Raw genomic sequence first — 144179 nt, 5'->3', positions numbered from 1 at the left:
ACTCTGCCAACACGTAGGCACTCTCTTAATGGATGTCAGCCTGCCTAGGTGAAGATGTGGTGCCGATGGTAGTAGTAGCCGTTAATTGGTCAGCTTCCTGGAGGTGCATGCCCCTTGCTCTCCTTAGCATATCTGCTAGGCCAAGCACTCCCTCCTTTAGAGAGAGCTGTTCCTCAGCCATGTTTGAGCAAAGTGCAAATAGTGCCTCCATTTTTTCTTCAAATACCGCCAATAAATTCTTCTCAACGGGGGAGGTAAATTGGCTTGTTTCAGAAAATGCCTCCTTGACCTCTACAAACTCTCCTCAACGTCACTCTCGCCAGGTGCCGACTCAGAGGAGGTCATGACATTTTCCAAATCAGGTGTTCGGAAAAGAATGGAGGACAGGATATTTTCTGGCTTGAAATCAGCCGGCATCATTGAATTCCTTTTAACCACGTGCCAGAGTTTCAAAAGGGAGCCATTATTGTCTATAGAGGTTACAGAATCTGAATCCATGTCTTCCAGAGTCTGCACATTTGTGGCCATCTTGGGCAATTACATAGAGTCTGCAGGTGGGATCATTGCAGGTTTAAAAAACACAAGGTTATCTTAGTTTGCATGGGCACGTCCATAAGTGCTGGCAATGCTGAGATATTTGCTTTTTCAGTACTATTCTTAACACTGATTTATTCATCAACGGGCTTCTGGTCAGTTTCACCCTTGTCCCCATGACTCTTTTTTATAATTGCTCAGCAAGGTTGTGAAACTGCATCCTTTTTGGTAAGCCTAAGCCTCCATCATATGTTCACAAACGGACTCAATTTTGTGTCCATTTTCTCTCCTTAACCTAAATATGTTCGCGGCATGAGAAGGCTGCGATGGCACATGCTTAGCTCAGTATTTGTTCAGCCTTGGACCTTAAAAAGCCAGGCCCAAGTGGGAATGGACATAACAGACATGTTACCCGTATCTGTCTGTTAAATTGTGTGTGTTTCACGATGCATGTGCCAATGATTAACAATGCAGAGACGTTCCGTGCATAGCAGGGAAAGGGGTTATTGCAGAGGCACAGATGCACAGTGACCTTAGGTCGGACAAACATAGATTAGGTGGGTGAGAACTTGTCTTGGCGCTGGGAACCTACATTGCAGAAGATTCTATACGTTGCAGGAAACCATAAACTGTCTGGGAAATGACAACCTTGGCAGATCTATATGTATAAAAGCCGAAGCAATCTTGTAACTAATTGCTCACTTCTCTATGACTGTACTTGTTGTAGATGAACCTGGGTCCGCTTGAAGCGAATACACTCTTGTTAATATTTCACCCGTGACTGTTGGTCTTCTCTTATCTTGTCTGCAGTTACCAGTTTTTGGTTTACAAATTGGCACCTAGGGCGTGGGGCCCTTCCGAGGATGATCCATCGCTTTTCAAGGACTGAGTAAACAGACGCTGGGACCAGTGAGTACCAAGGATCCCTGCTAATCTGAGACTGAGTTTCACGCAGATGCTACTCGTGATCCACGTCCGTCTCTTAGGTCAGAGGCCACCCCGGCGAGGGACCAGAATCGTAGCTTTTGAGGACCACCAGCCACAGAGTTAGTTTGATTGAGGTTTGCCCTTAATTGGAATTAGGAGAGTTTGTTTCAAACTGGTTGTGTATGAAAATATTTATATTTGCCAAGTAAGAACAGATTTTGAGTTAAGAAATGCCTGGTTTTAGTAAGATGCGCACATGTAGGGCAGCACTTTGCTGCAATAGGAAACAACCAAACGAATTAGAATATGGTCAGCCTGTCCTACCCGAGTGTTCCCCAGCCTATGAAATGTACATAAAAGTGGGGTTGGAAGTAATAGTTTTCAATATCATTTGCACCTCCAGATAGACATGTACCAGATTTGTAACAGCCACAAAATAGTTTGTTTGAACTCACAGGAATACATTATTTGGAGTCAGTGTTATTAAATAAAAGCGCTAGGCCTGCTGCTTTTGATGTGGTTCGGGATTGGCGCAAAAAAGCCACCCAGTGCATCAAAAGTAGAGAGAAATACGCTTGCAGACATACTACCCAAGCAGAAAAAGCTTTAGCACATGACCAGCAGAAGCAGGATGAGGCTATTACGGCCAGGGACAGGAGCACCTCCAGCACCGCCACTCCCTATGTCCCACCACTGCCTACGGCAGCACAACCACAGCCACCAGCTCTCGAAACACACCCCGACTCTTGGCCCACACTCCCTCCCCTACTAGAATCACCTAAAACCGCACCACCAACGTTCCCTGCCACTTCCAGCACTCTTCTACTTGAATAGCACAGTTCCCTCAGTAATCGGAGAGCTGTGGCTCATAGTACAGTATCCACTGAGCAAAAAAAAAAAAGAGCATTGAAAACATTTCCAGAATATATACACAGGAGGGCAACTAAGAAGCTGCTTCCAGCTCTTAGTGATCATGAAAGCATCCCTGAATAGAAAGTGCTGCTAGAACAGATGGGACAATACCTGGTCCAGATTTGTGGAAATCTTACTGATACTGCCGCCTCAGATTTTCAGGATTAGAATGTCTTGCCTGTACCTGGGTTACTCAACTACAAGTGCACGACGACATGTTGAAATTATTTTCCATTAAATGAGAAATGGACCAGCGGTACCAAGCTAGAGATGCTGGTACCGCATGACTGCATCCCACTTTACCCATATACATCACAGATCCCGAACAAAATGTGCATCAGCGCTAGGGATGCTTTCAAGTGGATTTCTCTTTCCCCTATAGAAATCCATGACACGTTTGGCCACTATTCCCCAACAATTCAGAAAAAAGTATTACAGATAATGGCAGATACTTACAGGACAAATGTATTAAAAAGGAAATTATGTTGCTCTGAGGGTATTCTGAATATATACAAACACCTTTGCAGACAGCATTCCAGCCACATCGCTCTCTTGATTTGGCAGTACTTTTAAATAATAGATTTAATAACCCGACTGTGCAGTCTAATACAACATATAGATGATTTGCTTATTGCTGCAGATTCAGAGAGCACGTGTCAGGAGGATACTATATTTTTGTTAAAACATTTAGCTGACAAAGGACATAAGGCATCTTTGAAAAAGTTCCAGCGTTGTGAACAGGAGGTCGCCTACTTAAGTTACCTCCTGTCGAAGGAGGATAGGCGCTTCGCACCTGAAAGGGTACAAACTATATCTGGCATGAGGGTACCAAACACTCAGGAAGATGTTAGGGCCTTTTATCGGGATGCCTTCCTATTGCTAGCAATAATTCCGAATGTTTCCCTTTTTTATTAAGCCATTGTTAGCACTAACAAAGAAGTATGTAGCTCTACCTCTACCTTGGGATACAGTTTGTCAAAATGCTTTTGATATGCTCAAAACTGCTCTGTGTTCCGCGCCACTATTGGGCACACCAAATGACTCGAATGAGTTTGGGTTATTTGTGCATGAAAGAGATGGTTGTGCTTTGGCTGTTTTGACACAGGAACATGGGGGAAAGAACAGTCTGGGTTGCTACACCCGGTTGCATGCGCTTTGACAAGATGTCTCAAGGCAGCCGCTGCTGCTGCCGCCTCAGTAAAGCAAAGTGAAGGCATGGTTTTGGGTCACTCCTTAACCGTGATGGTCCCTCACTTGGTAGATGTACTACTGAATAGACCACAAACTCAGCATATCACATCTGCCCGGCTCACTAGATACAAGCGCATTCTGTTTGCCCCCCACATAAAAATTAAAGGATGTAATTCTTCATGCCCGGCCAAACCCTTACCTCCTCTAGACAAAGACAGTACTAATGACACCAATCACGATTGGATCTACGTCACCAAGCAAGACACAAAGGAAAGAATTGATTTGGTTGACACACCCTTACCCTCCCCGGATGGGGAAAAAGTTTGTGACAGCTCTTGCTTTAAACTTCCAGATGGCACTGCAATCACCACTTTGGACACAATTGTTGAAATTCCCCACAATTCTGCCCAGACTGCAGAAGTAATCGCTTCAACTCGAGCTTGTGAGATATTCCAGGAGCTCATAGTGAATATTTATACAGTCAGTATGCCTTTGGGGTAGTTCACAACTTTGGGAGACTATGGGCCAAGAAGGGATTTTTAACATCCCATGGCACTAAGATTCAACATGGTCCGTTGATAAAGCAACTATTGTCAGCATTGGCTTTTCCTAAACAACTAGCCACAATGAAATGTGCATCACACCAGAGAATTACTGACGACATTGGGAATGCATTTGCAGACAGAATAGCCAAACAAGCTGCCACAGATCTGCAATCAGTAATTTATGTATTAGGACCTGCCAGGTGGGCTGATGAGTGGGATGATGAAGGAGGGCATTAGCAGTGTAAAGGAGATTCAGGCCAAGGACACAGCCGAATAAATCGAAAATTGGGGATCAGGACCAGCGCGTGGGATGAGGAGGGTTGTTTGGTTGACCACAATAAGCAAACATGAACGTTACCTAAGGCCTATGTCCAGGCCATAGTAACCATGGCCTATGGCCCAGCCCACATAGCTCGAAAGGCATTTTTAATGGAGGAACTCCAACATACCCAAAATAGCAGACCGACTGGTGAAACACTGCACAATCTGTTTACAGAACAACATTGTGAAAGGGACACCAGCACCCAAGGCCAGTTTTGGAGCCCCGTCCATGCCCTTCGAAGTGATACATGTCATTGAGATATTCGTCAATGAGAACGACAGCCCAAGCAAAAAAAGGTCCGTCACCATACAAGATTGTGATGGGGAGATCTGCTAATGTGTGGAATGTACCTAGGCCGATGAAGTTCACAGAGATAGAGTATCCCTTATTGGTAAACTATTGTAACCAGTTGACTCAAAACTTGCGTTTGATTCACCAACAGATACAAGAAGCTTTGTCTTCCCGCAACGTGAGTCCTGGCCACACGTTCGCCCTGGCGATTACGTTCTCATAAGAGACTTCCAGCGGAAATCCAGCCTTGAACCTTGCTGAAAAGGGCCATTCCAAGTCCTGTTGGCCACCCAGACTACTGAAGCACTGGATCAATGCAGCACATCTGAAAAGAGTACCCTTGCCTTTGCCATATGACAGATGGGTAAAGGGGGGGGGGTAGCAGACGCAGAACACAAATACGTTCCTCAGCACGTGCCTTTCAGTGACACAGAATACACAAACTCACATTTTAAGCAGCTAGACGTTATACCTTTGCCAGTCACTGACACACTGTTTGAGGATCACTCTGTGCCCAGAGTGTCCAGATACAATCCTCAACCACGGACATAGCTAGGGAAGAACTTGTTGCGGGGAGGAAAGTGTGGTATTTTTGTTTATAAAATACTGCACCCACAGGAAACCAACGATATTCCCTCCTTAGCCCCAAAGATGCCTGGATGTAGAGGGGGGCAGGGAAAAGAATACAAGCACGATTGGCCATGTGGTCAGGTGCCACCAATGGATGAATTTATAGAGGCTAGATCAGTGAGGCTTCTTAACAGACACTGGAAGACTATGCCTCTGTTTGGGGCACACAAAAGTAAGGAAATGTAAAGTCGTGCTACTGGAATGGCCAGGTCCAGATAATTGTGGTCAACTAGGGACAAATATGTGAGTATAGCTATTGCGGCATGTATTGTACTTATAAATACCTGTGTTATTGTTTCTGGAGAGCTCACACCCCCTTACCTCACTATTGCCTACAGTCATCTCCACTATGTCCCTTTTCATGTGCACTCCTACACACTTTGTCCCCTTGATCTTGAACACAGAGAGGGGTATCTCAATAACACCCTCATGAGGATAATGCATGATACTCATGTGATACTAAACAAAACCAATTGTTGGGTATGTTCTCACTATCCGCAAGACGGTGAGAAAGGGTTAGGCGGGTACATATATCCTCTCCCATTATCTTGCTATGCCTCCTTTAGGGCCATGTTTTTTTGATAGATGGAATAACGGTACCACTGGTAACTTGGATGGGACAAATATAAATACGTTTGATCAACAGGTGCTACTACCTTTGGGATGGTCAGTGTTTGCTAACAAGAACACTACCAACATCGCCTCTACCAAACGCTCAGACAGGAATTCTAGGCCATACCAATCAATGATATAATTTCAAAGGTCACCAGTAGAAAATAGAGAAGCAACTCCTCCAGTATACACAGTTAATAATCCGGCCACAGTGCCATTTTGTCTGAGTAAGGAAGGTTCTAGGTATATGGGTACATATGACAAATTCATGCATACCGCATTTTTGGTGTATGAGACAAGGCCCTCATACATCGGGGGATCCATTTACTTTGTCTGTGGGAAACAAGCATATCCATGGTTAGATTGGAGAGGAACATGTTACTTAGTGAAGAGGGAAAACCAGAAAGTCCCTTCCCTCCAGAAGAAGCCCCTAACCGGAAGAAGCACTGCTCGCATAATAATGGCTGATCATGTGAAACTACCCATGGTCCCACTGCTCCCAAAGCCAGTCCGCATCACCCACTGTGCTCAGACATCCGACCACTCAACCCCACGTTGGCACTGGTTTTAGCCGACCTAAGCACCAATAATCAAGATCGAGCTGGAAGTGACTATATGGATCAACTCGATTAAACGCACCACAAGCCAAGCTACAAGTCGTTAGAGACTCCATGACGACATAGCTGTGTTAGACAGGAAGCACACTCACACCAACCTACACAAAGAATATATGCATACATTTCTATGAGTTAGAGGACGGTGACACACACAATCTGTTTGCATGTTTATTGTTTTTATATAGGCTCGCTACCATACCGCAAAAACGCAAGACGCCAGAAGAGCTGGAGTATATGCTTGCAGATGCTACATGCTACTAACCCTAGGGATGGACCGGAGCACACGAGGGACCAGACTACCCAAAGCATGCTTCAACATATGGACAGCCATGTTGAAAACGTAGCTGAACCACAGTTGGCCTTAGACTACTCCAGCACACTAAAGCTTCAAGCTGCTGAGCGAGCAGAATCACTCTGGCGATGTGGTCACGGTCAAGGTCGCAATGTTGCAAGTGACATTCTTCATAGACCAAACTCTGGTGGGCCCAGCCACAGAGAATACCCCAAAGGCAAAATACAAATTAAATTGAAGTAATTCGGTCTCTGCAGATGTGATACAGCTGACCTGACACCGTGCCAAGGTCTGGAAGCTGGGAAGATGCAGCCGTCTCACGTTTGGGACCAGGCCTTGCAACAATATTGCAACAATCCATCTACAGCATGCGCTGGGACTGGATCGCTCTCATGGCAGTAGTAAGACTCCACATTGTTACATGGTGTCACAGTCACATGTTACTGGTACACATTGAATGAAGGCAGGTGTCACGCAAGCTGGGAACTATGGCAATCCCATGCTTGAGGGCCCGCAGCTTGACCAATAATGACAATGGTGGACAGGGGCTGGACTCCTCAGCCAATCATCACGATTCCTAATGTAACATTTTGTAAGTAACAATTTGTAGGGATGACCCAAGCTCACCACCTGACCTAGCGGCCGCCAATAACCAGGCGCTCTAAGTCTCCATACTGGACCTACCACTTGGGGAACCAACCAAGAGTGACGTTAAGTTTTGGGGACTGAGTTTAGTAACTAATGCAATTGTGATGTGACCACAACTTAAAAAGGGCCTGCAAGCCCAAAATTGAGAAGTGCCTGGACCTGACCGTATTTCATGCATGTTACCCCTACCTGTTTGATCTAATAAATGGCAGTACTCTTTGTTCCTTGTGTGGACCTCAACTTCTTTGGGATTTGGAAGGAGTTAGGGCCTTCCGTGAGCTGGAGGTCCGCGGACCACTGGTACCCTAATAAGTTGGAGGCACTGCTGAGATGTGCTCATGAGACCCCAGAAAGATCACTGGTGACATAAGCTCAGCAAGGTGCAGCCCCCTCGGCCGCCGGACCGCAGGAGACTGCAGGACCCTTGCGTAATTGCGACACTACTGGACATTGCAACCAGAGAATTGGCCGTCGGGAGCTGACCTGAGAAGTCTATCCCGCCCGCGGTTGGCAAGTGCCCACACGCAGTCCAGAGGATGCGAGGTGAGCTGAGCCAAGTCGGAGGGGAGCCAGCGTCCCAGCGGCGGCAGCAGACGTGCGCCTAAATGTAAGTGTGGTCCACTCAATGAGCAACAACCACTTGTGCGGGAGGGGAGAGGATGTTTAAGTAGGGTGGCAGGTGGTATAACACTGTAGCAACGTTCGGTATCAAGGCAGTGGTTGGCACCTGTAGGAATATAGGGAACAGAGCGGGGTAGGCTATTTTGTGCTAAGGAGCGGTTCGGGGAGCAGGATGGTGGGTCCCATGCGATGGGAGGATTGTTGTGCCGAGAGATCTGGACAGTGAACAGATCTGCAGAGATATGGATTTCCTATGAGTCAGCCTTGTAGTTTGGCGAATAGATGTGGTTTTCCTATTTATTGAGTGTTTTAGTTCGATGAGTGGATGTCGGATTCCCGTAAAAGTCAGCTGTAGTTATCTTAAGATTGCGGAAGGTATTGACTGCTTAAGTTTCCCTGGTGAGAAGCGTATCACATGTCAGGCGACGCGACGAGTGCAGTTCAATTACGGAATAAGAAAGAGTTGGTTGATGACATATACTCCACTCCGAGTGAGGTGGGAAGACAGCTGTGGGGATTGTGGGGTTGTATATATGGGGAATTGGGGCGGCGAATGACTCGCGTGCATTGCGTGCGATGCAGTGATTGTGAAGAATTAGGTTGCTGACGTCACCCATAGGTCATTGCATAGGATACTGCGTGGTACGCGAGTGTGAGATTCGCAATTCAATACTGACTGAAACTGACAACACCGGTGAATTGGGAGCTGTGCGCGGACAGCGCTGGCACATGATCAAAGGGCGTGCCGAGCGGCTGCCCGCACAGCAAAGGCAGGGTGATACTAGAGTACTCCGCATCAAGTGTACGGTCGCAGGGGGCCAGACGCAGTGAAAGGGTGTGCCAGGATGCGGCAACACAAACGGAGGCAGGCTACGCGGCGTAAGGTATAAGGCTGCAGGGGGCCTTGGACTTTGAGGGAGCGTGCTGAGTAGTGAAAGCTCTGTGGGGCGGGGCGGCGCGAGAGTGCTTGCCCACTTACAGGGATAAAATAGTCAAATACAGTGTAGAATGGACAAAGGATAAAAAACGGTAGCATGGCCGCCTAACGGCAGTTTCTCGAAGGATGTGCTACAGTCACTACTCACCTACCTGCACAACAAATAGAAAGGAAAGAAGTTAGCAACTGCATGGAAATATTCAAGTTGTGGAGGCTGTTCCAGGGGGTATTACTCTGGGATGTTGAGCATACAGGAGGTAAAAGAAGAGGCGGGGGACTTGCGTGTTCCACTTCCCAGCGTCTTCTCGGACAATGCGGATGAGGAGGAACAGGGATCGTACCCGTTCAGAGAGGTAAAGGAAGCTGCAGAGCACTGGGAGTTAACTGCAGCCGAGGGTCACTCGAACCCTATGTATAAACTACCTCCATATGCCCCAACCGCGCACACTCCACAGGCAGAGGTAAGTAGCTCAGACTGATGAGAAAGAGCTAAAGGAGGTGAAGAATGAAATATCAGGAATAGGTCCAGATGAATGGATAGCCGCGCAAGTACTATTGAAATTACAAGGGACAACCACAGGAGAGGCAGAAGGTGCAACAAAAGCAATAGAGGAGTTGGAGTAAGGAGGCAGAGGCAAGCCACTGAACGATGCAAAAGAAGGGCAGCTAAGTGAAGAGGAAGAGGTAAGGTTGCAGGCAAGTATAGCGGAGTTGGAGGAGAAAAGGTGTGATATTAATTGGCCTATGTATAAAACCTCGTGGCAGTACTGTAACTTTGCTTTGTCTACCTTGTATCCTTTCCCTGCCAATACAGTGAGCATTCTGCCATACAGTGACATTTTTCATAGACCAAACTCTGGTGGGCCAAGCCACAGAGGAGAATACCCCCAATGCAAAATACAAATTAAATTGAAGTAATTCAGTTTCGTCAGTGGTCTCTGCACACGTGATCCAGCCGACCTGACACCACGCCAGGGTCTGGAAACTGGGAAGATGCAGCCGCTGCACGTTTGAGACCAGGACTTGCAACAATCCATCTACAGTAAGCGCTGGGACTGGACCACTCCTGGCAGTAGTAAGACTCCCATTGTTACACACTGTCACATAGTCACATCTTACGGGTACACATTGTATGAAGACAGGTGTCTCGCGGGCTGTTGTAATACGGCAATCCCATGCTTGTTGGCCCGTGGCCTGACCAATCAGGACACTGGGGGATCGGGGCTGGTGGCTGGACTCCTCAGCCAATCATGATTCCTAATGTAACATTTTGTAAGTAACAATTTTTAGGGATGGCCCAAGCTCACCACCAGACCCAGCGGCCGCCAATAACCAGGCGCTCTATGTTTCCATTCTGGACCTACCACTCGGGAACCAACCCAAAGTGGCGTTAGGTTTTGGGGACAGAGTTTGTTAACTAATGCAATTGTGATGTCACCACAACTTAAAAAGGGCCTGATAAGAAGTGCCAAGACCTGACCGTGTTTCATGCATGTTATCTCTGCCCGTTTGATCCAATAAATGGCAGTACTCTTTTCTCCTTGTGTGGACCTTGACTTTTTTTTAAAGGAGTTAGGGCCTTCCGTGAGCTGGAGGTCCGCGAATCCTTGGTACGGCTCTGCCGACACCAGAATTTGCCCTAACATTAGGGATACCGTTACCAGGGGTTTACCAGACATCAACTTTAGAAATATCGAAACACCACCCGAGGAGGGATATCAATGATGATACACCTGGCCAAATATTAGGGGATATGTCTAAAGCAACAGTTCCCTTTTGGAGTCCGGCGATAAACTCCCTGGAATATTAGAAGGTTGGCCAGAGTATTGGAGAAAACAATTAATGAGACAACTGATATATTATTCAATAAGACGTTATAACAGAAAGCTATTAGGCTGGTTGCACTTCAGAATAGAATGGTGCTAGATACCATGCTGGCTGAAAGAAGAGGGGTATGCAAAATGGTCATGTCATCTTGCTGTATTTAAATAGATTCTTTTCCTACTGGTTTTCAGGCTATTAAAAGGTTACACACATTGGGATCCGAAATTCACATCAATGAAGGTAGTTGTGATTTTGGGACCTGGGCTTGGAAAATATTCTCTGCACTTGCACTTGCATTATTTGTTGTTTTTTTTTTTATTATTCTACTGCTGCATACAATGTCTATGCTGTGTAATTGCTGTTCTAGGGGTCTGGAAAAGTTCCAGCCGGAACACTGTCCCGTCCCACCACCCCCCGTCAATGTGACTAATGCACAGATTATGCAGGATATTGAGAGCCACAAATGTATGGCCATTAATATACATCATTACGATGATGTTTGAACAAAATCTGTTGGCTTAGGCTATAAGAAGGGTTTGTGAAACTGCCTCCATTTTGGTTAGCCTAAGCCTCCACCTTTTGTTTACAAACAACCTGCTTTGTTTGTATCCGATTTTCTCTCCTTAACCGAAATATGTTCGTGGTCAGAGAATGCTGTGATGGCACATAAATGCTTAGCTCAGTGCTTGTTCAGCCTTGGATCTTGAACAGCCAGGTCCAAGTGAGATGGGAGATAATATATGCCTTCCCCATCTGTCTGTTAAATTGCATAGGTTTCAAGATATGTGCCAATGATTAATGAGGCAGGAGACATTCTGTGGATACCAGGAAAAGGGGTATCCTAAACAAACTGCAGACGCACAGATGCACAGTGACCTTAGGTCGGACAAACAGATTAGGGGGGTGAGAACGTGTCTTGGCGCTGGGAACAGCCTGAACTCTGAGAAGGTTGGAAAATGTAATTACAAATACGGAGTGTGTTTATACATTTCTTTGCAGAAAATGTTATACATTGCAGGAAACCACAACTGTCTGGGAAATGGCAACCTCGGCCGATCTAAATGTATAAAAGACGAAGCAATCTTGTAACAAATTTCTCACTTCTCTATGACTTAACCTTGTTGTAGATGTACCTGGATCCGCTTGAAGCGATTAAACTGTTAATAACTGACTGTTGGGTCTTCTCTTATCTTGTTTGCAGTTACTTGTTTTTGGTTTACAAGGTCTTTGGATTTAAGTAGAGATGGTCAATAGCTGGCAGGCTTCTTAGTGGTTTTCCGTTTTCCATTACAAAAACAGTTCAACCATCTGTGGCGAGTTGATAGAAAGGGCCCTAAGTAAGTAGATGTTGCCTTTATACTATGGATGAGGAACTGTTCACTCCTCTTAACATGAAAGTTACAGTCAAATTATCCAGGCAATCAACGGCAAAAAGGAAACAAGAGTGCCTTACCATAATTCCGGTGATGCAAATACACTGCACTACTTCCCAGTCCAGGGGAAGCAGGGTCCCTGTCCCTCTGCTCCTTGGTCCCACAGACAGCATTTGCCAATGCGCTCCACATCAGAAGTGAGATTTTAATGTTGAAGGCAGCAACCTTCGTTATTGCGTGTTGCTGGGTGCTCAGGCCTGGTCCCAGTCCTTAAATGGGCAGTGCCGGGATAAAATGTACCAGATATCGTCACCACCGATGTAGGCACCTTTATATCTTGCAAGGACCAAAAGTCCACACAGGTACGACAGACCACTTACACCCACTTCCGCCATACACATACTTCCAACATGTATGAAAAAGTACATTAATATAAGAGTTTTACATTCCGTACATATATGAAATTTACATCTCCTATAAGAAAGGAAAACTGACATTAAAGTCAGTCTTGACTTTGATGAGTTTTAATGTGTGCATTAATATGCAAGTACAAAATGTACATAACGTAGATGTGTACACTTAGAATAGAAGATGAACTAACCATACAGATAGGTCTAGAAGACATACATTCATTCTTTGCATGTCAAGTACATGTTCTACACACATGAACGCTCACATTTAAGGGAGGTCTAACTTTGCTGTGAGTTTGTATACATGTAGGAGGCAAATGGATGTTTTGCATTTCGTACACGTACGCAACATACATCTCCTATGAATTTCATATACATATTTAAAGGTATATGAAAGCCAGTCCTGACTTTGAGGAGTTTTCATACATCTAGTAGTGTACATGTTTGAAATCATAGTTTTGGCATTTCAAAAATAAACGATGGGCAGATTAACACCACATTTCTCAAAGCACATCGTTTGGAAACCGACCACCACAACTCACACAAAATTGGTCAAAATGTTTCCAGGAGTTCAGGCTATAGGCACAACACATTTATTTAATGCAAGTCAACCTGGATTTAACAAAGGTTGGGATCCCCATATCCTCCAACCCCTAAGAAAAACATTAAACTTTCCCAGAAAAACATTTCGAGTCAGGTCTATGCAGACTTTGGAAAGTTTGTACAGGGCAAAAGTTATAAGCCACACAAAAAGTGCAAAGTGAGTGCATCTTTACCATAAACATATTTATATTAGTTGGAAAAAAAGCAACAATAGAGTTAAAGTCAACAAACAGTAGAACTACAAATGTTAGGTTAAAATGTAATGTGCAGTTTATGTAAAATGAAACATATATTACATAAAAATTCATATTGGTAACCTTTACTCACCCCTTGTGGTTTTTAGGTTTTGTTTCAAGTTATATTTCTTTGTACTGAAAGAGATGCAGTGTCTGCTATGGTATGTTTTCAGAATTCTGTTGGAATGTGTACTATATTACTGTTTGTATATGCTGTTTTATCTAGTATGGATTGTAGAAGTACAATTTTAATACATGACATAATGTGTATAGTATTAGTTATTTTAGACATTACTTCTATTTAATGTTAAAGGTATTTGTATCGCGCACGGTCACCACCGGAGTGGTCTCCAGGCACTTTACAGTATTACCCATTCGAATAATGTCTTTCTGTATGACTGTTAATATGTATTGTGATGAATATGGCAGTCTCATCACTCCCTCTATGCGGAGGTCAGAGGGGCACTCTTCCCGTATGGCCTGGGAAGGGCAGCCGCTACCTAATCACAACCCTCGGGGTGGCTGCCCGGGGGAGGATCATATGGAGGAAGAGGACCCTCATGAGAGGGAGAGTAACTGGTCAGGAGAAACTCAGCACCCACTTTTACATTCAGGGTACAAATACCCCCGTCCACCCCTCAAGTTCACAGGCTGCTGTATTGTGATAATGAACCCATCCAATTGTGCCAAAGTACTGAGATGATCGGAGTGGTGAAGATTACTAGAACCAGGAAGCCTACACTGTGTTCTAGTTCTTGGCGGGAGCCACATAGTAGCTGGACGTTAAATACCAGTCAACCGTGCCAATGACGAATGCCTTGGAAAGAGAGAGAGAGAGAGATGCCACAGAGAGAACCTTGCTGTATGTGAAGCCGATCGGAAGCTGAAAAGTTAAGTGCTACCTGACGCAAGAAGGCTGCTAGAAACACTGTCCAGACGAAGCCAGAGGTCTGCTGTGGTGAGGTTGAGGGCAGCACAAGGCTATCATGAGACCATGCAAGGAGCAGAGAAGGAGCTTAATGCTGTTCTGAGCCACTGGCTAGTCACAGCAACCGTGGTACAATGTATAGAATGCTGAAGCAGCCAAAACAAATTGGTGAGCCCAAAAGGGAAAAGCAGGACACTGTGGGAAAGGTTAAGGACTCTCTAAAGTGGGTAGAAAGCCCTGTAACAAAGAGTAAAAGTAACTAGAAAGAAGGTGACCTAATTGATGAAAAGGGCATAGACAAGGCTGTTGCCCAGTAAAGTGTGCAAAGTCTGAAACCGATCAGTGTGAAAACTCCTGGGAGGAGGCTAAACCAGGCCTTGTGCGTGTTTGAACCCACATCCAAATATATACGTGTGGAACATTGTGAAGGTGAATCTGAACACCAGCACCTGAAAGGAGAAGTAATGTGTTATAAAGTCCTGGCAGGGGAGTAAACCAGGTCAAAAACTGGATATGCAAATTTCATGAAGTTCTAGCAGGCGAACAAACCAGGCCAAAACGAATGCGAGTCTGGAGACCTGCATTGCAGGAGTGTGACATCTAGGGAAAGGGAACCATACTCCGAGTGGAAAAGTTGAATTGTAAAGAACTGTGAATTACATTAAGGGGTGAGAAGGACCCTTTTGTGTGCGATTCTCAGGGAAGGGATCATACCCCCTTCATTGGAAAATTGTCTTTTGCCAAGGAAAATAACTGTGGTAGAGAAGCTAAAAACTGGAGGGAAATAAACTTCTCCCATTGCTCTGAGAGCTGTAAACCCTTGGGGTGCTGAACGGACCAAGGAAAAGGAGAGGAACCCTTGATTGTATGAGATATATGGGAAGGGAGATATACCTCCTACTTTGAATACCTATGTTGCTGAAGATAAGCTGTAGAGAAATAAAAGGGTGTTAAGTAGCTCAAGGGAAAGAGGAAGAACCCTTAAGCATAAAAAAGACTAGGGGAAGGATTTAACAAAGACGTCAAATGAAGTGGAGACTAGTGATTAAACAAAATTGGGGAAACCAAGTTGTGGTACATGTACAACCTAAGGGGGAAGGAACGCATAACCACTGAAGGAAAAGACTACACACAAGTAAAGTAAAAAGGGAAGAACCAGAATTTGTTAGCTATATGGTTTGCAACCAAGGAACTGGCTGAGGACCTACATAGGAGAAGGGAAAAGCCGTACATTGGTGAACTGTGGATGTTTGTGGAACTTGATAATTTGTTCACCTTTTGGAACTTTATGTTGGAACATTAAAGACGACTACAGATGACCACTTGAAAGTCTTTTTCCCTTTGCACTTTTTCTTGGGTTTGGCTTGCAAATGTCAGGATATGATTTTGGACACAAAACTATTTATTGGACATCCCAACACAGACATTCTTTAGTTTTGTTGAGGCAGGGAAACCCCCCATTGTTAGGGTGAGATGGGTCTTTCTCCAACCTCTCTTTTACTTTAATTAAAAAATTGTATAACCACTACATTGTCTCTGTGTCCGAGTCTTACTCTGGATTAATTACAGTACATAATATGGTGTGTTTGTATGATTTTATTTGTAATTGTTTAACTATGTATACGTTGATTTATTGTCTGTGTTTTTAAATGTTTGATTAAATAGTAATAATACTTGCAACAGCTTCTGCATCTACCCTTACAGCCATTTCGTACCTCCAAAAACCTAAAATAAAAAGGCATATTTAATAAGTCAATTTACAATTAACTTTTTTTGGTTTAAGTACAATACATTTGTTAAACAATCCTGTTATAAGTTATTTTATTGTAAATGTTACAATAGCTATACCTTTATGTGCTTTGTCTCAATTGTTCAGAGTGGTGAATTTGGGTACGATAGATTGAGGAAGCATGGAAATGAATAATAACTCTTTTTAATGTATATTGTAGGTGTTTACATTTATGTGGCTTTTATGTATACAGATTCTATTTGAGCTTTAAAAATCTTATTTGAAAATATGTAAGTTTGTATGAATTTGGTATGTTACCTTTGTAATCCAATAGTAGCTTAAGTGGGTTCAAATTTGAACAGGATAAATTGTATTAACCTTTTAGTGGCAGTATCGGATTTATTTTAATGTTCAGGTACGGTTTGTTTTAAGATGATTTGCTTATAGTTGCATTTAAACAATGTGTTATGTAAGCCATGTAAGGTTTACTATTTCTTAATATTGCACGCTGATGAATGATACTCCCGGTTTTATAACGTGCATCACAAATTTCGTTTTACAGCATATGTATGCATAATATAGAAATTATAAGTGTAAATTCAGGGACCATAATGATTAAATTAGGTATAACATTTTTAATTTTGCAAAAACTACATTATGTTGTAACCTTAACATTGGCATTTATAGTGTGATGATTTTTTTGTTTGCTTAACCTCAGTTTCATTACGAATATTTTTCAACTCATATCTATGGTTTAAGTTTTTACTATTATGGGGGTACAATGTCAAGTTGCAAGCTACTAACGAGGTATAAAAAGTGCCTCAGCACCACAATTCTACACATACACCCAGCACACAATTGTTACCAACCAAAGATCAATTATGTCAAGTTGATTTATACTGCACACCTCTGCCATTTTTATGGTCGCGTAGTGCTCAAGTGGCTCTTTAACAGAAAAAGTGGGTTGGGTTTGTTAGCGGAGAGAGGGGGATGGGATAGGAGGTCTTGATCATCTGTTGTTGCATGCAAAACCAGGATGACACTCATCTGTGCATGTGAGCTTTCTGGATGTGCATTGATTTGTGCACTGGGGCTTGTTGTATCCATACAGGAGTAGCTTAGTGTTGGAGGTTATCCGTGTTGTAGTTTGCCCAGAGAATGATGTGCAATTTGAGTGCATTAGTTGGTTGTTTCTGTAGCCGTTTACTGTGTATTGTAGCTGAGAAGCGTGGAACAGAGAAAGGAGTCTGCTTAGTGGGTTTTGGGTGGTTTCTGGGTAGTGTGTAGCTATATGGTTTATTTCTGCAGTTGTCTATCTTCTGTTTTTAGTGTATGAGGTTTGAGTGGTTGTAGTATAGTGGTCTATGTTCATCTTGGAGGGCTGAATAGCCAGGTACTAGCTTCCTAAAAGTTAGGTAGTCTTCCACGATTCTCATTTCTTTTGGGACATAGTTCCATAATTTGGCTATCAGATGGGAGAAGACGGTTCTGCAGAATTTTCTTTTCTTTTCATGTCTTGTTTGTATTTAGAGGTCAGTGCTAGATCTGAAGTTTTCTCGGTTGTTGAGGTGAAATTTGCTTGGAAGAATTCCACTCCTTGTCCGTGTAGGGATTTATGGACAGAGGGCTTTTAGCGGATGCATTTCTTTACCGGTAGCCAGTGTAGACTTTTTAGGGCTGGTGTGATGTGGTCTCTTCTATTTAGTCTATTTTTATACTATTGCACTCATCCGCTGCTTTTGATACAGTGGATCACACACTTCTTCACTCCCTTTCCTCTTTTGGATTTTCTGTTTCTGTAATCACATGGTTTCAATCCTCTCTCTCAACTCGCACCTACTCAGTATCCTGGGCTGGTGTTAGTTCAGACCCCCTTCCTCTTCTACACTGTATCCCACAAGGGTCTGTTCTTGGCCCATTTCATTTCTCACGGTATACTTCTGCTTTAGCCAAGATTACCTCTTCCTTTGGGTTGTCTCCTCACTTCTATGCCGATGACGCCCAACTATTTCCATCCTTTTCTTCCTTCACACCAGATATACACACTAACCTCTCTGTCTTTCTGCAATCAAAACGTGGACGTCAAACCACTTTCCTGTCCTTAATCCGTCCAAGAATTAAGTCCTCTTTTTCCCTGCTAAAACTATCCCTCTCCCAGTCTCCCCTCCATTTCTCCTCTTTCCCCTTTGCAACTGCCATTCTTCTGAGTGCTCACAACCTTGGCTTTCATCTTGATACTAATCTTTTCTTTGCTGATCACACCTCGTTCTTGTCGTTCTCATCTTTTTAATGTTTGGAATGTTAAACCTCTTCTCACCTTCAATGCCATGAAGCTTCTAATCTTTTCCTTAATCTTCTTTTGATGATTCTATTGTTCTGCACACCTCTTTGGTCTTCCCGTCTCTCAGCTAGCTCCTCTTAAATCCATCTTCAATTCCTCTACCCATCTTCTTTATTCTTTACCTGTTCACAACTATTCCTCCTGATTGTAAGTGTCCCCAGAAACGTTCCCCCCCTTAGTGAGAGACAAAAAAGGATACGCCCCAGAAGGGGAATGAGGCCAGCACCAAGTGCAGGCGAGATCAAAAGAGCTTTATATAGATCAATATAGGGCATGTAAAGGACTCTGCAAACTCCGAGAGCACTCTGTCTGACAATAGCAAAGACAGTCAGTTATATTACAAATACACGTCATGCATGAGGTAAGCTATAGGGGCCACAGAGTCTTAGGGATTGGGTGGTGATGGCTAGGTGGTATACAATGTATACATTTGCTTTTCCAGGATTGGCGGACGTTGGTGCTGCGCCACGTGGGGTGGAAGGTCAGCTGGGTTCATCGGGGTGGAGTGGCGGGCATGCCTTGTAACGACGATTGATAACTAAACTAACATTTGCCCTTTCGGCCACACATTCCCACCCATTCGTCACGTTTCATGCTTTCCGTTGGTTTGCAACTCTTATAAGCGCTGACCTTAGATCAGTACGTGGACAAGAACATTGATATGTGATCTGGAGTGTCTCAATACATCAGTTTGGAGGATACCTTAGGTTCAAACAATCCAGTCTCATGTACATAGTCAGGGGCATGGGAGGGTGCGCTTGACCACCCTGCCTTGGCAGTTTAGGTGAGGGATGGTATTACGATCTGTTGGTACACATGTGGGCACCCCCCTTTTTAGGGTCATTAACTTGGGGTCGATGGAGGTACTACTGGCCCGTGGGGGGCATGTGACTGGTGCCTGAGAGGTGGTGGGATTTAGGACCAGGTAGCTTGTAAGTCATGGAGTCAGGCTGTGGCGGCCTCTGACATGGGGGAGGTGGGCGGATGCTTGAAATGGGTCCAGCAGGGTCGGGAGGGGAGGCAAAGCTGTGCTGTTTGAACACCAGCTATCTCTAGAGTGCCTGGGCAGGAGGAGGGGGGAAATGGCCTTGCAGCTCTGTGCGCGGCATCTTGCACAAGGCGGTTTACTGTCTCGTGGGTGAGGGGCGAATAACACCACATGGGGTTTCTAAAAGCACTCATATGTATTTGCATTAAAACTGAATACTAGCTGGGGATCATACCCTTTAGCATAGCATATCACATCTACAGTTGACATACGAACATTAGGTAGTGTTAGGCAGGTGTGTGTATAAAGAGAGCAACACATGTTATTGTACACTGTTACCAGCTATTCAGTCTTTGTACATCTCTACATTATAAACAATATCGGTTGCATATTTTCTCTTTACCCATGCTCCTTTACATTAGCAGCGAACGTTAGTCAACAAGGCAAACATTACATTGCAAGGGTTTTCGGGGTGGGTATGGGTGTGAGGCGCCATGCCGTCTATCGTCGGGGGCTTGGTGCAGGGCCTGCAGGGTTTGGGCTGTTCTCAGTTACTTCCTAATGTTCCCGTTCATGGCTGGGGCAATGATGTACTGCGGAAGGTTAACAGCTACAGTGTTTTAAATTGTTGTTTGCTCGTGTCTGGTGGCTCGTGAGAACGAGTCCTCAGCGGATCTGCCATGCAGTGGGAAGTGGGGGGAAGTGTGGGCCTCTGTTAGCGCAGTCGAGTGGGGGTCACTTTGAAGTTCAGTGTGCATGTTTGCTCTGCCTTGGGTTAGATCTGCACATTTCTAGCAAGATGGGGATGGCTTAATTCAAGATGGCGTCTGTGCTCTGCCACATAACGTGATGGTGTAGCCTCACGTGTCGGTCAGCAGCCGCCCTGCCGCCTGGGCCTGGGGCCCGGTGGGCTGCCGACGAGTCATGGTCTTCACCAGGGTGGGACATGCAGTGGGAGGGGGGGGGTCCTATTGGCCTACCCTCCCCTACACTCCTCTCTGGCCTCTCTTTAATGGCTACCTTTCCACTCTCAGCTTAAATTCAATTTTCTCTGCGTAGTATGTAAATCTCTTTATAGACTTGCCCATATCTATTCTTGCCTCTCTGTTTCCTTCTACGTCCCTTCTCGTACTCTTAGTTTGCAAATCCACTTTTTTTAGCTGTGCCTTGTGCCCCATGTGCTTCCTCTCATTTGTTATTTTTATCTACTGACTCCTCTTTACTGGAATGCCACCCCTCTCTCTCTGCGCTGTCTATTCATTCTTATTCAATCTTCTGTGCTGCCTGAAAAACATTCTTACTTCAACCTTAATTGTATTTTGAGTCCTGTTGTAAGTTATAGTTTTATTGTTTCCCCTTGCTCATTTTATTGTAAAATTGGTTCTGTACAGCGCCTTGGCGTAAGGCGCTATATAAATAAAAACAAAATTGTCTCAGGAGAAGTCTTGCTTAATATATTTGATGACTAGCTAGTGGCGAGTGCACCTTTTGAGCCCTGGAATATTACATGACTGATTCACAGAATTTTATAACAGAAACTTTGATATTGTCACTTTAAAATAGTTCAATACATTTTTGTAATGACCTCCATTTTTCCCTTTGATCCATCCCTTGGCTTCAATTTTAGTAAAAACATGAAATTCAGATTCAGTAGGCAAGTGCTACCACTGAAGAACCAGGAGCGAGTACGGCCTGCACCACAAACATCCATAAGATGGTTTCGGGAGGAAGGATAGCTCAGCGGAAACGCATTTGTCTTGGAAGCAAGACAATGCAGCGCAACACAGGTTTGAATCCCTATCCTGCGCTTAGAAACCAGAAACCAGTCGCTGGTATTAAGCGTGTTTTATATGAACAATAAAATAAATAAAGGCAGACACTTTTTACACATTATGTATGATCCATTATTTTAGATTTTTCTGGGTACGCCCCATTTTTTCTTTATTAACATTCTCAAATACTCATGTTATTGTCACATATATAGGTTTGTAAGAAAATCAGTTGGCCGGGGAGTCAAAAGTGGCTCCTTGTAGCCCTTTGTTTCAAGAAAACCAGGCTCTCCTAGGTTAGAAGGAGTTACATAGCTGCCAGCTTCAGGACATTTCAAACCCTGATGTTAATGACTAGTACAATACATTAACAATCATTTTAAATAAAGATTCTTTTATTGTAATAAAATATGTTTACTTGAATGTACTTGCTTAAAATGGCTCTAGTTATCATACCAAAACTCACCAGAAAATGCCATATTCACTATATGTTGATAGCTTTCAACATTTATGTTGATTTTTTAAGCAATATTATATTTTACAGTTAAAAAAGCTATAGTGAAATGATGTAAGTGTTTATCAAATTACGGTTACATTTTTAACATTTTTAGTATTGCTTAAGTACTTAAAAGTTACAATCCAGATATACTTGTTCCTATTAAAATGTTTAACACATGTTCAAGTTGCTGTAGCTTTTATTAACAATATAACATAGGCATCTTTTAAATTCCTCAGTAACTTCTATTATGGTAATATGCTCATGACATTCAGACCATAAAGAATGTTTGTCCACTCATTTCTCATGTTCCAGTGATGAATAATTCCATATAATGTGTACCACAAATAGACACTTATGAGTGTATGTAAATGAAGTATTTTTTTTTTTTACAAAAGAAGATATAAGAGGGTGATCCCATATCTACTTGTAGATGGGGCTTTATTTATATGTTTACTACTCCATAGACTCAAGCCTATACGATCATCAGTACAAAGATATACTTCAATTCATATGTAATAAAATAATCAATGTGACCAAAACATATTTGTTGCTTATACAATATTATAATAGACCTACTGGACTCACTTTAGACCAACATTTACAATGTATCCGTCTATTCAGTCCCTTGTACACCCACTCTCAATCTAGAATCACAGACTCATAATGACATTCTCACCTATTGTATTCATACCGCCTAAGATATCAGAAAATATTTGCAAATTCAGAGACTCCTCACAGGGATAAGAATCCTGTGGCACATCACATTGCAACACCTATTGTAATCACATCTCATGTAGCCCAAATACTTGGTTGCAAACACTTTTTTCAGTCTATAGTTATGACATTTCTATTGCCCCTATATCTTTATGGAAATTCCAGCTCTACATGATGCATTTCTGTTCATGTGCTTTTAGTGCTGAACATTCTTCAGAAGCACCTAGCAAAAGCAATTATTGAAACCTATGTATTTGCCAGCCCTTCAGGCTCTCCTTTCTTTGTAATCAACAACAATGTTATCTGTTCTCGACATCAGGGTCTGTTCACCATGCTTGTGTGAAGTGCATATGCAACTTAATGTTTACCTGGACGGGAACAGCAAGCCGTAATCATGTGGCAACACTAAAACAGGGCAACAACTTCATATCTGAACATCCAAGTGCATTCTTCGTTATTATGTGACATACTTGCGTCATTCCGCAGCATTCACCACATCATTATACATTTACAACAAGGGAAGTACCATATTAGAATTGTTAGAGAAGACTTTTTATGTTCTGCTTTTGCTTATGAGCAATGCAGAACCCTTTCAGAAAACACACTCATGGGACCGGGGGGGAAATTAAATCCTAACACTCATTAATCCTAATCCAAAGGATTGAATCGCAGAGACAGATTGCAATTTATTTGTCCTAATCAAACTTTTATTTTGTGCCATTAAACCACCTTGTTTAGCCCTTGCTCAGAACTTTATCACAAAAATTAATTCTTGCTCTCTTTTAAAGGAGTCTGTCAATTTCTCTCTGCGTCCTACCACCAGAGAGAGAGAGAGAGAGATGTTTTTGGCCAATGGTCCAATTGAACTGTTGTGTCAAAGATATGAGTTGATTTTTCTACATGCTTTCCCACCCCCTTTCGCCCACCCAAGTATTTTAGTCTGTAGGGGGATGTAATAAGGTAGATTGCATTTTCAGTATAACAATTCGTAAATGATTTTTGAACCCATGGCTTCTCTAATGCTATATCCATTTCACTTGTATTTTTCATTAATTTGCACACTCCATACTTCCCACAGGGCGGAAATCCTGTGGCAGGCGCTAATCCCCAAACAACTGTAAGGGAATTATTAAAGGATTTCCCCTTATGCATGTTATTGTGCTCACTATATTCCTGATGGAGGTACTCTTCTTATAGGCAAAAATATATCAATTGTTTGGCCGTCTTTACAAAATAATTTCCAATGTTTTTATTTTAAAGGCTTAAATCTGAGTACTTTGTTGCGAACACTAGTTTATTTTCCATTTCAGTCTTGTACTTTTTTTCACGTAGAGCTTCCCTATGGTTTGTTTTCTATATGCCCTTTCTGCTGACCTTTTATGGGCTTGTTCTGGTCTGGAACACCCTCTTATATCTTCCATTATTGATTAGAGTCCAGGTAGGGTGAGTGTTCCAGCCATTCTGTTCCCTTGGTTCTCTCATATTTATTACACATCTAGTTTTACACCAAACACTTTGTACCTTAGTAAAATTACAAGATAATCTGCAAAATGGCCAACTTGAACTGTTTATGCCCCTCCTGAAATTGTGTACAAGTGTCATTTGGTATACATTTCGGTCTTTAAAATTATTATTTTTTTAAATCTATAAGTAGTACATTTGAATGATTAATAGGACGTTCTGAAAAATTACACAGTATTTTGTATAATGTATGTCAATTGTAGAAATATTTTTCCAGCAAGTAACTTTAAGGGTCAAATAATGAATAAGGATAACTTCGTAAATATAGGAGTGCTGCTATATTTGTTGGATTTGTTGAATTATTGTAGTGCTAAAACAAAAACTCATTTTTCCTCAATGTGTCCAATTAAAAGTGTAATTTATACTAGTACATATAAAGTATGTGTGTAACAATTCTCTCCAGTAGTGTTGATGGAAGCTGAATAATTATTGCATTCAATTATATTTGATGTAAATGTTCCTGGTTGAAAACGTTTAGTACTTTGCTTTTATTTTACTACTCCGATTTTATCAGGCTTCCGAATTGCTGGGAGCCATTTAGCCGACTACCAGGAGCTACTTTTGGCTTCTGAAACCAACTGGTCCCATTCCATTTTACCCATCTCATGGGCCAAAATGTCAGTTGCAAGCTACTAGCCAGAAATAAAAGGTTAGACACCACCACAATTCTATACATACACGCAGCAGACTATTTTTTACTTGCCAAGAGTCAATTATCACTAGCCAGTAACGAGTGCAAAGCTTGCGTACTGCCTATCTGGCATGAAGCTTGTCTGAGAATTCACATTAGTAAAGCACTAGAAGAAATGCGCATCATGAATGGTCATCTGTACTGGCCATCACGTTATTGCTACCTCTCATTTGGAAGCTACATTTGTTGCATGCTCTGTATTAGCACCTCATTTGTAGCGACATAAGAGAGCAAGGTCGCATCACAGAAAGTTTACACCGAGATGAAATGCCCTGGCAGTAAAGAAACAGATAAAGGCTAAATGAGAGCTAGCTGCAAGATGGAAGAATGGACAGGAAAATATAGAATAAAAGGGAAACAACTTGAAGAGAACTTAAGAAGTGAAGAAATGTTAAAGCAACATGGCAAGAGACAGAGGATTCAACAAAGAGTCAGCAAGGGACCACAGACATAGCAACAAAACAATAGAATGAGGGGTTTAAGGCATGTGCATTTTTGGAGCTCAGCCATCTTACATGCAATCCATTCATGAGACAGAACATTAATAGCTCCTGGGCCACAATGACTGACTCCTAAAAGGAAAATCTCAACACCCAGGAGCGACTTCCAGCTTTTGCACCAAAAATTCCAATTTCGACCCACGTCGACCCCTATTTAATTAAAAAAAGTGAGAATTTCAAAGCTTGGTAAATGTGTTGCAAATATTGAAAGCAATCTTTTATTCTTCTAAGCATTGGCTTTGAGCTGCAATTTTTGATACATCCATGTTTATTTGGTATAATCCATTAAGTTTTTATATTCAAGGCTCCAGGGCGCTAACCATGTGAGAGTACATTTGGACCAATATCTACAAACGCTGTGTCTAAACTTAAGCCTTGAGATGTATGTATTGCAACTGCTTATACACACATTATGGAAATGGTTTGTGGGTAGCACACCTTTTTCTTTATAAATCATTTCACAACTGAATATCTCAGTCTGCTAAAACAGTTTATTTCGATTTTTTACAGCAATACAATATATATTTACACTGCTATTATAAATAAATACAACAATTTCATCAGTTGTTAAAGTATTGTTAGGGTTTGCACCTACTTACCCATTATTTGAAGTATGTTACCATATTTTGAAATCGTCACTGGACTCCTTTCCAGTTAATTCAAAGTATGTGATGCAATTCCATACTTTTTACATTACTGTGATTGTTTAAATACAGGTTCCACATTAACTGTTAATGGTAACATATCACAAAATAATTTTACCCCCATAAAAGTAATTATTGCAAATTTATGTTTCTTATATTTTAAGATAAATGCAAGAATTGGGTTGGAAACCACGCGTACTTCCTCAATTAGAAATGTTTTCATGCTTTTTAAAATGTTACTTTCTGTGCAGATGCAGCATGACGTTTTTCATACACAGGATTGTTTTGAATGTGTTCGGAAATAGTCAACGAGTAACATAGTTGTTTAGTTTCACCAATATTTTCAGCCACAAGTCCAGTTGTTGCTGTTACAGCACAAGCAAATGTGTCTTGAACAAAGGTAGTTCTAACTTTAATTAAAAGAACATTGATAAAAGTGTAGGTTTTAGTTCATGTAAAAATGTATAATCAATGTAATTAACAAATTGTTTAAAAACGTCCTTTCCAAATTTAATTTAGCAACTAGCCATTTCATATTAATGATTATGGGCCTCATTACACGGATGGCGGTAAGGATTTACCGGTACCAGTAAAATACTGGTACCGGTAAATCCTTACCGCCTTACTACGAGGTCCCTTTGCGGGTTGGGGGATTTAACGCCTGCTTTTTGCAGGCGTTAAAAACCAACCCGCAAAGGGACCCAGGGAGCTAATTACGGTACCGCAATTTGCGGTACCGTAATTAGCGCCTTCCCCATTCCCATTGAGCCCTATGGGGCAAAAATGGGAATGGGGAAGGGCAGTGGTGGAAGGGGGAATCACCGCCCCGCCAACCTTGGAATGGGGCGGTAGTTCCCCTTTCCGCCAAGGCGGTGCCGGTATTTTACCGGCATGAACCATGGCGCTAATAGCGCCATGGTTCTCCGCCATCCATGTAATGAGGCCCTATGTGTCATCTTGTTGCTTTGCAACAGGTCCATCCTGCATTGCTAACTCCACTTATTTGTAGTGGTTGTTGAATTGGGTCAATTACATTACAAAATAAATTTGCTAGTTCTGTTTCAAGCATGTTTTGTTTGTTCAATTTCGTCATCTAGCATTTTTATATAATTACCAAAGCATGACATTTAATTTTAACTTTGATTAATAAAGTGAAGATTCTAAATTATTTCAATTTCCTTGTAATGCAGATTCATTACACCATGGAAAAACGTGTTTCGAAAACAATAAATGGAGTTCTTTTTTTCATTTGACCCACAGGTAAGTTGTTGATAATAAACTAGGTTTGTGGGGTCTTACTAAGCAACCGTCTATGGATTTACTTTTAAAACATTGCTTATCAATGTTTCCATCAACAGCCATTCGATAATTGTAGTGTTGGAGAATATCATAAACGCAGTCTTTCTTTCCAGGATTTTTTAGAAGTATTTTTTCTAGATGAAATTATTTTTAAAAAAACTCGTTAAGAGGTTGGGAGGGGCTTGGGCAGAGTTAATATATCCAAGGGAAGAGTTTTTTTGAAGTAACCAAGAAAAAAACACTTTGAAAAAAAGTGTTCCAAATGGTCAGCTAATCCAGGAAAGTGGTTATCAAGCATATATTTTTCAGACTGTCCTCACTGTCTGAAATTATATATTGATAATTTTCCTATTTGAAGATCGGTCTTAATACATGTGCGTTCCTGTTAATCTACAAGCAGATTTGATGGTTACTGTTACGCTCACCTGGTATCTACGGGGATGCCACTCAGCCCTGGTTGGTTTGCGGAACCTTCTCCCAGATTTCCGGATGGTGTCTTCGGAGGAAGTCTAGCCTGAAAACACAGGAGGGCTGGGTTCAAGACTGGCCGACTCAGGTAAAGTATCCTCCCACCATCCCTTTGGCTTCAGCCCTTAGGCCCTCGCCTCACCTTGTTGTGGTATTAGGCGTGCTCTCTGTCCTGCTTTCTTAGCAGGGGTGCGTAGTCTTCAGTGGGCGTGGGCGACAGATTTACTTCATTGACACGTGCACGTTCAAGTGTCTTTAAGGTAGGTTTTATTGCAGCAGTTTTTGTATAGCGCCGTTTGTTCTTGCCTGCCTTTCTTTTGTGATTAATAATGTCCTTTCTTTCTCCCTAGGCGTGCGGGAGATTCGGCGTGGCGTGGTGGATGGTTTGAGCACCGCCGGCAAATGATGGTGCGAGATGTGCGCTGCAATGTCTTGCCTTTGCTAACCTGTGTCTCCTCTCTTCCTTACAGGTTGCACTGTCCTTCTCCAGCAGGTGTGGAACTCCGGAACGATGCCGGCCAGGAGGTGAAAAGCCAGGTAAGCTTCTTGTAATGTTTGTGGCTTAAGCAATGCCGGAGAATGCCTTTTCTAATGTCTTTCTCCTTTTCAGGTCGCTTTGTTGCGGTAGGTATGAGGTGCCCAGAAGAAGTGGTTCATTGGAGAGCGAATGGCAGGATGGAGATTGCAGGTAAGATTCTATTAATGATGTTCCTTTTATCTCCTCTGCAGGCACATTGCTCTGAGGCTCGCAGGTATCACAGGACACAGAGAGCATTACGTTGCAGTCTGCAAAGTAACACAAAGCATGCTCTGTTGCTTGGGTGTGGTTTAAATAGCCTCCCAGCAAAGTAGTCCAGGTAAAGTAGTCCCAAGCCACCACACCCAAAACACTATACCGCATAGATTAGTTCTTAGGAACCAAGCTATGCCAATGCTTCCATGTTAACTGCAGGTCCAATGAAAAGTAGTCGCCCTTCAAACATGTTCTCCACAATGAATATGAGCCTGGCGCCAGGACTGACTCCAAAAGAGTCTTGGGAGTGGATGCAAGGCCTCCAAGGCCTTAATGGAGCCCTGAACCCTGACCTTATCTGGCAAGTGGACTTGCCAGTCGGGGTCTGGGGTAAGGGTCGTGACAGGTACTCCATAAACTAGTTAAAAGAGCAGGTAGTGACTTTGCTCATAATACTTCCTAAAGAGCTTGCAGATAAACTGTTCCCACTTTAGGGATGTAGGAGTGCATGAATAAGAGTTCTGATATTATGCGAGTCCACCACATAAGACTAAACATTGTGATATTTATTAAATATTCAAATCCTAACTGAACACCCTTAAATATGATCACACAAATTCATGTTGCAAATCTATGAATTAGGCTTGATAATGGGAATCTAAAAACCCATATTTCACAGATGGTAAAAATTCCTACCGAAAGATGTGCTAGAAATGTACTCCAAGTTGTCCAGGACAACCAAAGTCATGTGCAAAAATATGATCAACCATGGAGAATATTCTGTGGAAGTATCAGCCTGTTAAGCCAGCCAATGGCAGGATATGACCAATCAAAATGTGATGTTAATTTGACAGTGGGGGAAAATTAGAGCCTATTTAAGTTCCAACCCACAGAAAAAGAGGGTGCTTTAGGATTTTGAAGGCTGCAGAAAGGGGAAACTAACTGAATAAGCACGGAGGTGAGAGGACATTTTGAGATGGGAGAGACCATGGGCCTTGTTCAAGAGGAAACTTGAAGCAAATTGTACCTGAACCAGACCTGATTCCAAGACGTGGATAAAGCAAAGGGAAAGTGGCCTAGGTGACCGGTGAGGTCACCTGGAGACTGTCAGGGTCCCTTTGGGCTCTGTGCCTTCCCCGATTACTCATTGGTCCTGCTCCCCTGCCCAAACTCTATCCAGGCACTGGAGCGCTTTTAAACCTTTTCCAGGAGTTCCACATTGCAATTTCACACAGCACCTGCCAGTAAGTATCTTAGAGCCTGGCATTGTTTCACCATGTGCAACTTGCTTTCTTTTCGTTCCGTGTTTGTTTGTGCATTTGTTTGTGCATTTATTTGTTGCCCTTTCCTAGTGTTCCCGCTTTCCCATTGGTCCCACTCCCCTGCCCACATGACCAGAACTTTACTCTTCAAAGGCTCTGCCAGGGCAGCCTTGCCCTGGCAGCCAGCAAAGGGCTGCAGCAAAGGGCAGCTCCTTTTTGGGCAGCTCCCATTCCCTGGTTACCCTGGATACTGGACAGGAGACTCTACAGCTACAACCAGGTAAGGCTTGGGAGCACAGCCATCACTGTGCACTGTAAAACCCTACCACTTCTATATTACTACCTCTTGTTCTCAATGCCGTGTTGAATTTACTGAGCTCCGAGTTAGCCAATGTATTGCATTAAAGAAAATCGTGAAGGTCAGCAAATGCATTGAACCTAGAAGAACTGCGATGGCTAATCACTGTTCTGTACATAGAAGAATCCTCAAGGGTTGCCACTGTACTTCTCTGAGAAGATTTGTTAAGGTTAGCTCATGTATTATACCTTATAGTATTGCAAAGGCTAGCCACGGCATCGCTCTTAGAAGACTTGGGAATGTTAGCCAAAGATCCCACTCGGAACTGTTAAGGTTAGCCCATGTACTGCCCCTAGAAGAAACTTGAAATTTAGCCCCCAGATTACACTCAGAATGGTGAAGGTTAGTCAATTTGCACCTAGAAGAGTTGTGAAGGTAGCCTATGTAATGCTCTTAGAAGAATTGGGAAGGCTAGCCATGTATGACTCTTCGAGGGTAGCCACCATATTACAGTAATAGGATTGATTGAATCTAGGTTTATTGTAGAATAAAATAGATCACATAGTAATCCAAGTGAAGGTATAATTTAGCCTGGTTATTTAATATTGGTGAAGGTAAAATGTAGCCATTGTATTGAATCCAAGTGGGCATTAATTGCAGCCATTGCAATAATCTCGGGAATCGTTAGAATGTATTGAACCCTTCATATTCCATGCTTTTGTAAATTTGCTGAAGGCACGGCCGATGACTTGCACACATCTGCCATCATACAACACTCAGACACATTGCACAACACCACTGCCATAAGAAAGAAGCTACTGTCCACAACAGAAATTTGAAAGATAGCTGCACACGTAATGACTATCCCGCTATTGCATTCCCTCTCTAGACTGCCTCTCACCACCCATCGACATGACAGCGCAGCATGGGTGGCTAGCAGGGACTAGGCCACCCTTAATATCTTCATACTGGCCGTTATGCACATACATGCATACTAGCACTACTTGAATTTTCTCATACTTAGAGGAAAGTAGTATCGTGCTGCACGTGCGTCAACTGTCTGCCTGCCTAATGGTGATCCTGGGGCACCCCAGTGAGGTCCCATCCCTCCCTGGAGTGAAATGCTCCAAAGTGTGCAGGCCAGAGCTCCAGGACAGCCAGTGGTGCTGCCCCCTCCCTTGGGAACCTGCCTTGATCACCCCCCCCTGCCCAGCATAAGTCACTGGGGGTCTGCCAGCCCTTTGGTGCAAAACCCTTCCCATTTTAAGTTGTGCCTGGGTCCAGCGCTCATATGGTTCATCTGTGCACCCTTAAATTTCCCGCCCCCTGAAGTAGTGGGGCATGGCTTGGGTCCCAGAGACCAGTGGACATCTACTCAGTTGCAACTTTAGAGCAGTTGGGCTACCTGGTCATCCTGCCAGTAGCTTATTATTATTATTATATGCTGATCTCAAAGATTAAGCCATGCACGTGCAAGTACACACCTCCGGTACAGTGAAACTGCAAATGACCCATTAAAGCACCCGATCTGTTACTTGGATAACTGTGGTAATTCTAGAGGTAATCCATACAGACGAGCGTTGACCTCCTGGGATGCGTGCATTTATTAGACGAAGACCAATCTGGGCTTGCCCCGGCTGCTTTGGTGACTAGATAACTTTGGGCCTATCACACATCCATGTGACTGCGATGATGCATTTGGATGTCTGACCTATGAACGTTCGATGGTACTCTGTCCCTACCACGGTGACCACAGGTAACAGGGAATCAGGGTTGGATTCCGGAGAGGGAGCCTGAGAAACAGCTACCACATCCAAGGAAGGCAGCAGGCATGCAAATTACTCACTCCCGGGGTGGTGACGAAAAATACAGGACTCTTGAGGCCCTGCAATTGGAATTAGTACACTTTAAATCCATTAACAGGGATTGTAGGGCAAGTCGGGTGCCAGCAGCCTCGGTAATTCTAGGTCCAGTAGGATAAATGAAAGTTGCTGCATTTAAAAAGCATGTAGTTGGACTTTGGGATCGAGCTGGCGAGGTGAGCTGCCGCCTGCCCCATCCCCTGCCTTTCAGTGCTTCCTTGTTGCTTTCGACTTAGTTGTCATGAGGTCCGAAGCTTTTATGTAAAAAATGGTGTTCCAAGCAGGCCGGTCTCCTGAATACTTCAGCTAGGAATAATGGAATAGGACTGCGGTTCTATTTTTGTTGGTTTTTGGAACTGGGACATTAAGAGGGGCGGCCGGCGCATTCGTATTATGCTGCTAGAGGTGAAATTCTTGGACCAGCGCAAGACGACAAAAAGCAAAAGCATTTGACAAGAACGAACATTAAGATGTTCGAAGACGATCAGAAACTGTCATAGTTCGACCATAAACTATGCCAACTAGCGATCCAGCAGAATTTGGGTTCCGGGAGGGGTGGGGGTTATAGGGTATGGTTGCAAAGTGGTCGGTGTTCAACTTCTTAGAGGGACAAAGTGGCATTTAGCCACACGAGAGAGCAATAACTGATTTCCAGGCTCCACATGTGTTAACTGAACGAATCAGCATGGGTCTACCCTTCCCCGACAGGTTTGGGTAACCCATTGAACCCCGTTTGTGAGAGGGATTGCAATTCGTTCCATGAATGAGGAATTTTCAGTAAGTGCAGGTTGTAAAGTAAGTGCAGGTTGTAAGCTTGCGTTAAAAGTCCCTGCCCTTTCGACACCACACCCATTGCTACTGCCAATTGGATCGTTTAATGACGTCCTTAGATTGGCCCCACAGGTGTGAGAGAAAGAAAGAAAGAGAGAAAGAAAGAGAAAGAGAGCTGGCCTCAAGTCACAATGTCTGTTGGGTGCTCCATCTCTCATCCATGCCCCACCAGTGGGTGGATGGACCTTGATGGGGCCCCAGTCGGCAAAGTCCTGAGTGGGAGCAGTTGGGAGCGAAGGGAAAACTGGCTGTTCTTGAAGGACGCATTCCCAGGTGGATGGGGCCTGGCACGCCAGGTGAGCTCTGAGCCATGGCACAGATGGGCCTTCGACAGGTGGGCATCGAGGTCCGGTCACCCACCACCATAGGTGAGTATGCAATGGCCAAGTTTGCCATTGCAGAGGGTGAACTTACTTTGTTCCCCAGGCACCTAGAGCTTGACCTGTGTGGCAGGGCTGGAGTTTGAAGACTCTAGCACACTGCCATGCCAGAGGCATGGGGCAACCACCACAGACCCCAGCCTGAGTCTGGCTGTCTGAGCTTTCGGCTCCCGACTACGACACAAGTTCAGACATGAAATTAAAAATATTTAAATGGAGGAAAATGAACTAACCAAGATTCCCTCAGTAACGGCGAGTGAAGAGGGAAGGTCCCTGCACAGAATCCCTGTCCGGCACGGGGAAATCCTGGCATCGCCCAGGAGGTCTCAAGTTATTCTGATAAAGGCTCACTCCGCTGACAGTTTTAGGCCAGTATCGGGAATCGGGTCTTCTCAGAGTTTGGTTGCTTGGGAACGCAGCCCAAAACAGTTGGTAATCTCCATTGAAGGCTAAATATAGGCATGACACCGATAGCCAACAAGTACCATAAGGGAACCATAAGGGAAAGTTGAAAAGAACTTTGAAGAGCGAGTTCTAGAGGGAGTGACACCATCAAGAAGTAAATGGTTGGGGTCCGTGCAGTCTGCCTAGAGGATTCAACACGGCAGGAAGGCAGGTCCAGATTCGCTCACAGGACTCCCGCTGGGTCTACACTGTCCCCACGGGGTGCATTGCAACCAGCTCTAAGTTGGCTGGGAAGAGGGAGGGGATGATTATCCGCACTGGCAGAGTGTTCCATCCCCCTGACTGTAACTTATCCTTGCCCAGACTATCCCATCTGGCCCAGACTAACAGCGGCACATGTAGAAAAAGCTGCCCTTCTGAGTCACAAGTGAGCCCATAGAACAATAAGTGAAGACTTCTTGAGGCGGAGGCCTAGTAGAATTCAGTTTGTTGATGCCATATTCAGCTTGCAGCGCTTAGAAGCCCTATAGCCAGCTTTAGAGCACTACACTAGATGCATAGAAACAAACATCCGGAATGTGAATGTTTTTAAAAGTGAAGTATTTTCTAAACTAGCATAGCTATTCATTTATATAGCTCTTAGAAGTATGGAGTGTTTTTATAACCTGAAAACACAAATTCTTTTTGTACATACATTATATAGAAGTAGTGCCTAACGGGAAGGGCGCTAGGGGTCTGCAGTGATGTTGGTTGACCGCCCAATCCATCTGAAACGCAGATCAAGCAGTGCAACTCGTGCACGAGACGGGTAGGCCGAACGAAATCCTGTGGCGCAATGAAGGCAAGGCCAGGCATACGCCAGCTGAGATAGTCTGGGCAAGGATACATTTATTTATTTATAACGTGCCGAAAGCTTGCAAGCATCAGGGCGCGACAGACACAAAGACGGGGAGTTCAACAGGACAATACAAATAGAAAAGCAAGCGAAGAAAAAAGAAAGGAGCATTACAAGAGGGCCAGCATGGTAGAAGTGTTGATTATTTGAAGAGTATCGTCTTCAGCTGTTTTCTGAAGGATTGGATATTACTTTCCAGTCTGATACTGCAAGGTAATTTATTCCAATGGGAAGTTGCCATGCTAGGAAATGCTCGACCTAAGCCTGTGGATTTACATGACAGTCAGGGGGATGTAGCAGTCTGTCAGTGCGGATAATCATCCCCTTCCCAGCCAACTTAGAGCGGGTTGCTAAGCACCGCGTGGGGGCAGTATAGACCCAGGCAGCAGTCCTATGAGGGAATCTTGAGATACTGAGATGCGAGGGAGTTTAGCTGAACTACTTCAATGCCCATAAATAATGATGCCATTTTAAACTAACAGTCAAACTCGCCAATGACATTGGGGGTCATTCTGAGTTGGGCGGTAAGGGATACCGGGCACTGGTAAGGAGACTGGTGCCGGTAAACCCTAACGCCCAATTCCGAGGACCCTTAGCGGGAGCCGCAAAGAATATGTGGTCTGACCACACGTCTTTTACGGGTCCCGCTAAGGGACCAGGGCCCTAATAACAGGCCTGCTGTTCACGGGCCCGTTATTAGCACCTTCCCCATTCCCATTGAGCCCTATTGGGGCTCAAATGGGAATGGGGAATGGTTGGTTGAATGGGGAGTTACCGGGTCCAGAAGGGTTGGAATGACCCGGTAAGTCCCCATTCAACCAGTCCGGACGCGGACCCAGTATTGGAGGCAGCCATGGTGCTAATTGCCCCATGGCTGCCTCCAATCTCGGAATGAGGACCATTGTGTTGAAGTGAGAGGACCGTGAATTACATGCACACAAAGCATACAAAGTAAATGGGGTTTTGGAGGGAATCGTTGTCCTTTCAGGGAATCTTAATTTTCTGTTGATACAGAGTACATAAATAAATATTCTGCACCTTCTAAATTGAAAGCACACCGTCTTGAAACCCAAGCCTGCAGATTATGATGCATTTTCTTTTTATGCATAACAAAATGTGCGATATTAAAGTTGAGTCTCTGATACCAATACTTGTTATTGACATTGGTGAAAACATTGCACTTTAAACCATTTGTTAGTAACTACAGTTAATTTTAAAGGAAAGCTTTAACACTGGCTGATGAGCAGCAATGTTAACATAGAATTACATTGTGCTGTAAAAATTTCCTTTGTATCATTTAGATTTATGGGTTTTGAAATATAAAAACTTGCTAGAACAGGAGAAGGTGGACAACTCTGCATATCAGAGTGGCATTCATTTGGCATCTATCATAGCAGCATCTCAAAATGCGGGGCTGTTCATTTAGCATTTAAAGGACTATAAATGGCATCTGAGGCTGCAGATGACAAACTAGATCGGTGTGTCTGGAATAGGATTGGAATATTAAGGCAGAGACTTGACTTGTCATCAGGGTCAAAGATCAATAACACCACTTCAGAAGTCACATGAAAATTTCCTGCCACATCATCGGGCGTGTGACATCACTTTAGCTACCCCTGACATTTTGGTGAATTAACATGCCTGCTCATTAGGGAAAGTGGAAATATTAAGGCTTTTAATGTTTGATAGCTTGACACGTATTCAACAACAAGGGGTGCAACAGACGTACATTTCCAGGGATCACACTCTTTACATTGTTTACACATAGGGTGCAGGTGTGATCCCTTGGATGTGCCATTTTATTTTTTAATTAGTCAAGGGCATCACACAATTCAAAGACATGACAGACTTTCAACTACTCCAGATGAAGTTATCTGCTTCCCCCAATCTGTAGGTTATTCATTTTTACCTCAACTATAGCATAAGATTTACAGACTGCCTTTAGCCAACTGTAGAGAGCCTCTACATTATCCTCTCCTGGAAGTCACCCATGTATCCTCATCCATTTAGGGGGGGTGGGAAATAGAGAAACAATAAGGAATTACAAAAAAGCACAACAAAGGGAAAAATAATGGGGGGTGGGTAGTCAGTAAGGGGCAATGGGCATAAGGCTACTTACCCAGCATTGCCATTGAGAAGGCATTTCAATAGATGGGTACCAGTTTTGCGTTGAACCATTCCCTCTTCTCATTTCACCTTTACTTCCATATACAACTTAATTTAGTTTATCACAAAAAGAATGGGTACATAGTAAAGGATGAATGCTTTGGCAGGTTAAATCTTCTAAAATGTGTCTGTCATATGGGGCAGTGCATTAGATCCTGGCTTCCTGGTCTAAAGCTTGGCACTAGAGAGCTGTATTTGCTTCAGTGCAGATCAATCACATCGGGAAAACGAACAATTGAGGACCTCAGCAGGCAGATATCAGCGGCTGTAGTTATGCAAAGGTAGCACTGTTTGCCCAAAGCATACGTCAGATGGTAAAGATTTCCAAAGCGTTTCTCCTTGAATTGTAGGCCAGTGAATGTGAGGGTTGTGGGGTGGTATAAGAAAGTCATAAAGTGGGAGGAGCTCCTTCCACCTTTGGGGGTGGGGGGTGAAGCACCGATCACATCAATCACAGGTTTACGGAGAACTTGCGGCCAGCAGTTTGGACCACGATAGGAAGCAACCGCAAGCAATATCAAAACACAGATATCGAATTAGAATGTTTAAGTGAGGAAAGTGCGAGAGCAGGGAAGCTATTAAGTAGTGCACTTCATAAACAGTGTGTAATTTACAAACACCAGTAAACATACCAGTGTCTCAAAATGAAACACATTGATAACTGCATCTGAAACATATCATTATCATTTTTCAAAATATATAGGTGGCAAGTGGAACATTTTGACAGCCCATCCACAAATGGGCTTCCTACCTTTAGCAAAGTAATGAACTAAGGTAGACAAAAACTTTACTTAGCTGATCAGCTGGTTTCAAACAATGCAGCAATAAGACAGCACAAAGCCTGTCACAAATGCCTTGGCAGTGGCCTTTTCCCTGGGCTGGTGCAGCTGACTGGACTGTCTGGTTGACCTCTCTGTGCCATTTGCCCAGCTCCTCTTCTAATGGCACGGGCAGGACGGATGCCAATCAGGTGCTTGTGTGTTAAGACTCATTGAATCGGCAGCTTGTCACATGTCTCGGTATCCACGCATCACATGCTGGCTGCTTACTAGAAGAGACAGGAGCGCGGCTCAGCTTAAGGTATTTCACGTGCCTTGTGAGTGCTCCCAAAGGTGTGCATGACACATGTCAGCCATAACACAGGCACACGCGCGTGTCCACCAGCCCACAGAACTAGTCAGCTGTCCCTATTGCTGCGGCTGCCTGGAGCACATGCTACCACCACCACCCTGCTCCACTAGCGCTTCTGGCCATTACAATTGCAGAGCAGTCCTAATTTCATGCAAACTGGCGGGAGCAGAGCGAGACCATGATGAGCCCCACCTACTGTGCCCGCACGAAAGCAGAGGCATGTGGCACATGCCCACTGTTGCAAGACTATGGGTGATTGAAAGTTAAAATAATAAAAAAGTTACCAAAACACTGTATAATATTCAAAGTGAATATCAGACAATGTTGCCAGGACAAAGGCCAGAGAAACACCATCGCAAATTATAATGAGAGCAGAGACTATGTCAATAACAAGAACGCAACCTGTTTGCACGGACTACGGCTTCCTCAGCGTATACTCTGTATTCCCCCCCCCCCTCAACCGCAGCACCATTTGTTTGATCTCCCTTCTCCACCTTCTAGTGGGCACGAGAAAACGTGTTCCTCCCCTAGCTCTCCATCCTAACGTTTTCCTTTCCTTCCTAGCGCTTTGAAGAAATGTGACTTTTTGCACGTACTGTAATGTCACCCCTCCTGGGAGTATGGTGGCTCCCAGGACTTGTGTAAAGGTCACATGGTGGCAACCATGTGACCAACGTAATAAAAGGGTCAAGCTACTTCCGGCTCGTCAGTCGAACAAAGAACTGACTCCTGTGTCTTGGTTGATGTTCATCATGCTGGTGCAGCACAGCATGCCGAGGGACTACCACGTGGCCCAGCATGAGGACAGTATCCCTGCTGGGCAACACTGCCTCAAATGAATGTTTATGCCGTGTGATCATGGCAACTGGGAGGGGGGGGGCAGAGCCGGGGCTGATGAGTGCTGGTGGCTTCGGTGGCCCTATGGTACCCCTTGAGGTCTGCCCTATGACCATTGTAGAAACGGTGCTCCGGATGCCATAGGGTGCCCCCTACGGCCCGTCCACCTGCAGGATTGCTGTACGAAAATGAAAAACAAACCAACAGACATTAGGAGCCAGATAGGGGAGTAAAACATGTTTTGCAAGTATTTTTGAAATATTATTTGACTATTGCTCTTTTTAAAAAGGGAGTAAAAGCGTATGATACAAGCAGGCGAAGGGCGGATCTTGTGGTGCACCGTAACTCATATTGCTCTTGAAGAGTGTCTCTTTAAAGCATATCACACTGTACATCACCCAACGAAATAAATGCATTAGTAATGTCAATGCGCACTAGTCGAAGCTGTAAAATCGGTGCCTTATGGACCTACGCACGCGATGCAAGTCATCACGACCAAGAAAAGTTTACATACTACACCTGAAGACTTGTGGACAAGAATAAGTTGCACCTCATTTCTTGAGCTAGCATCTTCTTCCGGTTAATGGACATCTCCAGCTTCACAAGCTTGCATGGAACGTTTCAGTTAAATACATGTCAGGCTGTAGTGACGATAGTTAAAAGGTCACAGCATCACAATTGTGTGTACAGGGCAAACCAAAGGACCAATTGCCCATTTTACTCCCTTTCCCCACACGAATATCCTGCTAGATCTAGCATCTTTCAGAACCTCGATGCAAAGGGAAAAATGTGATGCAACAGGAAGCCTTTAAGCCCTCGCTGATAGGATTCTGTTCAACCAAAAAATGCAGGTTCCAAGCATAGCAGGCCCAACTCGGTCCCTCGTTCTTTCTATGTCTAAAAATGATATTCCATTGCATTGTGTGAGGGCAACAACTGTTTCGCAGCACTGCAAAAAAGGCAAGCACTGAGGGAGAAAGCTTGCTACACAAACAAGTCTATTAAAAGAAAGGGCAGTGAATTTACACATTAGCAAGTCATTTATAAAATTGAGGCTGGACACAAAGGCAAATCTTTCAGGAGAAATGTACTTTATTAATGTTCTGTTAAGACAAAAGGATGCCCATCTGTGGACACACGTGTAGAACTCCCACTTCCTTTATTTCCTTGTAGTTCAATACAGATTTAAACCACATTCCCTCTCCTCCCCGTGTAAGTAGTCATTCGTAAGGGACCATAGAATTGTGTACAGTAAGAACACCACCAGCTGCTGTGAACAGGTTACCACGGGGGAGCCACCAAGTTTGTACAGATTTAGTGGGCCTTTCGGTCTCCACCGCAGCTTCTCGTTAAAGCATCACATCCTGCGTTGCCCAGTCTATGGGCCTCATTTTTAAAGTCCATGTAAATTGCACTGAGGGACTGCATCAGTGTGCACTCAAACATTCTCTCCATACAGTAGAATTAGTTTGCACTACTAGATGCGAAAATGTGCACAATTCTAGGCAGCAATGCGCTTTTTGCGCGGTTGCACTTTACAGCACAAACAGAAATTCCGCTCTTAGCTATGTTCATGAACGGCATGGGACATTTACATGGATTCCGCGTGTTTTTAGCAGCTGAAAAATGCTAGTGGATTATAACAGCCCCGCCGGCAGCAAAGTCAGATGCCCTCTCAAATGCGTGGGAATGCTAGAGAGGAGCAGATGGGGTGTGGCAAATTAGTCAATTAGGATTTGCCCCCACCCTCCACAGAAATCGTTTACAGTGTGCCACTTTATACAAAGTATGCGTGCTTTTTATGAACTGACACATTGAAAATGGTGTTTTAATTCTATTCTGCTACCATTCCTATACGGCATCTGTAAATATGTTTTCATTTGTCAAGGACGTGATAAAATAAATTTTCCGTTTTAAAGTGCTCTGTAAACTCAATCTTTCAAAAACAATAATAAAAAAGTAACAAAGTAAATACATTAAAAATACGAAAAGGAGCCACACACCCCTGCCCCCCTGAACATCCAATTAAGATGGCGGCCGGAACACACACTTTAAAATCCGAGTATGTGCATGTAGCGGTTTACTTTACACAAGTGGAATTCGCCAGAAGTTATTTTTGTCCATACAAGTGCACATGATTCCCTTATTAAAGAAATCATCAGTCCTTCTTTGGTAAGCAAGCAAGCGCGCACTCGGTTTTCTCCTTACACACAAATGCTATATTAGAATATACAAGTGCTTGTTCGTCAAGTGAAGTAGACATTAATGCCCAACAGTCATCAATGTTTGCAAAAACTGAGGAAGTACACTGGCTTATGTCCAGCAGTCTAGAAGGCCAAAGAAATTATCCGATTTGCGGCCATTGGCTGAACTGCGCAACATTAGTCTTATTGAGGGGAAACGAGCCAACAAACACTTGCTCACTTTGCTTGCCAGAAACTATAACAAGTTGCGGCCCGGCAAGCCTATAACCACTCACCAACGTGAAGAAAAAGTTGGCGATTTACTTTAACTTGTGCGTCGTTAAACACTTTTTGTTCTTTGTGCAAACTTTGTTCAAAACATATTCAATGTTTGCTGCTAAATCATGCAACTCCAGTCTTTACTAAAGTACAATTAAAACAGATAGTTCGATGACAAAGGCTCTGTGGGCAGATCTCATCAAATCTTAAAGCCATGCATCAGTTTGTGCCGCGCTACATGATGGAGCATTTGCCTTTCAGTTTGTCCTTTTTCTTTTGTTGCTTGGATTTCTTGCCATCCACCTGCAAGCTGACCGCTCTTCTCTTCTCCAGGTTGAGAAGTTCTTGAAAGAGCTCCTGGACATTATAGTTCGTTTTTGCTGATGTTTCCATGAACGAGCACTTCCACTTGCTTGCTAGGGCCTCCCCGACGCTGGCATCAACCATCCTTTGAGGGTCATCGCTCTTGTTGCCCACCAGCATTATTGGAATGCTCTGAATATCCCCCTTAATCTGGCAGATCTGCTCGTAGATTGGCTGGAGCTCCTCCATGGACTGCTTGCTGTTCACAGAGTAGACCAGGATGAAGGCATGGCCCTTGGAGATGGACAGCCTTTGCATCGCAGGGAACTGGTGGCTTCCGGTTGTGTCCGTGATCTGAAGTGTGCAGATATTTTTATCACAGCTGATGACCTGCCTGTAAGTGTCTTCTATCGTGGGAATGTAGGTTTCCCGAAACGTTCCTCTGACAAAACGAAGGACCAGGGAGCTTTTGCCAACCCCCGCAGCTCCAAACACCACCACCCTGTAATCATTGCTCTGCTCGGGCATGATGCTCTCCGGAAAGGTTTTCCCAGAGACAGGAGAGAACGATGGCACTATGTCTTCAAACGTACATTCCTGGAGACAGTGACCTGTTGAGAAAATGAAATGGATTAAATCACCACAATGCACCTCATCACAGTTTTATAAACCTGGACTTGACGAAGCAGGTGCAGCGCTGCCAAATGACACGTTAGAGACTTCCTGTACATCTGTAATGTTTGCATTATATATAGCATGAACTTTAGCAGAACACCAAACCACTGGACAACAAAGCAAAGAGTACATAAGAGGAGAGATAGGTGGGTAGGAAAGGAAACGGATCACCTGTGTCTGACCATCAACACATTCACCTGTTCCAAGTTCTGCAGCCAAAAATGCTTTTGATGGGGGGAGTGGGGGGAATTCATTCTATGTCAAGATCGGAGGGGAGCATTATGCTTCATCTTCTATTTATTCCTCTCAGCAGTTTCAACAAAAATCAAACTTTTCCCAAATTCTTTTATTTTTCTAAAACCACATTTCCCTCTTAAACAGTCTTATGTATTCGGTCTCATATCTTCTCATGTGCCCATAGTCCTTCCTGTCTCCTTGCTCCACCTCTTCTTTTCCTGCTCTTCAGCCAGATAAGTACCTTTTCTCTAAGCTAAGAGCGCTAATGATTGTAAGACAGGTGTTAAAAGATTAACAGAAAGAACGCTAAAGGGCTAGCAACTTAAGGACGTTGGAACGTAGACACCCCAGAGAAAATCAATAAATGAAAGTCGAATTACTGGCACGCGAGCAGAGAAAGGGCGACAGATGCACAGAAACAGATGCACGGAAACAGCAGTGCGAGGTAGACAGTGAAAGTGCAGTAGGCGCAATCCTGTGTCTAATTATCGACACGATCGGGACCCGAGCCGCCGACTGCTTAGACTGAGGAGCACAATGGCCCCCTCCCTCAGAGGGCCGGGGCCTCAGGAGCACTTGTCAGCAGAGCGACTCCCAATAAAGCGGCGAATAACACGCAGCACAAGAGAGTATAGCGACCGAACATAGACAGCCACAGCAAATCGCAGTCTCATTATAACCAGATTAACGGCACAGTTCACACTTCAGCCTCCTGCGAGGGGAGAGTCCGCAAATACCAACATATAAATAAAGAGATACGAGCATACGAAATGCACAGCGCGGAACACCCAACAGCCTCCCAACACAAGGAGAAGGACTGAAGCCATACCCCCTCGAAACTTGGGGAAAGAGCTCAAGTGCCAATCAGAGCTAGACAGGCGCTGGCCACATAGAATAGTACCACAGCGCAGCAGTGGACGTACCACACAACCTGAACACAGGCAGAGGCACAAGCACCCAGGCAGAAATAATGTCAGAATATGAATGGAGTGAAGTGGAGCAGGCAGAAGACATAGCTCACAGCTTCAGAGAACTACCGGGGGGGCTCGCTGGTGGAAGCAGTGGCCCAAGGGGTAAGACCACTACAAGACAGATTGGCTACAATACAGACATTCTTGAGCCAAAAGCAAAAAAGCACAGAAAAAAAACGAGAGCACGTCCACTAGGGCCCCACATAGAGGTCCACAGGGGTGTACTGAGGCCCGGAAGAGGAAGGCCCTGGGTCACTGCTACGGACAGAAAGAGGCCCAGAGGCTACCAACGCTTTCAACAAGCTAAGAGACCCTTTTCTGCATAAGTTGGCAGTGTCAAGCCTAACGACCCCCCCACCTAGGGGAGAACAATATGGGAAAGGAGGGGAATAGACTCAGAGGAAGAGTTACCAGAAACCCCATGCTCATCACAAGAAGAAGAGAGACCAGAGGAGGAAGGGGTAGAACCCTCTGAGGTATGAGATTAAGAAAGAAGAAACACCTAGAGGATAGTGAAGAGATCTCTGATATGTTCGTACGCGAGAACATTAGAAACCCCAGGTCTTTGGATTGGCAACCATCTCCACAAGTAGCCAAATTACACAGAGGTAGCAAAAAGCGCTGGAGAAAAAGGTGAGACAGTGCATGAGGGCAGAACGATCGAGACCAGAACTGCTGGGCAGGGTAGCAGAAGTACCTGAACTGCATCCAAAGATGCTGGCGTTTGTATCTAGACATCTAGAGATCCGCAAAAGGGAATAGGCAGATCCTGGAGGAGCTGTCAAAAGAAAGCGTTGCATCTCGCACGGCCAAGATCATGGACCTAGCAGAGCGGGCCAGAGACACAGTGAAAGAAGTAGACCCAGAAGTACTAGCAAATTGGGCACAGAGAGCAGTATGCATAATGGGGAATGCAAATTGTTTGATCTCCTCAGAAAGGAGACACAGACTCTTATTGAAGATGGATTCCAAACTAGGAGACCTAGCCTCTTACAAAGCAGGCGAAGCAGCCCAAGGCCTTCTCTTCTGAGAAACCTTCGGAAAAGAAATGGGGAGGTTCGTGGGAACATACACCTCCCTAGAAAAGACACAAGCTTTGATTAGCAAGCTGTTTCCTAGCAAGGTTTTCGGTCGCTATCGAGGTCGAGCGATCAGGGTGCTATCAGGGCACAAGGAGACCTCAGAACACCAGACCCCATTATTAGGAAAATAAACAGCAAGACTCCTTTCCCGCTAGAGAGCGATTCCAGAAAGGGCATCGACAAAGGGGAACTGGAAGAGAACAGAGCTTCCACGCAGGTGAGATACATTACATACCCACCAGTGGGGGGGGGGGGGGGGAATAGCGATTTTGGCAAAACTGGCGCACGCTTTCCAGCAACGCCTAGGTGTTGCAGACAGCCAACAGACTGCAACTAGAATTCACCCAGGAACCACACCAGAGCCCCCCCCACAATAGACATGGCCCAGGCAGAGAGGGAGAGCTTACACCGCGAGCTACAACTCTTAACACAGAAAAGAGCCATTGAGCCATGCGCAACACCACCAAAGTTCATAAGGAACATGATCCTAATACACAGGAAGGAAAAAGTGAGACCAGTGATACATTTAAAGGGACTAAACAGTTGGGTGACATACTGCCACTTCAAGATGGAAGGTATTCACCAACTGCGAGACACCCTAAGAGAACAGGACTGACTCTCAAGGATCGACCTGAAAGACACATAACTCAAAGTACCCGTCCAAGAGCATTACTGTCCCTTTCTAGCGTTCAACTGGGACGAGCAATACTGGCAATTCACTACAATGCCCTTCAGATTAGCATCAGCACCATGGGTCTTCACGAAATTCACGAGACCGATAGCAGTGATCAGGGAGAAGGGGATCCGTATGATCATTTTCCTGGACGACATTCTGCTGGTAGTAGACGACAGGGAAGCCCTCCGAAACCAGAAAGAATGGGTAAAAGAACTACTCTCGTCACTGGGATTTTTAGTGAATCAGGAGAAATCCGACATCACTCCGACAAAGAGGAAAGATTTCCTCAGGTTCATATGAGACACCAGAACAGCGACACTAGAATTACCAGCCAGAAATATAAAGGGACATCAAGAGAGAGATCAGAGGATGCCTTGACAAGAAGGTAATATCCTTGAGAATGCTAGCAAGAATAGTAGGACTGTTAGCATTGTCTATTCAAGCCATATTTCCAGGGCCCTTACATTATTGAGCCCTGCAGAGATTAAAGATAAGACACCTACAGCAAGGCCTGAAGTACCATCAAGCGGTACAGCTAGACCACAAATCTAGAATAGAGCTGGAATGGTGGCTACAGAATATGGATGCATGGAATGAGAGAGCCATATTTGGGGACCGACCTGGCCTAGTGGTAGAATCGGATGCCAGCAGGGTAGGTTGGGGAGCACGGCGCGGGACACTAGAAAAAGGAGGGAAATGGAGCTCTGAAGAACTATAAATAAACATAAATTGCCTAGAGCTTCTTGTGGGATCCTTCGCGATCAAGAAATTCACGGACAAAGAAAAGTGAACTCATGTATTCTGTTGAAGATGGACATCTCAGCAGTCAATTATATCAATCACCTAGGAGGGACGAAGTCCAAGCTCCTAGCGGAACTAGTGAAAACCTTCTGGCACTACTGCCTGCAATCAGGTAACTCAGTGACAGCAGAGTAATTAACTGGGACGCTCAACGTAATAGCGGACTGGAACTCCTGATACTTGTCGGATGCCAGCGACTGGAAGCTGAACCTAGAAGTATTTCATGGGATAGAACAGCTGTGAGGCCCAGTTCACACGGACCTATTCGCATCCAGACTAAACACACAGAAAACCAGCTACTTCAGCGAGAGGAGCGGACGCTTTTCTACAAGATTGGAGCGGGGACCTACACTATGCCTTTCCCCCATTCACGATGCTGAGCAGAGTATTAGTGAAGACGCACAGAAAAGGGGTGAATCTGATTGTAGTAGCTCCGATATGGAAGTCAAAATATGGTTTCCAGTGCTCATAGAACTGCTAACAGACTGGAAGAGGATCCTCCCCTCAGGAGAACACCTGCTCACGGACCCAGTTGGGTAATCCCATCCTCTTGAGAGTGACAGGGACTCTCCCACTAATGAAGTGCTGAATAGTCGGAAGCGCTGGGCTCTGCCAGGCATTTCGGAAACAAGCTGCACAGCTCATCGCAGAATCATGGGCTCCATCTACGCAGAGCTACAACGCAGCATGAGTAAATGGTTGCAGTGGTGCAAAAGGAGACATTTTCATCCCGTTTCTGCCCCTACAGTAGCAATTCTAAATTTTATAGCAGACCGGTTACAAAACGGGAAAGCATTTAGGACAATAGGACTGTATAGATCCGCAATTTCAGTGCGTCATCTACCCATCAACGGAGTTCCCGTTGGGGAGAATGCAGCAGTAATAAGGCTCATAAAAGGAGCCCGGTTTAGAAGGCCCCCAGAACCGAAATACGTACACTTATGGGACGTGACCGTGGTACTAAGGCTTCTCGCTAGTTGGCCAACAAACAGATACCCCCTCCTTCAAAAAATTGTCAGGCACGCTAGCCATGCTCTTATGTCTAGTATCACGCAGGAGAGTAGCAGACGTTAAAGCCCTAGATGTAGACTCGGACCTGAGAGGCTTACCTTCACCCTCGTCAGGAGGACAAAGACAGGATCCTCACCTATATCATACCCCTAGTTACATGATCATCCGAAGTGGTGTGTAGCAGCATGCATAAGAGAACATAAAAGCAGAACAGCAGAAACGTGCCCGGAAGGGATGACGCAGTTATTGAAAGCACGTAGGAAACCGTACAAAGTAGTCGTGACAGCCACCATAGTCCAATGGGTGCGCAAGTAGGTAGTTAGCAGGCGTAGACTTGTCTAAGTTTGGAACGCATTCAGTGAGAGGCGTAATGGCTTCGAAAAGCAATAGCGAAAGAAGCAATGCTACAAGATATCCTGCAAGTGGCTGATTGGGCCAGCGATAGCGCATTTAGAACATTTCATTTCAAGCCTATACAATCAGTAGCAGCAGCGGTAATGGGAAGCTTTGAACAAGCACAATGCTCACCTCCAGTCTTGACATAGAATGGAGATTGCCCCTGCTAATAGCGCAGCAAGTCTTGATTCTATTAAAGACAAGGAGGCGAGCGTCACTTTTCCACCCAAGATATTCACTGCAATGTTCTGCGTTATTCATATATATAATAAGACATTGTTTTCCGGTGTGGAATAGGGCAGTGCATTCTCCACCCTAAACATATCCTTTGTATCTTGATAGGAGATGACCATAAGAACAGTTGACCCGAGACAAGCTAACGAGCAGGCTTGAAGAGATCAGCTGGAGCAGCCGGATCCGAGTGAGGAAAAGTGGCAGAGCAACCTGGAGGCTTGTTCACAGGACTCTGAACCTTGCAACTGGAAATGTCAACTCTTGAACTACTGAGTGCAGTTCAGAGCATTCAGAAAAGAGGTGGAGCAAGGAGAATGGAAGGACTAGGGGCACATGACAGGATATTAGAAGGACTACATAAAAGACTAGGTTTAAGAGCTAAATGTAGTTTAAAAACAGAAGAAAGTTTTTGTTGAAACTGCTGAAGAGAGGAATAAATAGAACTTGAAGCATAATGCTCTCCTCCTCGTCTTTAATAGAATCAAGACTCCCTGCGCTATTAGCAGGGGTAATCTTAATTGTTGTTTTCCCCCATCCCTTCGCATATGTGGCCCTACAAGTGCCAGCATGCAAAGTGGTTAAGGCTGGTTAAGGCTACGTAAAGAGATCAGTGTGACCTGGAGTGAATTGTCAGTTATACTTGCATCAATGGCAAATTACAGGCAAGGGGTGAAATTATAGGGGCAACTGTCAAAAACTGAGCAAGTTAAATGGGAGCGTCTCCCGAAACCAGTGGTAGCAGTGCAGAGGGGATACCATGTAGTTGCATTTGCTTATTGGCACATTTCAATTTTCCTTCTTGCTATTCCAAGATGGTCTTCACCCCTTACCATTCTGCCCAGAAATGTGGACTGACTGAATCCCCGCCCTAACATGCAAAAAATTCTACATTCCAAACACAATATCCATTGCCATTGCAACAAACCCACCAGCAATTGGATTTTCCTTGCAGGTGACATCAGAACTGCAGGGTGCAAAATTGGCACACGCTACTGGCTTGTGACATTTGGCTCTTGCCGACTAAGAACCTGTGTGCTGTGTGTGTGTATAGAATTGAGATGGCGAGTGATTTAAGGCTGGCTAGTAGCGTGCAGTTTGAACTTTTGCCCCCCTGCTACAAGTTTAGAACCAACTTGCATACCGCAGCTCCAGCCAGCACATCCAGCACCACAGGCAAATAAGGCTCCCCTTCAGATACAAATGCATCCATGCTCAGGACAACTCCTAGAAATTAATCAATACAGGGGTCAGGCAATTCCAGTCTGCAAGCATCAATGCAACATCAAAGGTTAACATTTTCCCCTCCCCACTAACATACCCCCTCTCAGATCCACCAGAGAACCTGGAGACGACGCAAACGGGAGCAAGTCGCATTACAAACACATTAACATGGCGATCTTGGCAGGACCTTGATCAGTCTCTCTCTCTCTCTCTCTTCCCCTCACTATTACTTCACTTGCAGGGCTCACAATATCTACTAGCCGACTCCCATTGGGAAGGAGAATTTCTGAAGGGCGAGTACCATTTGCATGGTACTCAACCTTGCTGGCGAGTATGGGAATGTTTGAAACTTATTTGACATTAACGACAAGCAAGCTATTTGCAGTATATGGCAAGTAATTGTTTCAATGTGCATGGCTGGCCTTTGGGCAGCAGGACCAAATAGAAAGTGTGCTTATGGTTACATACACCAATTCACAGAAAGCACTTGTTAATATTTTGTCACCATGGGGCAAGTAGATTTCTCTTAGGTTGGGTATTTGAACTAAGGAATGCGCCCTGCAGGTCTAGTGCGATTTTTAATAATTTGCAAGATGTGCCGTGCCTATGGCTGCGAACCACAGGCTCACAAATCGGCCATGAATTGCTTTAATGCAGAATTCTCCAACTTCCAGTTAGTATTTAGTTTTCTCCTCGCATACATTGCATTCCTTCCCAGCTCCCTACTGCTTGCACGGCATGGAATCTTTGGGATCACAAATCCCTGTTGCATTGCTACATTCATCAACTGCCACCTCAGTTTGTTTTCATGTCGTAGCCAAACCATATGCAAGCCTGGGAAGCCCCATTTGTATATTTCTGCCAATGCATGCCTACCCCATTGAATCTGCCCCTTTCAGTCTTAAAAGGTTCCATGCAGCTTCCCCCTCAAAAATAATACCTGAATTAATATTTTCCTTATGAAGCCATTCTTGGTCCTGGGTTTGTAACCCCATCTCCATGTATTAGGTCCTTTACCATGCCCATAACAAATCTGCCAGCTTAAAGCTCGGGTACAAGGGCGGTCCAGGGTACCACCTGCCAGCCTTCAGAGATTGTGGGATGACCTACCAACCTACTCATATTCATGGATTCCCAGCAGACAATGGAAGGTCAGTGGACCGGTCATTGTGAGCTCAGGGCCTCAATTTTCTAAAACAGTGGTCCCCTATGGCCTCCATTCTTTCGAGCATTAAAGAGTTTCTGCGTACATCTTCCTGTGTTGTGTACCCAGCCGGGGCCTAGTTCCTACAAGCCACTGCCTAATGCATTCGTTCCAGAGACATAATAACCATTGGAAGATGTGAGGGTAACAGAGTACTCACAGAGGGAATCAGGGCACTAGGAAGCTCCACTTGCGCAGCAGATAACTTGAGTGGCACACATACCTTACAGTGAGGACCCAGTTCAGCAGACCCCGAGAACCAGGACTGAAAAAAGTGTATCCACAGAAGCCACCGTGCTTCCTTATACGCGAGCCGCAGCAGTCAGCACCCACTGCCCAGGCCGACAAGAGCTGGCTAAGGGGGCTCTCTTCACTCCTTCTTGCGCTGTAATCCAGCTGAGCCATTTTGTAAACAAGAGCACTTTGCGCTGCGCTTGCGAAGGCAAAAGGGCAAGACCTCATGCGAAGAGCAGCGCATACTGAAAAATTGGCATATTAATGATTCGCACGCATGGGTCCGGCCAATAGGCAATGCAATTGGTTGAGGCTGGAAGAAGCATAACAGCCGATTTGTCAACCAACGCATACCAGCTTTCTTCCTTTTATTAAAGGGAAACTGTCAATTGAAAATAAATAAGAAGTGCGGACCTGCACAAAGGCTCTGCAGGGGCCCAGGTGATGCAGCGCCCGCTGGCATATAGAGGTTGATGCAGCTGCAAGCACTCCCTCACCCCTGCTGCTCCGCGTCCCAGGGCTGCTGCCTACTTCAGACGCCTCACACTTCTCCCCCAGCAGGAGGCTGGGCCAGGCCAGCGCACTTGCTTATCAGCACTGCATGAAAAATTAATGCTAGCGAATGACTTTGGGCCTCATTACACAGATGGCGCTAAGGGATTACCGGCACCGGTAAGGGCACCGGTGCCGGTAATCCTTTAGCGCCATACTACGAGGTCCCTCAGCGGGATTTGTCCTTAACGTGTGGCCAGACCATGGGGGCTCAAATGGGAATGGGGAAGGGCCTTGGTGAATGGGGAATTACCGCCCCGCCAATCTTGGAATGGGGCGGTAATTCCCCCATTCACCAAGGCGGACTCGGTAAAATACCGGCGGCAACCATGGCGCTAATAGCGCCATGGTTACCGCCGTCCGTGTAATGAGGCCCTTTGTGTCCCAGGATGTGCAAAGTGCAGGCTATGTACACAGCCATTGGAATAATAGGATGGCAATGTAATGCACACCACACACAGCCCCCATGAATGGGTCTTCAATAGGGTAGCACTTTACCAAAAAAAGACTTCACAGATATTGTGCTTGTATTTGGCCAACAGCAAAATTGTACAACAAAATAACTGCCAGGATGTCAATAAGAAACAATGTATGAGGCAGGAGGGGTCATCCAAAATTAAATAACTGCATATTATATGCATCAGCAGGTTTCGAAATTGCCAGGAGCTGGCAGCTAGTCAGCCCCTGGTTCTAGCCTAGGAGAGCCTGGAGCCTGGTTGGCTTGACATGAACCACCACCAGGAGCTTTTAGCTCTGCTGGCCAACTAGTATCATATAAACAATCCTATGTGACATTAATTTTATAAACCATCCAAAATAAGGAACATTAGGAGACATCTAGAAGACATTTAAAGGACAATGGTGCATACATAATGGACACAAGGTTTGCATCAAATATGGAAGCTAGATTTTAAGTGCGCTATGTACTAGCTCCTGCTTCCCCCAAAGGAAGGTCACGCCACCCATATAATGCCCAATACCCGGGAGCTGGTTTTAGCTCCGGCTCATCAAATCTTAATTTCGAACCCTGTATTAGGAACTCTGATCACTATCCTTCGTTGATTTCTAAAATATGTACTTCATATTGCCTGAGCATATGGTGGGTGAATCACCACTCCAATGCAAACATATATACACATTACAGCTGAAGGGTGGAGCTACAGGGATATTTAAACGCCTCCTTGAACGTAACCCTCATCTACATTCAGCATAGACTATGTGCCGTGCCTCGGTTTGATTCAAGAATGTAGAGAGATTTATCACCAGGAAGAAGGTGATGACTTCCAACACAATCATTCTTGCCTAGTCAAAGACTCGAGTCAGGAGGGGCACTGAAAACTATGAGAAGTATCAGGGAGGCTACACCCGGATCACCCCCACACCTCAATTCACCTCCCGACCGGATACCCTTTACTGCTATGATAGGAGAAAAGATGATCCTGGCCTCTGTGGCTGAAATCCAGTCAATCATCATCGGTCAGTGGGGGGCGGCCACCCACACCTGCTGTTGAAACAGTATGGGAAGACACGTGGGCAAAGTATCACAAACATCACCCGCTCACGGGGGCTTCAGCTCCACTAGTTAGAGCACAGCTCAAGGAGCATTGAATACCTACAACAAAGTCACACACCCCTCCCCCCCACCTGGAAAGTGAAAGACGACCTGTTCCACAAAAAAAAAAAAAAAAAAAAATTGCGCCCATGTAGGTCAATGGTCATGGAGGAGAGCGTTCAAAGGGTGGAGCGCCTGCTCCGCTTGGGCAACCACATTCTCTTCCTCATTAAACAAGCTTTCCCAATTAAACCTCTTTAACTTGCAGAGGGTACGATGCTTTAAAAATTCTTCATTGTTTATAGCGATACCAGAAAAGTCACTCACCTGGTCCACGCATGAGCGTGTACAGCATCCTATGCAGTACATTTTCCATACAAAAAGCATAATTGGGTGCGTACCACTCCAGCAGGAGGGTTGGGGGGGGGGGCAGAATATGAAGTAGATAAAGAATCTGTGGAGCGGTCCAGGCCACCAACTGGCCAATAAACCCAACAGCGCTCAGTTTCTAAACAGTGTCCTATCATTCCACCCCTAAAACAGTCCACGTCTTCTGCGCGGTGCAAAGAAAGCATCCACAACCTCCGCCATGTCTTTCATTAATTGTGTATACTTTTGGAACATCCCATTAATTTAACAGGAGTGGACTGATCCTATTAGAGTTTATCAGCAGGTCTATGTGTGCAGTGTTGGCTGCCCCAGGTGGCATCCCGCCAGAGAGAAAGCTGTGCAAGATTCCACACGTCTACACTCACAAACCATCCGGTCCCAGCTATGCAATTGGGATAACTAGCTCCACTGGTGGGCACCGCGCACCTCCTACAGATAGCGGCTAACTGCTGGCAATTGTGCCCAAACCTTCCACAATTAAAGCGCCTTTCTGATGCGAATATTAACCTGGGTTTTTGTTGAAGTTAATAGATGGATACAGAGACACAGCCAAGCGTGACCAGGCCTTCTTTGTTGCTGTAGTTATAAGGTTTCATGTAGGCAGGTGGCAAGCAATTCATCAGATATCACAGGTATGTAGGTATTAACAAATAACCAGCACCACCACCCAGGCAGGGTGTATGAAAAGTAATGAATGGCCCAGGATACTGCCAGAGCCTCCCTTTCAACCAGGAGTAATTCACCTTTGCACCCTTTGGAAGCCTTGAAGCAAAAGCAACAAAACATTCTCCAAATTACTACCTATTGTGATCACACGGCCCAAAGACCCATTGCACTGGTGTTTACAGCGAGGATGGTGTGCATTGTCTCGGTTGAAAGGTTCCTAGTGGCGCTGCATTAATGAGATGATCTTTTACATGACCAAAATGTATTCACACTGCTCAGACAAAACACATTTGACTACTTTAATGAGTAGTGCCCTTAGGAGGGTGGGGGGGGGGGGAGACTTCATGGCAAATTTCTTCATTTTGTTATAGTATTCGGCCAGCCCCCAAAACAAGTGCAATTGCGCTTTGTCTCGCAGGGAATGTGCTAATCTTACAGAGTTTACTAGATTTCGGACTTCTTCCATTAGCAGAGATTCTGTGACTCAAGTACTCTACTTCCTGCACTCCCAACTTGCATTTCTCTCTTTGTATTGCAAGACTAGCCGACTTTAGATCATGCAGACACTCTGGGAAATTCATCATGCTCTTCCTCTTATGCATCCCCACACAAACGCATCATCCTTGAAACCACAGTGATCACGAGAACTTCTGGCAATTTCTTCATGGCTCAAGCGGCAGCAGCCAAATTTAATCTGAATGGATTTTGACAGAATTTAAACGCTCCCTCCAGCTGTTAAATGCTGACACACTGTCGGTTTTACCCAAATAACCCATTGAACTCAAAACATTTGGCTTCCCTAGCATCCAGAGTTTGTTATATTAGGTAGAGCTCTCGGTTTGTTAGATCACTCCCTGTTGAAAAATGATATTCAATTCATTTTTTTAACGCCCTCATGTTGGGTGGTTCATCTCGAACCTTGCGTCGTATCGGAATAACTCCATCGTTGAGTTTGATGTGGTGTTCAAAACCCAACAGCTCACTCAGACTTTCCGGGACTACCTCAGGATACTTTGGGGACCAACTATGCAAATGTTCTTGAGCACATGTTCCCGAGCAGTCTCTATTCTTATACAGCGCACACTTTGCTCTTCCCAGCCGAGAAGAGACTATCCGCTTCGGATTACATTAACGCAGGCTGGACACATTTTAGCTTTGTGATATTCTAGCTTGAAATGTCCCTACCTAGTCAATCTGTATTTTACCATATGCCAAGAGCTCAATGTCTGCTGTCAAGAGTACCTCAAAACTATGATTCAGTGTAGTTTACAAAGGTCCCTTAAAATTATGGTCCATGTTGAACCACTACTTTCATGACAATAGTTTGGCCATCATGTTCAAATGTATCTGATCGTCCTTCCTTTCCTCCAACTGACCCATTTTAGACGTGTGTCAAACTGGTTCTGGGTTATCCTCCTCAATGGACAGATTGTTCTCTCTGAACTGGTTTGGTCCCCAGAATCTCTGCAAGTTTCCGCGAAGTTTCCTCTTATTTCACATTGTAGACACGTTTGATTTCTTGCTAGACAGAATTGCCTATTGGCCATATTGCTGATGCATCTTCACCCAAAACGTTTCACATGTCTGACGGTTTCTGTAGGTTTTTTCCTTGCATTTAACGGCACATATCTTCGACATCTCTTGTTTGTCAATGTTCATTTGTTTGATGTATGTGGAAGTTTGATCGATTCTTCGTGCTGGCTCAGTAACCACATCCTATTACATTTTTTGCCAATAAACGCGCCTTGACTTTGGGATTGTTGATGCACCAGATTAATAGAACTCTTACTAAGGAAGGTCAAATTTCCAAAAATCACATGTGACTCGATGTTGCTATATAGTTGTTGTCTCATTCTGCTCTTGTGATTTTTGGAAAAGATTTTGCCTCTTAAATGTTGCATTCTTTTTTTAGGATCAAGGGGATTCTGCATTTTGGCTATGGATCTGCGAAATACATCGAAATCTCAGCCATAAACATACTACATCTCTCTGGACCTAAATTGTGCATATGTATTGCCCCTTTCCTAATTTCTGATAATTTGTTCACCTCGTATTGCTGCCAAATAGGTATCAAACATTTTTATCCAACTGTGCCATAGAAGGGGGGTGAACCCGGTTCTGCTTACAATATGGGATGATCTTTCAGATGGCTCAATTCCCCCAGACGGGAGCCCCTTTCGAAGAGGCTAGGGAGGTGTGGCAGCTAGCCAAGAGTCACCCTAGGGGTGGTAAAATATGGGAGGAACTCCCTTCCTGGGGATAAGGACGCTGGTCCAGGACATGGCCCCTTTTATTACCCATCCAATAGGGTAATACCAACAGCAAAACCATCTCTACTCATAATAGTCAGAACAAATGTGTTGTAAAGCATCAGACAATTCGTTATGATTACAGGGACCAGGAACAGCCCAAGCACGTTACAATTGCCAGAGAGCTTTTGTTAATTGAACTGACATTACACTGGGACTGTCCCCGCTATTCAAACCAAATAGCAAAGAAGGGCTTTGTCTGTTCTGAATCCGGTAGGAGAGACTGTTCTGAATCCGGAGAGGGATCAAATGAGAGAGCGGAGGAGTTCTAGAAGGAGAAACCGAAGAAGGGGACAAGAGAGTCCCAAGAAGGAGAACAGTGTGGTTCATCAGCACACAAGCATGTTGGGAAAGTCGACAGGGTGTCCGCAGTAGAAGGTGGAGAGGGTGTCTTGCAAGTCAGCAGGATATCTGCAGTAGTAGTAGTAGTAGTAGTAGTAGTAGTAGTAGTAGTAGTAGTAGAAGAAGAAGAAAGTGGAAACCGGGGGGCGAGAGAGAGGGGGAAAATTGGTCCAATGCCCTACCAGCCTGGGAGAGGTAGACCAGGCTGGACGAAAAGTGAACCTATTGAGAAGAGGTCAAGTGAAGCGGAAAGGACTGCATGTGGGACGCCAAGAGGGTATCTTGATAATTGATCAAGAGCCAACATCAGTGGAGCAAAGCAAAAGGTGTGGTGGCCTGCCCTGTGGTCTGTGCATCATGCCGCCCGCCAGTTCAGAAACATCCATCACTGGCCTACCATGGAGTCGCATAGGCAACTACATAAAAAACATCCAAGAGGTAAAGCAGTATGCTACCTGGAAAGGCTGTGCGGTTGGGTCTTCACAGAACACCCAAACTGCCGATAGCCGAGGGTTGCAAAACCAAATGGGCCTCAAGGAAAAATGTAAAGAACTTAAAATTACGGAACAGCTCCACACAAATATGTAAGTGAAAACACCAAGGAGACTTACTCTGATCCTTGGGCTGGTCCTCCAGTATTTGACTACAAACATTGAAGACACAAATCTGTTGGTAATTGTCTTCAGGAAGAGAAAATCCCAGACCCAGGGGTCTCCGAAAGCATTATTGGCAATAAAGGTATCCTCCATCAGTACAGCCCGGAAACTGCCAGTCTCATGGGCATGTTCATGTAAGCCATAGGATACCTATTTGTACGCAAGAGATTGTCCTAGTTTTGTTTCCCTCCGCTTTTGAAAATAACGGAACCTACGTCTTTTAAAGTCTTCTTTTTATTTTCATCAACACTGAAATCCCTTCCGAAACTAATAGGGCACACTGTCTTTTGAAATCGATAAAGAAAAGAATGCTGCGTTTCAACCCTGTGCTAAAATAACAATGGCTTAGAAATAGCAATTACAAGTCTCTTCCTCGTCCCAATTGGGCAAGGTAAATAAAACAAAGTAAAGCAAATGGAGAGCGAAAAAAGCCCTTGGGGAGAAGTGCAAGATTTGTTGAAAAGACTGAAGTTAAGACAGCCTAGAAGAGGCTTATAAAGGACTGGGTAGCAGGCTAGAAGAAGGGAGCCCTTCTCTTAGCCCCACCTGGATATTGTGGAACTTTGTTCCTTTTATTGGTGAACCTTTCCTTTGTTTATGAACTTGGAACATGTCTTGAACGCAAGAACTTTGCTCCAGTAAGAGATGCATAACATGGAGAAGAGTCATTCAGAGACACAGAAAAAGGCTAGCAAGGGCAGTAAGCCAGACAGAGGTACATCAGCCAGGGAGACCCTCAAGAGGTAGGGGGTCTTTCCCGTGGAGAAGGGGTGGAAGAACACACCGCCATCCGTTTCTTCCATCAGAGGAAGAGCAGTACCCAGAACATGAAGCAAAGAATGAAAAAGCTACAGGAGACAGGTTTGCCCCTCAGTGGTAAGGCTTCTACAGGGGTAGGAGACCTAGGTTTAAACCTAGAGGCCAGATAGAAAACAAATGAGGAGCCAACAGAACAGGCAAAGACATCAGACCATTTAAAAGCAGGGGGGGGGGGGGAAACGTGAAAATGGACTTGAAGCATTCAGCAGCCTTACAAGCAACATGCAGAGCCCGCACAATCATTGAATCATTAGCAAGCCAAAGCATCACACAGAATAGAAAGAAGTCCTATTAGATTTTGGGTGTGACAATTCCATATTCGAGTCCAGTCACAAGGCATTATTGGAGAACAATGAGGCACACAAAAGTAACCACACACACACACACACACACACACACACACACACACACACACACACGCCAGGATTGGCCACCACAACATGCGAGACAAGCACCTAGAGGTGATATGGCAATACCTGCTTTCTTCCAAGTAGAGTGAGGACCTAGTGCAAACATATGCACAAGAATAGGCAGCACTGAGAGCTGCTCGACTGATCACAAACCATGAAGAACACGATCAGAATGCCCAAGCACTTGTAATTCCTGTGCTTACACATCTGTCAGCACAGAGACAGTATCCCATTACGCTACAAGCAATGGCACACATACAAACCATAATGGATCAATTAATGAACCAAGGGGTAATTGTAAAGCAAGTAGGCTGTTACATCGCGTTTCATATCTCATCCCCCTGGTTGAAAGTTGTGTCTGTGTGTGTGACCTCATTAGAGAATGTTGGGTTAATGTTAGAACGTTTGTGCATGAAAGGGCTTCCATAGTCCGGCAGTTGAGAGAAGATAGCCGGTGGGAGCCAGTTAGTCTGCCTCAGTATAGAACATCTGCACTAAGCCTTAGTGAAAATCCTACCGATGCGACTTAATAAAAAGGAACTTCATTTCAACGTAAGATCTCCCAAGAAACCTTAATTACAACACAAGCCCACATAAGACTCCTGTTTTTAAGCCAGGTGGTGCTTACCTTTTAGTTTTAAATGAATGCATTGTAAATGCACATTCTAAGACATCGGTAGCTCAAAATCAGCATAACTCATGTCTTTTAGCCAATCTGCACAAATGCAAACACAAAACAATCTTTGATCTATGTAACGGATATTCGACACCTTTAAGTGAGGAAAGCCATAAATACACAGCCTCCACGTTTAAAGGAAGTAATTTTGTATTCACAGGCAGAATGCAGGGCTATAAGAATTTGCCCACCACTTTCACACCTAGATTACAGTCTTTTAGCGGAAATTCGTAGCAGCTGGCAACATGTAGACGATATTTATGTCACTCATGGGAAATTACATGAACACTTGAAGCAAGTAGATTTAACCATCCAAATGTTCACTGCCAAAGGGTATTTGTTTAACTTCAAGAAATCTAAAAATAGCTCCCGTGAGGTCACCCATCCAGGGTTTCACACTCACAGACGAGGGCAGAAGCTGGTCACTTGATTTTGTTAGCAATGCACAACAGTACGACCACCTAGCACACTTTATCATTGGCAGGGTATTCTAGGTCTACTAAACTACGGGAGATCATGCGTGTCTAATTTTGTACAGCTATTGAAACCATTGTATGCTTTGATGAAACCAAATTTCAAAGCGGCTCACCGGTTGCCAGAGAACACTCACATTTTACAGCATGTGTACTCATTGATGACAAAAACAGAAATACTGACAAGAATTTGGTGTAATTTTGATGGCAGGGGACAACACGTTCACGTAAACTGTTATTTAGAGGATCCAAAACCAGGTGAAAATCCTCACAGCAGTCCAGGCTATCAACAAAAAAAACAAAACAAAAAAAATAAAACAAAAGAGGGCACTTTGGCTGCAAATTAAATAATGCACACTTGAGGCTCTCACACGAGCTAGTGTGGCAACACAAAAGCAGATGGTTGCAGCAGGCAGCAACCCAGCATCCCCGCGATGTTAAGTATCATTAGAAAGCAAAATTAATGTTTTTCCGGCCACAGACCATGGCAACAGAGCCAGACACCAAGGTAACTAAAATTACGTTATTTGATTTTTATCAAGTAATCTATTGTGTTTGGTCAGAAATATCAGTAGTTGCAACTGGTTCAAAGTATGCAGCTGCATGTGCAGCTATCACTGAGTATTTCACACATGATAAAAACGTTATACATTCTGACATTGCAACCAAACACCTAGGAGATATTTCAGCTCAAAGTGCTGAATTACATGGGTTGTTGCTGGGTCTACACAAAGCAGACTCACAGAAGGCCACATTAGTAGCGTCACATTCCATTGTCGGAGCTTATCACAACGAAGTATATGTATATAGGTGGTTTTAGGAGGATTTCAGGGACAATAGGCATAAAACTAGATCTGCTAGACTGCCCTGGAAGCAAGTTTGGGACACAAACTAGATGGATGATGCCACAAGGGCATGGTCATAGCATTGGCAATGAACTAGAAAAATATGCCAAGGGGACCACTTAGAAAAAGACAATAGCAACCAGAACTCGCTCAGCTACTGCAACTGATGAAACTATCAAAAGAAGCCGATTTGGGTATTCTGCCCAGGCCAAAGGTTTTTCCATGCAACTATACTTATGGCACAGTGAACAACAAAGCAGTAGTCAGAATTCCTAGGAAAAAAGGGAGATCCCATTCAACGATTAATCCCCAAAGAAGTATGTAGAGAAAAGCTAATGGCTACGACTCATGCTGGACTTGCATCTACCCATTATGGGATTACTGCAACCACAAAGCAACTTCTTGATACATATTGTTGGCCAGGATTGAGACAAAAGGTTATAATATGCATAGCAAACTGCGCCATATGTCTGAAGACTTTTCTGGATGGCAGTACAAAGCCAAAAGGAGGCTTCTAAGGCAAATTCTCATTGGCCTACTCCCAGATGTAAATAAAAGGAGGGTTCTAAGGCAAATTCTCATTGGCCTACTCCCAGATGTAAATAAAAGGAGGGTTCTAAGGCAAATTCTCATTGGCCCACTCCCAGATGTAAATAAGCACAAATAGGTTATGAATAGTAGATCCATGTACTAGGTTCACCTGGATGATCCCTCTGAAGACAGCAGACTGCAAATCAGTTATACAGGCTCTACGGGGTATAGTAGCCTCGACAGCAACTATTCCATGCGGATTATGGTTTGCAGGGTGGGCCCAAAGAAAGGCCTTAGAGGCTTGGGGGAAATCAGAGCTGCATTTTTCTAATACACTGCATCCAGAGACCAATGGTGTAATGTAAAAGGCGAATCACTCCATAAAACTGTTCCTGACAAAATGCAGCCTTTGAATGGGGGGTGGAGGGGGTTAGTGGTGCTGGTGTGGAGATGGGGCCTAGAAGATCGGTATCTTGTTTTACCATATGCAGCTAGTAATAGGAAGCTTAAATACATTCATCACGCCAGTCTCTATGCAGGGATAAAAACGCCAATCAAATTGTTTTGAAGAACCGTGTTGATGCCTGATCTGCGCACCCGTCACTGTCCCCTCTCCCGAGAAGAGCTGATGGCAACAATGCTGAGGGACGCCCTCCATGTGGAAGCTGTCGAGTCCACTCCCGATGCCACCCTCAAGGTGGGCCATTGGGTCCTGGAGAAGATACACAAAAAGACTCAAATATTGTTGCAAATGGCCCTTCCCACAAACCGGCAGCATAAGTAATCGGACTAAAGCGTTCCAGAACCACAGTCCTGCCCACAATACCACCCAAGAGACAACAGACAAGGTTCTCTGGATCACCTGAAACATCCTTCAAATGGTTACCGCAATGTTTGCGTCCTCTTCCAATTGAGGAGCCTGGAGATGGAGAATCTACAGATGACGATGGACATCTCACTGACTTCTGAACATATTTTGAGCATGGTTCCTACAACTGAAAGCAAAGAATTTGTTCTAGAGCTTTAGGAGCCACGGAATTAAGCCATGATGCATACGTTTCCTCTGAACATGCGTCATGGATGGGTGCCATCATTTAATGGTCTAGCCAAACAGTTGCAAGTTCACACCTTTTCTGTGACTGATGAATCCAGACCGGTTTCAGCGAAAACCAGTAGCCATGCATCCAGGACCGTTAAGAACGAGGCTCCAGACATAACGCTTTGTTTAATCTTTTTGATATGTAGAAGATCCCCATGATATGGGGTCCCATGTAGGTTTTGTGAGGTATTTTTTTTCATTTTATTTGTTATAGTTGTAATTACAATTTTCCAAATATGGGCATGCTTTCCATAACAAAAATAGTTTCCATAATCTAAAATTTGCATTTTTGCATGTAATAAAATAAGTTCCTTTACACTTAAATTGTATTTGTTTTTTTGGATTTGGGATGAAATTGTCTGGCACCTGAGCATGCATGCATAATTCTCCTGCGTTCTGATGTTACCAAAGTTTGCAATCAAACTCGAGTGCAAGAATGGCGATTTCAGGTCCATTATCAGGTTAGATGATTTCTTAGTATTCATAACAGTCGCAGTTTAATAGCTATACTTAGAGACACATATTGTGCGCTTACAATCATTGCCCACATAGTGTCACTGGTTAAGATGCAATAAGTGTGAAGACATTTGTGAAAGTGTTCTTTCCTCAATTCCGACAGCGCTGGGAATTGTGCAATTAAAAATTTTGTGTATTTTGCCACAGAATCTGCATGCAGTTATTTTGTTGCTTTCATTGCTTCTCGGCGCTGTTACGGTTCTTGTCGGCCATAGGTTGAATCATAGCCTCATTTGCGATCGATATGCAGCATCAGGGAATATTTGTAGATACTTTGGTGTTTCATTAATACTTTTAGGTGTGAATATTCCATAGTTGTAGATTTTTTATTTTTTGCAGTTTCTGACCAATCCTTATAACACAATTTGCACTTGTGGACTTGATATCAGTGTATAGACATCTAGATTCGCTTTTTCCATACATACATTTTTCCAGATGTTGCTCTTGCTCTTTGAGCTATATTCAAGGGCTCGTGTTCATATTATAATGGTTGTTTTGTGTTCTTCTTTCATTAGGCATTTCCTGTATAGAGATAGTGAATTCCATTCTATGACCACCTTCAGAGAAATGAGCCCTAGTTCATATCTTATAACTGGGATTGGAAAGCTTTCGGGTAATGCAAGTAATCTTTACAGAAATACCCTTCTAGATCATGGGTGCACAACATACGGCCCGCGGGCCAAGTGCGGCCCGTGATGCTGCTGGATGCGGCCCGGCAGGGTTGAAGACCTTCCTAATGGAAGGCGGCCCGCAAGCAGCAACGGTCGCCCTCCATTAAGAAAGTCTTTGTTTTCCTTGCCGGGCCGTGAAAAAGACAGCCCCTCATTGGCTCAGTCAGCACACACTACGTGACTCCTGTGAGTCACGTAGTGTGTGTGTATGCTGCACCAATGGGGGGCCAGCAGTGCGGCTGACGTGGCTAATAAGGCTTTAAGCCAGAAGGCATTTCATCCTTGCCACGCCAGCCGCACAAGCGGTCATCCCCCCTGCCTGCACGTCTTCCCTCTGCCCTGCAGCTCGCCCGCCCGCCCACCCGGTGAGGTCATAAAAGAAATGCTTTGTGCACAACAGCTGGGTGGGCGGGCAGCAGCATGGCAGCTCGCCCCCCACCACATGATTCATCCAGTGCTGGATCCCGTCCTGCCAGGCTTTACCGAGCCCCAGCTTCAATGAGGGAAGCTGGGGCTCAGTGACCTAATCTGCCCTGGCAGGGGCGCCGAGTATGGGGGGCTGTGGGGCCCGGTCCCCCCCCCCCTCCGGCAGAATGAAGTCGGGACTGAGCCCCCCCCCCCCGGCCGGAGAGAAGAGAAGCAGTATGGATGGCCCTTTGTTCCATCCATACTGTGTCTCTCTGGCGGCCCGGGTAAAAGTCGGGGGAAAACAATGTTTAGAAATTGTGTGACAGATGCAAAGCAAGAGGCTCTTGCTTTGCATCTGTCCCTCAATTTCTAAACATCGTTTTGGGTTGTGTATACTTCTACATCTGTGCAACGGGGTGCACAGATGTAGAGGTACACCCAACCCAAAACGATTTGGGTAGTGCCAGAAGCCTCACCAGCGTTCCAGCACATCTGGGTAAGTACATGGTGGGGGAGGAGGGATTCCGATATTTACGGTCGACCATGGATGCTTGAGAGCATAATGTTGAGTTTCTTTTCCATTTTGTACGGGGTATTTTACTGTCATTTACATTTACTTCTAAGTATTTATATTCATGTACGATGAGTAGAGGAATATTGTTGATGACCCATTTGAAACTTGAATTCTTGCTTTTGTTTCAAGTTTCAATCTTGAATATGTTGGATTTGGGTATGTTCATCTTTAATTCATTCAGTAAAGCATACTTTTCCAGAGCACCAAGTAGTCTTTGGAGGCCAATGGGAGTTTGGTTCAACCTAATCGGCGTATAACAACCATGCTATTGCGTGGTTATTAAACTTACTTGACGCACAACGTTTGACGCATCAAGGTTTTCCCCAATGTCTTTTATGTAGAAATTGAACAAGGTGGACGCAAGTGAGCATCCCTGCTCTAACCCACAATATGTGCTGATGGCGTTTGAGAGAAGGCCCTAGTTTATTTTAATCCGGATGGATGTTCCACTACAAAATTGTTGTAGTAAGTTCAATATATAAAAGGGGTGCATTCAGCTGATTCTAATTTCTTCCATAATGAAGATCTTGATATTGAGTCGAAAGCTTGCCTGAAGTCAATAAAAGCAAGATACAGAGGGTGTTTTTTCACTATTGCTTCTTTTTTGAGCCTAGAGATAAGTAAATTTGGTACCACTAATAAAGTCTGATTGATGGAGATCAAGCATGTTCTTTTCCTTTAGCCAGACTGTCAGATCTCTTGGGGAGCAGTCTAACATATATGTTCCCCGGTAGTACAGTGTAGAGCTAGGGATGTATGTTGGATGGTTTCCGATCGATCACCCTTTTCGTATATAGGTACAAGTATGGATTGTTTCCAGGAGGTTGGTATAATGCCTATTCTGGCTATGTTTCAATATATTGCTAGCAAGATTTCAAACCACAATTCAGGGTTTGCTTTGATGGTCGCATTTGATATTCCATTGGGGCCCAGAGATCGCGAGGTGCTTAGTTTTTTTATCTGAAGTTGAATGTCCTGAATATTAACAGATCGTTTTGCTGCATACGTTTTGCTCGAAGGAGGGATGATGGGAGGTGCTCCATTATCAGCGAAAAATGCAGTGAAGTGGGATACCCATTCTGATCTGCTTATGGTGTTCAATAAGTGAGATGATGTTCCAGTTCTGACCCCTTTTTTAAAGAGGCTCCATATTTGAGCACTGGATTTTGTTGTTAAATATCAAAACATTTCTTAATGTTCTGTGTATTTAGATGTTTGTGTTGGACTATAAAGTTTTTGCTTTTAATGCATGTATTAGTAGCCTTTTTTTGTACTCCATGATCGATTCAGCTTTTATGTTCCTTAGTTCAAGCCTTTTCTGTATTTTCCTGTTCTTAATGATCGGATTGTATGTGTGCGTTGCAGAAAATGTCAGACCATGTGAAGGTCAACGACACAGTGTGGGCAATTGGTAAGGAAAGACTTTGGAGGGCTCCGGGCCCTGACAAGATACCTCCTGCTTTAATTAAATCTAAGCCAGAGCTTTGGGCCGCTCCTTTCGGTGGGTACGTTTACATGGCATCAATAGATATGTCCAATGCCTTCGACACAGTGAACAGAGCGAAGCTTTGGACAAAACATTTGGCCATGAACTTCCCACTGTCTCTGATGCAGCTACTGGCTCTGCTGCACACGAATACAACACAAATACAACACTCAGGGTGGGGGTGAGTAGGGAGGGAGCCATGACTGACCCTATTGCTACGCATGTGGGATTACGGCAGGGGTGCATTGGGGCTCCCACCCTTTTCAATCTTTATCTTGCAGACCTTAAAAAGGTCTAAGAGGGAGACACCACCAATAGTGCTAAAATGGGGCGAGTGTCCCTGGATTGCATTGCATTTGTGGACGATATTGTTCTGTTTGACCCAACACCGATTGGGCTGCAGAGGAAGCAGACTCTTTTTTGACAATGGAACCCAGAATAATCTTAAAGTCAATGGTCAAAAGTCAAAGGTTATTGTGTTCTCTAATAAAAGATAGCCTAAAACTATGAAGTGGCGAGTGGGAGGTAATCCTTTATTAAATTCCTGATTAGGGGGAAATGTGCGCCTTTGTTGGCAAAAACAAAGATAGTTTATTTCCAATTGTGCTACTTCTCGCTTAAGCCGTTGGTCCAGTATCATCTGTCTTGTGTGGAGGCTATACTGCTTTATGGTCTAGAAATTTCCCAGATCGACTACCTCAAGCCGGTCCAGGGAATGTTCTGGAAGAAAACATTGGGATTGGCAAACTCAATGCCGAACTATCAGGCAGAGTTTGGGTTAATCTCACTGGGAACTAGAGCCAAGTGAGAAAGATGGCGGAGAAAGCTAAACTACTAAATAGGTCTCCTATGTCTATCAGAGTTGGGGTGAGGAACAAATCAGGGAATCTGGGGCTACCATTAACAAATTCAAGGAACAAATGACCGAAACACGCTCACTCATAGGCTCATCTAAAGAAGAGCTTTCTTACAATTTGGCCACAGGAAAGAACAAACCCTTTAAATATGACTGGGCGTTCTCCTCGGATCAGGTAGGAATTTATACTCTGTAGGAACTTATACTCTGTATGGTAAATACAGAAATTTTCTGCCTAAAAATGGAGGAGTCTCCAAGTTAAGTTCTGATCTTTCCGTGTCCAAGGTTAGAGACAATTTATCTCAGCTTTAGGTTAAATCAAATCCCGACGCTAGAAAGAACTAGCAAGTGGGATTTAGATCGGGGTGACCAGCCCTGTAGATTCTGCACCGACTTGGCTGCCAAAGAAACTATCTAACAAATCAGGTGATCCAGCTTCCCCTTCGTAGCTCCTAAACAACGGATTGCCCTACCAAGGTCCTTGAGAAATAAGACTTCGCATTTGTCCTTCAGCAGAGCCCTCAAAACAAGGCTTTTCAACTAGTCACACCTCAACCTTAATCTCTCACCTTTGATACCGGTGTTCATTAAGGTATTGGTTGTATCCAGTTCTCCTGTAACCCTTGAACCGTAGAGCCCCCATCCTCTTAACAGTCTACGCTTAACCGCTACTTGTCTGGTATTAGGTTTCCTGTAACCAAGAAGCACAGAAAGGCTGGCTTTTTTCCTTTCTGTGTCTTGTAACGAAGTAAGCCTTGCTTGTAACAGCACCACAATGCCAGGGGGCTGCTTTGTGTGCTTCATAAATGTAAAAAATAAAAAAAATTAGTTGCTAACTGTCCGGCATTGAATGTTGAAAGAATAAGATACTTGGGACGGACGTTGTTAACAACTTCATGTGGTCTGGCTTGATGGGAGGTCAACGGCAGAGCACAATACTCTCAGTATGTGGTTTCCGCTCACAGATCATAGAAATAATTGCAGTTGGGACAATAACTAACAGACTGTTCATTCTCCAATGAATTTCAACATGAGTTTTCTTTAATGTGAATGTAATGAAGGTTATTTTTGGATACTTTTATCTATGGAAATTCTACTGTAAATATGTACAAGAATGTTTTTTTCTTTTGTGCACTTTTTTATTTTATTTTCTTTTCCTTTTGTATAAATTGGTTTGTACACTTGATGTCTGAACCAAAACACAAACAGTTTTTTTAAAAAACTCAATTTTGCAGACATCTGGACTTTGGCCGAGTACTCTCCATTTAAACAGCATTTCATCTCTTCTTCGATTAGGAACAAATCTGCAATCAAAGCAACAGTGAGGTGCGTGGGATGTTCCAAGGAGTTAGGGTTGGCCAGGAACATGGGGGTGGGGGTGTTTCAGAGTCGCACACAAAACAGATGCGTCTTGGTGAGATTGAGTCTCTAAAACTATGTGCGAGCAAATAGACGTCTGTGGTACCCAGAGATTGTACCTTGGTTGAGTTTTGTGGATTTATTGACAAACCGCCAACCACTAAAGTCAGCCATTGTCAACAAACCACCCCCACAAAGAAAACAAAAATAATGTCCCTGTCGTGTCAGCAGTACAGTTGCATTTGCAGAACAATGTGGAGCCAAAGACCATTTTACAAAGTCGGAGTCGAACCGAACATAGGATGACCCCTGCTTCTGCCCCGAACTATTGGCATCAGGGGAAGAGTTAGGGGTATGGTATGACCCACAAAGGTTCCCCAAAGAACACAGAAGAGGAGGACACGCCTTTCCCATTAGCTTGTAGAAATCCTGAACTCAAATTCTGCTGGCATCACAACTGTTTTTTGTCACACCTCAAGCAAAGATTGACAGATAATCCAGAACTAAGAGAGCCTGAAATATTGGTAAATCCGCCTGTATTTGAACCACAATCTACTTACAATAATAAAGCTACCGCATTTTACCTCATGGCCCAAATGTGAGCACACAGCACGCCAACGTGCTGGAAGACCTTACCCTACACATCACATTAGGTGAAAAAGGAACTCACATTTTGGTGTAACTGAAAGAGCGCCAATGTAGACTTTGGACGATCTATACATTTGCTAATAAGTTAAAAATCACAAAGCCTGTTGCGCCTCAAATATCCAGTACTACCTTGTGCTGAAAATGTATTAAAAACGTTTTTTTCCTAAATGTATATATAGACCTATATTAATGAAATGACCTGTAGTAATACTTCATCCGAATTATTCAAATTAAATGCACTTATTCCATATTTTCATAGCATATATAAATGTACTTCTATGCAGTGCTCCAGATAGGATTATGTGTAGGATTATAATGAGAGTACTGTACTCCCTATTTTTATAAATCGGGAGTAATTCCATTATAAAGAGGAAAAATTAGTTTTTCCCTTCACAATTTTTTTTTTTTTTTACACCAAGCCCATGCGTGCATGAAGTTAGAACTGTATATAAAATCGAAACAAACGAATTGTATAGCAAAGTTTATTTCTCGTCAAGTAATTTTCATGATGCTTGGACACTGGCACTCAATGAAAAGGACTACAAATGTGGACAAGTATATGGCCAAGAGAGGGAGATTTTAACAGTACGAAACTTGCTTGCATGATTTGAAATAGAATTGTAATCAAAGAAGAAGAAGAAGAAGAAGTACATATCCGGTCTGACCTGTCGGAACGCCTGTTGGAGTCTTCCTCTTTCCCATTGTCTGTTGGTCTGCCACATCTTTTTTTGTAGTTGCCTCTTGCTTCCATATTCTTTTCCTCTCCAACTACTGTCTCCACTCTCTAGGTTTCTTTTAACTCATCCCATCATGGCTCTTCTCTTTTGCTTCATGTTACTCTTCTGTAACAACTGTCTGTCGCCTGCCGTTCCCTTTGTGTTGCTCTCACTCTCCCATATACTGTTGGTATGTGTCTCCTGCTTCTCACTTCCTTTGTAGCACACATGTCCATGTGTACATGTGCAACCCAATGTCCCTGGGCTATGGCGCATTATAAAAGAATTAGCAGTGTTATTTGATTGGTTGCCCTTTGCCCTACACAACCTTCAGCGAAAGCTCTACATGTATGTCACTGACAGTTCCTTTCTATCCATAAGAGCACAAACACAGTTTGACAGCACATGGGGCAAAGGGTTGTACATGCCCCTCAATGTACAGAGCCAGATTACTGCACAACAGTGTAGTGGGGGACTCATCCCTGCTATTTGCTTTCAGGGTTAATCTCAAGGCAAATTGTTTTACGGATATTGTACGTTGCTCAGGACATTCATTTTGTGCAACAATACACCCTAACCGTTTTCATACCTTATTTTTAAATAGATATATAGCAACGTATACTCAGTTTTATTAGGTAGAGGCTGCAGAAAACCCAAACATGTATAAACAAAGAGGAGGTAAGTTACAAAACCACAAGTCCCATGAGTCTCTGTAGTGTGGTAGTCCTGAGCCTCTGTCTCCCTCCCCCAATCAAGGCTTGTGCCTACGTACAAATCCCTGCTTCCCTAGGTCCTTTCCTCTTCTTTTTACATGCATCTTAAACTCTGCATAACCGTCTAGAAACAATCACTTCCTCTGAGCTTTCTGAAAGGAACAGTCCAGTGCTCCAGCAAACTCTAGTTGTCATCATCTGAATAACCTCTCTGCAGATCTTGCAGACATCTACTCGAATCTCTTTTGATCCTCCCCTACATCAAAAGGAGGCATACAGGAATACACTACTATCGCCATTATCGAACAAAATATTTGTTAAACATGATACAGTCTATTCAATGGGAGGGAGAATGCTCGCCTTTGTGTCTTTAATAGATTCAAGACTACCTGCACTGAGCGCTTGGGCAATCTTCATTCTATCTCAAGACTGGAGGCAATAATCATGCTTTAGCAAAGCTCTCCACCACCGCTGTGGCAATATTGGAAACTGGTTTAAAATAGAGGTTTCTGAACACGGAGTCGCTAGACCAATCAGTGGCTTTCATGAACTCTTGCAGCAGAACCCCTGCAGCAAAAGCCCCGGAAGCCATAGCTCCTCTGACCGAGTGAGCACCGAACAGGGAAATATCAATGCCTAAGGCCGTTACTGCTTTCACCCACCTTGCTATGGTAGCTGCTGCATGACATGGTTTCCTGCGTGCAATCGATAACTGCTTAAACCCTTGTGGTCATACTGCTGCTGTTGCTTTCTCATAACTCTTTATGCACAGTGCAACGCATAAATTGCTATTGTTAGGAAAATATGGATAAATATGGATATGAAATCAGTGAGGAGTTGGTCTTCGTGTGCAATATTAAATGCTACGCCATCTGGCTAGAAAACCTTTGTCGATTTTGAAGGCCTTTACATCCGAAACTCTTCTACAGGATACTAGCCAAAGCAACACGGCTAACTTTCCCGATAACTGTTTTCCCCGACAGAAGATTGTTACTCGGCCATTGTTCGAACAAGTTTAGGACTGTTAAAATCCCATAAGGAAGAATATTTTGGCTGCAGAGGTCTGCTCACCTTTACTACCTTTATCAACCCAACTACTGCTGGGTGATCTGCTATGGGTGATCTGTATACTAGCTTGTGACCGGCTGAGATGGCTGATCTATGAACCCCTACCTTTCTGAAAGCCCTCTCCTGAATGGGCAGGCTCTCAAGAAAATCTATAACTTGTTCTATAGGGGCTGACGCTGGCGGAAAACACCTCGCCCTGCACCATAGTTCACAGGCTTGCCCAGCGGAATTATAGCTCACAAACGTGAAAGGGGCCCATGAAACTCTGATAAGCTCCGTAGCTTCCTCTGAAAGTCCTGGCAAACCCCACTTGTGCCTGAAACTCTACATGCTAGCAGTGTTAGCGTCTGGCCTAGCACTAGCGGGTGCAGAGGAGCCGATAGGAGATCCGCCCTCCGAGAAATCCTCTGGGGAAAATCTGGTTTCCAGTTCTGATGGAACTTTCTTCATTCTGGTGTTACCATCACTAATTCTGCTTTTTCCCTGTGAACCTTTGCTAGTGCCGTTACCAGCATCGCGAATGGGGGTAATGCCTAGTGGACTTGACCCTCCTAGTTGTGCAGAAAGCCGTCTGTCCGTAGAGCCTCTGGGTCTAGTCTCCAACTGAAGTACTTAGTCAGCTGGGTGTTCGGTCTCGATGCGAAGAAGTCTGTATGGAATGGACCCCATGCCTGCTGTAACTGTTCAAACACTATCCGTGTAGCTTCCAGCTAGTGGGAGTTACAGTCTGCAACTGTGTTCTGAACACCCAGTAGATATTCTGCTGTAATTGAGATACTCTTCTCTAAGCAAAAATGCCAGAAGTTCTTTGCTAGCTCTGCTAGCATCTTTGATTTTGTGCCCCCTATCCTGTTTATGTATCTCACTGCTGAGATGTTGTCCATCCGCAGCAGGATACAGCACTGCGCTTTGCCTCTGGCAAATGCTTTCACTGCGAAAGAGCCTGCCAGAAGCTCCAGGCTGTTGATATGAAGCCAGAGTTATTGTGACCATTGTCCTACTGTCTCTGTTCACCCACATCTGGCTCCCCAGCCTGACTACTGGCACCTGACTCCACGAGGAGCTCTAGAACGTCTCCAAAGAACTCTGCCGTTCCACGCTTCCAAATTGTGAAGCCACCAGAGAAACTCTGTCTTGCTGTCCTCGTCTAGCGGTACTAGCTAATGGAATCGCCAACCTTTCTGTAGGCATTTTATCTTTAGCCAGAGGAGGGCGCGGTAGCACAGAGGGCCGGGAAGATTGCTTGGATAGAAGCTGTGAGCAGGCCCACCACACTGGCTAGATTCTGAAGCGATATAACCAGATTTATGAGAGCTGCTCTCAGATCCTTGTTTATCGTGCTCATCTTAGGCGCTGGAAACTCCAGAGGTGCATTCTTCGTATCTATTGTGAAGTCTGAAAATTCTGTTCTCCTGCTCGGCATGAACGTGGATTTCTCTTGGTTTACTAGGAATACCAGCCCTGTAATTATCGATATTGCCCAGTGCACCAGCTTCTCTAGTCTTACTCTGTCGCTTGCCGTGAATAGGATGCCGTCTAAATAGATGATCATCCAGATCCCTTGCTCTCGGAGTATGGCTGCTAAAGACCTCATCAGCTTGGTAAAGGCCCACTGGGCTGAATGTGAGGCTCTTGAACTGCCATACCGCCCCCCTCCAATTGAAGCTTAGTGGTACTCTGCTGCTACGGGTTTTGTAAGATTTGGGTCTTTCAGGTCTAGCCATGCTAACCAATCGTCCTTCCGGAGCATGTCCCCCAACAGATGGATTCCTTCCATCTTGAAATGCCTGAACAGTAGCTAACTGTTCAACTCCTTGAAACGTATTACTGATCGCACTTTGCCTTTGCGGTGTACTAGGAACATGTCCCAATACACATTGTATGGGGTGTGCTTTCTCGGGTTCTTCTGCACTAGCGATTGTATCTCTGCGTCTAAGAATACGTTCTCTTCTCGTGTGAGGGGCATGCGCAGAGGTGGTTTGCGTTGTCTGGGAGTTTCTAGGAACTCTAATTCGAAGCCTTGATTGGTTTGCAAGACCCATGCGTCGGAAGACAGCTTGCGCCAATTGCTTAGAAAAAGTATCGCCCTCCCCCTACGTGGGGTTATATTGCCCTGTGAGCGCTCACCTGTGGTGCCTCTATGCTGTCTTAAAATCCTAGACGTCCGTAACCTCTGCCTCTGTTGGGGAAGAACGCATCTTGTTGCCTTCTGTGTGAACTGAAATGGCCTGTCGAACGGCCCCTGTGTCGGCCAGCCCCTGCAGAAACTCTTCCAGGGAAAATGTTCCCGATAGAGGACTGCACTCTCTCCAATGCTGTGAAGGCCCCTACAAATGTATTCATTTCAAGCCTAGCCAAAGAGTAAACCTTGCACTCTCTCTCCTGCCTCATAGGAGCCTCAATCTCCTCTCCAACTTGTTATCAATCTTTAGGAGCATGGTCCTGCACCTCTCCGAAGAGACTGCGCAGTTTGCGTTTCCAAGCATACATACAGCTCCCTGAGCACATCCTGCTAGGATGTGTGAAATGATCGGTTCTCACCCGTCTTTAGACCTCACTGCTAGATGCAGTATTTTCGTTATGGGTCTGGCTAAGTCTAAGAACTTGTCTTGGCATGATCTCCAGGCTCAGCCCATGCCTCTCCTAGCGTCTTTAACCAGCTTTGGTCACAAACCTGAGCATCTTGGGGGTCAAGCTCTGGTGTGACTACTGCTCTTCCTGCCAACTCTGGCCTTGGGCATTCTGGTCTTAAACGAAATCTGGTCTCCTTTTCTAAAGGTTTGCGCATTTTCTGCCCCATGTAAAGCGCTACTCTCAGAGGCAGGGCCAACTCAGTAGAACTGGGATGCCCGATAGAGTTGGGTTCAAACATGTTTGACATGTCATCCTCCTCTTCGGTTACCTCCACCTTGCTGGGTTTCGGTTTGCAGATAGGTTTAATCTGCGTATCAATGCTTGCATTGTCATCATCGTCCTTGTACTGATCAAACTCTGACAATGAGCGAGCGTCCCCCATGTTTTTTTGCCCTTGGGGTTAGGGGTAAGAGGCTGATTTAGATAATAAAGCATTCTTAAGCCTATTAAAAAGGCATCAGCCGCCCCCTGGGGCTTCTTCTTTGTTCCCATCACTGTATCCGGGAGGGGCGGGGGGGGATAGAAGAGGCTTTTCTCTACCGTGCTGACTTGCTCCACTCGACGCCCCCCTTTGGGGGACAGATTTGTGGAGATCCCCTCACCTGTATCTTCTAGGTCGCCAGCTTTCTTGCCCAAATGTTTTCCAGGACCTGCAGTCGGACCTGTAGGGGTTTCACTCCTGAGCCACCACCTGAGCTAGGAAGTCTCTCAACACTTTCTTGAAGCTTTGCGAGGGGTCTGTTTCTTCCTCTCCCATGTCCTGCTCACTTTCTTCCCTCCAAGCATAATCCCCCTTTCCATAAGCCATGGTTATCTTCCTGGCTGTCTGCTGTAGGCCATGTAGAGAAAAATGAGGCACCATCACTTTAAATGACTGAGCTCAGACACGGTCACGTCCAGTAATGACTAAACTGAACTCTTCCTCTTTTTCTTTTCTTTTCATATAATTGCTGTCTAACTCTTAATACCTACTGTGCAATGCTGTATAAGCACATCTTTCTGCTTTTCGGAATGCTGATTCTGGCATGGAGAAAACCGAGCTTATCATTCGATTCTGAACATTTCACTGTGGAAAAGGCTGCACATGCACACTCTGCGTTTACTGCGTCACGAGTTGTTACTCTGTCTTATGCGCATCGCCCAGCCTCATTATACAGCAGGGAAATCCAGTGCAGCACTTTCTAAGTGAACAATTGAGTAAGATGCAGACCGGAGCATTGAGGCGAGCGAGATCGCTTGCGGAATAGAAGCGTTGTGGGATATATTTCTCAGACATACCACTTAATAATATAAATGGTAAACACGACACGGGCACATCATTAAAAACGCAAGCTATGGCAACATCATTCCTATTGACAACAGTGTAAATGCTACAGTTGCCGCAAAAAAGAAGAGGAAAAGACCTAGGGAAGCAGGGATTTGTACCTAGAGAGGAGCCTTGATTGGGAAGTGAGACAGAGGCGCTCAGGACTACCACACTACAGAGACTACGTGGGACGTGTGGTTTTGTAATGTACCTCGTCTTGTTTATACATGTCTAGCTTATAAAAAAAGGAAAGAAATTTTAAGATTTGAAAAGCTGTTGGAAGCAGCGAATAAAGAAGTTTAAGTAGAATGATCGCCCTCGGTCTGGACATAGAATTTTAAAAAACGTTGTCAGGAAAGAATGCTGGCATAAGGTTAGAAAATAAAATCTGATCAAACACATCCCACAAATGTATTCTTCCCAGGTAACTAATGAGCACAGACAATGGGCTATGTTCTTTTTTCATGGCGGACTAGGCACATATTTTGTGAAGTAGCTCCTAGGTGCAATATGTATGCCACTCCTTGCAGCTGCCACAAAAGCAAAACATGCTAAGAGGCAAAGTGGCCGACCGCGGGTCCAGATGTGAGACTGCAGCAGGTGCAACCAGTAAAGTCTGGATCCATGACGCAGAGGAAGAGGAGCCTTGGAGCACTGATGCCCGAGAAGGCCCCACAGCTACTCGATCCCATGAAGAGAGCAGGGAAGTAGAGTCAAGAGTTGGCAGCACAGAGCATGACGGATGCATCGTGGAGGCGGTTCGGTGACAAAAAGACGCCCCAGTCTTCTCTGGAAGCCCCGTTCAAGTGAAGCCAAGTACACCGTGGCTCCAGGGATAAGGGAGGCGGGGTGAGAGAAAGCGAGACGCTCCACTGTCAGAGAAGCAAAGAAAATCTCCAGAGTTGATGCTTCAAATGGACCCTTCCAAATACTAATTTTACTATTGCATGCCATTAATACAGAACCAGAGGTCATCTACTTATTTGGGATATTCTTAAATCCACTCCTTCGGTCCAATAGCAATTCTTTCTTGCTCCTAATGTTGCTGCCTGGTACTTCCTACGTGCATCTCAATATAAGTTGCTTGGGGGTGGCAGGTTGTATGTTATTTTCTTCCATTACATTACTTTTTATGTATACCCCCCCCCTCTGCTCTTGCTCTACCTCTTGTTTTGGTTAATTACATTTACTGTTCTCCCTGCCCCACTTTCCCACCTTTTGTTACCCTATATATCCCTCAAGTTCTGAGACGCCCTTCCTCTAGCTGTAGCCATAGCAATACTAAAATCGGAAAAAGTTGAAATTGCATTTTCTACGTAAGAAAAGGGTTCAGCTTCAAAACTGAGGGGTCATTTTAAATGTGTGAAACCCTGCTTTGTGAATTAGGCTAGGGAATACAGATGCTTTCCAATCACATCAGAGGACACACACCAGCATCAGCAATGTGTCGGAGTTCCAACAGCAAATCAGCAACCCAACACGATTAACATGTATAAAAAAGCGGTTGTTGCAACAATATGTAGATTCACTTTGTGATAAATGGAAAGGGGAGGAGGAGGGTGTGGCTGTATACCACAGATCAATGTGGATATATTTATTTTTTATAAGATTTTGAACTTTAACTTCTCATGGAAATATCACAAGCAGCATGTTCTATTTCTGTTCTGGATGCCCTGTTCATGTTGCAGTCTCCTTCTATTCACAGCTTGCACCTGGGTCTCTGAGGCCGACTTTCAGCGAGAGGTGCTGTGCCCAGGTAAGCAGAGTATTAGGTCTCAGCCACAGCGGAGAGATTTAGCTCAATTTGGGATCCCCTCTACCCACTCTACCCCGGCTGGAAAATAACCCTGCAAACATGGGGACATTCAGCAATACCCATTTATGCAAATGTAGATAATCAGGATTCCATACACTTCAAGTGTGTAACACTGGAGTCTGTGTCCTATGTAATGGCATGTTTACGTGACCTGGACCACCCTTTTTATTTCTCATATGAACATAATACAAGAGGTCACAACCATCAGTTCCAAGCCTGTTAGCTTCATGTTGCCTCTGAATCTGAAAAACAAGGGCCTAGTCCACCAGTTTTAAAAAGCACAAGCATACCCAATTCAGGAGTGTATGCGTACATTGCCCTGTTCCCTTGTCTGCAGCCACAAGAAAGTACTGTCCTTTTGAAAACTCTTGCACATGCGAAGGCCCTGCTGATTCCTGCTCAGTAAACAGAACTAAATTCCAAAGTGGCACTTCAGTGTAAACTCGAATGTGTTAAAGGACTGCTGCAGTGCCATCTAATGGTAGAAATAAGGAAATAATTCATAAAAGACTGCTATGACTAGCCAATGTAAATGGTACACAGGAAGAAATTAAATATATCATATTCACACATGAATAAAAAGGCCTTACATACCCCTTATTTGGAGGGCTGCTTCTGCAGTCTGCAAGCCATTTGAAATGATTTGACATGCAGCTATTGCTTTAAAACAGATGATCAAACATGTTCATGCTTCATTTTTGACAGCAATATAGCCAGAATACATGCAAAATATTACTTTTAAAGTGTGAATAAGTGTTTCTAGGACTAGGAAGTTTTTTACCCTTAGAAAATAGATTTTTTGTGCATTTGCTCTGCCGCTACATGCACACTTCCTGATCTGTCCCAGCTGTCTCGATAGGGGGGAATAGATGCCTGCCCTTATGACCTCAAACACAACATCAACTCAAATCTATGGGTTTGTGACAAACTATAAATGAGCATGATAATATATGCATGGTGTATGTTGTATAAAGAGCTGCAAGAAAAACACATAACGAACCACATATTAAGAGTAGAGAACATCTAATGTACAGCGAGCAGGCACAGACCATAATATGATTTATGATCACCTTACTGTTATTTTCACCCGCTAGACAACTTAGAGCTAGTGGCGGGCAAGTTGTGTCTGTCAAAGATCTAACATTTTAAACCAAAAAAGCAATTTGTGCAGATACAAACAGGATGCAGAGAGACCTCAGCATAGAGATGTATTACTACCCTTCCTGTTAGGTTCACTTGCTAGACCAATGGAGAAAGTGTCCCCGAGAGCTGAGTGGAGCGCTAAATTATGTGCAGCAGACTGCATGAACTAAGAGTTGAAAAGGTGATGGTACACAAATCCATAGGTCACAATGCCTCACTCTGTACAGGGGTTATGTATTGCCGAATGAAGCCCAAGAATGGAATTTTTCATCTTACAGCCACCATTTTCGTTAGGCACATTTAATATACAGGCCAAATCTAGAAAGACAGGGCACACAAGGGCAGTTGTATTCGCATGGCGTGAACCTCGATGGTGTGCTGTTCCAGGGAAGAGTAGATAAGACGAGGGAAGGCCAAAGCCGATAGAAGGGAAGCCATTATTCTTCAGCTGATTTTCTTACGGGAGTGCAATGGGGTTTGATTTTCTGTATTTAGACTGGGTGTGATACACAGGCTGAGAGCATTACAGGCTGATAATTGTATGCATTTAAATGAATTACGGTTTGTTGTTCACCCAAAATGACTCGCTTATGTAATCTTTCTTCTATTCGGGATGACTGCTTGTTATGCCCGGATTGCTATTATTGCAGCTTTCATTATACACGTACATTATTTGAGAAGATTAAGATTACATAAAACTACATCATATATTCTCTTCTCAGGTATCATTTATTTATGCATCAATAACGGTCGTCTCAAACAGGGGGGGACTCTAGTTCACTATACTTTCCTGGAGTTTGTGTTTAATCATGCTAGCACATTCTAGACCATGCACAGATTTTCTAAGCACCAGCAGCGTGCATGATGCGCTTTAGTTATGAACCAGAGTTGATGATCAAGAGACATAAAATCCAACCCTTTTTCCAGGGTCTGGACACATAGCTCTTGTTCTCTCCTATATAAATAGGAAAGCACAGAACAACACGGTACAATGAGAGGGTAATGCTCCTTTTTAAGTATCCAGGAACAAAACCTGGTCCATGTGCTCATATACGGAGGGTGTTCTCACTTTCCATTGCACAAATTATTTTCATGTTTTCAGAAGACTGATCTTGATGGCCGAGGGGAATCTCCTCTTGAACTAGGGGAATAATGGAAGACGAGATACCCTTCTCTGAGACAGGAGATACAGCCGAATCAGAAAAATAACTGCACCAACTGCCGTTAAGGACATCAGTTCAGAAAACTAGAACCTGGACAGACACCAATGGGCCACTACAATAATGGAAGGGACCATCTACTGAAACCTTTGATTGCCATGTGAATGGGTGGGAGTTGAGGTGGGGGGTGAAGCACATGCTGCAATCTCTTCCACTCAATCAATAGAGCACCACTCTCCCCCAGAGATCCTGGTGCTTAGTTAAGATGCACACAGATCTACTTGCGGGGTAGGAGGATTAGGTGCTCTCCCTGTGACTGAGCAGGTCTGCATAGAAATCCATGTGCAACTGCCATTCATCAGTTGCCGATATGCCTGAGAGATGGCTAGCCTGGAGGGATATGCCCTGGAATACAGGCCATTCCCACATCTCGCCTGCCAGTAGAACCAGTCAAGGGGACCTGGTCGTCCCATCTCCACCCTCCTCTTGGTGACATGAAACACTGAAGTCAAATTCTCTGTCTGTATAGCAATCGCCTTGTTCTTGATTGGCATGAAAGCTTAAGTGTCTCTCAGCTCTAGAATGTTTGTGCTAATCGCATTTCTCAGGAGAGCAAAGGATATGGACCTGAAGGTACCCCAGAGTGGCTCTCCGCCCTAAAAAGAAATGTGTTCATAGTTTTGTCATACGATCCAACAGGTTGTTTGCGTTCATTTAAGATCTTGAAGAGCTTGAGGGACATGCAGGATATTGGACTAGGGGTCCCCAACTTGATCCCAGAAAGCCACCAGAAATAACTGGGTATAGCACATTTTCAATCTGGCTAGAGCGGCCATTGAGGGAAGATGCCATGAGTCCCAGCAGCCTCTGAAACCAACATGCTGACTGAAATACTCACTGACAAGAAAACGCCAGCTATACAAATCCTGAAGCACCACGCAAACACCTTTAACAACACAGACCTCCAACAATCGAAACAGAACCTCCAACAAGAGATGGCCAATGAGGACATATCAGAAGAACTCAACGCTGCGTCCTCAACATGCCAAAACCAAACTCTTACGCAACGACTGAATGAAAACCACACAAATCAAAAACACTTACCAACAGAACCTCCAGCGTACGTCACACATACGAAAAATGCACAAGCTACCCAAGTACCTAGTGCTGTTTCCAGACACATCTATCAGAACAACCTTCCTCAGAATACGTCTGAACACGCTACCTACAAGATCAAATCTAGCCACTGCTAGACAGATACCCTTCAAGGACCAACATTGCCGATTTTGCAAAGTGCAAACACCTGAGACTTTATTCCACCTTGTAATGGAATGCCCGCTGCTTCCTCCTCAACTGAAACAATTTGGTGCCTTCTTTGAACTCTCAGTGCAGCAAATGGACACAGAGGAAAGATGGTCTGCCTTCCTTAGTGGACAAAACAAGAAATACACCTACACAATAACCTTATTTCTTCGAACCATCTTGGAATTTAACAAAAAAAATGGACTGAGATTTTTTAGCTTTAATCTCTCTCAAGCATTCTTTCGCATAACGTTTATTTATAAACTCCAACATTTAAAAAATAAAAAAATAAAAGAAGAAGTACAATTAAAAAAACCGGAGGCCGTGGTATAAACTCTACTTGTAAGGAAAACCGTGGCCAAATAGACATTCCATCTGAAGCTTATGGACAGGGTGCAACACTGGCACTCACCACTAGCCATTTGCTAGTGAAAATTGGCTCTTTGTGAGTAACAAAACTGTGTGCTGTACCGATGTATAGAATTGAGAGGCAAGTGACCGAAAGCTGGCTAGTAGCTTACAACTTGAATGTTTGCCGCCCCCCCTCCCCCCAAGATCAGGTCCCGAGGCCAAAGTCCAATAAAAGGTGAATCAGCAAGCTTATTGAAAACAGTGATGCTTTGGGGAACGTGATGTGATGAACCAGTCGTCTAGTACTACATGGGCTCCATGAGAGCGCAGTTGACTTGCCACCAACATTATTTTGGTAAAGATACCCATCACCAAACTCAAACCAAAAGGAAGTACAGTGTACTGAAAAGGACAACTCCCGAAGAAAAAGTGAAGAACTAGACAATCTAAGGGTCAAATGGGTGTGTGGAGGTATGCATCCTTAAGATCCACCGCACAAAATCCACCCCCTGCCAGTGCAGCGCTGACTTCATCTGTGTTTGTATGATCATTTTGACTTCATTTCTAGGCTACGAACAGAGGGAGTCTTGAAAAGGACAACAATGTTGCGCAGTCCTGCCCAATTACAGAAGCATGAACATATGGATGATAGCCTGAAACCTTCTCTGAAACAGCAATGGGTTTTATGGGTATACATCAGAAAGAAAAATAAGGGAGTGGGAGAAAATCGAGAATTTGGCATGGAGTAAAGAAATTAAAACAAAAATGTCGATTAAGGGGAGCAGGGGTCGCAGAGTGTCCCCCACTCTCCTTACTCAACAATAATGGAAATCGGGGGGGGGGGGGATGTCCCTCAGATCCCTAAAAAAGGATTTTTTTTTTCTTTAAAAAAAAAAATAATAACACCCTGCAGTGGAAGTTCTGCATCCCCATTGAGAGGCGTAACTTGCGTTGCAAGGATAGAGCCGTGCAGAGGAGCAGCAGGTATGTCAGCCGCAGAGGTAAGTATGGATGGTAGGCTGGTGGAGAGTGGGGGATAGCGGGCGGGGGGCATTGTGCGCGTTTATATCGTAACGTGCATTTCGAATTCGTCATTTTCATTTACGAAATAATCCCATACATCCGGTTTGATGGCCTCCACCTGCAACATGTTCTCTATCTCACTCAGTAACACAGCAGACACAATCTGCTCTAAGGGAGAATGCAAGGGAGGATGTGCAGCCCAAAACCTTTACATTGTTGAAAGGACCCGTGGGTCTTGCGCGATGGTCAACCAAGCATTCACTGGGAATATCAGGTGATCCCCATCAGGAGTAGAATGGGATATGACTGGAGTCACATTTTCTTCTCACCCGCTGAGGGAAACTAAAGTTGTGCAGTTAAGCAAGTTGATGAAAGGAACAAACACTTGTTCTCGGGTGCTTCTGGCGAGACAGACTTGGGGGAAATCTATCAGGGTGCCCAGGTTTTAGATCCAGATACCAATGAAATTTGGTGAAAGAACGGTAACAAGATTCTGATCATGTGGTGGCCATAAAATAAAATGTGTGGCTTGGCGCTCTCAGAGAAGGACTTATACGCAAGTGTGCTCGCTTTTTTATTGGTCAAAATGTCATGCCGGGAAAAAAAAAAAAACGCACACATTCCAATGGGAACTCCTTGTAAAATGCTGTGGGATAAAGCCAGGCCTATCTGCAGACTTCAGCCTCTAGTGCCATACACCAACGGCTACTGTGTCCACATGATGCAAGGCCAATTCCAGCATATTCTGTGCAGTAATTCCATTCCCAGTCAATCCAGCCTTAAATTGTTCTAGCTTTGCCAGAAGGTAATGCTCAAATTTGCAAGCGTGAGGAATTGCTATTTGGCAAGGGAGTAGATGCCCCGACTTTTTATTTTTTTATTAAATAAAATAGAGGGCAATTCTTTCCCATAGGGTGATCTGCATACCAGATCTCCCTTTCGTAGGCTTCATGCCAAAAGCATGGCGACATGTGCCCTGCTGCATCAGTCTCCTGGCCTGCAGTGCCTGCTCGCCAGTGGCACAGAGCAGGTTCAGGGGTCACATGTGCTCTTTTAACAGCTGCTTTGACAGCCAAGTCACTTCAGCACAGACACAGCATTTAAAGTCTGCACTTATATTCCCAAAATCACAGTCATAATGTACTGCTATTCCGGTGGCAGTTTAATTTTTAAACATAGAGGCATTCCCGAGTTAAGGGTATGGTAGACAGTAATTCAAATAACTTAAGAAGCCACATCTTATTAATTTACATCATACATCTGTCAGTAGCACAGCTGAGGAAGGGTAATGTGTATTCTGGTCAGACAAGACAGCCGGTCCCTGCCAGCCACACAGGCCCAGAGAGTGATTAGCTATGGCTCTCCTTTGTGAGGTTGGGTAATGCCCATCTCCAGTGCAGGAAGCACTCAGCTGGCGTTTTCCTGGGAAACAGGAGTCAAAGGGCACACCCTGCACAAGAGCACTAGCCTTGCACCAGGAATGTACATGCCAAAGGGCCTTTGATGCTTATTAGTCTGGGAAGGCAGCATGGTTGATGTAGACATGGTATCTCAGCACAAGTGAGGAAGGGTTTCACCATCTTGCTTCTCTATGCCTCTCTTTCCTTCTCGTCTCATCCACTTACGTGTCCAAAATATAAGGGGCAAGGGCCCTCTTTTTTTATATGGGGGCCTATGTCATAAGGGTATACAACAGTTTATGAAACAAAAGGACATAGGGTACCCCACCTGTGGTGGCACTGGCCGGTAGATTTATAGCACAATATAACCAATCATAGTATTTGATCTGTACATAAATTTGAGAGCACCAAGTTTGTATTTGCTTATTTAACACATTTTATTGTCTTTTTTTAGCATAAAAAGGGCCTCATTAGGCCGTTAAATATATCTGATCATTCTCAAACCCATCTTGTATGGGAGTGCTATACAATTGATATTATATTAAACATTCATATAATACACAATTTGCAGTCGGATTTTTGCACGGTGGGGTTAGTACAGTATGTGACTTAGAATGTGGTTATTATAACCAAAACATCTGTCTAGTCGACACTTGTGGTGTTTCTGGCATTAAAGTGATTGTATTGTAATGCCGTCTTCAGGACTGTAGAAGTGGACTTGGTGGCGTAACTGGTGTACCCCACAGGTGGATAATCTGCGCCTTTGATTTCATGGTCACAGGTGATGAAAAAGGTTGCAGGGTTTCTCTCTCAAAGTGCCTCCTGTGCTCCTCTGGTAGTTTTTTGTCCTGCATAGTTAGGTATGGGTATTTCGCTCCTTCACACTATCGCGGATACAGCACACAAACGCAGGAAGCAAACGAAGCATAACCAGCGAGATACCCATACATAACTATACAGGACAAAAAAGTACCAGAGGAGCAGAGGAGGCACTTTGAGAGAGAAACCCTGCAACGTTTCTCATCACCTGTGACCATGAAATCAAAGGCGCAGATTATCCACTTGTGGGGTACACCAGTGACGCCACCCAGTCCACTTCTACAGTCCTGAAGACGGCATTAGAATACAATCACTTTAATGCCAGAAACACCACAAGTGTCGACTAGACAGATGTTGTGGTTATAATAACCACATTCTAAGTCACATACTGTACTAACCCCCACTGTGCAAAAATCCGACTACAAATTGTGTATTATATGAATGTTTAATATAATATCAATTGTATAGCACTCCCATACAAGATGGGTTCGATGATTAACGGCCTCATTAGGCCCTTTTTATGCTAAAAAAGATAATAAAATGTGTTAAATAAGCAAATACAAACTTGGTGCTCTGAAATTTATGTACAGATTAAATACTATGATTGGTTATATTGTGCTATAAATACTACCGGCCAGTGCCAAACAGGTGGGGTAACCTATGTCCTTTTGTTTCATAAATCGTCTCATCCACTTCCATTAGAACAAACCACTTTGGTTATGATGTAAGAGGGCAAAGACCACGTGTCAAGGCCAGAAATTGGACCCTTTTTATTATTAGGGTATTTATTTACTTAACTTTGGGAAGCAACGGAGCGCTTTATAATCATATGGGAAAGAACATGGTAAGGGAAGCAGAGAAACAAGGTAATATGGATATAACAGGGAAGGGCTACCAATTTTCCAGCAATAGATCTAGAAGCAAACAGGGCATGACACAACAGAGAGCAGATCATCCAGTATTAGGTGGGGTGAGGAGGGAAAGGGGGGGTGGGCCCAGGTGTTAGAGAGGAGCCATTCCTTGAAGAGGAGGGCACTTTCTTGAACTGTAGAAGCGAGGTTGAGAGTCTAATATTGATGGGAGAGGTTCCAGAGTCTTGGGGCGTAGACAGAGAAGGCTCGACTTCTGGTTCGTTCCTTCCTTCCAGACATCTTAAAAGTGGGCTTGCTTTTGTCCAATCATTTGTGGATGTATGTCTATAAAAAGAGGGGTGTCCCACTCCTTTGATTCGTCTGTAAATGTCAACCCTTCAAAAAGAATTTGATGAATGCTGCTGTGAGAGCACTCCTTTCCAAAGTGCTCCAGTTTTGAGGTGAAGGCAGGTGATCCAAGGCAGCAACATGCTCTGCTCCCTTAGCAGGGCCCATTGGGAGTGACCTGCTATTGGAGCAATACCTGCCTCTCTGGTATCTACTCCAGTAGGGCTCCTGCAGGCGTTTGCCAGCCCCTTAGTGTTTGACAGGACAAGGACCCATCAGGTTCTTGGGATCCTGGAATGTGACTCTCAGCCACCGGAGAGGCTGAAAAGCCAGGAGCAGTTTTTTTTTTTTTACATCAAATCGCTTTGTGCCCGGTTTCAAAACCGTTAGACAGTGGAACCAACAGTACCACGCCAGCCGAGCGCATCGTTGACACGGCTCGCACAAGAAGCCGATCGATACAATGGCCATGTCTCATGACTTTTCTAACCACCAGCCTCTTTGACACCTGACCCGACCCTGCTGGCCTCATTGAACCAGAGACCCGCAAACTGCACATCAAACCGCCCACCTCTAACTGCGCATCCAGTCACTAGTAGGGGTGTCACGGTATTAGTTTTATGACGGTACAATAACCTTCTTGCCAAATGACGGTATATCATGGTTATCGCGGTATAGCAGGTGGTGTGAACTAAATTGTCAGATTTATCATCACAAAGAAAACCAGGCACCCATGGCCAGAATTGGGCTTTTCAACATACTTTCCACTGAAATGTCACCCCTTGCTTCCACCAAACAACACACACAGGTGTGGAGAGGAGGAGGGAGTCTGGGGGGAAAGAGTCCTGCTGCGACTGGTAAAGCAAACTTAATAGCTTTTCTTAAGTGGTCATTTAGGCTTTTAGCTCCCCCACTGGCTGCTGGTGAAGATGAACATGTGGCCATCTTGATAACCTGCATGCCACAGATCAATGGAGTCTGATGGTAGTATATGCTTGTGCGCATAGACACACACGCACTCTCTCTTTACGTTACAGCCTTTAGTTTACTTGCGGGCCAAAAGGTGTTCAGTAATCACAGACATGTTACCCTTTTGTATGGCAGCAGGGAATTCCCACAGAGATGAGTACATTTCGCAGTGTGACTTATTATATGTAAATTCAATGATGGAACCAGGGAAATCCCCCATTGTCATATGTTTAACATTATCCATTATAAATATATAAACCCCAAAGCCGCCAACCCAAAGTAAACCCTTTCCCTTCTTGGCACTGTATTTATTCTTCCTATTGCTAACATATTGATTTTGTGTCAGGCACGTGTGGTTTATGGAATGGCATTAAAAACTGCTCCAACTGGAACTACTTGGCAGACGGCACATCCAACAGTGCAAGACCAAGACTGCGCAGCACTTGCTTACTGCAGCCTTTCCAAATCATATTGAAAAGCACACTTAGCGGTATAAACAATGTGACGGTTATTATTGTTCAATTAAGTGGTTCACGGTATCTTTAACGGTATACCGTAATACCGTTACATCCCTAGTCACTAGTATCTTTGCTGTCGAACTAACACTGGTGGCCTTCACGATCTGAACAGCAGCAAACCTGAGCTCAACAAATGCTGCATGTCAATTACGACCATTGCATAGCACCAAGAAGCATGGATTGATGTTGTGAAACCACCATGGAAATTGAAAAGATATTCATAACTGCTAACTGGCCTTCCCGGTTCATATTTGGATTCAAGGGACCGGTTTGGTCACCTTTAATCCCTTTACTCATTACAAACATTGTGGTAATTGATTGACTTTAAACCCACGTTTCGTTACCCAGATTCCTGTGTCTTTCTATCTTTACATATTCTCTGTTCTTTCCACAGTTTTCTTTCTATCTTTACATATTCTGTGTTCTTTCCACAGTGGTGGGTTTTTGTAGTGTATTTTATTTGGTGATTTTTGCTATTGGGCATTTCATTAATATATGTATGTCAGTAAAATAAAACTTGGTTAAGGTGATCAGATTTATCGCAACAAACCCCCAGAAATTCAGCCATCGCATTTTGAGCAAGTCCACCTTAGCCAAGTGCCCCCTGTTGTGCAGCGTAGGACCACAATGATTACACAAACACTACCAAGCCCATTTTTCACCCCCCACCCGACGTCGGGGTATGTGTGAAAATGTTTGAGCCTCGTGTTGCAAACTTGGTCCCTAACCCCCCCTCAAACTGCCACATTTCATTTAGTGTCCTCTTGCCCCCCCCCCAACCGCTAGCCTGATAGCATTTGCCTATTATTTTTACCTGCAAATGACTTTCTGCAATTTAATTTGCTACCCTGGGGTATAACCGCAAGTATCTCTAGCATCAAGAAAAGAAAGAAAAAAAGACGGCAGCTGTTTAATTTATAAACACCTGGATTGTCAATGTATCCTGGAAGATATAGCTATTTATTTTGGAGAAGAGGGCAAAATGTCTTGGGTTCAGTAAGCTATGTATAAAGTAGCAATCAATGCCTTCTAAGACAAGGACAATTTCCTGGACAAAAGATTTGCATAGCCCAATGCCATTCTCGTGGCTCATCCCTGGAGGTGAACTTCCACCGATCGCTAATAGGTGGCATTGGGGAATGCAAAAAACCTTAGTTAGGGTGCAGTTACGTTGTGACGGTTTAGCCCGACAAAACCCTTGGAATTTGATGGATGTGGGAAGTTATGACCAGCTTAACTTGGTCTCCGACTCCTGTTGATGTCCTCCACAATGACATTTTGTATGTCATTGTGAAATCCTTCTCTTGAAACGGGAACGCACCGATTTAAGCTGGTCATGACTTCCTACATCCGCTGAATTTCAAGGTTTTTGTTGAATTAAATCTTCACAACTAAACTGCACCTTAACGGAGGTTCAGTTATACCATATGTTTTTTACTGGCCACTACCCGTGGCTTTTGACCATATCCACTGTACATGTTCTTCCACCAATATGTTTCTTTTTCGGCCCTCTAGGTGACCATGGCCTTCATAGATGTCTTTCATCCCCACTAGGCAGGGCATTCGGCCCTGCCTGCTATCTTTTACAGCAGTACCGGGCCACTAGCCATAGCCTTTGGCCATGGCCGATGGCTCTGTCCACGTTCCCCCCATATGTTTCCTTTGAACCCACTGTAGATTTCAAAACTACCTTGCTTTCTTACTAACCAGCCATTGGCCCCAACCTTCGGTCGTGGCCCCTTTACATGTAACCCCAATAGCTTTCCGGTCCCACTACAGCCTTCAGCCCTGCCCACTCTACATATTGCTCCAGTAGGTTTCCTAAACTGGCCCACTAGCCATGGCCGCCTCCACTTTCCATGTGGCACCCCTTGACATGTTGCCCTAATAGTTTTCATTGGGGCCCACTAGCCATGGCCTTGTCCACTTTCCATATATCACCATTCGGTAACTGGTTATTTTTTTCATGCAACACACTTTCATTCCCTAGCACATTTGAGTTCTAAACTTGGTCCACAAGATCCCCACCTAACACCCACCCCTAAATACCTTAATTTCTCTTAGTGTCCTCTTCCCCCCCTCCCCAGCTCTATCCTGGTGCCATTTCATCCTTTTTCCTCCTCCAAATGGCATTTCTCCCACTTTTCTTTTTTGGCTAACTCGCAGCAAACAAATAAATTGCTGCTTTTTCATTTCTGCAAAGCCTTCCTGTTGCAAAGTACCATGGGTGACATAGCTATAAATTTGGGAGAAGGGCCCCCCCCCTTCTCTGTCAAATACTACTGTACCTACTAACCCCAGAGCGCTCCAGGAAATCAAGTCAAGACTTGGTGCCCAAGTTTGTTTGTGGCCGGTCCAATTTCATCTAGCGATTTCTGCTGTGCACTGTGCAGAAATTAGGACTTTCTCTCAGTGCAGATTGAATGGGAGAAGGCCAAAAACAGAGTTTATTTGCTTTCTTATTAACTTCCAACGAGTCTTTCCCATAATGTCCAGTCTGGGGGACCTATGAATTTGGTTGCAAAACCGCAGCCAAAGCCCTCATGCAAGTCAAATGTTATTAGCAATTCAATTTTCGGGCTTCCTATGACACTTCATACTCTATATATTTTTTTTCCATTAGAACCTCGATGGACATTCCTTTACTTTGGAGTGTTGTGTTTTGCTGTTTAGGTTGCAACTATTTCACATTCACACCCCTCTTCAGAATATAGCTCTTCTTCGGCCCACGTAGCCGCAAAAGGCAAAAGAGGTGTATCTCTTAACTCTGCCTATTTCACCTTTGTGATTGGGAACACTCTCGTCCGAGGGCTGAGCAGGCGGTTTAGACACTACTCACCCTTGTACTTATGTTGGGGTAGAAATCATTTTGTCTCAGAAGGGCATATGGATTTGCCTGTCTTCTTTCCCACTGCTTCCAGTACCTAGTCTTTACTCAAAATAGCAGTTATGGAAGCGTATGAAATATTGAGTAGCTGCAGTCACTATGGAGGAGGGGCGTCAGTGTTTCAGGTCACTTTTTGTAGAGGACATTTCTTGCAGGGAGATTGCTGTCCTCTCCAGGTGCTTCTGCCTCTGCCAGAACTCCTGGCCTTATTTTGGCATTGCTAGCAGAGTAATGTAGTGCTAAGGACGAGTATGCACGTACCTTTTGCATAGACGTGATTAAAGCTCATCAGTTAATTAAAGGAGGGGTGCACTCAAAATGTATAGGTGTAAACTGTGCCTCATCTAGAAAAATAACCATGTTACACGTAATTTTCTATTGTAGAACTTAATGTGCTCCAATGCCCTATTTTTTTAAATTTTGCAGGCAGCCACTTTGTAATATATTTCTATTGTTTGTATGATTCAATGCCCTTATGGCAATGATCAAAAAGCAACCCTCCCAAGCACTCTATGGATAGCGGGGGCTTGTGTGTGGTTCCTGCTGTCAGCACAGTGAATTCTGAACACAAGAAACAACGTTGTGTTATAACTTAATAAGACTGTTGTGTCTTCGAAAATTAATTCTAGTCTTATGAAAGTACAACTCTGGCATGGCAGTCTTATGAAAGTTATATCACCTCCATGAAGCATGTCCTACTGCGAGTAGAAATTCAGCTACACAGGACATGTTTGTTGTGTCGTCACACTTGAATTAGAAAGAAATGTTCAACTGTAAAGCCACAGCAAAAAAATTAAGAAAAAAAACGTCTCTCCTAATGTCAGTCAAGTAAAATAAGGAAAAAAAATGCACGTTCATCATGTCTTTTTGGCACGTTGAGGCGAAACAAAAAAGCATCACAGGCGCCTTATCGAACATTTTAATTTGCAAAGAACCAGCAAGTTCTACTACAAATACAATTTGGACAAGAAAGTGGCAGTGAGCAGCATGCAACTACAACAATATTTTTGACCCCCGTCTTGGAAAGAGGAAAAAACAAAACTGTGTGTACAGTTAAAGTCGATCATAAGATGGTGAGATGCCCTGCTGCTTACTAGGTACTCACACCCACTCCCTCCTCTAATTAGGTACTTAGCCTTCTTTTATAGCCTTTTCCCATAAGCACATTAAGGTCATACCCTTCTTCCCCATTACTGATACCAAATAATGTGTGTGGTCAAGTTTGGCCCAATTTTGAGATCAAATTGTGACAAAAATGGCAGCATAATGTACTTTTCCAGAAAAGTGCAACAGTGCAGTATCTTCTATAAACGCTATCCTATTAAAATTTTACTTTGCAAGGAGACCAGTATACCAGCAATTAGTTGGCTAAAAAATGAAGGAGACCACATAAACCAAAAATGTCTACAATAGTGTCATACGAAACAGAAAATAAAACACACAACACAGAATGAGTTGACTCCCAAAACGCCATTACCGATTTATTTTACATTAACTAAAAATATGACCTTATAAACATTAAACAAAACGCAGGGAACCTCCTTCTACGAAACCCCTATATACTGAAGGTATTCATTCTCCCGAACTAAGCACTCACACGCATTTACCTAATGTGTCTAGCACATGTGCTCTAAAACAGTGTAAAACAGAACCTTGCTTTGCATTCTGTTCACATGGTCTCATTGTGCAAGGGATGGGTGGGGGGGGGTGCAGTACGAGTACGAAAATATTGTAATGCCAGGCAAATCATTACACCCATAAAAAGAACAAATGATAGCGGGTCCAGGTGCACATTACCTGCCTACATCTATTAGTACCGTGCGATTGAAGATTATTTGGGGGAAACTAGGTTTTTTCCAATCAAGTCTTAATAAGGGCATTGCAACATTCAATTCATGTCAGACAGTGCAGAGGACATCTGTTTGTAAATGTGCTTAGAGTGCACTATTAGCAAACGACTACAGGCTGAACTTTGGAGTGCTTCAACAATTCACAGCGTTCGGTGTGTTGTTGAGCCAGACATTTGGAATCAGATGACCGGACACCCTACATTTCAATCGAAGACCTATTGCGGCTAACATGACCCGTTACTTTATAAGTGGTTTTGCCATTCTGGCTAGTGTGTACACTCCTCGGTATAGTTCATTTATCCTGGAAATCCATCAATATAGAATGAAGAGAAACAGGAGGCTGGTACAGCACTTTACTTGCGAGTCAAAGAGAGCTGTGCAATCAGTTAGGAGATTAGGGTATGACAAACCTGTCCTGTCAATCACTGGGGCGAACGCAGGGAAAAACGAATCCCGACAGAGTGGGAGATTGAAAAGCATTAAAAAAAAAACTTCAATAGAACCAGATGATCTAAACTGTTAATAATATCATGCACGTGAGATTCAATTCTAAACAGCTTCGGTGGTATGAGGTTATACGAGTGCAGGGGTGGACATCAAGATCAGATAAGCAGACGCTAACAAGCAGCTCCTGGGTCTCCAGCATTAACCAAGCAATGAGCAGGTACATAGCATTCCGCAATTCCAACATAAGAGGCGAACTAAACATTCTGCTTGTAGGTGTGTTTGTTTGGCATCAGTCGGCGTGCGGAGCAAAAAGTATCTGTTCGTGCCTATCTAACCAGGCTCTCCTGGGCTCCAAGTAGGAGTTAAATCGCTCCGACCTGCCCTCAATTTCGAATCCTGAAACTGCGTTTAGTGCCATTTATTGTTCTCTTTGAAAAAGGATGGGGTGGGGGTACATTATGCTGGTTTTATGGAGCTTACATTCCATATAAGTGGCCTCAGGCTAAAGCGGCGACCATGGATTCGCCTAGCAAAGGGAGGCCTCTAAAAAGCAAGAATTGCTGGTATCTGAAAAGTAGAGAAACAGAAGAAAGTTCATTTTAAGCCACAGTTGTATAGTGTAAAGAGGGCTAAAAGGTGTTCAACCCGTTTTAATCAAGTTACATAATATTCATTGTACAGAGAAACGAGTTGGAGGACTAAAGCAATCTAGATTGTTAGTAAATTGTGAATCCCTGTTGCAGAAGGTTCAATGCACTATGAGGCAAAGCGGTGGAAAGTCATTCCTACATTATACGGGTAGAGGGTGAAGGGGGCGAAGTGCCATCGTAATAGGGTTGCAGTACCTCAGCTCGAGAGCGAGTTTTATCCTGGTTAGGAAGTAAATCAAGATGTAAACCGGTTGCACGGTCTGGGCAAGTTAGAAATAGCGCGCCGTTATCTTATGCTGCGTTTCCAAGGTGAAGTAGGTAAAGTTATACAAGCTTCAAGGCATCAGATTTTTTGGCATGACGTCACACACTGCGTTTTTGATCGAAGGTCTCCCCAAATTATTGGTTTGGATTGTGCCAAACCTATCATTGCAGCCTACCGAGCACCGTCGAGTGTGAAAAACTCATTTTTTGGCGTCAGCGTAGGTGATGTCACCACATATGCAAATTAGGGGACCAGAAACATTTTGCCATCCAGGGCCGCGCAAATCCCAGGGTCAGGCCTGCAGCCTCTGACTGTGTTCCAAGGGGGAAGGAGGGGCGTCGGAGAGGGATAGTGTCCGTGGCAGCACAGCCCTTTGGGAATGGATGGGAAGAAAACGCAGGGTGGGGGGGATGGAGTGAAGGTGGGGTGGAAGGACCTTAAGAGGGGGCGGTGCAGAAGGGGGTGGGCTGAAGGGCACCGGGGAAAATAGATTACTCACCGACCCGTGGGGAGGGCGTCGTGCCTGGCCCCGTGACCACCTGCAGGCTGCAGCCGCCTCCCTCTGCCCGTGTCTTCTCTCCGGATGGACTTCGAGCTGAGGCAGGCTGCCTGTCTCCGGAGGTACGCCGTTACCGAGGCGTCTGGAGGGAGGCCTGCAGCTGCTGGATCCGCTACCTCTTAGCCCTTCCCCCTAAGCCCTTCCCTCTAGGCCTCTGTGACCAACAGGAGGCCTGGGAGGAGGGCTTATTCCTTCCTCACGAAGACACGGCGCTGGGCTGGGCGAGGCAAGGCCTCCCAGACAACCAGGCACCACCCCCTCTCCCGTGTGGGAGAGAAGTGTTACATGCGCACCTGCTTAGTTTGTAGAAGGAAGAATCTTGTCTGAACCACGAAAAAAATCTTAATGGACAAAAGCTCAAAAATCCCGCTGTTAATTCGCTGAATTTGGACAGTCGCACGGACCACGAACCCGCTTGGGTTCTGTGGTGACTGAGTTATCAGCATCCATCCACTTTTATGCATACCAAGTAGCCATTCTTGTAACTTTTTATAATCATTGACCGAGCCATAGACGTTCCATCCGAAACTTTAAAAGAAAGAATTTCAGCAGAACATAATGAAAACGTAAATCCCGGGACCCTGCATGTTTGCACAACAATGTTTGCACAACAAACGATAAGCAAAAAGGAGTGAACGATTGTGGAACTTCGGTCTTTGCAATACAACCCTCTCTCACTTATACTCACCCTCAACTTCCAAGCCTGTGATGCTACGCTGGAGGTTGGTGTTTCGGGGTAAGGGCCAAAGCATCACGGATGCAGAAGGGATCCAGAACAACCACTGCTGCCCGGTACTACTGCTGCAACATCAGATGCCCACCAGGCCATCACTGCAAAGACACAGATGTTGGAAAGGGAGGAAAAGCTTGATTGCAATTTTAAATCCCATTAAACTGACACCTAAAATACAACATAAGGTATATGTGACGCTTTTGGTATTTATTGGTCATTTATATAGCACCTATGCACTTAAACAAGCGATACAAAGCGCTCCAACGCAGGGAGGGTGAATAGCTAAACAAAAGAAGACCAAATTCATAATAGGCTTTGGAGCATTCCGAATGGGCAAGTGATGTGCGTTTAGTGGTACAACACAGGCAATAGAGGAATACAAATTGTTACATCATATGACATAATTGTTGCACGTGCCTGACCGTCGTTACAGTAATGCAAGAGCTAAACATGAATAGGGGTGGTGTGGGGTCGGGGGCGGGGTAAGACGAACAGATCAAGATAAGTGAAAGGGACACAGTGTAGGAGGGGGTGAGAGGGGTGGCAGGGAGAGGCACATCAAAAACGAGGTGGCTGCAGATGTAACATCAAGGGTAATCCTAATTAGGTGAGCTGCCGACTCACAAGTCAATCTGCATGGGTTCCTGAAGTTCTGTGGGCCTGCGCAAGGGGTCACCCCCAAGTTCAGGAGTCTTCATCAGGAAGTGCTGGGGTGGTGGAGGACAAAGAGGGGGGCCATCCGGTCCAGTCAGGCCCGGACAGGGGACTTCGTGTGGGTCTTCGGGGGTGGGCTGGCTAACGCCTGCCGCTTCCCCCATTGGCCCTTTGATGGGAAAAATGGGCCAATCCCGGCAGCTGCAGCATTCGACGATACCTTCTTCCAGTACCTAGTGGGGACCTTTTTAGGAAAGCCTAAAGCAAAAACCTGCATTGTCCCAACATGTGCCTACAAAGGCTTGGTTAAGATGTGAAGTAAATAATTAGATTTTTCTTTTCAGTGGTTGTGTTGGAAAAGAGGGACAAAGCTATACAAATCTCGGTTTTCTCCTGAAGTACTTCTAAGAATTCACATATTTACGTAATTTGTCTAGCACATAGTTATACCTGAATTCCCAAAATAAGCAGAATAGCTACATGAATAGTTTAGGAGGCCAATATAAGAGTACTTTAAGGTCTGCTTTCAGGTTATGCAGACACTAGCTGGATTATCCTAAAAATCAGAAGGCATTCTATTAAGAATATTCCTTTTTAATGCACCAGATACCATTGAAACTTAATGAATAATTCCTCTGCTTTTGTAGATGGAGTTTTTATGTTCTTATATTGTAATTTAGATACGTTTTCACTAGTTATTGGTTATTCTTTGTAAATAGTTTTGATCTGTATGTATGTTTATTGATTCATTCTGAATAAATAAATAATTAAAAAAAGAATTCCGACGCATGCTCAATTTGATGAGCATCGATTACCTATTCCTTACATCTGGAGCCTTGTTTCTGCATTAAACAAAGTGCCGTAGCTAGAAAAGCGTGTTTATAGTCAAGGACACACTGACACTTGCTTAGGCCCAACCCAGACATTCCTCAACAAGAGGTTCCTATTTTTAAATTTGGTTAGGTGCGCCACCAATAAGCTGAAACTATTGCATTGGAGTGGCCAGAGCTGCGGGTCTGAGGCTCTGTGGGGAGGAAATAGAGTCACTGAAAACTCTAGTTATGTATTGTCAGAGTGCTGGACAGGAGCATTTTCTTACTCTGACCCTTTGTCAATTCCCCACAGGCATTATAACTGTAGATTTATGGCACAGGTTCATGACAACGTCCCATCTCTCTCTCAAATTTGCATTTGTGAAATTCCTGATTCTAATTGTTGAAAGATTGGAGGATGCGATGAAGGCAGCACATGCTGAGGTTGAGAAATTTGGGACAACTTAGTTCAAGGGGTGCTGGTGATAATTTCTATTAAAAAAATGTATTAGTTATAGTACTAAGGGCATAGGAGAAGGCTCATTTTAACCATGATAATACTTGAATGCTGTGCTGGACTGACAATACGTCTCATTACGACCCTGGCGGTGGCCGTGCAGGTAAAAACGGCACGGCTGCCTCCAGGGTTGTTTTTTTCTGGCGCCTGGCAATGGGGAATTACCGGGGCATTACAGCCCCGACAGTCCCAGTAATTCCCCATAGCCAGGCACCCATAGGACTCGATGGGAATGGGGAGCAACAGTGCCGGTGCATCCGTTAAGGTCTGCGAGCAGGTGCCGTTCCACCCGCCAAGTCAGACCTGGCGGGCGGAAAGGCACCCGCATGCAGAACTTGGAGTATGCCGGTCCAGTAACAACGGTGCCGGTAGTTTACCAGCACCTTTGTTGGCAGACCGGCATACTCATAATGAGGCCCAATGTGTCACCGATTAATTGGTACTAATAAGTGCTTTAATCATTTTAGATGATTTAATTGCCTAGTTCCTAAATTGTGTTTTGTGTATGGCACTCCATGGAATGGGGAATTCCCACTGCTGCGTGCACTTGGAATATGCTTGTAATTCGGGCATTCCAAGTACTGGTAATGGTATCACCGTTTGCCGGTATGATGCCAAATTTACCAGCGGGATACCGGCAAACCCATAATGAGGCCGAATGACTTAATTGTTTTTTACATTTAATGTATTTAATTATATACAGGTGGAATAGTGCTCTTTTGATCACAAAAGAAGGTACATTAGATAAGAAATGCAGACTTGATAGGAAGCAGTGAGCTTCTTACAATGAGGTGAGTTTGAGGGACATTCTGACCAGATTGTGCCAGGGGAGTAAATGGAACCGTCACCGGGGACAATACATAAGTGGACATACAGAGAGTAAGGACAAACAACATTAGACATTTTTAAATGCAGATAGGTGGTTCGGCCGGCTGTGCTCAGGACGTGACCATGATGGGTGAAGTGCTGAAATTGTAGCAGTAAATGCGTTAATAGTGTAAGACAAATATCTTAACCAGGTCTGCCTTCAGCCACTTGGTTTATAGGCACTATGCATGTCCTGCACTGAAGTCCTGTAAAAAGCAAGCATTGGCAAAGCCAACAGTTCCGGCTTGCGCATACGTATTAGGCAATGGGTTGCGTGAAGTGTTTCTATGTGTTTGGACACCCAACGCTGCTGGTCGCTTTGCCTTGCTGCTCCTCTGACTCTGAAGCAAGCCTGTGCCTTTAAGAAATTGGCTGTTTAAATTGCCTGCCTCCACGCAAAGCATTCCCGAAGTGTTGTGGGAAGTGTTGTGGGAAGTGTTTCTGTGTGTTCCGGTGTGTCTTGGTGGTCGTGGCTGCAACCTGTCTATGTCGGGACCCTGAAACTACATTTCATTACCCTGCTACAGAACCTTATCAACGAACAATGAGGTGTTTGGTGACTTTGAAGCGGAGTCTCTTCAGCCTGGCTGTCCTGTCCTGCTGAGGTGTGTAGGACGACACCTTGTGGGAGGCCCGGTGAGCTCTCCACATTTACGCTATTTCTGTCAGTATTGAAATTCTACCAATTGAAACTGTTAAAATTCATGAGTGTGGTTTGCGCAAAAATACAGCGAGTGCTGGTAAGTGAATGCACAGCCCCCCATCAGCACGGGGGCATGTAAATGACACCTCTCGGCCAAAAAAGGACAAAATGGACAAGGCCCCTGAAGTGTAAGCAAAAAAACAGGCTTCTTTGGAGCTGCCACTACCATAAAGGAAGGAGGAGCTACGTCTGGACCCACTCTTCAGACTATGATTAGTAATGATTTGGCAACAGCCCCCAACATTAATGTTTCACCTATAATAATTCTCTACTTAATCTTTGCCTAAGCTTACAATTAGATATGATTAATATGTCGGAAATTAGATGATATGATGTGGCATTGATAACACACCTGTACATAAGTGTTTCTAGGTGCGACAAGACGAGGAGAGGGCAACAATGGGGGTACAAAATAAGGATCTTGCTAGGCTTTGTTTCCTGTAGATTGCGCAAGTGCGGGGAAGAGGGAAAGGGAGAAACGCCAGGCGGTAGGGGAAGAGGGAAGTGCAGTTAACTCACAAGTGCAGCCAGCAGGTGGCTCATAAGTGCAGAAAGAAGAGACCCTAGGGTTGTAGATACAGACCCTTAAGTGCTGGGGAGCCCGGTGGAAGTTGCAACTGGACATGCAGGCCCCTGGGCCTGAGCTCAGACCAGGGTGGCCGGTGACCAGTGCGCAGAGCAGTCAGGTGCATCAGCAGGGGAGAGGAAGAGAGAAAGCGGAAGCGAAACGGAAGGTCTTGCCAGCACATAAGCATGTTAGAACTGGTGCTTCGGCCTGTGTTGCCCTGCATCCCTGATGCACATCAGGATCCTTCGACAGCTCCCAGTCACAATAACAGTACTACTCCTCATTTCTTCTTGCCATCCTCATTAGTACTGACTCAGGAGCCACAAACACCCACACCGGGGGAGGATTCTTTGACTCAGAAATCCTCTCCACCTTTGGGAGATGGAAACTTCATCACTCTTGACACCTCATCACCACTTCTTCACCTATGGAAAAGAAGACGCTGTCAGCCTATTCTTAAAAAAACCTGTAATAATCAAACCAAGCGCAAAGAAATTACCTTCACACTGAACACTAAGCGGGGTGGGGCCCGTAAATGCTCCTCTAAAAACAAGACATTACCGAGTAAAACCGTTATCACTAGAGTATTACAAAATGGTTCTGTTCGCCAGGTGCAATTACAAGGCCACATAGACAAATGGCTGCAGTCAGGGGTTGGATGTCGGGGCCATGGCAAATCCGCAGATGGCTCCAGCGTATGATTTAAGTAGGATGCCTTTTTTATCTCAAGAAGCCCATATTGACTTGGTATTAGGGCAATATATGGAACCTTTGAATTTGTGGCTGCATATTTCCAATGTATGGGCTATTCCTGCCACTCTCCAAACTAAGGATGCTTCTGTGCCACTGTCACGATCCATGCCCCTGACCCCCTCAGATATAACAGCCCCCTGGCAGCAGTGGGGCTAAATCCCTTCACACTGGCCCAAAGGGCCTTAAAACTCCATCAGAAACATACATGGTGTCAGGCGCCAGTCTCATTATCAAGAATAAAGCAATACCAGTTTTGGACCTTAATCCAACATGGAGGTCTATTACACAGCTCAGTTCTTTAGAACCAAGCCATGCAGTTTAGTGTTTTGGGTGTGGCTGGGCCTGGAACTACTTGGCCTGGAACTAATTTACCTGGGCTACTTAAACCACACCCAAACAGCAGAACACACTTCGCATTATTCTGCACTCCTGCAGCGTAACGCTCACTGTGTCCAGCTCCTGCTCATATGCTTCTCCGGCAGCCAGAATCTGAAGCCCTAGATCCGGATTCCATTAATAATCTGGAAGTACAGCATTAGCGAGCAAGTACACTTACCTGTGAAGTAACCGGTCTTGAATCCATCCTGCGCTTTGCTTACCTCGCCCATCTCCGGAGTTCGCCGCAACCTGCAAAGGTAAAGAAACAAAGACAGCATTAATAACAATTCTTTCCTGGGAAAGCAGCGAGTCCTGGCAGCAACGTGCACTTCTCTTACCTCGCCCATCTCCGGGTTTCACCGTAACCTGCAAGGGAGAAGGAACAGGGTCAGCATTAACAAAGCGCTTACTTGGACAAGCAGCGCTTCGATGGCTCATCACACCTGGAACATCACTGCAACCTGTACAAAGAGAAGAGAACAAAGGTTAGCAATTAACACCAATAAACAGTGCAGCACTCCGGGCATCAATAACTCACCGTGATCTTTGCCATCGGCGCGGCATCTCCGAGGTTGCAACCATCCCAGTGAAAACAAAAAGAGACATTGTTAGGGAGCGCAAGACGCAGAGAAGACAGAGAAAACGTGGGAAAGAAAGAGACAGAATAAAGACAGAAAAGACATTATAACTCACCTAGAAGACAGCAAGCAGATTCGGAGTCACAGCCGGTCTGGACCCGACATAAGCGCACATGAACCGGTGAAGCAACTAGGTCCACAGAACTCCCGCGCCAACCATGCACCCCTGCAAAGAGACGCAGGGCGGAGAGTTCAACGCACAAAAACCTAAGGTGAGAAATAACCCCAAGGGAGGGGATTTGGACCAGAGGGAGGTGGGAGTCCACCCATCACAGAACCAGTATCTTAACCCTCCATTCTCTTGTTACTCGTTCCAGTACTTCATGAACGATGTACTACGGGAATTGATCGACGTATGTGCCCTAGTTTACATCGACGACATCTTGGTGTACTCCTCTTCTAAACAGGACCATGTCAGGCACGTTCGCTCCATCCTTGCAAAACTCCGACAGCACCAGCTATACGCCAAACTTGAAAAATGCACCTTCCATGTCACCAAAGTCGAGTTCCTTGGTTTTGTCCTCACTCCCAGAGGCGTCCAGATGGATATGCACAAAGTAGATGCCATCCTTAGCTGGCCATCACCGTCTTCAGTCAAAGGTGCACAAAGTAGATGCCATCCTTAGCTGGCCATCACCGTCTTCAGTCAAAGGTGTCTAAAGTATGCTCGGCTTTGCAAACGTTTATAGTCGATTCATCCCGGGTTTCTCCCAGATTGTGCACCCGATCACTTCTTTATTACGAAAAAACCACAAACTGTTCCAATGAACAGAAGAGGCAGAGAAGGCCTTCCAGGAACTCAAGAAAAGAATTACCTCACCCCCGCTCAGATCTCCCATATGTAGTGGAAACATATGCCTCCAGCATGGCAATTGGGGCCGTTCTTTCCCAAAGGGATCCCGAAACAGGCCAGTTACATCCCGTGGCCTTTTGGTCGCGAAAATCTACTACACCTGGACTTAACTATGCAATAACAGACAAGGAACTCCTAGTGATCAAGGCAGCCTTTAAGGCTTGGCGGTATTACCTCCTAGGCGCCAGACATACCATCACAGTAATCACTGACCATTGCAAACCTTTAAGTGATTTCAACTTAGCACTCCACCTAAGTCAATGCCTAGCGTGGGATGCCCAGCTGGAACCCTTAATTATATCTTTTTATGTCTAAAGTTCTTTTATTTCTGAATGAAGTACCCTTATATCACGCCCCTCTCTTTGAATCCCCCCGGTCTCACTGAACCAAGAAGAAGGTTGTTCTGCAAAGTTACAAGATTTATTTTATGAATTGAACAAGATATATATCACACGTTTATGAATTTGAACAATATCTAGATATCACAGTTATTAATATTTATACAATGATCACTACTGGGTGATATTACATTCAACAATCTCTTTAATCAGTAGGAGTATGGATGAGAAGAATAATGTAGCATAGAATAAACTTTGTGTGGGTTCAGTCAAATGCAATGATAGGAAATTAATGCAGCACAGAAATAATACTTTTGTGTGTTCAATCAAGTGCAATGTAATCACTCTTTCCCCCTGATACTACTCAATCCCCCCCAATATGCAATATAGAGATGGAAGGAGAGAAAACAGGTTTCCGGAATAAACACTCTACAAATGCAGTTTCAATCCAATTCCCGCCAGCAAGCTTAGAGAGAAACAGGAATGATTTCAAAACAGGTCAAATGCTTTTGAATGTGATTTGGAATGAATGGGAAAAATGCTAAAAATGGATTTGATTCTCTAAAATGGATTCAAAACTATTGGGAGCCTCTTTGGATAGTTCCAGGTAGACACTAGCAATGATGGCTGGACATCTAGCAGATTGGAAACTGAATTCTGAGGTCGGATGCAAGAAATAGCTATTTTACATGTGATGAAATTGAGCCAAATGCAGATCTGCGGCAAACTTTTCAGCGCGCGAGAAACGCGATTAAAGAATAACTATGAGGAGTTTTAGGTCTGTTTGAAAGCTGAGGAGGTTAGCTTCAACATGACACTTAAATTACGTTTCTAGCATGTACGGTTCAAAAGTTACAGAGGTTTTAGTAGAGGTCGATTTTTCTGAAAAAGAGTCAAGATTTTCAAATGAAAGATGCGCTTTTGAATATTACAGACAACGATTTTTTTTACACTAGAGAGTCTATGAAGCCACAAGCTACACGACAGCACAGCCACCGATCCAGTGACGCCCCCGGATGGTTTCTATTTGCCGAGACGCTTGCCTTTCTTCAGTAAATATATTAGCGCAAAGATGATATTATCACTACAATTATCAAAGGACTATATGGGTGAGGGAAAGATTCAATAAAAGACAAAAGAGATTCTATAATGCAGTTATGGAGATGCTAGAATGGTTTTGGATTGGATTACTTAAAGCTAAGAGATTGGCTATGGACAATTCTATGCTATATATTCTCACAACTCTGGTTTTGAAATAGGCCCGTCAGGATCTGGTCAAAGGGTTCTGGACTGGAATTCTGCTAGCCCACCGGACAGGATTCAGGCACCCGGTTTCCTCAATCAGCACGGCACTCTGGTCACTGCACGGCACTCTGGTTCTGGATCTGAGAGGTTGATTCTGGGTTACAGCTCTGCTCAACTGGTTTGGATCTCTGGGTTCTAGCAAGAGTTCTTGGCAAGAAAGCAGAAACAGCACGGCCAGCTGTTCTTTTTGTGGGGTTCCCCTTGGAAGTCTGGGGTTAAAATCAGGTTGCAAGATTTTAAAGGCCAAGCTGAGAAGGGTTCAGCTTTGGAATTGGGCCTTATGCTTTCAGAGTTCTGGAGTCTTGGATCTGGGTTCCCCTGCAGAGTGCTTCGACAGTAAATCAGTTGATGGGTGAATGTGTGTGTGTCTCTAGGTCCTAAACAGTCCCTATTTATGTATTTCCCAAAGGGGTGGGTAGTCTGATTATACTAAGCCCACCCTCTAGGAATCCGATTTGTCAGAGTATTTCCCCTCTCCTGATTTGAGAAGGAAATCTAGTGTCATAGTGATGCTGCAATTTACAATCCAGGGAAAAACATCCCCTTTGTTTCTATACAGAAAATCTCTTTTTTCATATAAAGCATATTTACAATATCACCAACTTGCTAATAATACATATTCACATCACAGATATAATAGAGCACGTATCCGTCCGAGTCCCATCTTCTTGAGAGTTTCGGTTCAAATTTGACAGTTTTTCACGCTTTGAGTTGGTTACCCATTGTCAGATCTGTACACATTTTTACACATACACGCGCATGACATCTGGGCATAATCCTGTACATTTTCATCTTCCTAGCATTATCACAATTGCTACAACATCAACATTTTAGTGGTCCGGTCCCTGAATATCGCACAGGGTTCAGAGTAATTTAAAACTGTGAGCAGCATTTTCATATTAACAACCTAAAAAATAAAGATTTTTCGAAGTTTTACACAATTATCTATGAGTCTTTTTTCAAATATATATTTCCTTGGAGATTAAGATACACATATTTGGTTAGTCCTGCCTCCACGTTGGGCTGGCCAGAACACTCCCAGGCTTTACTTCCTTTGGCAGTTGGTTTCTGTTGACACCTGAATTTGCATTTCCTTTCAGTCAAGGGAGTCTTTTGTCTCCACTCAGAGCAACAGGCCGAAATCTCCTCCCACCTCCATTAACAACTCAATGCCAGTTCCTGAGCAGAGAGCAGGGGGAAGATTCCTTTGTTTGGGAGCACCTATGGAATGTCTTTGAAGTCCAGTGTGGCTGACATTATTTCACTTTTAAAACACTGTTTAAAATGGTCTTTTCTAAAATACAATTTACATTTTCTACAAATATACACATAGATCTCTTCATTCCAGTCTTTTTAAAACATAGAAATTGAATTGTAGCAACCCATATTGCTTTTGATGGCAAGTCTCTTCTTTTCTACAATTTGATTTTAAGACACAAGTTTTAAACTGACAGTATAGGTAAATGACAGCTTGGATACAGGCGAGCGGCAGTACTGTGAGCATGTCTGACATATTTTTCCCAGGCAAGCACCTTTTGAATGTGGAATTTTTTTTAATGATGAAAGGTGCTTCTCCTGACATTGTGTGCTTATGGGGATTCCTTCAATAAGGTGATGGTGAACACGTCACAAGGATGTTGGATCTTCTCTGCTGTTTCGGAACCATGATTTTGCACTTTCAACAGCCAAGGAAAAACAGATTTTTAAAGCACTTTCTGGGTTTTCCTTTGGAATGTAGCACTGCCTTTTCAAGTAGTTTCATTTCACTCTGCGGGCAGCCCAATGATGGCAGTGTGGTCTCCTGTTTTATTACTGACATAGGCAAAAATAGATTTGGCAGCCTATTTTTCAGGTTTCCCTGCGCACTTCTCAGAGATTTTTAGTGCATAGCGCTTTTTGGTGGCCATTCTGTCATTTTTGATTAAAGCAGCACACAGTGATGTTGCAGGGCAGAGCCAGTGGGTCAGAACATCCCACAACCTACAATACCTCAAAACGGCAATGGCTCAATCATCCCGTCAACTCCGATGGGCTTTATTCTTTGCAGAATATGATTACATAATCACGTACCAACCTGGAGTCCAGAACAGAAAATCCGATGCCTTATCCCGCATGGGTATTGATGAGAAGGCATATTCAACCCCAGATCTGGTGGCCATTATTCCAGGTGACAAACTACTAGGACTTACAACAACGTTATCTCTGGACGAACTCCAAAAGGAAATTCGGCTCCTAATGAACACAGAGGTTCTACAAGACTCGACCACTCAAGGTGAACATTACACAACTAAGAACCAACCTCCGTATTTCAGAGGGCATTTATATCTACAGAATAAGGTACTACAAGAACAAGTCATTTCTGGTTATCATGACCCCCTGATAGAAGGACATCCAGGAATTGCCAAGACCCTAGCCAAGGTGAAAAGAAATTATTGGGGGCCGACCTGGCGAAAGGAAATTACTCAGTTTATTCTGTCATGTGGCATTTGTGCACAGAATAAATCCCAGAAACAAAGACCTGCGGCCCTTCTTCAACCCCTGGAAATTCCACCAGCACTATGGCACATGCCCTTCATCACAGATCTGCCTCCCTGTCAAGGGTTCAACAATATCCTAGTGGTTGTTGACCTATTCTCTATAATGGCCCATTTCTTTCCGCTTAAGGGTCTACCAAACGCATCCAGTCTGGCAAAGGTGTTTTTAGAGCAAATTGTGCGATTATATGGTTTCCCCTCTATCCTGATTTCTGACCGAGGGAGTCAGTTTGTGTCTAACTTCTGGAGGAAGAGTAGTGCATTTGCTCAAATCACTATTCGCCTGTCCACTAGTCACCATCCCCAAACTGATGGCCAAATGGAGCGGACAAATCAGACACTAGAGCAATACCTACTGTGCATGTTACATCAAGTGGAAGAAAGCTGGAATTATGCGCTGTGCATAGCCGAATATTCCTACAACAACTCGCTACACACCAGTATCAGGGAGAGTCCATTCTATACCATATATGCAAGGCACCCACGTATTTCCGAATTAGCTACCCCCATGGCCTTGGAAATGCCTGCGGTGAAGACTTTACATACAACCACCACTCAAGCCTTCAAAAAGGCAGCGGAACACTTGATCCAAGCCAAAGAAAGACAGAAAAGATTCTCTGATCAACACTGAAGAAAAGCCCCAGACTACCAAGTCAGAGATGAAGTCTGGTTGGCGTCTCGGCACGTGCCCATAAGAGGGTCTCGAATATTTTGTCCCAGATATCTAGGGCCCTATACCATCAAGGCTATTATAAATCCTGTGGCAGTAAAACTAGCTTTACCACCAAATATGCAGACCCATCCCATATGTCCCTCTCAAAACCTGTTCAGCCTGGAACTCGGGTCAAAACACCACCAAATCCAGTACTGGTTAACCGAAAACCCGAATTTGAAGTCAAGGACATCCTAGATTCTAAACTCACCAGGTCCAAGTTATATCATTTAGTGGACTGGAAGGGATACGGCCCTCAGGACAGGACATGGGAGCCTAATGAGCATGTATGCCGTATGGAGGAAATACCTTGAGAGGGGCCTTAGGGGAGAGTGCTGTCACGATCCATGCCCCTGACCCCCTCAGGTATAACAGCCCCCTGGCAGCATTGGGGCTAAAGCCCTTCACACTGGCCCCAAAGACCTTAAAACTCCATCAGAAACATATAAGGAGTCAGTCCTGGCACCTTTGGCACCAGGCTCATTATCAAGAATAAAGCAATACCAGTTTTGGACCTTAATCCAACATGGAGGCCTATTACACAGCTCAATTCTTTAGAACCAAGCCATGCGGTTTAGTGTTTTGGGTGTGGCTGGGCTTGGAACTACTTGGCCTGGAACTACTTTACCTGGGCTATTTAAACCACACCCAAACAGCAGAACACACTTTGCGTTATTCTGCACTCCTGCAGCGTAACGCTCAGTGTGTCCAACTCCTGCTCATCTGCTTCTCCGGTGGCCGAATCTGAAGCCCTAGATCCGGATTCCATTAATAACCTGGAAGAACAAGAACAGCATTAGCGAGCAAGAACACTTACCTGTGAAGTAACTGGTCTTGAATCCATCCTGTGCTTCGCTTACTTCACCCATCTCTGGAGTTCGCCGCAACCTGCAAAGGTAAAGAAACAAGAACAGCATTAATAACAATTCTTACCTGGGCATGCAGCGAGTCCTGGCAGCCCCTGCGCTTCTCTTACCTCGCCCATCTCCGGGTTTCACCGCAACCTGCAAGGGAGAAGGAACAAGTCAGCATTAACAAAGCACTTACCTGGGCAAGCAGCGCTTCTATCGCTCATCACTCCGGAACATCACTGCAACGTGTACAAAGAGAAGAGAACACAGGTTAGCAATTAGCAATTAACACCAATAAACAGCGTTGCGCTCCACACATCAATAACTCACTGTGGTCTTCGCCATCGGCGCGGCAACTCCGAAATCGCAACCATCCCTGTGAAAACAAAAGAGACATTGTTAGGGAACAGCATAGTGGAGCAAGACATTGAGAAGACAGAGAAAAACAGGAAAAGACATTATAACTCACCTGGAAAACAGCAAGCAGAGTCGGAGTCACAGCCGGTCTGGACCCGACATAAGGGCACATGGACCAGTGAAGCAACTAGGTCCACGGAACGCCTGCACTAACCATGCGCCCCTGCACAGAGACGCAGGACAGAGAGTTGAACGCACAAAAACCTAAGGTGAGCAATAACCCCAAGGGTTGAGATTTGGACCAGAGGGAGGTGGGAGTCCACCCATCACAGAACCAGTATCTTAACCCTCCATTCTCCTGTTATATGCGCTACCCAACATCTGGCACATAACCAAGCAGAGAGGGGTCCGGGATAGCGCTTAGACCTCCATCCAGTATCGTGTGGCGCCCCCGTGGATACCAGGTGAGCGTAACAGCCACTCTGAGCACCTCAAATATCAAATGCTCCTAACACCTCTGTCTCACAGGCCAATCAATCTGTGGAGGATGCTCTACCTCTGGGGAAATGAGTTAAACTGGAGGAGCTGAACCCCACGGCCGTGAGTCCATTTATGAATCATAGCTATGTACTGGACTTATTTTGCCACATACCACCCCTTAAAGCCATAAAGTTGGAGGACATCATTCACATCAAACTTCCTGAGATCGACAGTCCATCCAATTGGGTGTTGATTGAATGAATTTCTCTGATAGTGGTGGAATTGCTGAACTCTTGTCATGCAGAAATTACATTTTTGGGGTTCTAAATGACAGTGTGTCACCAACACACAGTCAGCATCCTAGCATCTAATACCACAAAGATCCCTTTGACTCAGATCAAGTGGCCTTTACCAGTCCACAATCACAATATGGAACGAGCCAGTTTGTTAGACTCATTTATCAAATCAGTGAAGAGGTCCTCAGGTTTGCATGAAGTGGATCGTTGGATCCCGGACACATTAGGAGCTAGCAACAACTGACATTCCATCATCTTAGATCACGCCAAATGGCTTCCTTGGAACACTGAGGGTTTCAGGTCTATTCTTCATCATCCAGAAGACTTTATTTTTAGCTCATCCAGTGACATCTTCCTTTTGCAGGAGACCTGGGTGACTGGAGATCTTAGTCTGGATGACTACATTGTGATGTGTCAGCCGGCAATGGCAAAGGAGAGTTGATGCCCGATGGGCGGGGGGGTTGGCAATCGGAGCTAGGGTTAAGTTTAAACACTGGCATTTAAAGCAGGGCCTGTCATTCAAATGTTTTGTCAGTCATTCTTGAAGACTAGTCGTTTCCTTCAAACAGGTCCCTATTTATTAATATTTATGATCCTCCCGGAGGCCTTGTTACTAAAAACATTTTAAAAACTATTAAGAAGCTATTGATGAAACTTGCAGGTGATTTTCTACGCCCACCGCGCCGCCCTCTCTCCTAGCTTAGGGTGATGCTCAAAGTAATGCTGGTGAAGAGCCTTGTGCAAGCATAGGAGATGCTTTAAGCATGCATATATTCTCCCTATTTTTAAGAAACCTTCTCTTGACCCCTCTCTTCCTTTTAATTTCCGTCCAATTTCTCTTCTTCCATACCTTTCTAAATTGCTTGAACGACTAGTCTATACTCAAGCTTCTGCCTTTGTTACAGATAATTCCATTCTTCCTTCTCTCCAGTCTGACTTTCGTCCTTGCCACTCAACAATCTGTATGTGATTCTTTGCTCTCTGCCCGCTATACTAAACATTCTTCTCGTATTATACCTTTTGGATCTGTTTGTTGTGTTTGAAACTGTTTGTCATACTATAATTGTATCTTGTCTTTCTTCATTTGGTTTTGCTGACTCTGTTCTTGCTTGGTTTTGTTATTATCCTTCTAACCGCACTTACTCTGTTTCCTGGGCTGGTTCCTCCTCTGACAGTATACCTCTTCTTTATGGTGTTCCCCAAGGTTCTGTTCTTGGCCCTTTTCTCTTTTCTCTTTATGCTTCTCCTCTTGCTTCAATTATTTTGTCCTTTGGGATTTCGCACCACTTTTACACTGGTGACACACAACCTTTTCTCTCCTTTTCTTCATTCACATCAGCTTGTCACGATAATTAAACTTTCTGTCTGCTTGCAATCAAGTCCCGGACAGAGGCGTAAGCAGGATTGTCAAACAAGTGGGGCCTGGAGCTAATATAGTTGGGCCCACCGCAGTAACATTAACATATGTAAAAGTGGGCATTTACAGATTTTGGGTGGGCCTTGCCAACTCACGCCCTACCCTGTCTATGCCTCTGGTCCTGACTGTCTGATCACTTTCTTGTCCGGAACGCATCTAAAACCAAAGTTATGTTCTTCCCTGCCACCACTATCCCTCTGCCTTCCTCTCCCTTTGCTGCCTTTTTCCCTCCTTCTTCCTTATCCCTTTCTAGCACTGCTCGTAATCTCTGCCTTTACCTTGACACTGATCTATCCTTTTCTCATCACATTTCCAGTACCTCTCATTCTTGTCACTTTCATCTTTTTAATATGCACAATGCTTGTTCCTTTCTGACTTCTGGTGCTACCAAACCTCTTATATCATCTCTTATTTTGTCTTGTCTCTTTTATTGTTCCACTATTCTCTTTGGTCTTCCTCTCTCTCTCTCTCCAAGCTCCACTTAATTCTGTCTTCAACACTCCCATTCACCTTTTGTACCAGCTATCTCCCTGTGATTCTATTTCTTAACCTCTTTCCCCGCTTGGTTGGATTTCTTTCTCCCCTCAGCTAAAATTTAATTTTCTTTGTATTGTGTTCAAATCCCTCTATGGTCTTGCCTCCAGTTATTTATCATCTTTGGTATCTTTTATGCTCCTACTCGTTCCCTTAATTCTTAATCTCAATTCCTATTATCTGTCCCTCATCCTCTCTGTGCCCAATCTCGATTATGTTTGTTCCCTCTTCTTGCCATGCTCCAATAAAATTCTCTCCCCTTCCCTCTCTGTCCTGTTACTTCCTATTCGGCATCCGTACCGCTGTAAGGAACTATCTTCTTGGGTCTTAAAATCCTTCCTCTGAAAATTGTGTAAACTGTATCAATCTTCACCTTATTGTACTGTAACTTAATTTTCTAAAGCACTTTGGAGTAAAGTGCTCAATGAATGACCAATAAATACAAAATATAAATATAATATAATGTAAAGAAATTAAATCTATTCATTTGTTCCGCTGAGCAACAGCTTGAAAGCCGGCTGGGCCAGTTTGTGAAGTGATGGCAGCCCTTACCAAGCTCCTTAATTTGAACCAAATAGGTATAGGTAGTAAACTAGGGTGACCAGAATTCCAAAATAAAAGGGGTCGGGTGATAGACATAGAAGTTGGTGACTAAAGCCACTCCCGAAGAAGGACACATTATTGACTGCGTGGCTGTTTGTAATATCTCATGCAGCAATCCTGTTATATCTTTGTGTCCATGGTCAGATCATTGTTTTGTGGATTTTAACATTAAAGTAGACAGGAACACTATGGGGGTCATTCCGAGTTGGGCGGTAAGGGAAAAACGATGCCGGTAAAGGATTACCGGCACTGTTTACCTTTACGGGCCATTCTGACCCTCTAGACCGTTATTTACGGCGCTGTAAAGTACGAGGCCGTAAATAGCGGTCTTGTGGCGTGCGCACGACACCCCATGCCGAAATTAGCAGCATGGCGTAAACCGGAGCTGATCCCAAGTCATGCGGACATGCAAAAAACGGCCTCTACAAGGCCGCAAAGTACCTTACCGGCATGGAGTAAATACCGGCATCGCCGAGAAGGTGATACGAACCTTGAGCAGTGTTACCAAGAGGCACAGGTGCACTCAACCAGCACAGGTGGAGGCAATGGAGTCTGGCACAGCACAAAAGGAGCACACCCACTCACCACACCCCCTCCCACACCAAGATGATACCAATTGTAGCAGGATTACTGGAGCTGGAGGCCCTGCTTGCAAGGCAGCAACGACAACAACAGCAACAACAACAACCACAGCCCCCACCACATTGGATACACAGGAGGAGAAGGAGGGTGAGACAGGCCCAGCATGCCCTACCGGTGCAGCCACCATTACCACGCTGGCAGCCCCCAATCCCTCGCATCAGGGCCTCCCCCTTCAACCTCACACCAGAGCAGATCCACACCCTGTACCGCCTTGACCGGGACACCATCACCACCATAGTGGACCTGACACATGACGACATAGTGAGCCTCATAGAAATCCACACTGCAATCCCCCCTCTACTCAGGGTAGTGTCTGTTCTCTACTTCCTTGCCACAGGCACGTAGCAGCATACAGTGGGGCACATGCATGGCATACCACAGGCCATATTTTCACATATACTCAACCAAGTGCTGGATGCCCTGATCAAACACACAAGGGACTACATATCCCTACCCCGGACACCCCAGGAGATATTGGATACATAAGTTGCCTACCATGCACTGGCAGGCATGCCAAATTGCATAGGTGCCCTCGACTGCACCCACGTGCAATTGGTCTTTTCACATGCAATGGAGGTGGCGTATTGCAACCGCAAGCAATACCACTCCATTGACGTCCAGATGGTATGAAATGCCAGTAAAGCCATCACACATTGCTGTGCCCAAGTCCCCCGATCAACACATGACCCCCTGGTCCTACGGAACTCCATGCTACCACGCTATATGGAGCAACATGCTGCCTGCCTGGCTGCTTGGTGAGTCACCTGATTGGGCCATGGCAGCGCATTGGGGCCATGAGTAGGGTGGATGCATACCCCAACTTGGTGGGAAAGGGGGGGGGGTGCATACTACACCTGTGTGGGAATGTTGACGCCGGTGCACGATGTGCACCCCACAGAACACAGTGTCCCAAGGCAATCGATATGGCACATGACTGCCTACCCTCCAGCGATGCTAGAATGTAGAAAATACAACACTACTCTTCCGACAGGTAACCTGGCCCAATACCACAACACAAGCACCACTCATCGGCAGACCTCACACACCGTAAGGGCATCCTGCACCATGCACTGTATATGCACTATCTCGCAGCCTCCTGCATCCCACCACACAAGACAGACGTCCCTGGGAGTGCATAGAAGTGAGCCCAACAAGGGGGATACAGCAGCGTGTCACTGGTTCCGCACACCCATAGTAGTGGTGCAAGTCAACATGGTACTGATCAGTGCAGCAAGACAAGTATGGTACTGACTACAGTCAACACCCCCTGCCACCAAATCTCACAGAACCCAACACATCAATGAATTCAGGCCAACACTGCTGCACGCATATATGGTGCACGTGCAACAAGATGTGAGTGCACACCATAAGCCATCTTGAAGAAGCTACCCCTCCATCATTCCATGGCATAGGACACATAGCCGGGCCAGTAATGGGGTTGATGCAACCAGGGACATGTGTGTATGGCCAGGAATCACCAGCTGCCATGCAAGACTGCTGCAGTTCGCCACCATCAATGTACAAACACTTACCTTCATTCTCCTTCCATGCAGGTGATGGTGGCTGCCCTTTGAAGCCATCGCTCATGGCACCTGTCCGCAACCCACAGAACAGGCATGAGGAGGACTACATTCGAGCCCATACCCGTACACTGGTGGCCATAGAGCAGACATTTGGCCTGTTGAAGTTACCATTTTGTTGCCACAGCCGTTCGGGTGGAGCACTCAACAGCCACGAGAAGGTGACCAGGATCACCATGGCATGTGTAAGGCTGCACAATATGTGCATCCGTCGGAACGTGCCACTGCCCCCTGACCTGGGACTGCTACCACCAGATGATGATGAGGGGGTGGATGAAGAATTGGCAGGACAGCATCACAGTGCAGATGCACAGGAGGGATGTGCCGTGTGGCAATCATTGATTGGACAATATTTCTGACACTCAAGTCAGCTGAGGGTGTCAGGATGACAGGGCATCGGGCACTGGTTGTGAGGAGACATGTACACCATGCACTGTCAGTCATTAAAAGACACATGCACATTGATCAATGTCCACTCTGATATTTTCTATGCACAACCGGTGTATTGGATTAGTAGGTTCACACGTGTACAACAAAACCTCCACCCTCACCCCTCTCCCCCCAACTCCCATACACACCCTCACCCCCCTCCCCCCAACTCCCATACACACCCTCACCCCCCTCCCCCCAACTCCCATACACACCCTCTCCCCAACTCCTATAGACACCCTCACCCCCCTCCCCCCCAACTCTGCAACAGTAGCCCCGTGTGGCACATTGAGGCCACATGTGGCAGCATTGTCTATTGATCCATGCTCCCGGTGCCCCGGGGGGCATGTTCCTGCGCCGCTGAGAATGCAGCAAGCAGCGCGCTGGGCTTGCTGGGGTGGGGGGACTGGTTGTGGGGGTGTCCTCCTGCTGAGTCGCAGGAATGGGACGTGCTGCCACAAGGGCGTCTGCAATGTGTTCAAGTGCCTCACACACACGTTTGGTGCTTTCCGTGAACACCTGACGCATTTGTCTGAGCTCCTCAAGTAACTCCAACCTGTCCTGGCGGTTTTCCTCATTGAAGTCAGTGATGAGGGCAGTGAGTGGTCCTGCACGTAGTGCTTCCTGGGATGGTGTATCATCCCAGCTGGAGATTGGGTCAACATGCCCTGACAGGGCCTCGAAGGGGGTACTGGGCACGGGATCTGCGTCTCCCGGTGCATCACCACGTGCACTTCGGACTGGTGTGTCACCCTCCCCAGAGTCCATGCACGACACCTGGGGGACATTGCATGGCTCGGGGGTGTATAGAGTGGGGTAGGAGTCCTCCTCTGACGCCCCACAGATGGACGAGGGGCTGTCCAGGATTTGCAGAGGGGCCGTGGCTGGACCCTCCCCAGAGATGCTGGACTCCTCTGACCTTGGTATGGTGATTGTTGCAGACGCTGATGCAGTGAGGGATGGGGGTGGTTCAACCTCAATAGGCCTTGGAGGAGCTGTGGTGGTTGTGTCCTTCCTGGCCGGTAGGCGGTGGTCCCTGCCTTTGGCACTGGATGTGGTGGGACGGCTTCTCTCAGGCTCATCGCCCTCATGCTCACTGCCTGTGGGTGTAGAACAAAGGTACAACATGAGTGGTTGTGTGAGACGCTAATGTCATTAATGGCAGCATTCACATTTCAGTCATTTTGGATTGGTGGCATTTTGGCCGCTACTACATCACTGGTTTCTACGGATGTGTCGGATATGTACGCAGGTGTGGGAATCACTAATCATGGCCTGGTCATGTGCAGTCTGACTCGCACACTGCCAAGCCTGCTGCACAGTGTGCTTATAGGGATGTGCTAGTTACTGCACTGCGGTTGGTGGGCATTATGTGGTAGCACTTGTCCCTTGGTGGCAGTTGTCTTGCCATTGTCAGAATGGGTGGAGGGCAGTATGACAAGGTGCATTGGATGGGGCTTGGAAGTGTATTCAACATGTATTTGCCATTGGCGGTGTTGACTTTGGACACTCACCTCCATCAGCAGATGACGGAGCCCCACACTCCATTTCACCGACCCTCGATTGATTCTGTGCCAATCAATGCAGCCAGGTCTCCTCCCATGGCGCTAGTTTCATTGGTGAACTTGGTCCACCTCCAGTCAGCAGTGCCTGGCTGCGGTTGGCTGCGAGGATGCTCTGCACCCTCAACCGCAAGTCGTCCCACCGCTTGCGGCAGTCCCTGGGGGTGCAGGGGGTGGTGCCTACTGCGCTCACCCTTTCAGCAAGTTCTTCCCATATGTTTTTCTTCCGGACCACTGCCTCTCTGCGCATGTCGCTGCTGAACACTACGTCTGCGTGTTCCTCCAGGTGGCCCACCATGGCCTGCAGCTCCTTGGGGCTGAAGCGCTGCTTGCGGAGGCGGTCCGCTGACTTTTTCGGGGCTTTGGGCATAGCTGGCGGTTGTGTAGGCCTTTTCTGAGGTTCAGGTGCGCCCCAAGGGTGCTGCCTGGAGAGGATGGCAATGGATTGTGTTTTTAAAGATGGCCGCTGCGCTCCTTCCCGTTCCTGTGCGATGACGTAATTTCCGTATCCGTTAATTAGCAGTGACCGTACTTTACGGTATCCGTAAATTACGGTCACCGCAAATTACGGACAGTGAAGCTTCGATGGCGGTGTTGTAAAGAACGTCTCGCTTCATGCCGCTAAGGGGTTTAACGGGCCCTTTAGCGGTATGCCGCTAGGGGATTTACCGGCATGGCGGAAAGCTTGTGTCCGCGAGGTCGGAATAACCTGTAAATAGCGGCGTGGTACCGGATCGGACTCGCTCTTTCCGCTATGCCGGTAAAAATCAATACTTACCGCCAACCTCGGAATGACCCCCAATGTGTATTCCAAAAAACAAAATGTGGGTTACCTCAAGAAATATACATAAACTCACACACAAATCCATGGACGTTTTTGTTACACCTTAAGCCTCAAAAATAGGAACTCATGATTCTGCCACAGGTATAGCAAAGCTATATTGAGAAACTATCTCTAAAGCGGTAAATAAAATTGCACCACTTAGCACAACGGGTTATGTTCAAAAAGGTTAACACATGGTCTGCCACAGAATTGAAAAAATGTAAAGCAGAGAAACGGAAATGTTTCAAGACTTGGAAAAATACAGACTGCAGTAGAACCAAGGAAGAATATACCAGAACTGCAAAACTATAGAAAACAGCAGTCTTGGGTGCCAAGAAAGCTATGTACGAATGCAGAATCGATACTGCAGAACATGACTCTTGTGAGTTATTTAACATTTTAAGGGAACTACAGCACACTTGCATGAAAGAGCGAGGGGCCAATCAAAGATTTCACATGGTGTACTGCGATTCAAGAAGCCATGGGTGACAAGTTAAGAGAGATCAAAGACAACACTACTCCAAAAACTGAAGTGCTAAATATGATGAATGAGGGCAGCAACATGGCTCTTGCCAGCTCCACAATCTCACAGTGAGATGGAAAAGAGATTTTCAGGTTCAGGACCATGTCGGAAACTGAAATGACAGATTTTGTGAGCAAACTAAGACCCAGCAGTTGAAAGGGTGACGTATGCCCAGCACTTACTATGAAGGTCTGCCTACCACTGCTCATAGGCACAAATACTAAATGTGTTAATGATTCTTTTAAGGAAAATTGTGTGCCCAAGGGAGCTTAAAAATGCATGGATTAAACCTCTTCTGAAAAAAAAACGAACTGAACCCTGTGTTGCCTACAAATTATAGACCCATTATGAATACACCATTCCGAATGAAGATTCTTGACAGAGTGGCGTACGAGCAGATCCTAGCTCATCTGATTAATAACGACATGTTAAACAAATGGCAGTCTGGCTTTAGAAAAGGATACCGGATGGAGACAGCACAACTTGATCTTAAATCCTCCCTGCCCCATTCTATTGACAAAGGAAAAATGGTCATGCTCATGCTGTTTGATCTGTCCGCCGCATTTGACTTGGTAACCACGCTCTGCTGGTCGACATATTACAGGATGTGGCTAACTTTTCCTCTGACGCAGCAGCAAATCGTTTCTGGAGGAGAGACAAGTGAGAGTTTGTAGTGGGGACTCTGAGGAAAGGCCACAACAGTTACCCTTTGGAGTCCCACAAGGAGCATGCCTTTCCCCATCTTTGTATAATTTTTTCACTGTCCCGTTATTTAATCTGCTTAAGCAGAGGGGAATTCGGTTTACTAATTACGCAGACGAAACCCAATGTGCAATTCCCCTCTGGAGCATATATACGGAAGATGTTGCGAAGATTAATGAAATCTACAAACTGATCCAGACATGGATGCTACGCAATGAACAGGCATTAAAGGACGAAAAAGACCTAACTGATGATAGTGGGCTCCCTTATTAGAACTTTGAATCTTGACCCAGCATACGTCACGATCCATGCCCTTGACCCCCTCTGGTATAACAGCCCCCTGGCAGCAGTGGGGCTAAAGCCCTTCATATTGGCCTCAAGGGCCGTAAAACTCCATCAGAAACATACATGGAGTCAGTCCTGGCACCTTTTGCGCCAGGCACATTATCAGGAATAAAGTAATACCAGTTTTGGACCTTAATCCAACATGGAGGCCTATTACACAGCTCAGTTCTTTAGAACCAAGCCATGCAGTCTAGTGTTTTGGGTGTGGCTGGGCCTGGAACTACTTGGCCTGGAACTACTTTACCTGGGCTATTTAAACCACACCCAAACATCAGAACATGCTTTGCGTTACTCTGCACTCCTGCAGCGTAACGCTCACTGTGTTCAGCTCCTGCTCATCTGCTTCTCCGGCGGCCCGATCCTGAAGCCCTAGATCCGGATTCCATTAATAACCTGGAAGAACAAGAACATCATTAGCGAGCAAGAACACTTACCTGTGAAGTAACCGGCCTTGAATCCATCCTGTGCTTCGCTTACCTCGCCCATCTCCAGAGTTTGCCACAACCTGCAAAGGTAAAGAAACAAGGACAGCATTAATAACAATTCTTACCTGGGCAAGCAGCGAGTCCTGGCAGCACCCTGCGCTTCTCTTGCCTCGCCCATCTCTGGGTTTCACCGCAACTTGCAAGGGAGAAGGAACAAGGTCAGCATTAACAAAGCACTGACCTGGGCAAGCAGCGCTTCGATCGCTCATCACTCCGGAACATCAGCGCAACCTGTACAAAGAAGAGAAGAGAACACAGGTTAGCAATTAACACCAATAAACAGTGCAGCGTTATGCGCATCAATAACTCACCGTGGTCTTCGCCATCAGCGCGGCAACTCTGAAATCGCAACCATCCCTGTGAAAACAAAAGAGACATCGTTAGGGAACAGCGTAGTCGAGCAAGACGCCGAGAAGACAGAGAAAACAGAGGCAAAGAAAGAGACAGAATAAAGACAGAAAAGACATTATAACTCACCTGGAAGACAGCAAGCAGAGTTGGAGTCGCAGCCGGTCTGGACCCGACATAAGGGCACACAGACCAGTGAAGCAACTAGGTCCACGGAACGCCCACACCAACCACACGCCCCTGCACAGAGACGCAGGACGGAGAGTTCAACGCACAAAAACCTAAGGTGAGCAATAACCCCAAGGGAGGGGACATGACCAGAGAGAGGAGGGAGTCCACCCATCACAGAACCAGTATCCTAACCCTCCATTCTCCTGTTATAGGTGCTACCCAACGTCTGGCACATAACCAAGCAGAGAGGGGTCCGGGATAGCGCTTAGACCTCCATCCAGTATCGTGTGGCGCCCCCGTGGATACCAGGTGAGCGTAACAGAACGTGAAGCCTCAATTAAAACATCTACCTGGGCTTCAAGGAAATATCAGAGTCTGACCAACTAACCCAGTTACTGGGAGAATTATGGGCTGAGGTGCACTCCGCCCAGCAAGGAGGGAGTTGATTGTCACCAAGGATCGCACTGATGAATTAGCCAGACAATTGCTTCAACCACAGGCTGGGCAGCCTCCGTTGCCAGGAAGTATTCTGTCGGTTCTAGCCACATCCGTCAATCCAGTGCAGGTGGTCCTCCCTTTGACCCTATGGGAAAGTTTTACGGGGGACTCAAGAAAATTTGTAGTATTCATGAACCAGTGCCGCCTCCATTTTCTTTGTAGACATGGAGCCTTTCCTAACGATCAGTCGCGGGTTGCCTTCATTCTGTCATATCTGAGTGGCAGTGCCGCGGATTGGTCCATACCGTTAGTAAGCCAGGATGACCCACTCCTGCAGGATTTCAGGGGGTTTCAACAGGAGATGGAGAAGCTGTTCGCCCGACATACCCAGGGCCAAGCTCTGGATAATGAACTTCTGTCCCTCCACCAAGGCAGCCAAGATTTGTTAACATATATCACCTCTTTTAACAGACTTGTTGAAACTGGGTGGCCTGAGGAAAAACAAACAACGTTATTCCATCGAGGATTACGGGGGAATTGAAAGACGTCCTAGCTCGGGTGGTAAACCCGCCAAAAGACTGTGCAGAGTTCATCAACCTAGTGGTGCAGCTAGACCACAGGCTGCAAGATCGAAGGACAGATCGAGCCAGCACGGAGAATCGGACTGTGTATGTACGCTCAAAGGAGGACAGTGCACGTTCATCAGAAAACACTTCGGAACCATGCAAATTGGGGAGTATAGAGCCCAATAACCAAGGCCGAAAGAGACAAAAGGAGACAAAAGCAATTATGCATGTACTGTGGGAAGTCAGGTCACTTCCTCAGAGAATGTCCCGTAAAACCCTCTAGGAGAACAGTTGCCGCTACAGAGAAAGAAGGAGGAGAACAAGAGTCGGAAAACTTCCAGGCCGGCAAGCGTAGAGGTCCGTTTGTCGAGCAAAGGAAAAGAGCCACAGACCTCACACCTTGCCCTGCCTGTGATTTTGATCAGTCACCAACAACCATCTCGGATGCATGCTGTGGAGGCATACATGGACAGCAGAGCCGTTGGTAACTACATAGACCACGGCCTGGCAACAAGGATGGGGTTTCCCCTCTGTCAGAAAACAACAACTGAGAAGGTCACCACTGTCAACAGCACAGAGATAGCTTCTGGTCCTGTAACTCAACACACAGCAGAATTGACCCTTCTGTGCCAAGACGGACATCGGGAAGCCATTGCCTTCGGCCTTATCAAGGCCCCTCAGTTCCGGGTGATTCTAGGGATGCCATTGTTGGTGGCTCACAATCCTAACATTGACTGGAGAGCCAAGAAATTAGCCTTCTACAATGAGTGTGCTCATGCGTGCTACCAATTGGAAATGCCATTGTCTGACCAAGAGACACCTGTCTAAGATATAGAGGCGTAAGTACTAGGTGTAACAAGTACACTACCAAGCGAATACCACGATTTCCAAGACGTTTTCCAAAAAGAAAAGGCTAATATCTTACCCCCTTACAGGCCATATGACTGTCAGATCGACCTCGTACCTGCTGCACAAATCCCTTGTAGTCGAATTTATGCACTCATCGAACCTGAAAATCTCTACTTGAAATCATATCTGGACCATTACCTTTCAAACGGTTTTATCCACCCGTCCAAATTCCCGGCAGCCTCGCCCCTATTCTTCGTACCCAAGAAGGAGGGGGACTTGAGAACCTGCATCGACTACCTCGCACTAAACCAAGTAACAGTCAAAAACAGTTATCCTCTACCCCTTATCCCAGAACTGCTGGACCAAGTCAAGGATGCTAAAATGTACACCAAATTGGACCTCAAGGGGGCATACCATCTTGTGCATGTGAAGAAGGAGACGAATGGAAGATCGCCTTTCGTACTAAGTATGGGCTGTACAAATATCAGGTGATGCCCTTTGGGCTTTGCAGTGCTTCATGAATGATGTACTATGGGAATTGATCGACGTATGTGCCCTAGTTTACATCGACGACATCTCTGTGTACTCCTCTTCTAAACAGGACGATGTCAGGCACGTGCGTCCATCCTTGCAAAACTCCGACAGCACCAGCTATACGCCAAACTTGAAAAATGCTCCTTCCATGTCACCGAAGTCGAGTTCCTTGGTTTTATCCTCACTTCAGAGGCGTCCGGATGGATATGCACAAAGTAGACGCCATCCTTATCTGGTCATCACCGTCTTCAGTCAAAGGTGTCCAAAGTATACTCGGCTTTGTGAACTTTTATCGCTGATTCATCCCGGGTTTCTCCCAGAGAGTGCACCTGATCACTTCTTTATTATGAAAAAACAACAAACTGTTCCAATGGACAGAAGAGGCAAAGAAGGCGTTCCAGGGACTCAAGAAAAGATTTACCTCAGCCCCGGTGCTACGACACCCCTGCCCAGATCTCCCATATGTGGTGGAAACAGAAGCCTCCAGCATGGCAATGGGGGCTGTTCTTTCCCGAAGGGATCCCGGAACAGGCCAGTTACATCCAGTGGCCTTTTGGCTGTGAAAACGTACTACACCTGAACTTAACTATGCAATAACAGACAAGGAACTCTTAGCGATCAAGGCAGACTTTAAGGCTGGGTGGCATTACCTCCTAGGAACCAGACATACCATCACAGTAATCATCGACCATCGCAGACTACAATACCTCAAGACGGTAAAGGCTCAATCATCCCTTCAACTCCGATGGGCTTTATTCTTCGCAGGGTATGATTACATAATCACGTACCGACCTGGAGTCCAGAACGGAAAAGCCAACGCCCTATCCCGCATGGGTATTGATGAGAACGCATATTCAACCTCAGACCCGGTGGGCATTATTCCAGGTGACAAACTACTAGGACTTACAACAACATTATCTCTGGATGAACTCCAAAAGGAATTTCGCTCCTAATGAACACAGAGGCTCTACATGACTGGACCACTCAAGGTGAACATTACACAACAAAGAACCATCTCCCGTATTTCAGAGGGCATTTATATCTACCGAATGAGGCACTACAAGAACAAGTCATTACTGGTTATCATGACCCCCTGATAGAAGCACATCCAGGAATTGCCAAGGCCCTAGCCAAGGTGAAAAGATATTATTGGTGGCCGACCTGGCAAAAGGACATTACGCAGTTTATTCTGTCATGTGGCATTTGTGCACAGAATAATCCCAGAAACAAAGACCTGCGGGCCTTCTTCAACCCCTGGAAATTCCACCTGTACCTGGGCACACACTCTCCCTCGATTTCATCACAGATCTGCCTCCCTGTCAAGGGTTCAACAATATCCTAGTGGTTGTTGACCTATTCTCTAAAATGGCCCATTTCATTCCGCTTAAGGGTCTACCAAACGCATCCAGTCTGGCAAAGGTGTTTTTAGAGCAAATCGTACGATGACATGGTTTCCCCTCCGTCCTGATTTCTGACTGAGGGAGTCAGTTTGTGTCTAACTTCTGGAGGAAGAGTTGTGCAATTGCCGAAATCGATATTCGTCTGTCCACTAGTCACCATCCCCAAACTGATGGCCAAATGGAGCGGACGAATCAGACACTAGAGCAATACCTACGGTGCATGTTACATCAAATGGAAGAAAGCTGGAAGGATGTGCTGTGGATAGCCAAATATGCGTACAACAACCCGTTACACATCATTACCGGACAGAGTCCATTCTATACCATAAATGGAAGGCACCAACGTACTTCCGAATTAGATACCCCCATGGCCTTGGAAATGCCAGCGGGGAAGACATTACATACAACCATCAGTCAAGCCTTCAAAAAGGCAGCAGAACACTTGATCCAAGCCAAAGAAAGACAGAAAAGATTCTCTGATCAACACCGAAGAAAAGCCCCAGACTACCAAGTCAGAGATGAAGTCTGGTTGGCGTCTCGGCAGGTGCCCATAAGAGGAACTCGAACATTTCATCCCAGATATCTAGGGCCCTATACCATCAAGGCTATTATAAATCCTGTGGCAGTAAAACTAGCTTTACCACCAAATATGCAGATCCTTCCCATATTACACGTGTCACTCTTAAAACCTGTTCAGCCTGGAACTCGGGTCAAAACACCACCAAATCTGGTACTGGTTAATGGAGAACCCGAATTTGAAGTCAAGGACATCCTAGATTCTAAACTCACCAGGTCCAAGTTATATCATTTAGTGGACTGGAAGGGATACGGCCCTCAGGACAGGACATAGGAGCCTAGCAAGCACGTCCATGCACTACGCCTGGTAAGACGATTTCCAACCATCTGACCAAAACAGGGTCAGACGGAGGAAATACCTTGAGAGGGGCCTTAGAGGGGAGTGCTGTCACGATCCATACCGCTGACCCCCTCAGGTATAACAGCCCCCTGGCAGCAATGGGGCTAAAGCCCTTCACACCGGCCCCAAGGGCCTTAAAACTCCATCAGAAACATACATTGAGTCAGTCCTGGCACCTTTGGCGCCAGGCTCATTATCAGGAATAAAGTAATACCAGTTTTGGACCTTAATCCAACATGGAGGCCTATTGCACAGCTCAGTCCATTAGAACCAAGCCATGCAGTCTAGTGTTTTGGGTGTGGCTGGGCCTGGAACTACTTGGCCTGGAACTACTTTATCTGGGCTATTTAAACCACACCCAAATAGCAGAACACGCTTTGTGTTATTCTGCACTCCTGCAGCGTAATGCTCACTGTGTCCAGCTCCTGCTCATCTGCTTCTCCGGCGGCCTGATCCTGAAGCCCTAAATCCGGATTCCATTAATAACCTGGAAGAACAAGAACAGCATTAGCGAGCAAGAACACTTACCTGTGAAGTAACCAGCCTTGAATCCATCCTGCGCTTTGCTTACCTCGCCCATCTCCGGAGTTCGTAGCAACCTGCAAAGGTATAGAAACAAGGACAGCATTAATAACAATTCTTACCTGGGCAAGCAGCGAGTCCTGGCAGCACCCTGCGCTTCTCTTATCTCGCCCATATCCGGGTTTCACCGCAACCTGCAAGGGAGAAGTAACAACGTCAGCATTAACAAAGCACTGACCTGGGCAAGCAGCGCTTCAATCGCTCATCACTCCGGAACATCACCGCAACCTGTACAAAGAAGAGAAGAGAACTCAGGTTAGCAATTAACACCAATAAACAGCGCAGGGCTCCGCACATCAATAACTCACTGTGGTCTTCGCCATCGACGCGGCAAGTCCGAAATCACAACCATCCCAGTGAAAACAAAAGAGACATCGTTAGGGAACAGCGTAGTCGAGCAAGACGCCGAGAAGACAGAGAAAACGGAGGGAAAGCAAGAGATAGAATAAAGATGGAAAAGACATTATAACTCACCTGGAAGACAGCAAGCAGAGTCGGACTCACAGCCTGTCTGGACCCAACATAAGGGCACACGGACTAGTGAAGCAACTAGGTCCACAGAACACCCGCACCAACCACACGCCCCTGTACAGAGATGCAGGACGGAGAGTCCAACGCACAAAAACCTAAGGTGAGCAATAACCGCAAGGGAGGGGATTTGGACCAGAGGGAGCTGGGAGTCCACCCATCACAGAACCAATATCTTAACCCTCCATTCTCCTGTTATAGGCGCTACCCAACGTCTGGCACATAACCAAGCAGAGAGGGGTCCGGGATAGCACTTAGACCTCCATCCAGTATCGTGTGTCACCCCCATGGATACCAGGTGAGCGTAACAGCATAGTGACAAATACATGTGGCGGGATGCAAAATTACCATTACCACTACTGGGCTCAGGTAAATAACCTAATTTCTACCTCAGCGTACTATATTAGACTTCTCTCAAAGATTCGCCCATTCATATTAAAAAAAAGTTGTGGCACTATAGCCAGAGCCATTGCTGGCACTAAAATTGACTATTGTGGCAGTCTTTTGATTCCAATTATCAACGGGGACTGTGCAAAGCTTCAAATCATTTGGGAACAGTGCGGTGAAAGTATTTGTTGGTCTTAATAGAAGAACGCACATGTCTGAAGCCAGAAAAAGTTGCACTGGCTGCCAATTGAGGCAAGAATTTCTTTTCGCCTACTGTCCATCACTCATAATTGCCTCTGGCAAGAGCACTTCCTACCTGGCAGAATGTGTCATAAAGAAACCTCAAACCAGGACCCTTATATCCAACAAGGATATTCTCCTTGTGGTACCTAGGACAAAGCTAACCATGGTAAGCAAAGGTGCATTTTGTGCAGCTGTGTCCAAAGCGTGAAATTCAATCCCACCAGACCTCAGGAAGATCGAATCCGGAGAAGAGTTAAAACGGCGCTTAAAGACCTAGATTTTCAGATACAAGTTTTCTATGTGTAGAGTTGTTGTCTCTGGCCAATGTCCATCTGCAGTTGCGTCTTGATTTCATGTTCTGTGTGCGCCCTTATGCCTTTGGGCCCCGGTACGCGTTATAAATCAATAAAGTAAAGTAAAATAAGTAGGACTTAAGTTTAGCGTACATAAAGACAAAAGATGGACTAAAACACAAATTTTACTCAGATAAAATGGTAGTCCAACTTCTATGTCGGTGGCCTGTTCTAGTGCAAAGTACCGGGGGGAGGGGGGGGGTTTACAGGCACAGCACTCTCAATGGAGGAGAGTGGCCAGGGAGGAAATAGGTGCGTAAAAGCAACCAAGAGAGCAGCGCCGGGCCTGATTTCAGGATTTGATTATCAGTTCCTGGCAAAAACCGAGACGAAAACCACCTGTCCCTCAAATCCCAGGATGGTGTTTTGAAATGTAAAAAACACTCGGGACGCTGGGTCCAAGGGGAAAATACTGGGGCCATCCTGGCAAAACGTCACCCTAAGTAAACACAAAAATACCAATTCAGGTCTGTTTGACTGTCTAATTCATCAACAGAAAAAGGCTCACCTCAGGCTGTCAAGAGATGCTTTGTCTTGTCTTGTGAGGGCAGGGCTGCACAACTCGCATCCCTGTTCACCCGCTACAAGAATTGGTTAAAGCAATATAAAAGTTCCATGAGCCATGCCAATTGGAAGTTTCTTTGTCGCATATTGCGGACTAACAACAACAAAACATTTTGGCACCGTTAGAGGAACTATTTCGTGGGAACGTATTCACCGGAGCTTAACCCTATTCCAGAGGCTACCTGTCTAGGTGCTCTCATCAGCCTCTACTACGATCGCACACAAACAGTACCAGGGCCAGAAAATTACACAATAACTGGCTTTGATGCAGACGACAAATTGGAGATTGTCAAGAAATTGAAGACTTAGAGGGCTTGCAGCCGATATTTGGCCACCTTTCTCCAGCGCCTTTTTCAACGAATCTGGGCACTTGGCATCATCCCAACTAGCTGGAGAGACTCCTTTCTTATCTCGTACATAAAAAGAGGGACAGGAGGAATCTCTCCAATTACAGGCTGTTAGCGATGCTTGATTCAAACCCCATGAAATTCTTGCCATCAACCTGAAAAAGTTAAATAAGTGGAAAAGGTCTCGTCAAAAAGATTTAGACCGGTTTTAGACGAGCACATAAAACTACACTCAATATTTGTGACCTCCACCATGTGATGGTGGAATCCTTACGTCGCCCGAACAAGAAACTGTACATTTGCTTCATTGATTATCAAAAGCATTTGACTCTGTGTCACACCCGAAACTTTGGAACGGATTAGAATGATGAGGAATTGATCCTCACTTGCTCCATTAATAAAATCAATGTACACTGGTACTTCAGTAGTCGTTTGAGTAAGTCAAGAGGGCCATATCACTTGTTCCATCCCCACAAACCGAGGACTTAAAAAGGGTGCGTTCTTGCACCCCTGTTATTTAATCTTTATGTCTCAGACATGGACAAGGTCATCAGATCTGCCCATAATTTACCCCCGCACATTGGAGGGGAAGCTGCGCCATAGTTGGCTTATGCTGACGATACAGTGCTTCTTGATTAAACGTGTCAGTAGCATTACAGCATTATATGGACGCGCTATATGCCTTTGCCACCTTGAACAACATGAAAATTAATATTTCGAAGAAAGGAAATCAAGGTCATTCGTGGCAGACCTTGGAAAAGACCAACGTATAACTGGAAATTTGCCAACTCCACTCTGGAGGTAGTGGATAGTTATATATATTTGGGCTTTCCTATAAAATCTAATTTGGCGCTCACTTTTTATAGTGACCTTGCTATGCCTAAAATCCTGAAAAAATTGTTTGTAGTCAAGAAGTTCATGGCCAGAAAAGTAGGATTCAATGTTGAGGGTCTGCAAACAATTTATAGAATGAGTATTGTTCCTGGGGCACTGTATGGACTCGAGGCTCTCTCAACACAACAAGCCAGCTGGATGGATCGAATTGAGGGGAAATTGCTGCGCTCCTGAAGGTGCCCATTCCCCGACACATTATTAAAAAATCAGAATAATGGACACAGGTCAGAAGGGAGAGAGCCAGGAGATAGATTGCAAGTAGAACAAAGTTTTATATATGATAAATTGTGCACGCAGAGAACTCTGCTGCCCAGAGAGCGCTCTGCCAAACAGTACAAGGGCAGCACATTATAAGATAGAAAAACATCACCGATGACGCCACGTTATGGGTACCCAATTCTACAATATAATTGGTGAGTCAAATTAGTACAGTAAACATATGTAGGCGATGACCACGTTGGATTGGCTGTTGCTTGGGTGTCCCTCCTGCAGCACTTGGGTCAGTTGGGCTCATCTCTGTAGGGTGAAGGGCAAGCTAACAAAATGATGCACTCCCTGACTAGCAGGAGACAAATGACAATCCTAAAAGTCTGGCAGGACTGTGGGTGCTTCTCAGAGTTCACTAACAACTTATTAGTATGCATCCTGCCCCAGTACCCATAAACCCTGTGTCCCCGACCCTGGTGTCCATGTTGGGGGTTTTGATCTACCTGATGCCACATTATACGGATAGACAAGTGTTAAGTTTAGGAAGAATATATGGGCATCTGGGGTCAGGGCTCTGGTGGGTGTCCCTATCCGGTCACTATGAGGGGTCAGATGGTGTCCAGTCAATTTGTCGATAAAAAACTGGTCGACTGCAATTTGGTCGAAAACCAAATGGTCGAATTTTTTTTTTTATTTATATATTTATTTTTCGGGTTTTCGTTTAGTTAAAAAAGGGGTTTTTAGAGAAAAAAAGGGGGTTGGGGGGACCCCCCAAAAAAATAAAAAAAAGGGTTAAAATAAAAAAAAAAAAATTTCGACCATTTGGTTTTCGACCAAATTGGTTCGACCATTTGTCTGGTCGACCAATTTTTTTCGACGAAATGTCTGGCAACCGGGTCAGATGTGTCTCTATTTCAAAGAGCAGAGGGGCATGGGCTTGGTGGACTGTGGCTTGGCAGGATGGGTGTCAGGGGGCACAGGCAGGTTAGTGGAGATGAATGGGCCTCCTATGGTCTCACATGGCGCAGTGAGCTCATCTGTTCTGGGACGACACTAAAGATTGCAACAATGGATGGCTGAACTTCCGTGAGAACAGGGTTTGTGCGGAACTGGCAGGAGGCAGCGGGGTGGGGCCTGGGCTGGCGGTGTGAGGCACAGGGCAGAGGGAGGGACAGGCTTTTAGAGATCATTTCGGGCCTAGTAAAAGATGGTGTCTGATGTGTTACACAGATGGAGTCTTTAGGTTTTAATAAGGCTTAATTGTATGCTTTCCTTATTAGTAATTAGTAGGTGATTAATACAGATTACGATTGAGCGGGAGGGGGTACGTCTCCCCCCTTCAGCACAAGCGAGATCTGTCTATGTGGGAATGGTGAGAAGGGCGGAAAAGACCACCTCTCCCCCAACACTCCCTTGGGTGTTCTGAGTGCAGTGCCTGCTGAGGCTATAAAATGTAAAATTGGATTACCATCTATCCAGTCCCTTTGGTGAACACAATACTATACATTGTATTTAAAGCTCCAATCCCTCCGGGGCAAATCAGATACACTTTTAGTTCTGCTTGCCATTCCCCTCTCTGATAAAGTACTGGATCCTTTTCTGCAGGACCTGCACACATCTGTATTGCATGATTTAGAGAGTTTTGGTCTACCCTTAAAGCAAACCCTACCATGCCGAATGCACATCTCATACTGAACATTAGAACCATGGACTGGGACAGAGCTGTAAATATGTGTAAACTTCACAGCAAAAAGAGATTTGTTGAATATTGTACTCAGGGCTTCAGACTGAATACACTTCGATCCTATCTAACTAGACTCTGCTCTATAACGCTGAGGAGTCTCATCACTTACATTCGCTTCAACATGCTGCCTACTCTAGACTATATTGGTGAATAGCGGGCATTCCAAGCAACAACAGATGATGCCGTCTTTACCACCTCATAACCGAATCCAGCCGCCACGGGTGCACATCTTGCCCAGTTTTACGAACACACTACCTCAAATGATATAGTTTGTAAATGATGAGCCAAGTCTAATCACTGACCAATTTTGGTGCACCGTGATTGGCGCCGAATCATTGGTGATTGTATCTGCTGCATTTTACGTTTGGAAGAAGGCCCTGAAACCTTTTGAAGTTGCATCCTAAATGCAGTGTTGCATTTGATACCTGTGCCTTGCCCATATTGCCTTGAGATTCTTTGTGTATTTTGATCCGATCCACTGTTTTTTTTATTTTAATAACACATTTTATTGGTTTTCCAACAAAACAATACAAAAGACATACATTACACAAACTTGTAACTATACATGCAGACGGTGAGGCAGCACAGTCAGACATAGTAAGTATATCCTGGACTCTTCCGAGCTAGTCTTAATCAAGGAGTCACAGGACAGGATATGCCTCCACCAGGAAGTGGGAGGATTATACATCATTATCTATTGGTTCAGTCAGTATGCATATTACCCAGTTTGTTCCCACTTATCCCATATCTTCTCTGCCTTGCCCGGGCAGCCTCTTGCTTGATATACTCGGCGTTCCGTTAGGATGCAGACGTCTACGTCCGATAACCATTGGTCATATTGGGGAGTGGATTCTGAACCCCATAGCTGCGCAATGTTTCTTTTGGCAATGCCTGTGGAGGTTGAGAGCAGGAGCTTTTCAAAGCGAGACATTTCCCCTTCCTCTATGATTCCAGGAGGATCCGATCCACTGTTGATCGAGTTCTTTTAAACTAGGAAAACTATTTCCAAGGAAAACTATTTTAATATGGTATATTATATGAAATTATGATGATCTCTCAGTGTGTTGAGCTGTATTATAATTTTGATTTGCTTTGTCTTTTAGTGTTAGAGTGGCTCCATAGTGGTTTTAACAGTGTTCTTAAAGTGTTTAAAGATGTATTTCTGTGCAAAAGGTTTATTCATTAACCAAAAGCAAACATAAAAAATAGGCCAGGTTCTCACACTATTTTGCACTTGCTACCATCAATGGCCAATTAATACCACAAGGGCAGTGCCTGACAAGTGCCTTTCCTATGACTACACAAAAGCCCAAACGACTGGCATTGCCTATGCTTCTTTAAACCTATGCTGGGGAAGAAGGGCCGCATGCTGTGCTTTGCTCTGCAGTTCTCAATGTGCCCAGTACCAGCTTGCCATTCATTACAAATAAGGAAAAAAAGGTTATATTGAGGTTTATCATGCAATGATCTGTCCAGTGTAAAAAACAATAAATGCAATGAATGATGCATGAAAAATATTTATTTTCCTGAACTCACTGTCCCCCACCTCGACTATAAGTGACGCAGTTACTTTTGCCAAGCAGTAGTCCCCATTGGAGCTTGTTCTTTTCAGTACTTTGCTAGTAGACCACAGGGGCATCTAGTTAAAACAAAGTAGGAGACAAAATACTTGGGTATGTTTGACTGACACATGAGTAACAGAGACCGAGTTTCAGATATTCTTCTCCTGCACTTGCTTTAGGAGGTTGGAAGATGAGATCCCGTATAGTGGGAGAGAAGTCTTCACTGGATACGACTGGCAGTGTCAAGATGCAGCATCTACTGTACTTGAACCTGGTTCAACGGTTGCCACTGGTGCTCACAATAAGGCTTGCAAAAGTTCAAGTCTGGCAGAAGTGTTATTATGTGCAGATTTCTGTTGTCTATGAGCACACTATTGTGTGTAGTATAAAGTTAATTTTTTAGGGCAAGTAGTAGGGTCCGGGTGAGAAAAACAACCCTGACACTAGGTTGTGACACAAATTTGGAAGACAGCAGGTGTCGACAATTTTGTGGAACACTCCCGTCCCCTGCACAACAAAATGTATTGGGCCTCATTACAAGTTCGGCAGTAGCCTTGCTGGTAAAACCAGCAGGCTGCCGATGAACTTGTGAATTTTACAAGCGCCTGGGAATGGGTAATTACCGGGTCATTGCAGCCCCGCTGGTATTTGCCCATTCCCGGGCCCTGGTAAAAATGTTCCCCATTCCCAATGAGCTCAATGGGAATGGGGAGGCTGGATGCACCGGCACCATTCAGAATGGTGCCGGTGCATCCGACATGCTCTGCTCGCGGGTGCTGGTTCGTCTGCCAGGTCCGACCTGGCGGGCGAAAAGAACCGAACTCGTAGTTTGCCGGTACGGTAACTACGGTACCGGCAAGCTTATCGGTACTGTAGTTACTGGACCAGCAAACTTGTAATGAGGCCCAATCTCCTTCTCCTTCATCAAGTCACGTATTAACCTCCCCCCCTCCACCATTTCCTCCTGTGGCAGTGGCAAACGTTTTTTTAGACGTCAGTCCTGCCTTCTTCAGCTTCTGCCAATGTTGCAATGGTAAACCCTCAGTCAGCTTTGCCTCCTATCCTCTTCATAGGCCGTACCCCAGTGGCTGTCCCAGATAAAGCAACAGGCACTCCGTCTGTGTGCATCTAGCATCTACAGGGCCCATAACCACAAGAGGCACACCATTGCCCTCTGAGTCCGCCACCTGGCAATGAATATCCTCGTCTCACACAAAGTCCTCCTCTTCGGACTCCCAATGCATGCCTGCTTTATTATTTCAGCTTTTTTCTTCTCAGGAAAGATTACCACATAATAATACCAAAGTCAAGTGACTGACTAGGGCAAACAAATGGATTCACAAAGGGTGCTCAGTCTCATAAATTAGGGGGACTGACATTGGATGAATTTATTTTCTGGTTCACAAATAGGAAGGTTGATTAGTTTCACAAGCAACTGGCAATAAAAAAGGAACCATTTTCTTTTGTTTTTGGGAATAAAGGTAATATAAGGATAACAGATGGAATATATTGCACAAAGCCTATTAGGATAGCACACATGAAATTGGGATTAGGAATATGAAAGAGAAAGGGGCTTTTTTTTGCTTTTTAAACCATTTTGGGGTAACTCTCAGAGGAAATACAACATAGACAATTTCGTAGAGTGAGGGGAAAGTAAGGGTGAATATGAAAGACACAAAGGGGCTTAGGCAATATACAAACAGACAAAAGAAAAATAGAAACCACAAAGCACTTAACTATGAGTCAACATCGAGTAGGATTACAGAACACCTCCAAAATATAACAGCAAATGTTTAAAGCACGAGTTGTGTGTTTTCCATATAAACTCCTTCTCCTACAGCATAGCAAAACGATCAATGATTTGTTCCTTATATATGGCAGCCACATGGCCCAGAAAACACCTAATCGTGCTGGGTGATTTGATAACTCTGATTGGCCCACCAATCAGAATCCCCTCGCCCCAGAACTTTCAGGCAAATTTAGGCTCCATTTTTGGCTGTTAGCTGGTCTTACAGGATCTCACAGGACAACCAGTCTATCCAGGTGTGCATTCAATTTGAACTGGATAAAGGCTGCACAAATATTTAGCTATGCTTATTGAAGAGGACATAGCCATTACTGATGACTTAAGATTTATCCCTTGCACTCAGTTCATGCTTGGAAAAGATAACTTGGCAGGTTACAGGTGGTCTATGATGCTGGAGTCCTTCAGTCTTACGGTCTCAAAACAAGTTGTGCAGTTCGGTAAAAATTAGGCAGTAATAGCTTTACAGCTGCATTACCGCACCACCCAATCACGAGTTTGGGGTAAAGTTGGAGATTTGCCCTCCAGCTCTGAACTGGAGGTGAATGCACTAGCTTTTTGCCCCTTTTCGGCACAATTACCGCAGTGCAATTACCGCTTGCAGTAATTGCACAGAAAATGGCCCATTGGTTTGACATTGTTACAAAGACAATCATTTTTTTGATGGGTTTTTACCTAAACTTTTTCATTGGAAAAACAAGGGGGGGGATATAAGTGGTTGGGAGGTAGGTAATATTAAAAATAATGAAAGGGAAGGGGGGGATTAAGGGGAAACCCCAATAAAAAAAGAAAATTGGATGGTTTTAAAAAAACCAAAAAGGTTTGATGAAAAACCCATTGAAAAAATAACATTAGTTTAGAGAGCATAGAACCGCCCCATTGAGTCCTATGGACTAAATAAAATGGGAACTTACACTGCCATCGCCACTTGTGATCCGGCGGTGATACCGGCGAACCAAGTGGTGCTAATGGTAATTGCATTCAGCGATATTCTGGTGGATTTACCACCGGGATTTCGCCCAACTTGTGATGAGGCCCTTAAAATGGTAAAAAGGTAGAATCGTAGGTTATAGTCCAGCACAGCAAACGAGAAGGACATCTCTGGCCAATTATTTCATTTGCTTCCTGGGCCTATGGAACTATATATGATTGATCATTATTCCTTATTTTATTTTATTTATTTTAACATTTGTGTAACTCCCAGACCCACAGGTATCAAGGCGTTTGTACAGGGTAATAACACAGTAAAATCTTTACAGATCATTGAGTTAGTAAGATGTAGTACGGGCAAAGTAGGAGACAGTTCATGCTTAAAGTGTTAGTCATACTTATTGAACAGCCAAGTTTTCAACAGTCGCTTTAATGCTGGGTAGGAGGGCTAATTTCTTAAGTGTGGATGTAAGGAGTTCCACAGGGCGGGGGAAACTAACCCCACCTGCTCTGGCTAGTTTAAAGTGTGGAACAGCTAGGGTGAGCGGGTCAGAGGAGTGGAGTGAGCGACAGTGCTGTTTACTTGTAATTCAATGGTTCAAGTATATGGGGGCTTACTTGTAGATGCATCATGGTGCTATAGTCAAGGTTTTGAAGTCAATCCATGCTTTTATTAGAAGCCAATGGACTTCCCATTGAGTTACAGAAATGTGGTCAGATTTGCAGAGACCCAGAGCTGCTCGCAGGGCTCTGCTTGGAAGCAGCTGCAGTTTAGCTCAATTGGATGTGGATGTGCCCTTGAATAGGGTATTACAATAGTCTAGTTTGCTCTGGATAATGGTTCTGGAGAGCGTGAGGCAGTTTTTGGGGCTCAAGAATTGTCTGCTTAATGAGTTAAGTTTGGCGGTGTGGTAGGTTAAGGATGCCAGAGCATTGACATTCATCGGCATGGTTAATTCTGCATCGAGATAAACACCCAGGGTGTTGGCATGTTTGAGGACAGGAATGGTAGAGCCGTCAATGGTGAAGATGTAAGAGGGGCCGAGAGCTTTGGGGCGAACGGGTGAGCCTACAATGAGTACCTCTGTCTGCTCATCATTGAGGCAAAGGTTATGGGTAGCCATCCAAAACTGAATGATGGAGAAGACTGTTAATGGTGTTAAAGTCATTAGTGTATTTGCCGGAAAGAAGGATGAGTACTTGCGTGTCAACCACAAAGTTGGCATCGGTGATGCCTAGGGTGTCAAGTATATCAAAGATGGCTTTAGTGTAGGTGCTTTAGAGGGTCGGGGAAAGACAAGAGCCTTGTGGGACACCAAGAGGGATGGGGTCGACAGAGTGGTTTTCAATTAATACTCTGAAGGTACGGTCACTCAGGAAGGATTTGATCCATCGGACTGCCTCAGGTGAGAAGTGGGAGATACCAGAAAGGTATTGGCAGAGTAGGCCGTGGTCCACAAGATCAAATGCAGCAGAGATGTCTACGAGAAATAGGATGGTGGCATTGCCAGCATCTCTAATGCTGTTAAACTGGATTTTTAGATCGATGAGGGCTGTTTCAGTACTGTGTTTTGGTCAGAAACCAGATTGTCTGACGCCAAGTAAAGAGTATTGTTCTAGGAATTGCTGGCATTGTACATAAGCAGTGGGGTCTAGGATTTTCACCATGAAGGGTACTGTCGTGATGGACCTCTAGTTGGTAGGTACTGTCGGGTCCTGGGAGTTTTGTTTTAGTAGCGGGTGACCCAAACTGCTTTAATAGTAGTGGGTATTTTGCATGAATTGAATGAGGAGTTAACGAATTCTGTAATGATGGGGTAAGGCTGGGGGCGCGTAGCTTTATGATGTTGGCAGGGCAGGCATCTTCTTTGCAGTCTGAGGGTTTCGGGGCATGATGGTATTCAGAACACACACTTGGGATACAGGTTGAAAGGAGAAGCAATGGACTGGCTCCGGAGGGGCGGTGGGGCGGCTAGGCATGGGCGGTATTATGATGGACTGGTGTGTAGGCTTGGCAGTAAGTTGGGCTTTCTTATTCGTTATTTTGTTACAGATTAAATTGATTTTTGTAGTTAGAGTAGTTTGGATAGTGGTGCACCACACTTTGTCAGGTTGGACTAAGGAGGTTTTTGCACAAGGGTTTTCTAATTTGCGCAAGATGGCGAAGAGTGCGTTGGTGTTGGAGCTTTCCGTGCTAATTCTGTTGTCATAGGAGGTAGCTTTAGTCGCAAAAATAGCAGCCTTGTAGGTCTTGGAAGTGGTGGTGAGTAGGGAGGCATTCTTGGGGGTGGGGTGTTTCATATGTAGATGCTGAATGGCTATATTTTGTCTGTGGAGCAGAACTAGTTCATCTGTGAACCAGATGTTAGTGGGTTTGAAAGGTTTCAGAGATTTGTTTGTGAAGGGAGCATGTTGATCTAGCATGACTAGGAGGCTGTTGAGGTAGTGATTGGCAAGAGCCGCTGGGCTCTTGCTGTTGGGAGGCTGTGTTTCAATGAGAGTGACCAAGGTGGGTTTAAGAGTCTCCTTGTTATTGAAGATTAAAATGGAGAAAGAAAAAGTCATTGTTGAGTGAAAAAGAAATGACCCTAAGATGGTTCTGGGCCCAATTTCAGCAGTGAGGATAAAAATAGGTGGTAATTCCATAAATTTGGTGTGGTGGTAAAGTGGATGAGATTACACCAAAAATCAGTGGCTTTACTGCGCTGTAAATCTGCCAAAAATCCCCATGGACTCCAAAAACCTGGCCTTTCCACCACTGTAATCCCATGGTAAAACCACAGGACCAAGTGGTGGCAGTGGTAATCGGGTTTGATGGTAATTTGGCAGATTTCCCACCAAATTACCACCAATGTCTTAATGAGAGGGCCTCTAATTTAATTTCGTGCATCTTTGAAACAATTTAAGGCATCCCTGGGGCAGATGAGTGAGACAACTTTGGCAATACCAAACACTGTGGTCATCTTATAAATGGAACCACAGGATCTCCGTATGAAGCACTTTAAATACTATCCAAAAATCTGTGTTAGTATCGAGTGTGGAGCTTTAAATACATTTCCTATCAATACTGACCTTAGGCAGGACAGTTGCCTAGCGCATAAGGAATGATATGGTCCAATGTGCTTTTCTAAAGAGACAGAAGGATAACATTAAGAATGCAGAGCACTGTTAACTTAACAGTGCTAACAAAGTCCTTGGGCGGTTATGCAAAAAACATTAAATAGACAAAATATTAAGGTGTTTTTGACGTTGGTATATGAAGTCGAGAGTGAATACAATTGCAGAAGTCAGAAGCGACAAATAATGTTGCAAGCCAGGGTGCAAGATGAAGATGGGAGCAGCATGATTCAGAGCCACCATCAGTACAAGAGGCAAAGGAAGTCCAGCATGAGAGTTGAGTGAATCAATGAAGTCCATAAAAGTCAAATCCAGCATTAGCCACAAGACAGTGATGGTGAAACCAGAATTTATCAGGACAGACTCCTGCAGAAGTAGGCTGGAGAGGGGAAGAAGGGTAGAAGAATCAAGCGAAATGGGCAACACCTGTGTGCAAGAAGGAGGGGCACAAGGGAACATCATGGGGGGACCTGAGGGGGTGGGGATTGTATAGACTGGAGGGGGGTTATCTGTATTCCTGACCTCTATATGGCAGAGCAGAAGCACAGAGCACCCCAGCCAAGATTCTATTGTTGGTAGTAATGGACGAGCAATCCAGGCCTAGCTTCTCGGGAGGTGATGAGGGCTGGTTCTTAAGTACAGTGTGGTCCCCAAGCACCCACAAAAGAATGTCCACACAGTATGTTAGTGAACACACAGTTCTTCATATAAATAGGCTCACGTTATGTACACAATCACAATAACACACTTTGTGCTCAAGATAATCTAAAATGGTAAATATATACAGTTTCTATGTGGTACCACAATTACTCTTTGATTCCATTAAAATGCATCAACTATACTGTTAGGTAGAATTATATGCAGTACCCTTTGGGAAAACCACAAACAATTAGGACTACAAGTGACAGTACAAATTCACCTTTGGTACAAGCCTGTACTACACAGTAAAGTGGTAGCGATGGCTGAGCAGCCAGACTTATCTCAAGAGTAAAGTGAACAGTATCAATAGTTACACAAAGGACAGCAATTACTATGATTCAAACAAACACTGACTCAAGGTTTCTGAGTAAAAGAATATACATTTATTTACACATCAGTTATTAAACATTTCACTATTATCAAGCAGTTGAAAAATCTCGTTTCTAATACAGTACACCGCACCCAATAGATTCTGGATAAGTTAGGCTCAAAATTAAGTGTGAGCAAAATGGCACTCGAGTAACTTAAAAGGGAGGGAAAGACAAAGTTAGACAGAAATTGAGCAGCACCAACAAGTGAAGGGGCCCCTGAGGGACCCTCGCATATGGAAACAAGGCACAATCACCACACACGAACTGATATGCTAGACACGAGGTTGTATTCCCAAAATCTAGGGTTTATTGCAAAGCAAATAGTCTCATTTGGCCAACTGGTCCCACGCCCCGTGAGGTGTGTCTACCAGACCTCGGGGGACGCAATAGCCAGAGCAATTCGTACAACAGTTACATATATACAAAACAAGCATCTAGTAATCAGTAGTGTCACAACTTATACCGCCCCTATTGCATTTCCTTTGAACTAGGCATGATGATTGACAATTCTGACGAGTATGACACCTTCAAACATTCATTTAGTAACAGTTTGCAATTTTGTAAGCTCACAGACATAGGTCTTTGTTTTAAAGAACACAATGCTTCTGTTTCTGCATGCAAGCTGTGCGTAGGGAGAGACACATTCCAGGCCTTGCTATTTCCTAGTTTCTATCAGTGTGCCGGGGGGGTTAACTTGCTCTCCAGGACTCTACCGGGTCAGGGAAGGGGGGCCGCAAAGAAGAGCACAATTCAAGTATTTTAATGTTCGCTCTAGCATTTCTACTGTGCTTACCGAGACTAGCTGGCACCTGCTGTACTGACTAGAATGCCTTGCTGCTCCCTCTCCAAGGATATGCGACGGAGGGGACCGGGCATTTCTGTCTGGGTTACTGCGTTATGTTTCAACATGCCACTCGCGCCCTTGCATTGTGCACCAGTGAAGCAGAATAATATTTCAGCAAAGCAGTTTTACATGAGGCAAAAAGGCAACGTTAGAGAAAACAAGATGGTGATTTCAGTCTCTTTTAAAATGGCTGCACCTTAGTCAAGCTTATGGCTATATATTTCTAATACTAAATGCATGAGACGGTTGGTCTTTGGACAACATAATACATAGCCTTCTGATCGAGCTGTGTCTATTTTTCGGGATCGACACACCAACATGTGCGTAAGCAGGGCAATCTAGAAAAAGGAACTACAGTGAGGAAATCAAATCAAGGGGCTTGTCCCAAAGTCAATGGACCATAGTCTTTGCAGAGGATCACACAGTTCAGGGTAGTTCACGGTTAAGTCTTTGCCAAGAGTTCAGAACGAAGTTGGTCGGATGAAAAGTTACTTTAGAATAGAGAAGGACAAGCCCTCAGACTGGCGAAAGATTTCACACACTTTCACCACAGCTGGACGAAGCGAACAACCGGGTTAGCACAGTACCTTTAGAGCAGAAGAATGCTGCAGCTGCGGCAGATGTTCCTGGCAGGTCCTGCAGGCCCACGGTTCCTGGACCGACTGTCAGACTGACAAGAAGGAGGAAGACTGGAGGGTCCTGCACTGCCCAGGGAAGAAACCAGCAGCGGAGCAAAATGACAAATAAAAGATGCGCTCCTTAAAACCCAAGCAGGGTCCGACCTTCCTGGCTATCCAGTTCACTATAGCTGTGCACAGCCAATTCGACCAGAGAAGGGAGGCCTGGCTTGCAGTTTGGCGAACTGGTTGTTCCCACCAGCTCAAGGGGAGAAGATTCCTTACAGATCTTCCCTGTCGTCGAAGTTTGGAGATTCGGACCCACAGCAGGGCTTCACCGGGAGGTTCAGTCGTGGTAGAGGTCCTCTTCTATCAGCTTCTCTTCGGTTCTCTCGATCCAGCTCGACTCTGCCTTCTCAGCCCCAGAGACCTGTTTTTTATGCAGTTTTACCCCATTCATCGAGCCTGGCTTTTAATCATACAGCAGGGTGGCACAGACAATCATACCAGAGTGCGACATGGGTCTCCAAGGAGACCCTGTACAGAGAGTCTCAAACCCCTCCCTCACATCCTGTCCCCCTCAGACATACAGGCGCCTAAGGAGGGCTTCTGTGCAGAGGCCCGCGAAAGGACGGTGCTAAAAAGGAAACAAACCTGGTTTGGCGCGCAGAGAAAAACACGATAAAGACCTTTACAAAAAGAAATGGTGAATAAACCCAGCCGGAACCTTATAAAAGTAAATATGGTCCAGCGGGTTTAAGTTCAAGGCTACCAAGATAGCCTAAGACAATACCAATGCCATTTAAAATAACTGTGGTAGGAAAAATAGGGTAGTTACCACTGCCACCAGACAAATCTTAATGAAAAGGGAACAAAACAATGTTCCATGAGAAAGAGACAAAAATTAATCATTAGTAACCCTTTCCAGTACTCTATGTAAGATAGTTTGTGCTGGGTCTGTGGATTTTAAAAAGACTAATAAAGTCAATGGCAACTTAACATGTTCTGGGAGACAGTAGTCAGTCCAAGAAAATGGAGTCTGAGTTGGGAAGTCTAAAAGACAACCCTGTGTCACTGCACTGAAGGTGCTGTGTAACACACAGTAAAAAGATGATACCTATGGAGTAGGTGAGGCTCCACAGTCTATGATCACAAAAATGTTAAACACACACAGCAAAACACATGTAAGAGTGAGAAAAAAGGCTCACACTCTTACCGGGTGAAACAAATAAATCCTAGAAATCCAGCAAAGCTGCTGAGGGACTCAGTAAGTAAGGGAAATTAGCCTTTTTGGAGAATTCTCCCTAACACTCAACCCCCCCCCCCAGACTAAGGGACAGGAGGATTTAATCCACTCCTGGAGGAATCCCTTCACTCTAGTCGGTTAAAAACATCCTAGAGCGACCATCAGCATTTTGGTGGTGACATCCTGCTCTGTGGTCAATGGTGAAATCAAACCCTTGCAGGTAGATTGACCATCTTAGAAGTTTTGGGTTCCCCCCTTTCATTTGCATTAACCATCTCAAGGGTTGGTGGTCATTTTGAATCACAAAAGTAGATCCATACAAGTATGGTCTAAACTTCTTCAAGGACCACACAATGGCAAAACATTCACGCTCTATGGTTGCCCACCTTGTTTCTGGTTCCTTCAGTTTCCTACTGATGAAGCAAATGGGGTGCTCCCTACCTTTCTCATCCATTTGACTAAGGACTGCACCTATACCTGTATTGGAGGCATCTGTCTGCACAATGAAGGGATGGTGATAATCAGGAGCTCTTAGGACTGGACCTTGACAAAGCGCTTTCCTCGGGGTTTCAAAGACTTGGGTGCACTCCTCATTACATCTAACCTTTTTAGGGAATTTTGGAGAGGAGATCACATTCAAGGGAGAAGCTATGGTCCCATTGTTCTCTATGAAATTCCTGTAGTACCCAGTGAGACCTAGGAAAGCTCTCACTTGGGTTTGAGTAGTAGGTGTGGCCCAGTTTTGTACAGCTTGTACTTTGCTAGGCAATGGCCTTATCTCACCTCCTCCTACCTCACGACCAAGGTAGACCACTTTGCTCTGGCCAATTTGACATTTGCTTGCCTTTATGGTCAGATGGGCCTGCCCAAGAGCCTGCAAAACATATCCTAAGTGATCAACATGTTCCTTCCAAGTAGGGCTGAACACTGCAATGCCATGCAAATGTCCTCCATCCAATTCAGAACTTGATTGACCATCCTTTGGAATGTAGCAGGTGCGTTCTTTAATCCAAAAGGCATAACCTTAAATTTGTAGAAGCCTGCTGTGGTTGAGGACGAGGTTTTCTCCTTGGCATGGCCTGTGAGGGCTATTTGCCAATAGCCTGACGTCAGATCAAATGTACTGAGCTACTTGGCTGAACCAAGTCTATCCACCAGTTCATCTGTCCTGGCAAAGGATGGGCATCAGTCTTAGTGACTGCATTTAGAGCTCTATATCCCACACAGAATCTCAACTCCTTGGATCCTGCCTTTGGTACTAGAACAACTGGACAAGACCATGGACTTGTAGAGGGCTCTATAACCCCGAGATCAAGCATCTTGTTGACATCTCCTTTGATGTGGGATCTCACATGTTCTGACATTCTGTAACCTCTGCTTTTCACAGGTAGAGAGTCACCAGTGAGAATATCATACTGGCCCCAAGGGGTCAAGCCTGCTAAAAGTGAAAACAGGGAGGCAAACTGGTAAACAGAACTTTGCACTCCTCCTGTTGTTCAGATGTCAGTTGAGAAGAGAGATTGACTCCTTCGATGTTCTCATCCAAAAGTTGGCATCTGGGGAGGTCAGGTAGAGGTTCACTTTCCTCCTCCTCTTGAGCTGAAGCTAGAAGCAAAGCTCCTACTTCTGGTCTCGAGACATATGCCTTCAAATGGTTGGTGTGAAAGACTCTGGGAGCCTCCTTAGGTCTGCCTAAGTCCACCAAATAGTTCACCTCTCCAAGTTTGCCCACAACCTTGAAGGGCCCTATCCATTTGTCCTGCAAGGCCCTCTGCCTTGTTGGCACCACAACTAATATAAGCTGATCTTGGGTAAACTCAACCATGCTGGCCTTCTGGTCATGCCAATGTTTGACCAGAGCCTGACCTGCTTTTAAGTTCTAGCTTCTGCCATCATGTGTGACATTCTCCTCCGGAGACCTATCACATTGTCAGTCACTCTAACTGGCTTGGGGGAAGGAGCACTCTCTAACCCCTCCTTAATCAGGGCCAAGGGGCCTCTGACTGGATGGCCATAGAGAAGTTCAAAGGGATTGTAACCAACTCCCTCCTGAGGGACTTCTCTATAAGCAAAGAGAAGGCATGGCAGTAGAAGGTTCCACTTTCTTTTAAGGGGTTGCTCTAAAGCACCTATCACACTCTTCATACTATGATTAAACCTCTCTACCAGTCCATTTGTCTGGGGATGGTAGGCTGTATAGAACTTGTAAGTGACACCACAGTTTTTCCACATGGCATGCATGTAGTGGGACATAAAATTGGATCCCCTGTTGGCTATCACTTCCTTAGGAAACGCTACTCTGGTAAAAATGCCAGGTAGAGCCTTAGCCACAGCCTGAGCCATACCAGTCCTCATAGGTATTGCTTCTGGGTGTATAGTAGCATGGTCTACTACAACCAGGATAAACCACATCCCTGAAGATGTGGGAGGGTCAAGGAGACCAACAATGTTGATGCCCACCCTCTCAAAGGGAACTCCCACCACTGGGAGAGCCACCAAGGGTGCAACATTCTTGGCTCCACTCTTGCCAGAGGTTTGGCAAATGTGACAGCACCTACAGAATTTGTCAACTTCTGAACCCATTTTAGGCCAGTAGAAATATAAGGAGAGCCTTTCCTTTGTCTTTTTGAAACTCAAATGACCAGCGTAAGGTATCTCATGGGCCAACCGTAGGAACTGGAATCTGTTTGCTAGGGGAACTACAATTATTTTGCAGTCCCCAGGAATAGACTCAGTTGGTTCACTGCAGAGGAGTCCATCTTCCCAGCTCAACCTATGCTTTCCAACTTCTTGTCCATCAAGTTGAGAAGCAGCCTATTGTCGAAGACCTTCGAGAGTAGGACACTCTCTTTGTCCTCTTCTGAAGTCTGCCCTGTTGGGTCCACCTTCTGCCAGTAAAGACTGCAGCTCAGGCTGGTCAACAGGGTCAAGATCTCCAACCAGAACAGTGTCTTCTTCCAGATCTGATTCTTCAGAAACTGGATCAACCACACATGGTTGTACCCCACACTCTGCCTCAGCAGGTGGAGGAGTCACAGTTGTGACCTTGGACAATCTTGGGGATGTCCTTGTTGATAGCACAGGGGTGCTGTCTGTCTTTTTCCTTGAGGTCTTGGGTTTCTCCTTTGCCTCTTTCTTTCCAGAAATAGCTTCCTCTATCTCCTCCTGTGGAGTGCCTCTTAAGGTCCTCTCCCTTGCAGGCCTAGTGAGCTCCTGTTTCCTTTTGCTGGGAGGCCTGGGGGTACTGGACACAACTCCAAGAGTTTTCAGGTCATTACCCAACAGGACTCTCCCAGCCAGACACTTCACTCTACACACTAACAGGTATCTTGACAGTCATATAATTACACTGGGTGAGAGCTGGTAACTGGGGAAGCATTTGCACAGGGCCTCCAGGTAACTTGGTGAGGGGTTTGGGTGCCTTAGCAACACCCTCCACCTTGAAAAATTATTCATCCACCACAGTTATGCTGGCTCCAGTGTCTCTGATGGCAGGAGTCTCCTGGCCATTCACAGGAACACTTTCTTTAGTATTATCTGGGATGGAATTATAGGCATCTAAATTCTGTTGTTCACACAAGCCCAGGGACACTAAAGAAACACTAGCTGAGACTCTCATGGGTTCATCAGCCAGTAGGTGAAATTTTCCATTGCCATAGGTACTTCTTCCTCTGAGGAGAAGGCTAAGGAGACAGTGTAGACCCCTGAAGGTTTACCCTTACATCTGGTATCCCCTTTCACATGGTCAGTTGACCCATGAACATAATATTTCCCAAATGTCTTGATGAATGGGGGTTTGTTCTGACCTCCATCTGGTTTGGGTCCAGATGGTACACTAGCCTAATTCGGTTTCCCTTGTGGTTTACCCTTATGTTGCTGTTTGTGGCCCTCTTTTGGATTGGAGGTATTTGAATTCTCCTTGTTATCTTTCTTTGGCTGCTCTCCCTCGTCCTTCTTCTGACTTGCCCCAGAATTCTTATGAGTGACCCTGTTGGCGCAACCCACAAGTCAGCAGCCTTAGCTAATTTCTTGGGATCTATCTCCTTAGAATCAGCCAAGTGGTGTCTGAGCTCAGGAGAGCAGGCATCATACATTGACTCCAACATAACAAGATTTCTCATACCTTCATAAGTGTTTACTCTGTAACTCTTAACCCAACCATCTAAGTTTTTCAAACATTCACATACCTAGGTCGCCCAAGGGGTACCGTCATGCTTTTTGCGGGTCCTAAACATCTTAAGGTACTGGGAAGGGGTCTTCCCAAATCTAACAATTAAAGATAGCTTCACACACTCATAATCCATCCTACCCACCTCCCCCAACTCCATCACAACATCAGATGCAAAAGTGGGTAGCCTAGAGAAGAGCCAAGGAAGCAACTGATTCCCCGTAATGTCTTGAATCGCATGGTTATATTCAAACATTGCCAACCAATCCAAAATATCAAGCTTAGCCTCATACATACCAACAATTTCTTTAGGTATACAGGTTCTATGATAGACTGGAAGACCTTGAAGACTCTGGGAGAGAAGCAGTTTCAATAGACAACTTTTTCATTTCTAAGGCATGGTTCATCTCCATTTCTCTGAACTTAAGTTCTTGATGCTTTTGTTCAGTTTGAACATTTATACGTTTGAATTCCAATTCAAGCCTCATCTTTTCTAGAGCAATGAATTCAGGACTGAGTGTAGGACCTGATGGGGTCCCAGTGGACAAAGGTTGAGGTTCTTGAGCAGGTAGAGGAGCAGTAAGCCCTACATTGTGAGACACATCTGCCTCATCCAACTCATCCATAATAACTGACACATTATCATCCTCTTTGTCCTCTGCTGAAGAAATCCAGCAAAGCTGCTGAGGGACTCAGTAGGTAAGGGAAATTAGCCATTTTGGAGAATTCTCCCTAACATATACTCAGTTCAAATGTCATACAAATCAGTTAATAATGTGAACCAACAATAGACATAGGAGGAAAGCAGGTTGGTTAAAACAATAGGCAGAATACTGGGCCCCTACTAGGTACAGTTCTGTATGAGATCCCTCCACCTGGGTACTCTGTAAATAAAGATATAACACAAGCCCAGTCCATATATTGTCTATTAGAGTATCTTTTCCATCTAGAAAGTTTCTACCACCCCCATGTACCTGGAATAGCAGAGTTCGACGTCGAGTCATCAACTATCCTTCTTGAGTGGCTCCCTTTAAGGCAGGAGCCACGGACCGTTGAGATCCCACAAGGAAATGGTGAACAAAGGCATTGAGGCAGCAGCTTCGATCCTGGCGGGGCTCGTTGATGATCGGTCATGGACGTCCCGCCAAGAAGAGCCGTGCGGGGCACCTCGACGACAATAGTTCGTTGCCGCAAATAGTT

The 144179-nt window shown here is 44.9% G+C and overlaps 1 protein-coding gene across 2 annotated transcripts; it reads right to left on the bottom strand.

The window, feature by feature from the left end:
- Positions 1-39490: 39490 nt before the first annotated feature.
- DIRAS3 (DIRAS family GTPase 3) lies at positions 39491-92903 on the bottom strand. 2 transcript variants are annotated; one of them, XM_069641934.1, is made up of 2 exons: positions 92497-92903; positions 39491-41792 (listed from the first exon to the last, which is right to left on the bottom strand). In XM_069641934.1, the coding sequence occupies exon 2, from the start codon at positions 41707-41709 to the stop codon at positions 41113-41115; it is 597 nt and encodes a 198-aa protein (XP_069498035.1). In that variant the 5' UTR covers positions 41710-41792; positions 92497-92903; the 3' UTR covers positions 39491-41112. The 2 variants fall into 2 exon arrangements, with proteins under 2 accessions (XP_069498035.1, XP_069498036.1); XM_069641935.1 differs by having other exon boundaries at positions 92501-92801.
- Positions 92904-144179: the final 51276 nt, after the last annotated feature.

This window comes from Ambystoma mexicanum, chromosome 1q (genome assembly GCF_040938575.1).
Source record: "Ambystoma mexicanum isolate Mex_15411 chromosome 1q, UKY_AmexF1_1, whole genome shotgun sequence".
NCBI classification, from domain to species: domain Eukaryota; kingdom Metazoa; phylum Chordata; class Amphibia; order Caudata; family Ambystomatidae; genus Ambystoma; species Ambystoma mexicanum.
The sequence above is the reverse complement of the archived record's forward strand: the minus strand, read 5'-3'. Positions and strand labels throughout refer to the sequence as shown.

What these genes read in the sequence shown, in the direction of transcription:
- DIRAS3 (XM_069641934.1), bottom strand. Translation starts at nt 41,709, where the DNA reads ATGCCCGAGCAGAGCAATGATTACAGGGTGGTGGTGTTTGGAGCTGCG.